The sequence below is a fragment of the Chanodichthys erythropterus genome, chromosome 22 (genome assembly GCF_024489055.1).
Source record: "Chanodichthys erythropterus isolate Z2021 chromosome 22, ASM2448905v1, whole genome shotgun sequence".
Lineage (NCBI taxonomy): Eukaryota > Metazoa > Chordata > Actinopteri > Cypriniformes > Xenocyprididae > Chanodichthys > Chanodichthys erythropterus.
Window position 1 is genome coordinate 34,307,344 of NC_090242.1, and position 143,748 is coordinate 34,451,091.

At 35.4% G+C, this 143,748-nt stretch overlaps 13 protein-coding genes and 2 pseudogenes across 20 annotated transcripts; 12 read left to right on the forward strand and 3 right to left on the reverse strand.

Annotated features, from left to right (window-relative positions):
• The first annotated feature begins 16,470 nt into the window (after positions 1-16,470).
• On the forward strand, positions 16,471-17,621 carry LOC137012317 (gastrula zinc finger protein XlCGF57.1-like). The gene is made up of 2 exons (XM_067375439.1): positions 16,471-16,528; positions 16,771-17,621. The coding sequence occupies exons 1-2, from the start codon at positions 16,471-16,473 to the stop codon at positions 17,619-17,621; spliced, it is 909 nt and encodes a 302-aa protein (XP_067231540.1).
• Positions 17,622-26,196: 8,575 nt separating this feature from the next.
• LOC137012318 (zinc finger protein 345-like) lies at positions 26,197-35,433 on the forward strand. The gene is made up of 4 exons (XM_067375440.1): positions 26,197-26,521; positions 26,690-26,999; positions 29,912-30,905; positions 35,200-35,433. Exons 1-4 carry the CDS (start codon positions 26,197-26,199, stop codon positions 35,431-35,433), a joined length of 1,863 nt encoding a protein of 620 aa, XP_067231541.1.
• A 6,899-nt stretch (positions 35,434-42,332) lies between these two features.
• On the reverse strand, positions 42,333-45,364 carry LOC137013183 (C-type mannose receptor 2-like). The gene is made up of 5 exons (XM_067376823.1): positions 45,331-45,364; positions 45,153-45,191; positions 44,698-45,069; positions 43,207-43,554; positions 42,333-43,060 (listed from the first exon to the last, which is right to left on the reverse strand). Exons 2-5 carry the CDS (start codon positions 45,187-45,189, stop codon positions 42,696-42,698), a joined length of 1,122 nt encoding a protein of 373 aa, XP_067232924.1. The 5' UTR covers positions 45,190-45,191; positions 45,331-45,364; the 3' UTR covers positions 42,333-42,695.
• A 4,777-nt stretch (positions 45,365-50,141) lies between these two features.
• On the forward strand, positions 50,142-63,569 carry LOC137012319 (zinc finger protein 850-like; annotated as a pseudogene).
• A 270-nt stretch (positions 63,570-63,839) lies between these two features.
• LOC137013194 (gastrula zinc finger protein XlCGF57.1-like) lies at positions 63,840-79,705 on the forward strand. Of its 3 annotated transcripts, none has more exons than XM_067376838.1 (3): positions 63,840-63,975; positions 75,787-77,063; positions 79,566-79,705. In XM_067376838.1, the coding sequence occupies exons 1-2, from the start codon at positions 63,918-63,920 to the stop codon at positions 76,683-76,685; spliced, it is 957 nt and encodes a 318-aa protein (XP_067232939.1). In that variant the 5' UTR covers positions 63,840-63,917; the 3' UTR covers positions 76,686-77,063; positions 79,566-79,705. The 3 variants fall into 3 exon arrangements, with proteins under 3 accessions (XP_067232939.1, XP_067232938.1, XP_067232940.1); XM_067376837.1 differs by lacking the exon at positions 63,840-63,975 and adding an exon at positions 72,733-72,855; XM_067376839.1 differs by lacking the exons at positions 63,840-63,975; positions 75,787-77,063; positions 79,566-79,705 and adding exons at positions 72,733-72,855; positions 73,046-74,611.
• On the reverse strand, positions 64,854-68,952 carry LOC137013199 (gastrula zinc finger protein XlCGF52.1-like). Its single transcript, XM_067376847.1, has 3 exons — positions 68,116-68,952; positions 66,945-67,061; positions 64,854-66,788 (listed from the first exon to the last, which is right to left on the reverse strand). The coding sequence occupies exons 2-3, from the start codon at positions 67,000-67,002 to the stop codon at positions 65,965-65,967; spliced, it is 882 nt and encodes a 293-aa protein (XP_067232948.1). The 5' UTR covers positions 67,003-67,061; positions 68,116-68,952; the 3' UTR covers positions 64,854-65,964.
• On the reverse strand, positions 70,735-71,712 carry LOC137013277 (zinc finger protein 501-like; annotated as a pseudogene).
• A 696-nt stretch (positions 79,706-80,401) lies between the features above and the next one.
• Positions 80,402-101,732, forward strand: LOC137013182 (gastrula zinc finger protein XlCGF57.1-like). 2 transcript variants are annotated; one of them, XM_067376821.1, is made up of 6 exons: positions 84,941-85,450; positions 86,504-87,522; positions 88,205-88,233; positions 97,292-97,904; positions 100,949-101,059; positions 101,228-101,732. In XM_067376821.1, the coding sequence occupies exons 1-6, from the start codon at positions 85,393-85,395 to the stop codon at positions 101,594-101,596; spliced, it is 2,199 nt and encodes a 732-aa protein (XP_067232922.1). In that variant the 5' UTR covers positions 84,941-85,392; the 3' UTR covers positions 101,597-101,732. The 2 variants fall into 2 exon arrangements, with proteins under 2 accessions (XP_067232923.1, XP_067232922.1); XM_067376822.1 differs by lacking the exons at positions 84,941-85,450; positions 86,504-87,522; positions 88,205-88,233; ... (1 more) ...; positions 100,949-101,059; positions 101,228-101,732 and adding exons at positions 80,402-80,493; positions 80,805-80,921; positions 82,193-83,304; positions 83,934-84,111.
• Positions 101,733-103,551: 1,819 nt separating this feature from the next.
• Positions 103,552-104,982, forward strand: LOC137013186 (zinc finger protein 135-like). Its single transcript, XM_067376827.1, has 2 exons — positions 103,552-103,634; positions 103,810-104,982. The coding sequence occupies exons 1-2, from the start codon at positions 103,577-103,579 to the stop codon at positions 104,844-104,846; spliced, it is 1,095 nt and encodes a 364-aa protein (XP_067232928.1). The 5' UTR covers positions 103,552-103,576; the 3' UTR covers positions 104,847-104,982.
• A 1,793-nt stretch (positions 104,983-106,775) lies between these two features.
• LOC137013197 (zinc finger protein OZF-like) lies at positions 106,776-108,826 on the forward strand. 2 transcript variants are annotated; one of them, XM_067376841.1, is made up of 3 exons: positions 106,776-106,891; positions 107,171-107,278; positions 107,454-108,826. In XM_067376841.1, exons 2-3 carry the CDS (start codon positions 107,221-107,223, stop codon positions 108,320-108,322), a joined length of 927 nt encoding a protein of 308 aa, XP_067232942.1. In that variant the 5' UTR covers positions 106,776-106,891; positions 107,171-107,220; the 3' UTR covers positions 108,323-108,826. The 2 variants fall into 2 exon arrangements, with proteins under 2 accessions (XP_067232942.1, XP_067232943.1); XM_067376842.1 differs by having other exon boundaries at positions 106,788-106,847.
• Positions 108,827-110,834: 2,008 nt separating this feature from the next.
• On the forward strand, positions 110,835-113,424 carry LOC137012320 (zinc finger protein OZF-like). Its single transcript, XM_067375442.1, has 3 exons — positions 110,835-110,901; positions 111,217-111,336; positions 112,466-113,424. Exons 2-3 carry the CDS (start codon positions 111,279-111,281, stop codon positions 113,422-113,424), a joined length of 1,017 nt encoding a protein of 338 aa, XP_067231543.1. The 5' UTR covers positions 110,835-110,901; positions 111,217-111,278.
• Positions 113,425-115,720: 2,296 nt separating this feature from the next.
• Positions 115,721-120,723, forward strand: LOC137012321 (gastrula zinc finger protein XlCGF28.1-like). Its single transcript, XM_067375443.1, has 3 exons — positions 115,721-115,891; positions 118,849-119,034; positions 119,717-120,723. Exons 2-3 carry the CDS (start codon positions 118,977-118,979, stop codon positions 120,721-120,723), a joined length of 1,065 nt encoding a protein of 354 aa, XP_067231544.1. The 5' UTR covers positions 115,721-115,891; positions 118,849-118,976.
• A 2,918-nt stretch (positions 120,724-123,641) lies between these two features.
• On the forward strand, positions 123,642-125,337 carry LOC137012322 (gastrula zinc finger protein XlCGF8.2DB-like). Its single transcript, XM_067375444.1, has 3 exons — positions 123,642-123,699; positions 124,442-124,772; positions 124,941-125,337. Exons 1-3 carry the CDS (start codon positions 123,642-123,644, stop codon positions 125,335-125,337), a joined length of 786 nt encoding a protein of 261 aa, XP_067231545.1.
• A 2,103-nt stretch (positions 125,338-127,440) lies between these two features.
• On the forward strand, positions 127,441-132,710 carry LOC137013185 (gastrula zinc finger protein XlCGF57.1-like). The gene is made up of 3 exons (XM_067376826.1): positions 127,441-127,519; positions 127,941-128,108; positions 129,600-132,710. Exons 2-3 carry the CDS (start codon positions 128,051-128,053, stop codon positions 130,646-130,648), a joined length of 1,107 nt encoding a protein of 368 aa, XP_067232927.1. The 5' UTR covers positions 127,441-127,519; positions 127,941-128,050; the 3' UTR covers positions 130,649-132,710.
• A 1,380-nt stretch (positions 132,711-134,090) lies between these two features.
• On the forward strand, positions 134,091-143,620 carry LOC137013190 (gastrula zinc finger protein XlCGF8.2DB-like). 4 transcript variants are annotated; one of them, XM_067376833.1, is made up of 4 exons: positions 134,108-134,190; positions 137,029-137,149; positions 137,338-137,472; positions 138,225-139,515. In XM_067376833.1, exons 2-4 carry the CDS (start codon positions 137,122-137,124, stop codon positions 138,986-138,988), a joined length of 927 nt encoding a protein of 308 aa, XP_067232934.1. In that variant the 5' UTR covers positions 134,108-134,190; positions 137,029-137,121; the 3' UTR covers positions 138,989-139,515. The 4 variants fall into 4 exon arrangements, with proteins under 4 accessions (XP_067232931.1, XP_067232934.1, XP_067232932.1 ...); XM_067376831.1 differs by having other exon boundaries at positions 137,029-137,145; XM_067376830.1 differs by lacking the exons at positions 137,029-137,149; positions 137,338-137,472; positions 138,225-139,515 and adding exons at positions 140,378-140,497; positions 141,625-143,620 and having other exon boundaries at positions 134,091-134,190.
• Positions 143,621-143,748: the final 128 nt, after the last annotated feature.

A 143,748-nucleotide genomic window follows, 5' to 3' on the forward strand; every position in this document is an offset into this window, starting at 1 on the left:
TGTGGACTTTTATGAAGATCCGATAATGGCCATTAACTTTTAAATGCATCATTCTGCATTAATATGAGGAGAGTTCTCCACATGAAAGACCCGCGACTGCAGATCAACGTGCTGCATTTCACTCCGATACGGTAGGAAATTAGCTAAATGAAATGTGGAGGAAGTAAGATGATTGACAGGCCAGTTTACGGTGACAGGATGCGACAGAGAGAAAAGACGCGATTGTATGACGTGTTAGTATGTCCCAAAGCTTGTCTACTCTTTTACTACACACTCAAAAGTAAGTACTTTTTGTTCACAGAAAGAGTACATACTTTTAGGGCGTAGTATAAGTAGGCGAATTGGAACGCAGCATAGGAGAAGAAGTGAGCGAGGGAAGAGAACATAAACGTGAAGTGGCCTGTCTTTGTCATTCTGCTCTAAATCTGCTGTTTTTCAGACTGTAAGTAGCCTACATTCATTGTATCATTTTTAAGCAGAAATCAGAATCTAATCGAGTCAGTTAATGAAGTGAATCTATCATAAATTAATCGAAGTGAAGCTCCTAAAGGGTAGTTGTGGTGGAAAAAATTTTGGGATGGGATGGGATGTAAGGGGAGGGGAAAAAGTTCAAATCTCGCAATATTTGCATTCCCTCGCAAAGATATGTGCGTTCCTTGCTGTGAGCTCGGACAAACCTTCTCTTTAATGTCTCGCTGGCTGGCAGTAGTGTTTCATTCAGCTCCATAACGTTTATAATGCACACAAATAATGCGCGACTCATTTTGAATTTGTTGGACTCAAACATAAAGAAATGCAGTCAAGTTTGCAATATATTCACAGATTCGAACTTCCCGGATCAATAACTCGTGAGCTAAACGTTGTTAAAACACAAATGCAGCTATTTCTAATCATAGTAACTACAACAACCCAATAAATGCTTTATAATAAATTGGTCTCTATGAGCAGGCGGCGGAGAGAAGTCTGAAGGGACCAAAAGTGCAAAACCCATTTTTATTCTAATACTTTTTATATTAATACTAATTTTTATTTTATGAAAATAAATGTAACACCCTGCTCTCCTGCTGGTTGTATACTGGAATGCTTATTTTTTTTTTTTTTTTTTAACTTTTATGATTATTTATTATGAAACAAAATCAATAACTTCACTGTTTTTAGTCAAAATATTAAATAAATTGCAAGGCTCAATGCTAAGGATTATTCCAGTTGGGCCAGTGGTTCAAATTTTTACTTGCTCCGCCAAAATTTTTACTTGCCCCACAACAAGAAATTAATAAAGTAACAGAAAAGAAAATGGGCCTATTAAATAAGCCAAGTTACTGTTTTCGTTGGCGAAATATTGTGAAACCGGTGATTCCACAAATGGAAAATATGTTCACATGAGATCGCATTACAGCGTATAATTCAAACGTTCACTCGGCTGTTTTCGGAAATGCTCGGTAGCGTATTTATCTTTCATAAATATGATTAAACTAAAGACTTTTTGGAGATATGAAGGATGCACTACTACTCTATAGGTACTCGATTAACATGAGATTGGCAGAAACTGTGCATGATACCCCCCCTTAAAGTACACATGAAATCAAAATTGACCTTATTTATTTTGTTAGCTCAAATTGCTAGTTTTGTGGTGAACAATTCATCCGTGAAAGTCAATCCACACAAAAAAATTGTTTGGCTTCATAATATTTAATCAAAATCTGAAAATGCTCCTCCCCTCTGCAACGGTGCCCCTTCTCAGATGACATCAGTTTGACGGCTTGGGTTGTAAACACTTAAACCACTCCCCTCCGACCGTTAGTCTGCTATGAGCGAGAGATGGAGAGGAGGAGCGCTAAAATAAAACCCTGCCCTCTATTCAATATTCCGTTTCACTTGGAAATACGTCACAGCACTGGAGAAAAGTCGTTTGCAACTTCCGGTTCACGCGGACTTTAAGCGCTGTGACAGGCTTTTAGTGTGAGCACATTTTGAGTGTAGTACACACTCAGAAAAGAGCGTGAACAGTATGGCAGGCGATTGAAATGTTTAACTGGTGAGGCTTTTAAACGCATGCAAATAATAAACTTTCGTGTTTGGTTTAAACCACAGACTGTATAAAACCCAACCACTAGATCAGCGTTATCTCAGAACGTATCAATAGCGTTAGCATTAGCAAACCCAGCTCACAAGATGATAGAATTATTAAGTGTGTGGACTCATTTTGGCTTCAACTATAAAGAACCCACTAAGGAGATCGACAAGAGTCAGTTGTTTGCAAAATAGGCCATGTTAAAATCCAAAACTTGGGAAACACATTGAATCTGAGAGCTCACTTAATATCCCATTGCCATCCGCGCTGCTGAGAGAGTCGTTTGATAGATATATGTACTGTCCTCTCAGTAACAAAATAAACACAAGAAAAATGACAGTGGTGACAGCACAAAGAAAGCATCTGATCATAGCGATCTGGATATGTTTGCATCAGCTCTGTTCAGCACTTCAGTGAAGGCACATTTATTTAAATAGCACTTTATACTAGACTTGTGCCAATATTCAGTAATGCGATACATTGCGATAATGAATATGCACTGTATTGTTATTGTGGGCATTTCAAAATACCATAAATAATCATTTATTACCAACTATTAATTTTTATGATGAATATAAGAATACTATGCATATAAGAATACTTTCCCCATCAACCGTATAAAATGCGTATAACACCACTGTTAGATGTAAACAAGCCCAACGTACATGAGAAGCACATGGCAGAACGAGTGAAGGCGACGCACTGAATGAAAGTACACGTTCACTCTCTGACAGCAGTGGGTGCTGATGGAACAGCAGAGTGCAGCAGTTACCCCGGAAACGCAATAAACAAACCAGCTGCGCTAGTGAAGTTTTTAAAATACCTCAAACATATATTTTAATCTGGACTACAACATGCCCTAATGATTAGAAATGTTCTGATTATTTATTATTGTTCAGTAAAACTTAAAGACATACGGCTTCATTAGTTAACATGTTAATTCATTATTACTAAACTGACAATGAAAAATACTTATAAAGCATTAATTTTTCTTAGTTAATGTTAATTTCTTAGTTACTGTTTAATAACATTACTGAAATCAAAAGAACTTAATGGACCTGAGATAAAACTAACAATGATCAGTTGTGTTTCTTAACTAACATTAACAAAAAATAATACTTTCTGTAACAAATGTAGCTGTTGCTTAATCTTAGTTAATGCATTAAATAATGAGACCTTATTGTAAAGTGTTACCTGTTGTTCTTTATAGCCTAATTCTTTTGCACTTTAATCTGTCTGAAAATTTGACTTTATATTCTTTTTGTGTATTATTGTATTTAAACATTCAGTTATTTTTGTTATTACAAAAAGTTCTTAAACCTGTTATACTATGACAACACTTATTTCAATATTATTTGTGATAATACCGTATACCATGATAAAAGCTTCAGCAATTAATCGCAATATGAAAATTTGATACCGTCACATGCCTACTTTATACATATGACTGCTTTAAAGCATGCATGTTTACAGTATTAAATATAAAACAGACATGAAATGGACTATGCACTAGTTGGTAAATAGTTTAGAAATTAAAAACTGCTATACTGAACCTTTAAAACCTATACACCTAAAGTATCCTGCAGTCACTTTACTATTTTCCCTTAGATTGCACAAAGTAATGATAGTGATATAAAAGCAAATGATACTGTATTGATTATATAAAATAAAGTTGTTTATAAGATTTAATGCATATGGTGGTGTGTTCTTTATGACCATTTTTTTTTTCTAAAATTACATTATTTTTCTAAAAAAAAACTAGAAATATTGCAATATATCGCCTTTCTTACAGTATCGCAATATATCACAATATATCGTATTGTAACCCCTGTATCGTGATGCGTATTGTATCGCCAGATTCACTTCACAACAGCCGTGAATTTGCATCATGAGAGGGGTTTCTGCCAGGTGGCTCGTCTCATTTCTGCACACTTCCTCTGAATAGACACATCAACTCGTCAGCAGGAAAGTAGTTGTAAAATATGGCGAATATGGCTCAAGTTGACGGCTTTAGCTAGCTTTAAGTCTCAATATGTATATAATAGCTCAAATTAAGTAAAGAGCATTTTTACAACTTACCAGATTGTCTGACGTCTTCACTCACTCTCTTCAATGATTTTGTCTTCCACTCTTGTTTTGGATTTCTGCCGCCTCTCGCTACATCGTAATCACGTCACTACTAGAGCAAGCTCCTGATTGGTTAACGTGGCTCGAATTTTCGCCAAAGTTCAGATTTTTCTATTCGCATGAATTGCGCCATTCGCACCGCCTCATTCGCACGAATCGCACCGCAGCATGTCTATTTGCGCCTTTGCGTTGACTTAACAAATCACTCGCGCTTAACGCTTCATTTGCATCTGGTGTGAACGCACCATCACACTGCATAACGTAAAGATGGAGTCGCCAGAACTGCAACTTATAAAATGTGTACTGCAGCACGATACTACAGTGTTTCTTCAAAAGCACTTATTTAAGCAAAACACTTAGACTTTGATAATCAAGAGTGATTATAAGTGTGTGATCATCTGCTAAATATGCAACAGTGACCACAATTCACATCTTCAGTCATTAAAGCTGATTCCACAGTTGTTCATGAGAGTTTAAATTCTGGGAATATTCCCATCTTCCCATAGGTGAGAAGCAAGCAGGAGGAATTACTCCAGGAGAAACTACTGACATACTATTGTAAAGATGGAGTTTAAGGAAGAACCCTGCAGAGTGAAAGATGAAGATACAGACGAACAAATAGGTTTGTGATTTCCTTCGTTCTTTTTAATGACTGATGAGGAACATTAAGATGAAAACTGACATATAAAAATACATCTAAACTGAGATATTAGTAGAGTCTGTTGTAAACTAGATTTATGCTAAATTAAAAATTAACTTTATTTTTGTTTCTCATTTGCCCTTTTTTAAAATTGAATTTAATATGTTGATTTTAGACCTGATTGAAGTGATTGAAGACAAACACCATTTCACTAATGAAGATGGAGAACCGACACATAAAAATAAAGGCAAACATCTGTTTCAAAAACCTCATCATTTCAGAAATGAAGATGGAAACACAGTTGATTCACTGACTGAAGAGAATTTAATACAAACACAAGCTGAAAAATCTGGAGTCGAAGGATCTTTGACCTGCTCTGAGTGTGGAAAGAGGTACAGAGATAAATCATCCCTCAACAGTCACATAAAAAAAATTCACGGAGAAAAACGGTTCGACTGCTCTGAGTGTCCTAAGAGTTACACATACGAATCACAGCTTAAAACACACATGAGATCTCACACTGGAGAAAGGCATCATGTATGCACTTAGTGTGATAAAAGGTTCAGTATCAAAGGACATCTAATTGTGCACATGCGATTTCACACTGGAGAGAGGCCTCATTCATGCTCTCAGTGTGAAAAGAGGTTCATTAGCAAAGAGGACTTAAATACTCACACTGGAGAAAAGCCTTATACATGCAATTACTGTGGAAAGAGTTGGCGGCACAAATCAACCCTTACAAAACACATTCGTTGTCACACTGGAGAGAAGCCTTATATATGCACTCAGTGTGAAAAGACTTTCAGTTACAAGTGGCAATTAAATGATCACATAAGAATTCACACTGGAGAAAAGGTGCTCGAATGCACTCAGTGTCAACAGACTTTCAGTCTGGAGGAACAATTTAATGCGCACATGCGAATTCACATTGGAGAAAAACTGTTCACATGCACTCAGTGTGGAGAGATTTTCACCCGATTATCTCAACTACAGACTCATGCCAAAAATTGCCCGAAGTTGTCTGAATAAAGTTCATGTTCAGATCCATCACTCACAAATAATACACTTACAAGTAAATAATGTGACATTTAGATTAATCAAAAGCTGGATAATTTGCTAAAATTAGCAGTGAAGTTTGATTGTTTGTCAAGGGGAACCTTTAGAGAAGGTCAAAATAATAGTTTAGAAAACTAGTTTTGCCATAAAATGTTTTTTGAAGGGATGTGTTTTGATTCTTTATGATTGTTTATTACAATATTTTCATTAATTGTGCATTTGAGGTATTTGTGTAAAATTGGCAATGGTAGTCTTTAAATCATAATCCATATTTCAAACAACTTGTTTTGCTGTTAAGATGTGATAAATCAAGATATTAAAGACTTTTTTGTATTTAAATCACTGCACAATGTAAAAATGTATTTGCCATTGAATCATTCAAACTGTTTTTTTAAAAAAAATAATTCATATTCATTAAACATTTTAAATAGAATGAAACAATTAACTTTTGGTCAGAACTACTAATTTTTCTTTTTTTTTTTTTTTGTTGAATTTTTTTTTTTTGTTGAATTTATCCAGATTTATCTTGCAGCTCTACTATCTACCTAATGATTAAATAAGTAGAGATGCACCGATTACAGTTGTTTTGTTGTTGTGGCCGATTCCAATTTTCATTCATCCATCCATGCTCAACCGCTTATCCGGGATGGGGTCGCAGGGGCAGCAGCTTCAGCAGGGGACCCCAAACTTCCCTTTCTTTCAAAGAACTATAATTGACAGCATATACAACCAAAAATATATGTTTCTGCAAAGCAAAATTTTATTTTCATAAAAAACAAGTAAAAAGACTTATAAATAAGAATAAATAAACAAACTGCATTAGCACAAATAAATGCAATAGGACAGGGGTGGTGAATGTCAGTCCTGGAGAGCCACTGTCCTGCAGAGTTTTGCTTCAACCCTAATCAAACACACCTGAACAAGCTACTCAAGGTCTGAAGGGTTACTAGGAAGCTACAGGCAGGTGATTTTTTATCAGTTCACATGTTCTGTGTGGAAAGAGGTTTTTTTTAAGAAAGGAACCTTAAATGATCATATGAGAATTCACTCTGGAGAAAAACCGTTCACATGCACTCAGTATGGACAGTTTCAATCAGAAAGGAAACCTACATGTGCACATGAGACTTCATACTAAAGAAAAAATGTTCAAATGTGTTCAGTGTGGAAAGAGTTTTGTTCACAAAGGAAACTTTGATGTGCACATGAGGATTCACACCAGGGAGAAGCCGTTCACATGCCTCAAGTGTGGAAAAGGTTTCATTCACAAAGGGAATTTTAAAGTGCATCTGAGAACTCGCACTGGAGAAAAAACATTCATATGAGCTCACTATGGAAAGAGTTTTGTTTGCAAAGGAAACTTTAAAGGTCACATGAAAATTGACACTGGAGAAAAAACATTCACCTGCACTCAGTGTGGAAAGGGTTTCACTCAGAAAAGAGGCTTGAATAGGCACCTAAATTTTCACTCTGAAAAACAGATCATTTATATGTTCAGTGTGGAAAGAGTTTCACATCCAAAAGCTCTCTCAAAGATCATCTGTGCTCTCACTCTGGAGTCATTCAGCTGTGATCAGTGTGATAAAACATTTGTTTTGGCATCAAATTTGAGGTCTCTCCTTATAGTTCAATCTGCTGTGAAGCCTCACATTTGTTCTTATTATGGAAAGAGTTTTACATAACTGCAATCTTTAAAAAGCATCAGCGTTTACTAGAGCGTTTACTAGAGTGTCTACTACATACTAGAGTGAAACCTTAAATGTGCTTTGAGTTTCATTTCTAGTCTACAGACTTATATGAAAGACATCTGTTCAGATCCATCACTTATTTTTTAATAGTTTGATATTCTCAGGGTTCCTACACAGTATCAAGTGTGGAATTTGTTTTTAGTGACTGGATAAATATAGAAAAATATTTGTGTGTTCACACTATTGACACATTCTGTTTTGTAAAACATGAAATTGAGAATTTCTAAAAATACATTTGTCCTAAAAGATGGTTTATTAAATCATAATTCATATCACAAACAGTTACTCAAGCTGTTTAGAAGTGATGCATTAATATTGAAGACTTATCTGCATTGAAACCACTCTCTGCACAGCACCAAAAGTTTTTCTATATACAGGTGCTGGTCATACAATTAGAATATCATCAAAAAGTTGATTTATTTATCTAATTCCATTAAAAAATTGAAACTTGTATATTATATTCATTCATTACACTTGATACATTTCTTTTAATTTTCATGATTATAACTGACAAAAGGAAAATCCCAAATTCAGTATCACAGAAAATTTGAATATTGTGAAAAGGTTCAATATTGAAGACACCTGGTGCCACACTCTAATCAGCTTATTAACTCAAAACACCTGCAAAGGCCTTTAAATGGTCTCTCAGTCTAGTTCTGTATGCTACACAATCATGAGGAAGACTTGACAGGGCAAGACACAAAAGGTCATTCATGATATTTTAATTATATGACCAGCACCTGTATATATTGAAAATTCCTCTCCCAATATGGACTGACAAACACATCTCTGAGAGAAGATGAAGTTGCTAAGGAAAAGTGAAAAAGTGTGTTGTGTCTGCAATTCAGCAATGACATACCTGTTTTACAGCTGCTATCAAGTTCATTTAGGCTCTTATATTATATGGTTATATACTTTCACAATTTAGTCCAAAAAAGTAATGAAAGTGAATTCTAAATCAGACATCTTACATTAAGCTACTCACACAGAACTGGTTTTTAAGGTAAGCATTTATAACCCTTAACTCTCACATTTTTAACCAAGTCAAGATTTATGTTTTAAATCTACAACACCAGTAACACAACAGTTGAAGAGTCCAGAAAGGAAATACAATTGCAAACTCCTTAGCAGATATTTGAAGTTTGAATCTTTATCCCAAATCAAACATATTTGGGGAGATAGTGTTTGTATAGTCACAAACCAGATCTTATTTTGGCTGTCTAGTATTTAATCTATGAAGATTATAAAGTTTAATTGGGATTGGTTTTTGCCAGTAGAGGGCGACTGGGCAACCAAAGCAGGACAACATTTCTCGGTTGTGTCTAGAAGGGATACAGCAACGGCAAGAAGAGAGGCAAAATTTCATGATAAAATAAAATTTACTACTGATCAGATTGTTTTATTGACTACACCTACCCCAACCCTAAACCTACCCCTATAATAACGTCACTTTCAGCCATAGCTGTATTCCTCCTAGCCGCAACCACATTTCTCTGCTTTTTTTAATTAGTTTGGGCAAAGGGGACTAGTCATAGCACGCACATATCGTTGTTGCCCTAATGTTAGTTTGATTGCGTTTGTTATCATTTGTATGTCGCTTTGGATAGAAGTGTCTGCTAAATTAAATGTAAATGACGGAGCACCAGAATTGTTGTTAATTATATGTAGAGAATTTTTAGATTTCATTAGTATGATGAGTTTTACATAAAAGCTACTCAACACTGTTAATCTAATGCATGGTAAGGGGGGTTGTAGTTTTACAAGGGGGATGCCATCCCACTTCAGATCGAGCCCTGTTAATATTAGATGTTTTATCATTAACTCTTTACCAGGTTTCATTTATTTCATTACATAAAAATAAAACTCAATCTTCAAAAAACATGCACATCTGTGTGTGAGGTGGAACCCGTTTACATGTTCAGAAAAATTAAGTAGAATAGAAATAATTTTGTCAGTAACTTGCTATAACCTACGTTAAATGTACTAAAAGGGTCAGTATCACTGTAGGGTGCCTTATGGTGTCATGTCCACCCTGTCAGCATAAAATACACTGGAGGTGATTAGAATGCAATATTTTCAAAATATGTATGTTTATATATACCAAATTCTCTTCAACAACCAGACTAGCTATTTAAATCAGTTTATTGTAAGCTAATATGCTAACTGAAGCTCAAAATGTCCACCCGGTCATTGTTACAAAATGTCCACCCTGTCGGCCACTTAGACTCGATAGGGTGTTAGCTTACAACAAACTTTGATTAGCTAAATAGCTAGTCTGGTTGTTGAAGAGAAGTAGGTATAGTCAAACTTACATATTTTGAAAACATTGTATTCTAATCAATTCCGGCAAATTTATGACAACAGGGTGGGCATGTTAAGTTTTGGCAAAACAAGTAAGCAAACTCATATGAAGAAAATTTGTCATTTGGAAAGTCCCCAACCTGAAGAGACAAATATTACAAAAATATCCAATATGAGGGGACAACCATTGAAGGGAAATGGACAAACTCTTCATTAAATAAAAATATTGCTTTTATTGCCAAATGATCAATACACTCAAATTGAGTAATTTCTTAATAGGAAAACATTTTTTTTTTTTTACATTTTATGATTCAACTATATATTATGGAAGCCCGTTTCCACCACTAAATAAAAAAAAAAAAAAAAGATTGCGACTTTTTATCTCAGAATTCTGACTTTTTAATTCGCAATTGTGAGATATAAACTCACAAATTGTGTGATATAAAGTCAGAATTCTGACTGAGATAAAAAGTCATAATTTGTTTTTGTTTTTTTGTGGCGGAAACGGGCTTCCATACTCATTCACAAACATGAAGCAAGAATGAGTTGAAGGGAGCTTTAATTTACTTGGATGGGTTAAATGCAGAGCACAAATTGAGTATGGACAACCATTCTTGGCCAGTTATGTGTCACTTAAGACTATGGTGTAATTTACAGCAGTACAATTTAAAAAATATATATGTAAAATAATCTAGAGAAAAAAAAAAACTTGTGTCTGAAGTAAATGATTCGGTTGTTTGCACGTCATACATTGTGTTGGCCAGGTTTCATTTATTCATTACATAGAGGAATTACAGTTAGACCCCATAAAGAGACCAAAATGCTCAATGAAGACCAGGAGTCAAATTTCAACAAGTTAAAATAGACTTTATTGAAGACAGTTCTGCACACATCAATAGGCCATAGAAATGAGAAAGAGGATCTTGCCTTGAACTAACAAGGATACAGAAACACTAGTACTTAGTCATGGATAATCAGCTGACATCATTTCTACAGGTTCTGATAGGTTCATTTGACAATGTCACATGCATCTCATAATAATAATCAACCCATGCAAACACAGTTTGATAAAACACACAATACATTTTCACTTCAAGGCTGAGCACTGGTGCGGCTTTTCTCCAGTATGAACTTTCTGGTGTCTTTGAGTTGCCCGATGACGTGAAGGTTTTCCCACAGTCAAAACACATATAAAAGGTCTCACACCAGCATGAATTCTCTCATGCTCTTTTAACTGAGGCAGATTTATAAAATGCTTTCCACAAACAGAACAAACGTAAGGCTTCACACCAGCATGGATTTTAAGGTGTCGTCTTAAGCTTGATTCATATAAAAATGTTTTATCACACTGATCACAGCTGAATGATCTCACTCCAGAGTGAACATGCAGATGATCTTTGAGAAAACGTTTCTGACTGAAACTCCTTCCACACTGAGTGCATGTGAACGGTTTTTCTCCAGTGTGAATTATCCTGTGTTTCTTAAGGTTTTCTCTCAGTGTGAAACTCTTTCCACACTCAGAACAGGTGAACAGTTTTTCTCCAGAGTGAATTATCATGTGTTTCTTAAGGTTTCCTTTCACTGTGAAACTCTTTCCACACTCAGAGCAGGTGAAAGATCCTTTGATTCCAGTTTTTCCAGCTTGTTTCAGTGTGAAATTCTTTTTAGTCTGTGAAATGACTGTGTTTCCATCTACATTTTCTATATTTTTTTGAAACTGATGCCTTTTGTTCTCATTCACTTCCATCTGGTCTAAAAAATTATATTAAATAAATTCAGGGAGCCCCAAATTATCATCATTTCCATCTTAATGTTCCTCATCAGTCATTAAAGAGAATGAAGGAAAACACTAACCTATTTGTTCCTCTGTATCTTCATCTTTTATTCTGCAGGGTTCTTCTTTAATCTCCATCTTTACAATAGTTTGTCAGTAGTTTCTCCTGGAGTAATTCCTCCTGCTTGCTGCTTCTTCTCCTGTGGAAAGATGGGAATATTCCCCAGAATTTAAACTCTCATCAACGGCTGTGGGAGCAGCTTCACTGACTGAATGTGTGAATTGTGGTCGCTGTTGCTCATTTGGCAGATGATCATCACACTTATAATTACTCTCAATTATTCAGGTGCAAATGTTTAGCTCAAATGGTCATTTAAAAAAGAATTCAGTTATTTGAGTTTTTACTAACTTCTAACTCATCTAGCTGACTTTTGTGTTGCTATTACATGAGATATTGTTTATCATAGATTGATTTAACATGAATCTCACAACATATTTAATTTAAACTTTTTTTTTAATTTGCAACAGAATGTCATTCAGGCTCTTTAAATGACAAACATCAAATGAGTGTTGAGTTCACCAAACTGTTATTTCTTTATGGTATTTTTAATCTTTTTTTCTCAAGATTGAGATTGAGATTATCAAAATGAGCTCTATATTTCCAGCTCTGTTATCAGTTCAGAGAGAAGCTGAAAGACTATTGATGACATCGATTAAACGTGAATGTGTGAAAATTAGAGAAAAAGGAATCGTTTGCAAATCAGAGAATTTAACTAACTACATAAAACTACACATGTATTTCTAAAAACTATAGCATTAACAAATTATTTTTGAGTTAAGTTCTTATGCATGTGACGTCACCGTGAGTGTTGTGACTTACGTCCACTGAGTGGCAGCATTGTTTTTCAGTGTGAATGCAGCAAAACAAACACAAAACTCATCCAAAACAGGAAAGAATAGATTTGACAATTAGTATAGTACTGAGGTATATTTTTACAGACTGCTGAAAGCTACATAACAAAGAAGCAAATGGATTACTGTAATTCACAGAAACAACTGGACTCCAGGCAGTCAGGCAGAGAAACATGGAATTACCGTTATCATTTTGGGGGTAAAATAATTCCCTATATATTGTTTTGTTATATATTGTATTGAAAACTCAAATCAATTAAATATTTACCATCTTATATTCTGCATAATCAGGTGTATTTAAATAAACACTGACAAAAACTATACAAGTTTTAGGGCTGGATACAATATATATATATCATTGACTTAAGTGATCAACTCAGATTTAGACCTACTTATTTATATAAAGCATTCACAGGCAGATTTGCTTTATGTATTTCTCAGGCACATAACACGATTGCTGGCTGTATGTTAATATCCATGGATTAAGTGTCTTTGACAAGTTGTAAGGAAAACTATCAAGCTCAACCTTTAGTGTAATCGTTTGTTTTACTGTCGTTTCACAGTTTTCCCTATTAAATCCAGTCATGCAGCAGGTTCTTTTGCCACTCAGTCCAGCTGAGGAAGTGTGTTCCGGCAGGAAAGTGACGTCAGTGCATATCCTCTAATGTATTTATTGAATTATTTTATTTAGTGAGCCGCTACTGATCATCATTATTTCATCAAGCGCACCATTGAATAGAGAAAACAACAGTAGCCATAAAATTAATAGGCTAACTGAGTAATGAGAATGTTAATGTGTTTTAAGTCACCAATTTGTGTTAATTTCAACCACATGATGAGCTGGTTGAATCTGTTGTTGTTCAAGAAATGAGTTAGCTGATTCAATTTGCCTTGTGTATCAGATTGTGAGGACAATTTTATTTTTATTGGGAGAAATCTAAATCCCCTGTTGAAAAAGCTAGCATAGGCTGGTTAGGTATGTTTTGAAGCATGGAAGCTGGTTTATGCTGGTCCTTAGCTGGTTTAAGCTGGTCAAGTGCTGGTCCTAAACTGGTCATGAGCTGGAGCTAGTTGCTTGGGACCAGCACTTGACCAGCTTCCATGCTTTAAAACATACAGCATATGATGTTTTTAATCGGATCAGTCAGTTTGTACATGCATTAATCTAGCTCGGACCAAGCTGCAGTTTTAAATCTTATGTCTGGCGAACTATATTCCTTTGTCTTTATTTGGACAAAATATCTCGGAAACCAAAAAAGTTTTCTCCATTTGTCTGCAAACTATTTTTGCTTTTTTTTAAATCCTATGCAACAATTAAATTAGTCCAGAACAGAAGGTGTATCTTAAAAAACTACAACGTTTGTTTTGAAATTAACCATTGTACATTATTGACGTAAAACTTAAGATCGTACTGACTGGTTGTTTACATGACAATTTGAGAAGAAGGTTATGAATTGTGTTGAGCTTTTTATATGTGATAAATGAATGACACCTGGTAATATGTGCAATCAAAGAATACATTATTTCAGACATACCATATAGCAAAGACATTTTGATTTTAGAAGTGTTTTTAAACACAAAGCTCCCAAATTTGGAATCAGTGATAAATAATATATGATAAATATGTAAAAGCGACACAAAAAAGTAGCTAGATTAGTAAAATGTGTGTAAGTGTGATGATCATGAGCAACGGTGACCACAATTCACACCTTCAGTCAGTGAAGCTGTTGCCACAGTCGTTCATGGAATATTCCCATCTTCCCACAGGAGAAGAAGAACAAGCAAGCAGTAGGCTACGAATTACTGCAGAAGAAATTACTGACTTGTAAAATAGAGTTTAAGGAAGAAACCTGCAGAATAATAGATGAAAATACAGAGGAACTAATAGGTTGTTGTTTTTTCTTCATTCTCTTTAATGACTGAGTACATTATCTAATGGCAAATCAAATCAAATCTAAAAGTACACCAGTAGACTCAATTGTAAACTATGTTTGTGCATAATTGAAAATGAACTTTATTTTTTTGTTTCTAGTTTGTCTTTTAATTAAATTGTGGGAATTTAATATGTTGTTTTTAGACCCGATGAAAGTGAATGAAGACGAAAAAAAATGAAGATGGAAACATAAGTCCATAGGTATCGGATCAGCTGATAGCGGAGCTTGACTATGAGGCCTGCCTGAACTAATGCAGAATGATTGATTTATTCATTTAGCATTTGCTAGAAGTAGTATAAGCTAGAATAGGGAGGGATTAAAGGAAGAGAAAGCTTTTTAAAAATATAATATTAAGTGCTTACAGAAGAGATGGGTTTTCAGCTGTCTTTTGAATATTGCCAGAGATTCTGCATTCCAGATGGAGGCGGGGAAATAATTCCACAAGGAACAGTGAACAAAAACGTTCTGCTACAGCCCGCAGTCATTATGCTTCGCTCATTTAGTGATCGCAGGCTTCTGGTATTTCTTTGTCTCTAATTTACACACATTCACACGTTTAATCGATGTCTGATTACAGCAATCAACCCTCGTCAATATTCTTTCAGCTCCTCTCTAAACTGAATTTATAGTTGAATAGATAGTTTAACAGTGCTGGAATAGAGCTCATTTCTGATAATAACACCACTTTTGACAAGGTAAATTCATTGTTTGTTTGCAGTGTTGGGAGTAACGCATTACAAAAGTAATGCATTACAGTAACATATTACTTTTTGCTGTAACACAGTATTGTAAGGCATTACTAATCAATTTTCAGTAAAATGTTACTGTCCAGTGAAGGCGGGTTTAGATCAGGTTTTAAAGTAGAACCGCAAGGCTAATAGCCCAACAGTGGGAACGTGGCATGAATTCGGCCTCTGTGCTTGCGCTGGCCAGTTCCTTCACTTTGCCAATTATAAGCTATATTGTTAGTAGCCTGGATAGCCCACAGTCATTATGCTACATCATATCGCCCTCTACTGGATGTAAAATGCTCTGCAGTACATTTTGTCATTTTAGAATGTAAAAGGGTCATGAAACCCCAAAAGACATTTTCTACTCCTGTAATTATTTTGGTGAATAACTTTAAAATAATACAGGAATAGTGTAACTTATTACAATTCTGAGACAGTAATATTGTAAGATAAAGAATTACTTCTAAATAACAATAACAAATAATCTATAATCTATTATAGTTTGGAAGTAACTTGCACAACACTGTTTGTTTGTCATTATTTAGAGCCTGCTGCAAGAAAGTGTTTGAACATAAATCTATCTCTCAGATAAAACATTCTGGGAACAATTAATGTAACATTGTATCATTATTTCACACAGCTGTTATGTAATTTTAATATTAGATTAGTTAATATTATATAAAACTTTGTATTAAATAAATGATATGTAATATTATAAACTATATACAAACTAGTTTTGATTAAATGTCAAGATTTATGTTCTATTGAGATACAATATAGTCACAATCTATTCTATTTGCTGTTCTAACTGAGCTTACTTCTGTCAGTGGTGTGAATTATATGATTGTGAATTTGAATGTGTATATTTATGTTTTTTCCATTTTTATGTATTTTTAAAAGATGTGATCAAAAAAGGTCAATTCATTCATGGAATGATTTTTGAAACAACTATTTGAATAAAACATTTCCACCTGAATAATCCAGAGCAATTGTAAGTGTGATGATCATCTGCTAAATTAGCAACAGCGACCACAATTCACACCTTCAGTCAGTGAAGCCACTCCCACAGCCATTCATGAGAGTTTAAATGCTTGGGAATATTCCATTCTTACCACAGGAGAAGAAGAAGCAAGCAGGAGGAATTACTCCAGGAGAAACTACTGACATACTATTGTACAAATGGAGTTTGAGGAAGAACCCTGCAGAATGAGCGATGAAGATACAGAGGAACAAATAGGTTTGTGTTTTCCTTAATTCTCTTTAATGGCTGATATGGGACATTACGATGAAAACTAACATATAACAATACATCTAAATCTATATACTTGTAGACTTAGTAATAAACTAAGAATGAACTTTATTTTTTATGTTTCTAATTTGTCCTTCTTTGATTGAATTATGTGAATTAAATGTTAATTTTAGACCAGATGGAAGTGAATGAAGACAAACAGCATACATTTCAAAAACATCATTGCACAGATGAAGATGGAAATGCAGTAGTTTTACAGACTGAAAAGAATTTCAAACAAAAACTTGGAGGAAAAACTGGAGTCAACGGATCTTTCACCTGCTCTGAGTGTGGAAAGAATTTCAGACTGAAAGGAAACCTTACAGTGCACATGAAATCTCACACCGGAGAAAAACGGTTCGCATGCACTCAGTGTGGAGAGAGTTTCGTACATAAATCAAAGATCAATAGACACATGAGAATTCACACTGGAGAAAGGCCTTACACATGCACTCAGTGTGGGAGCAGTTTCATGTACAATGGACACCTAAAGGATCACATGAGAATTCACACTGGAGAAAAACCGTTCACATGCACTCAGTGTGGAAAGAGTTTCAGGTGCAAAAACTTCCTCAAAGATCATCTGCGCATTCACTCTGGAGTGAGATCATTCAGCTGTGATCAGTGTGATAAAACATTTGTTTCTCCATCATGCTTAAGAACACACCTGAAAGTTCATGCTGCTGTGAAGCCTCACTTTTGTTCTTTTTGTGGAAAGAGTTTTACACTACTGGATAATTTAAAAGTGCATGAGAGAATTCATACTGGTGTGAGACCTTATATGTGCTTCGACTGTGGGAAGACCTGTAGTACATTCGGCAACTTAAAGTCACACCAGAGAATTCATACTGGAGAGAAACCGTACAAGTGCTCACACTGTGGAAAGAGTTTCCCTCATTTAGGAAACCTGAAAAGACATGAGAGAATTCATACTGGAGAGAAACCATATAAGTGCTCACACTGTGGGAAGAGTATCACTCAGTTACAAAACCTGAAAAGACATGAGAGAATTCATAATAGAGAGAAGCCCCAGTGCTCTTAATGTGGGAAGAATTTCACTCACTTAACTAATTTACAGGTTCATAAGAAAAAGCATTGTCCAAATGTGTTTAAGTGAGCAAAGTTTCACATTTAGATCCATGACTTTCAAGTAAATAATTTGATATTCAGATTAAGCAAAAGTTGGAATTGTGAGTCAATGGCAACAACAGCCGTTATCCATATCAAAAAAAAAAAAAAAAAATGTTTTTAGTCTCTCTTTTTAGAAGTGATGCATTGAGAACATACTTGAAGACTTTTTTGCATTGGAATCACTGAGATTCTGCCCATTGTGTGAATTATAAGTGTCCGAAAGTCCCAAATATCCTTTCTAACTGATATAGGCCTGTTTTACTGCAAATTACACTATATGCCAATGCCTGTACAAGACAAGCTAAGACAAGCCCAGACTTACAGCAGGTGAACGCTGTTTATAGGAGGAGAGTTTGAATGTCATTATTATGTTCTGGAGTTCTGCTTGTTTGTTCCTGTGAGTGATTGATTACAAAGTCATTTAACTATCTTTGGAGGGAAACAGTATAATAGTATAATTATATACTATTCTTGTTTATGCTGTTGAATTCTTGTACTAATTGCTAAGATCTTACTTTTTATGGCTATACTTATATATTTTGACAAATAATTTTGTAAAAATTAAATCGTCAAGTTTTAAATTGATTTTGTGTACTGTCTTTATCCTTGCATTTGTTTCTAAAGTTATGACAATAGTTTGGCAGTTCCTCACATGTTCCTCTAGATGTCGCCATTTGTTTTAATTTCAATCACGTGAAACTGAATCTATAAGGTCCGCCCATGGTCCAAAGACGGCATCCAATATATGTGCAGGCATGCGCAAGATAAACAACAATTGGTTGTTGGATCTTCTTGAGATTTAAGGTGCGTTCACGCGGCCTCGGAATTCCTGTAGTTACAAGATTCTAGCTTGTAAAAAGCATTCACGTCCTCGTAGAGCTCGTAATTACAGCTTGTAAGCTGGGAGTTTTCTGAAAGCTCCCACATGTACCACGTGGCCGCTGTACCACCTGACCACTGTAGATTCATTTAGTCGTTGATAGTGGTGCCATGGAAACGCTTATTTCCCAGTCCGAGGACGTGAACAGCTCCGAATATAACGTCACGTGTTGTCATTTCAAGAATCCGGTAAATACGAGGTGACGTGAACGCAGCATTACTTCAATCACAATAGAAGCTATAAAACTCAGACAGTACTGCTTGGATATTATAACTAAAACTGCTGCACTATTTTTAAAAATTATACTTTGCACACATGATCATTTGTTTGAGAGAACATTTGATAAATATACAGATATATAGGTACGTATACAGTTTTACATCATAAACGTTGCTCTGATGCATCATTTCTTGAAGAACGATGATGGAGAGCAGATCATTCCGAAGAAATGTGATGCAAACAATGGATAATATATCAATATTTCATGGATTTAACACTTTCTTGGACAAAAAGTATACGGACATTTTACCCAAGTGCCACAGACTGGACTCATCTCGCGATCTCTATTTCACAAAGCCCCGTTTGATTTTTCGTGTTATTTGCAGACCCGACACAAATTAATTACTGGTGTTGGAGCATCTATATCGTAAAAATACACTGTAGATTGACAGTAAACCTTTATAACTTTCTAATGCTATAACTTGTTATCTTTATTAATATTTTAGATAGCTCATTTGCCTGCTAACATGATCACGTCGCGCTAGGCGGCGTGGTTTCAGCAACCAGTTTGCCCATTTTCAGTTATCCGGGAGTGACGTGCAGTGACACTCTGATATGGCAGCGGCCTCATTTTCGCTTCAAAACCACTCTTCAGAACTCTATGGGTGATGTCACAGACACTACGTCCATATTTTTTTACAGTCTATGGTTTAACCATGGTATTTGTAGTAAAACTGTAATACAGATGGTAATCAATCAGTGCAAAAAAACATGGTTACTACATCTTTACTATAATGAAAACATAGTTAATTTTCGTAAGTTTAGCAGTCAAATTAATTTAAAAATGTAAATTCAACAGGTATGACCAGTAAGAGAAAAACACTGTTAACTAGAAGACGAGCAATGGACTGTGACAGGCTAGTTAGGAAATACATTTATTTATTATTCAGAATGCATATTTGGAATGGAAATATATTTCAGTAGGTAAAACATAAGTATGGTGTGCATTTTAGGACAACCTCAAACCAGGAAAAGGCATCATGCCTCATACTTAAAGGCTTCAGACATTGGACAAAACAGCATCGTGCCTCAGACTGAAAGGCTTAAGGTCTCATATAATTAGGCATCGGACACAACAGCCTCAGAAAAGGTATCAGACGAAATGGACTCAGATAGAAAAGGCATTAGACATAAAGGCATCAGATGAAAGGGAAGCGAATTGCCCCACCACAATGTGACGTCACATGCACGCAGTTTTCTAAATGTTACACTAAGTTGTATAAAACATAAACATATTTATATAAAACATAATTACAATTTTTGTATATTTGTATTATTTGCTAGTTTTATTTGCATGTATAAAACGTTAGCTAAATAACACATTGCAACTAGCTTGCATTGCAAACTATCGTGAACACTTATGAAAATTAACCATGGTTTTATAATAGTAAAAATGTGGGTTTTGTCAGATTGATACTATTTGTACTTTTACTACAAATTGGAGGTTACCATTGTTAACTACAGGGAGTGCAGAATTATTAGGCAAGTTGATTTTTGAAGAATTTATCTTCCAGAATCTGGCAGTAAGGTGTGGGAGTTCACTTTTAGTCCATCTCTTATCCTCAAATGTCCATCTTGCAGAGATGGACTAAATGATCTTCCAAAACTTACTGCCAGATTCTGGAAGATAAATTCTTCAAACAGTGGTACAAGAGGATGTGGTGCTGGTCCTTCAGGAGTCACTCTCAAGCTGTCTGTCTATAAGGCCTATAAAAACCCAGTCTTCATGTATTTTATAACACTTCAGCTTGTGATTCTTATTAAGAGCGGGTCATTTTTTAGGATTCTTCACCTAACCTAAGTCTCTGAGATCCTGACACCTCACACTTCTGAAGACTCCAGGTAGGTTTCAGTACTGGGAAATGGTGGCGCTGGAGACTAAAGGGTTCCTGATGGTTTCACACTTAATTCTTCACCTTAATTCTTAATTATTTTGCAGTTAACGTGTCTTTTCTTCTCCAGCTGTTTTTGTATGACCCCGCTGACCCAATGAGCATTTCACTGTCCAATGGTCATGCTTTAACTTTGCAATTTCTAGTATTACATTAGTATTGCGTCCTTCTCATGAGTATTTAATAATTTTTGACTTTTCAGTCTGAGTTAAATCTCTTTTTTGGCTCATTTTATCTGTAAAAGAAAACCTGCCTAATTATTCTGCACACCTGAATATAGGGCATTTTTCATTTCCAGCCTTCATGAACAATTATATATCACTTATAAATTATTAAAAACAATATTAATAGTAGTTATTAAGATTGGATTGGAATTGGTAAAATGTGCTTGGAAAAAAAATATGATCAGAAAATCAACTTGCCTAATAATTCTGCACTCCCTGTACAATAACCATGTTTTTTTTTGTTGTTGTTGTTATTTTTATTTTTTATGTAGTAAAACCATGGTTAATTTTCATAAGGGCAGTGTGGCTGGGGGGGCGTGGTTCAGCGAACGCTGCAGCGGGGGAGAGCGTCAGGAGACGCGCGGTGAATGAGCGGGTTAAGTGCAAATAACAAACACCTGTCTCTTGTTGCAGTAATTGGCGTGGAGAGAGTACTTAACGCCAGGAGAAACAGGAGTGAGGGAGAGAGAGAAGGACTGCTGGCTGCCACACGTACCAGAAGGACTGAAGTGCCGGAGGATTTGTTTTGTTTGGTTATTGATTGTTTTGTGCCTGTTTGCACCTTTTCTTTATTATTAAAATAAAAGCAGCCAGCAGTCATACCCGACCCTTGTCGTCTTCCTTCCTAAACCCTACGAACTGTGTTACAGGCAGTAAAAAAATCTTTCGAGCTATTAGACTAGGTTGTTATAAGCACAGATACTTTGTGTACAGAGGTTACCAAGGAAACAGCTTTATTTCTGCTGTTCCAGTGCCACCTACTGTCAAAGAGTCGATTTGCTTTTTTTCTGCAGAGCAATGTGAAAACCGCCATGTTCTTTTCTGTATAGAACCTAAAACCTAACTAGTCTAATATTTAATTAAAGCTGCAAGAATAAAATATCATCAGGTAGCCTATACCTTAACACCTTTCCACCTCATTTTTGTGTAAAATTTTCAGTCTGTGAAATAGGTTTTTGAAGAATATGCCTTGCCCTTTGTCTTCCATCTGGTCTGAAATCAGAATATTAAATTATCATTATTCATTTAAAGGACACATGTGCAACAAAAACGATTGCAACTGAACCTTAATTTAGCAAAAAAAAAAAATAAAATAAAATTTCTTAATACCGGTAGGAAATGTCCTTGAGCCATGCACCAAACCCTGCCGCAGCAAAAATGGATGCCCACTGCTGTGGTTGTGTGTGTTCACTATTGTGTGTGTGGACTTGGATAGGCAGAGCACAAATTCTGAGTATGGATCATCACACTTGGCCACACATCACTTTCACTAACAGAAAGGCTCCAGTTATAGGTGTCACTTAAGACTGTTTGTCATTTACGACAGTGCAATTAAAAAAATGATGTTAAATAAAACAATCTAGAGAAAAAATATTTATGTCTGAAATAAATTATTAATTATATAGAGGAATTACAGTTGGACCCCATAAAGAGATCAAAATGCTCAATGAAGAACAGGAGTCAAAAGTTTCAACAAGTTAAAAGAGACTTTATTGAAGACAAAGTTCTGCACACTTCCATGGGCCATATAAATGAGAAAGAGGATCTTGCCTTGAACTAACAAGGATACAGAAACACTAGTACTTATAGTCATAGATAATCAGCTGACATAATTTCTACAGGTTCTTATAGGTTCATTTGACAATGTCACATGCGTCTCATAATAATAAACAACCCCTGTAAACACAATTTGATAAAACACAATATATTTTCACTTCAATGCTGAGTTTTGTCAGGACTTCACTGAAACAGAATATCCACACAGACACATTTCCTTCATATACTATGACCCCGCCAAAACATCCTTTGTCAAATGATCAACCTTCACTACTAATTTTAGTAAATTACCCCATTAGACTGAATCACTATGGAAACAAGCTTTTGCTTAATCTGAATGACAAATTATTCACTTACTTGTGAGTGATGGATCTGAATATTAATTTTTGCTTAGTGAGGCAACTTCAGGCAATGCTGATTAGATATATGAGTTAAACTCTTACATGAAGAGCACTGGTGCGGCTTCTCTCCAGTATGAATTCTCTGGTGAGATTTTAAGTGACTGAATGTAGTGAAGATCTTATGAATTCTCTCGTGGACTTTTAAATTCTGCAGTTGTTATTATAAAAATTATTTCCACAAAAAGAGCAAAAGTGACACCAGCATGGATTTTAAGGTGTTTTTTGAAGCTTGGTTCAAAAACAAATGTTTTATCACACTGATCACAGCTGAACGACTTTACTCCAGAGTGAGGGCGCAGATGCTCTTTGAGAGTGTTTTTCTGAGTGAAACTCCAGTGTGAACTCTCTGGTGTTGTTTTAAGGCACTGGATTTAGTGAAGGTCTTCCCACAGTCAAAGCACATATAAGGTCTCACACCAGTATGAATACGCTCATGGTGTTTTAAATGCTCCAGTCGTAAAAAACTCTTTCCACAAAAAGAGCAAAAGTTAGGCTTCACACCAGCATGGATTTTAAGGTGTTTTTTGAAGCTTGATTCTAAAACAAATGTTTTATCACACTGATCACAGCTCAACGACTTTACTCCAGAGTGAGTACGCAGATGCTCTTTGAGAGTTATTTTCTGAGTGAAACTTTTTCCACACTGAGTGCATGTGAACATTTTTTCTCCAGTGTGAACTCTCATGTGCACAATTAAATTTGCTTTACATATGAAACTCTTTCCACACTGAGTGCATGTGAACGGTTTTTCTCCAGTGTGAATTCTCATGTGCACATTAAGGTTTCCTTTCTGAGTGAAACTCTTTCCACACTCAGAGCAGGTGAAAGATCCTTTGATTCCAGTTTTTCCAGCTTGTTTCTGTATGAAATTCTTTTTAGTCTGTGAAATGACTATGTTTCCATCTTCATTTTCTATACTCTTTTGAAACGGATGCCTTTTGTCTTCATTCAATTCCATCAGGTCTACAAAATTAGAAATTAAAATAAATTCAGGGATCCCCAAATTATCAAACTTTTCATCTTAATGTTCCTCATCAGTCATTAAAGAGAATAAATAAAAACACAAACCTATTAGTTCCTTTGTCTCTTTATCTCTCATTCTGCAGGGTTCTTCCTCAAACTCCATCTTTACAATAGTATGTCAGTAGTTTCTCCTGCAGTAATTCCTCCTGCTTGCTTCTTCTCCTGTGGGAAGATGGGAATATTCCCCAGCATTTAGACTCTCATGAACAGCTGTGGGAGTGGCTTCACTGACTGAAGGTGTGAATTGTGGTCGCTGTTGCTCATTTAGCAGATGATCATCAAACTTACTATCTAAAGCTGGATTTTGTGTTGCTCTTGGTTTATTGTGGATTGATTAAATTAAAGATGCTGTGAGATTCATGTTCAAACATTTTGCAAAAGAATGTCATTGAGGCTTTGTAAATGACAAAACATCAGATGAGTGTTGAGTTCACCTAACTGTTATTTCTTCATGGTATTTTAGTCTTTTCTCAAAAGTGGTGTGATTATCAGAAATTATGTCTCCATTTTATCCAGCACTGTTAAACTATCGCCTACTATACTTCAATTTAGCTCATAGAGAAGCTGAAAGAATATTGATGAGGGTTGATTGCTGTCAGTTAAATGTGTGCAAGAGACAAAGTTCTAGTTACAGAAATATACACATGTATTTCTAAAACTATAGCATGTATTTATTTAACATTCATTTAACCAGGCAAGTGATTAAAACAGGTTCTTATTTTAAATAACAGCCTGGCAGGAGAGTAAAGTCTCCTGAAAACATACAACCATACTATAGATAAAAAATAGATAAGATATACCAATGTATTTCCCGTCTTGTGCAATGATGTCCAATTCAAAAAAGGGTATAATTCACAATGATGCGTTCTATAAGATAAAATAGTATCAGTCTAACCATTACTGCATGATACAACACATTTAGTTGTTCCTTGACCTTGCTCATTTCTATATACCACACCACCATAGTCAAACAAGTGTAAAAAAAACTTGTTTCAACAAGATATTTCTTGGCTGTTTTTTGAGTTAAGTGCTGATTGTAAATAGGTATTTATTTAATTATTTTGTTTAGTGAGCCACTACTGATCATCAGGTAGGATAATTTCATCAATTGCCCTGTTTAATGAAGAAAACAACAGTATCCTTGAAAAACTATCAGTAGTCATATAATTATTTAGGTCTACTGAGTATGACAATGTTAATATGTTTTACATTTGTGTTCAATTCAACCACATGATGAGCTGGTCGAATCTGTCGTTCACAAAACTAGTCAACTGATTCAATTTGCCATGTGTTTCAGATTGTGATGACATTAAATTTATTGGGAGAAATCTAAATCAGACAATTTATGTATGCATTAATCTATTTCGGACCAAACTGCAGTGTTAATTCTTCCTGTCTGGTGAACTATTCCTTTGTCTTTATTTTGACATAATATTTTTGAAACCAAAAAAGTTTTCTCCATTTGTCTAGAAACTATTTTTGCATTTTTGTTTTAATCATAAAGCTTTGATTTATTTATTTATTTATTGGCACTAATTGGTTTGTCCACAAGGTGGCAACACTGTCCCGAGCCGTTGTTTCACAGTTGGAAAAGGCGAAGACAGCAGGACAAAAACAATACTATAGAAATAAAACAATCTCGCTCGCATTGACGCATTCACGAGTTCCTGTGAGGGGATTAAAAGCTGTTTATACCGCTGTGTTTTTCAGACGGTAAATACATTTATTATATTATTTATCAGAAATATACATCGAAATGTTTAGTGAATCAAAAGTGGTTGCCCCATTAATCAGTTTAAAAATTTAGCTAGATTAGTAAAATTAGCAAAACACTTACACCTGGATAATTGGGAGTGATTGTGAGTGTGATAATCATCTGCTAAATGAGCTACAGCGACCACAATTCACACTTTCAGTCAGTGAAGCCGCTTCCACAGCCATTCATGGAATATTCCCACAGGAGAAGAACAAGCAAGCAGGAGGAATTACTGCAGAATAAACTAGCTTCTGACTTGTAAAATGGAGTTTAAGGAAGAACCCTGCAGAATAAAAGATGGAGATACAGAGGAACAAATAGGTTGGTGTTTCCTTCATTCTCTTTAATGACTGATGAGAAACATTAAGATAATCTGACATATTAAAATGTTTAGCAAAATTGAAAATAACTTTATTTTTTGTGCCTAGATTGTCTTTTATTTAAAATATTAAAAATATGTTGTTTTTAGACCCGATGGAAGTGAATGAAGACAAACTGCATCATTTCAAAAATGAAGATGGAAACCTAATTTCACAGACTGAAAAGAATTTGACACAGAAAAGCACTGGTGAAAAAGATTCTTTGACCTGCTCTGAGTGTGGAAAGAGTTTAACGCATATATCAAACCTAAAGAGACACATGAAATTTCACACTGGAGAGAAGCCTTATACATGCATTCTGTGTGGGAAGAGTTTTGTTCTGAAAGCACACTTGACTAGGCACCTGCGAGTTCACACTGGAGAAAAACCGTTCACATGCACTCAGTGTGGAAAGAATTTCACTCACAAAACTTCTCTCAACGCTCATCTGCGCTCACATGCTGGAGTGAGATCATTTAGCTGTGATTTGTGCGATAAAACATTTGTTTTTGACCAAAACTTAAGAGAACACCTTAAACTTCATGCTGGTTTGAAGCCTCATGTTTGCTCTCTTTGTGGAAAGAGTTTTTCAGTACTGAAAAGTTTACAAGTTCACCAGACCATTCACACTGGTGTGAGACCTTATATGTGCTTTGACTGTGGAAACAGCTTTAGTACACTGAGCAACTTTAAAAGACACCTGAGAATTCACACTGGAGAGAAACCGTACAAGTGCTCACACTGTGGGAAGAGTTTCTCTCATTCATCATCCTTGAAAGCTCACAAGAGTGTTCACACTGGAGAGAAGCCGCACCAATGCTCTTCATGTGGGAAGAGTTTCACCTGCTCCTCTAATCTAGTGACTCATAAGAAAAAGCGCTGTTTAAGTGAGCGAAAGCTCTTTGAAACAATGCCGGGGTAAGTCCATTAAAACTCCGCGAATGTTTATGATGTGTTTATTGATGTTAGTAACTCGGTCTTGGAGTGTGGATGAAAATTATTTGCTTTGATTCTCTTTCTTATTTTGGGGTAGATTACCTTTTTTTTTTTTTTTTTTTTTTTTTTTTTTAAAATTGGCAGTACTACAAATTTGACTGTTGATGGCGCCTGTTTTATTGTAAAGTAAATTTCAGCTTATTGACGTAGATCAGCAAACATCTCTAAATCTGCTGTTTCAGTACATTTGTTTTAGGAAAGTTGGAAAAGCTCAGTTTAAGCATCTGAAATGTTTAATTTCCTTCTATTAAATGACGGGTTGATCTCCTCTGTTTTCATGTTGTTAGATACAGAAGCTGAATGTTCTAGATTAGAATCCGTTACATATTCATTTAAATGTGAGATTTTAGTGAAAGTTTGTTTCTATATGCAGTTTCATCTGACAAGCTTTATTTGTCTTGATCCACTGGCTTGAGATCTCTTTTTCTGCTCTCATTCAAATATTGAAAGTAAATGTACGCTTCAGTTAAATGTTTAATAAAAACTAAAAACAATTAATTGAACTTTGACTTTTATATTCAAATCTAACACACTGCCAACAGCAATAGCCTTCATTATTATTTTTTTCTTTCCAAAATATGTTCCTTTTGAGATAAATTTGAGTAAAATAAAGCCATATGCTTTACATAACTTGACGATACTTGGACGTCTACAATGTACTTGTTCAAAAATTAATAACTGCAAAACTAGTGTTAGTATGGGTGTGTGTAATTTACGTTGTGAAACAAAACCAAGTATTGTCAAGTTTGTTTAGCCAAAGGCTGTATTTTACTCTTAAATTGAAAAGGAAAAAAAACATAGGAAAATCTTGAGGGAAACATGTCATACCTGCACCACTCTATATGCCTACTTTAAATCATTTTCAGATATAACATACAACAAAGGAATGTTCTATATTCAGCTTTGTTACAACCTTCTGTTTTTCCTGTAAATTATGCAACAATCTGACACGCACAACTGGAATATTAAAGTTAAATGTCTGTATCTCTGAATTGCAAACTATTCCTTTCTCTAATTTTCAAACATTCACACGTTTAATCAATGTTGGATTGTAGCAATCAACCCTCATCAATATTCTTTCAGCTTCTCTGAACTGAATTGATGAATGAAGTGAAGAACTGAATGAAGAATTGATAGTTTAACAGTGCTGGAAATGTAGAGCTCATTTCTGGTAATAACACCACTTTTGCGAAGATAAATTATTTTTTTGTCATTATTTAGAGGCTGTTGCAAGAAATAGTTTGAACATAAATTTGTGTGCCTTTCATTTATTCACCCTCAAGTTATTGCAAACCTGTAAGAATTTCTATGTTCTGCTGAACACAAAGGAAGATATTTTGAAGAATATGAAAAAAGGAAAATCCACTGGAAGTCAATGGTGCCCCACAACTTTGGTTACAAACAATCTTAAAAATATCTCCCTTTGTGTTCAGTAAAACTAAGAAATTAATACAGGTTTGGAGTAAATTATGACAATTTCATTTCTGGGTGAACTATTCCTTAAAACCTGTCATAGTATCGATTTCTTAACTGTATAAAATATTCTGATTGCACATAATTAGATTTGTGAAATAAAAAGCAACAAAACATTGCATGCATGACTGATTTAATGAATAAGTTTGCATGATATTAAGGTGTTTAACATAGTATTCAGCATTGCTAATCAACTCTAGTAATGTCATTTTTAAACTAAAAATGGATGTTTTTCCATTTTTATATTTAATACTCAATTGTTTTCATAATATGGATTATGACACACACCACTGAGAGAAGATGAAAAAGATGGTAATTTTTAAGCATGACTGTTTGGATTTATATGAAACATTAACACTTTACAATTAGAGTCCATTTGTAACATTAAATAAGGTTAATAAAAGTATTATTTATTTCAACATTTACATTAAGATTTTAAAGTCTCTTACATTAGTTATAATGCACTATGAATTGACATGAACAATCAGAATGTATAATATATTAGTATTTTTATATTTAAAAATTACAATAAACATTTAGCCATTTTTTTTAATTCAAAGAAACAAAATGTAAGAGAGTTAAAACTGAACACAATCTTGCTGCTCAAAGTGTATAGAACCATTTTTAATATTTTTTTGCTCCTTTTGTATTTTACATTTACTTGTACTTTTACTTCCAATACTTAAGTACGTTTAATATCAAAAAATACTTTACATACTCAAGTACAAATACTTTAAATATAAAAATACTTTAAAACTTTTACTCAAGTAACATTCTAAACAGTGACTTTGAATTCTACCAAAGTCATTTTCTGGTTGGATATCTATACTTTTACTCAAGTACTTTATACACCACTGAGATTATTCGTTATGTTTTTATTTTAAGTAATGAACAAATGAAACCTAGTAAACATTCCCAGAGGATGGTAGCCCACTTGTAGTTTTTGGCGATTTCAACATTCATGTAGAGAAGCCTTATGCTTCTGACTTCCACTCTCTGCTAGCCTCATTCGATCTTAATCGGCTCATAACCACAAGTACACACAAATCTGACAACCAACTTGATCTCATTTACACTCGCAACTGCACCACCGACAGCATTCTGGTAAAACCTCTGCACTTTTCTGATCATTTTTTCATTACTTTTAATCTTCAACTACCCATTTTTTCACCACCAACCCCACTACCAGTTACCTTCAGACGAAACCTGCGCTCTCTTTCTTCTTCTGATCTTTCCTCTACTGTATCATCCTCTCTTCCCTCACCCTCACAATTCGCATCTCTAGATGTGAATACAGCAACAGACACTTTATGTTCCACATTAACTTCTTCTCTAGATAGTATCTGTCCTCTGTCATCCAGGCCTGCACGTGCCACTCCCTCTAATCCCTGGTTATCTGATGTTCTTCGTGAACATCGGACCAAACTCAGGGCTGCAGAGAGGAAGTGGCACAAATCAAAAGATCAATTTGACCTTTGTAGCTATCAGTCTCTGCTCTCATCCTTTTCTGCTGAAATTCATGCTGCTAAATCCTCCTATTTCCACAACAAAATCAACAGCGCTTCAAACACGCGCACACTTTTCAAAACATTCAACTCTCTCCTCTGTCCCCCTCCACCACCACCCACCTCATCCCTTACTGCTGATAATTTTGCTACATTTTTCACTGACAAAACATCTACCATCAGCAGTCAGTTCTCTGCTCCACACACACAGGAACTCCGACCAACCACACACACAGCCACACACCTCCTCTCTTCATTCTCTCCCCTCACTGAGACAGAAGTATCCAAACTTCTCCTCTCCAATCATCCTACTACCTGCCCTCTAGATCCCATCCCCACACACCTTCTACAAGCCATCGCTCCCACACTTTTACCAGCACTGACACACATCATCAACACATCTCTCCACACTGGCACTTTCCCTAACACATTCAAACAGGCTCGGGTAACCCCACTGCTTAAGAAACCCACATTAAACACATCTCTTGTAGACAGCTACAGACCTGTTTCTCTCCTACCATTCATAGGAAAAACACTTGAACGAGTTGTTTTCAACCAGGTGTCATCTTTCCTCTCACATAGCAACCAATTGGATGTCAATCAATCTGGTTTCAAGAGTGGCCACTCGACTGAGACTGCGCTGCTGTCGGTCACTGAATCCCTGCGGATTGCAAAGGCTGATTCCAAATCATCAGTTCTCATTCTGCTCGATCTATCTGCTGCCTTTGACACGGTGAATCATCAGATCCTCCTGTCCACCCTCTCATCACTGAGCATCACAGGTACTCCACTTCTCTGGTTTGAATCCTATCTCACAGGAAGGTCTTTCAGGGTTGCCTGGAGAGGGGAGGTATCCAAAGCTCATCAGCTGACCACGGGTGTTCCTCAGGGTTCAGTTCTTGGACCCCTCCTCTTCTCCATTTACACTAAATCACTTGGTCCCATCATTCAGGCACATGGTTTCTCCTACCATTGCTATGCTGATGACACACAACTCTTCCTCTCATTCCAACCAGATGATCCCACAGTAGCTGCACGAATCTCAAGCTGTCTGGCGGACATCTCGGCATGGATGAAAGAACATCATCTACAGCTCAACCTGGCTAAGACTGAGCTTCTCGTCTTCCCTGCCAATCCGACTCTAAATCATGATTTCAGCATCCAGCTAGGCACATCCTCAATTACCCCATCAAATTCGGCCAGAAATCTTGGAGTAATCCTTGATGATCAACTGACCTTCAAAGACCACATTGCAATGACAGCTCGGTCATGCAGATTTGCACTATACAACATCAGGAAAATCAGGCCCTTTCTAACAGAACATGCAACACAACTTCTGGTCCAGGCTCTGGTCATTTCTAGGCTTAATTACTGCAATGCACTTCTGGCTGGACTGCCATCATGCACAATCAAGCCTCTACAAATGATTCAGAACGAAGCAGCACGTCTCGTCTTCAACGAGCCCAAAAGAGCCCACGTCACGCCTCTCTTCATCTCTCTGCATTGGCTACCACTTGCTGCGCGCATTAAATTCAAGGCGCTGACGCTTGCTTACAGATCTACCACAGGCTCAGCACCTTCCTACTTCCACTCACTCTTACGAGTCTACACTCCTACCAGAAACCTGCATTCATTAAAGGAGCGAAGGCTTGTGGTACCATCACAGAGAGGCACGAAATCACTTTTCAGAACATTCTCATTCACTGTCCCTTGCTGGTGGAATGATCTTCCTGCCTTCATCCGGAATGCGGAATCCCTGGCAATATTCAAAAGACAGCTGGAAACCCATCTCTTTCGTGAGCACTTAACCTCATCTTAAAAAAAAAAAAAAAAAAAAAACATCTTATTCCTATCCTTTCACTTCCTCTAATCCCTCTCTATTGTATCTTAGTATAATCTGAGCACTGCCTATAACTTGTATTATGAGCACTTCTTGTCTATTTTGCCTCGTCATGACGACTCGCTTGTTGTATTCCTCACTTGTAAGTCGCTTTGGATAAAAGCGTCTGCCAAATGAATAAATGTAATAAATGTAAACAGAGTTTTTAATGATAAGTAATATCTAATGTAAGCAGGACTTGATTTAAGGATTGAATTGAATTGAGAGAGAGAAAGAAGGGGGGATGTATGCGTTCCATTCAGAAATTATCATTCTTTTCATCTTTACCATCCACTGTTAGAGCTTTGAAGCCCTGGAAAGTGTTGTTGGGCTCAAACACTATTGTCATTTTGAACTAAATTATATAGTTTTTTTAATCTGTTGATAATGACTAGACTATAAACACTTCAATGCCCTTTGAAGACATCATTTAGGTAGTTTGGCACACAGGGATTGTGGGTGTGTGTGCATGCGTGTGTGTGTGTGTGAGAGAGAGAGAGAGTCTGGTGCTCAATCATACAGTTACATTTTATTATTTAGCAGATGCTTTTATCCAAAGTGACTTACAAATGAGGACAACAATAGAAGCAATCAAACCAACATTAGTGCAACAACAATATGGAAGTGCTGTGACAAGTCCCAGTTTTTTAAAATAGATATGTAGAATATGTAGAATAGTTTGTGTTAGTATTATTGTGTCATATGTTGATGAAATAGATGCATCTTTTTCATCAACAGCAGCTCGGGTTGAGTTAAGCAGGTCATTCCACCAGCAGGGAACAGGCCAGATAAAGGCCTGTGAAAGTTATTTTGTGCCTCTTTGGGATGACACCACAAGGCTCACTTGCAGAACGCAAGCAAAAGTCTTAAGTAGTGAGTGTAGGTATAGGGGTGCAGAGCCTGTGGTTGATCTGTAGGCAAACATCTGCCTTGAATTTGAAAAGAGCGCCAATTAGCAACCAGTGCTGGTTTATGAAGAGAGGTGAGACATGCGCTGTCTTTGGCTTGTTGGTTGATGAATATAGCTGAATGGAGAAGTGGTGATGAAGTGTTGGGTTGGCTGAAATGGTAGTTGGTAGTCCTTCATCCAGCAAGAAATGTCTGTCAGGCAGGCTGAGGCATGAGCAGCTACGGTCGGATCATCTGGCTGGAATAAGAGTTAGAGCAGAGGTGCCCAATCCTGTTCCTGGAGATCTATCTACCTGCAAAGTTTAACTCCAGCCTTGCTGAATACACCTGTCTGTAATTATCAAGTGCTCCTGAAGAAATTAATTATCTGATTCAGGTGTGTTTTATCAGGGTTGGAGCTAAACTTTGCAGGTAGATAGATCTCCAGGAACATTTTTGGGCACCCCTGCGTTAGAGTTTTGTCATCAGCATAGCAGTGACAGGAAAAACCATGTTCATGAATGACAGATCCTAGGGATGACATGTAGATAAAAAAAGAGAAGTGGTCCAAGCACTGAGCCCTGAGGAACCCCAGTAGCTAGATGTTGCGACTTAGACACCTCAACTTTCCACAACACCCTGAAGGACCTACTTGAGAGGTAAGACTTAAACCACTGGAGTGCAGTTTTTGAGATGCTTTTTATCATGTGGGTTGACAGGAGGTTTTGGTGCTAACGGTGTCAAAAATACTGATTAGGGGCTTTTGCACAGAATAGTTATAGGAACTCATTTACAGGGACTAGCCACTAAGATAGTTCCCTGAGAACTAATTTCTCCCCCAGACCATGTTCCTGGTTGCAATCGTACCAGGAATAGGAAACTCCGAAGCAGCCGACAGTGGCGTCTTTAAGCGCAGCAGTTGTGTTTGTTGTGTCGTGGGTTTCTTGATAATGGAAATGGAATGTAGAAGCATAATTTATGTGACTGAAAGAGCAAAAAGTGGTGCTAATAGATTAAATATCCTATGAAAGCTTTCCTTATTATATATATATAATCGAGGTAGAGAAAAAAACACAACCCTGCAGAGACATGTAAATGTCGTTATCACTGTTTTCCATCTTCATGAAGTAAATATGTTTACTCAGATTTTAAAAATGCTGGGTGCCAGTGTTTCAAGGCAGAAAACACACCAAGCCGACGGTCGGCCGTCTGGCAGTTTTTGTTCATCGGCCAACTAAGTTTTCCCAGTGTGTTCTGCACCGTCAGCTGAAGTTGGTCCTCGTATGCTTTTATTCGGCCGATTCGAAATGTTGAATTGGCGTTGGAGCTCGTCGGTCCGTCAGGCCGTCTGATCATTCTGATTGGCTGTTCAGCTACTGCCACCTGCTGGTTCGGAAAGGCATTTTATCTCACGCAGGCGCAGAACTGACGTGCTACTTGGCCGTCAGCTGTTTAGCGTCGGTTTGGTGTGTCAGGGCAACTTTGGACACAGACGCTGACGACGTGAGACAACCCCACAGTCTGCTTTCGTCGCCACTTTTTCGTTGGCATCGGCTTGGTGTGTTCTGGCCTTCACATGCGTTTGACCAATCAATATACACTTACATCACTGATAGTTCCTGTAGTGCTGGTTTAGACACGACTCTGAAGTTGGAGATAATTTATTTCCCTCAAGGAGTTGCTAGAACTAAAATCGTCCCTGCGGTGTGAACACAGCAAAGTCCGGGTACTATCAGTCAATAGTTCTAGAAACAATTAAAATGTTCCTCTGGTGTGAAAGCACCTATTGTTTCTAAAGGACTATTTGAGCAAACATTTGTATCTGAATAATTGAGAGTGATTGTAAGTGTGATGATCGTCTGATAAATGAGCAACAGTGACCACAATTCACACCTTCAGTCAGTGAAGATGCTCCCACAGCCATTCATCAGTTTAAATGCTGGGGAATATTCCCATCTTCCCACAGGAGAAGCAGCAGCAAATTAATAATTAATTTTATTTCTTTGTTTCTCATTTATCTTTTTAATTGAATTGAATGTTGATTTTAGACCCAATGGAAGTGAATGAAGACAAAAACCATAATCATTTAAAAAATGAAGATGGAAAACTGATGTATAAAAATTAAGATGAACAATATCATATTTCAAATCCTCATCTTTTCAAAAATGAAGATGGAAATGGAGTCGTTTCAAAGACTGAAGAGAATTTCACAGAAAAACAAGCTGGAAACTTAAGAAAGCACCTTAAAGTTCATGCTGCTATTAAGCCTCACTTTTGTTCTTTTTGTGGAAAGAGTTTTTCACGACTGACACCTTTAAAAATGCATGAGCGTATTCATACTGGTGTGAGACCTTATATGTGTTCTGACTGTGGGAAGAGCTTCACTACATCAAGCTACTTAAAAACACACCAGAGAGTTCATACTGGAGAGAAACCGTACAAGTGCTCACACTGTGGAAAGAGTTTCGCTCTGTCAGGAAACCTGAAAGATCACGAGAGAGTTCATACTGGAGAGAAGCCGCACCAGTGCTCTTCATGTGGGAATAGATCCACCCAATCATCTTCTCTACAGTCGCATAAGAAAAAGCATTGCCTGAAGTTGTGTAAGTGAGCAAAGTTCACATTCACATCCATGATTTACAAATATTGTACCTAAAAATAATTTGACTTGTCAGATTGTTTCAATAGAGTGATTTAATCTAAGAGGGTAATTTGCTAAACTTAGTTGTGAAATTTGAATCTGGTAACAGTTTGGTCAAGCATTGCCCTTCTCTGTTCACAACCGCTGTTACATGATTTATATTGATATTGATTAGATTCTACTTTACTGAACATGAATACTTGTTTTGCTGCATTAAAATATATATTTTTTTTTATCAGGTGAACTGTGGGGTGATTTTTTTTCTTCAGTTTTTGCTTAACTAGTCCAGGTTAATCTTTTGTGAGGTCATAATTGCAGTTTTTTTTTTTTTTAACTTTAACAAAATAAAAAGCAGGTATTACTGATGTATTTTATGTTGTAGAATTATGCAGGTAAAATGTACTATACCTGCAGAACTCTTTTCTTATTTTTAAAATGTAATTAAACAAATCCACAGAAACACAAAGTGAAAACAGACATAAACCTTTAAATGTAATGCACCTCACAGATACAAAAACTATATACAAGTCGTATACAATTACAAATACAAAAATAAACAGAGAAGGAGTGAAGTAGTGTCACAGTGTACAGTCAAAATGTCTTTTGTTTCTATAGTTTTTTTTTAATAATACCAACAGAAAGAGCAGAAGAACTTCTTACAAAAACCTGTTTCTTAAAAAAAAAAAAGAAAAATAAAGGGGAAAGTCAAATATCGAGCAAAATGCTTGTGAAATGTTTTTATACTGAACTACATGTTCAGATCGAACAGCTGAAGATTCTCCATGACAGAAAAGCAAAAGGACAGAGACCCTGACAGAGATGTCTGTCTAGAATATCACATTTCAGTAAACAGACAAACTTTACATAGATTTACCATAAAATACGCTGCTGCCATTCATTTAAAGGTGCCCTCGAAAATTGAAAAATTGAATTTATCTTGGCATAGTTGAATAACAAGAGTTCAGTACATGGAAATGACATACAGTGAGTCTCAAACTCCATTGTTTCCTCCTTCTTATATAAATCTCATTTGTTTAAAAGACTTTAGAAAAACAGGCGAATATCAACATAACACAGACTGTTACGTAACAGTTGGGGTGCACGCCCCCAATATTTGCATATGCCAGCCCATGTTCCCAACATTATGAAAGGCATTAGACGAGGGCAGCCAGTATTAACGTCTGGATGTGCACAGCCGAATCATCAGACTAGGTAAGCAAGCAAGAACAAAAGCGAAAAATGGCAGATGGAGCAATAATAACTGACATGATCCATGATAACATGATATTTTTAGTGATATTTGTAAATTGTCTTTCTAAATGTTTCGTTAGGATGTTGCTAATGTACTGTTAAATGTGGTTAAAGTTACCATCGTTTCTTACTGTATTCACGGAGACAAGAGTCGTCGCTATTTTCATTTTTAAACACTTGCAGTCTGTATAATTCATAAACACAACTTCATTCTTTATAAATCTCTCCAACAGTGTAGCATTAGCCACAGAGCACAGCCTCAAATTTATTCAGAATCAATGTAAACAATATAACAGTATACGATACTCACATAATCCGACGCATGCATGACGAACACTTTTGTAAAGATCCATTTGAGGGTTATATTAGCTGTGTAAACTTTGTTTAGGCCGCACAGCATAAATCGGCTCATATTTAATGATGCCCTAAAATAGGCAGTTAAAAAAATGAATAAAAAAAAATCTATGGGGTATTTTGAGCTGAAACTTCACAGACACATTCAGGGGACACCTTAGACTTATATTACATCTTGTAAAAAAACGTACAATGGCACCTTTAAAATAAACACACAAGACTTGTTAAGATTTAAGAATGTTAGGCAGGGGCATCATTTACGTCTGGCAGTTGCCATATCCTGTCATTCAGAGAAAAACATGGGAAATAAACAGCTCATGATGCTGCTCGTTAGTTCTGCTGCTTGAGCTTTGACGCTTTAAAAAGCCAATTTTTTTTAATCATAGAATACACTTGTTTGTTTACCTTGAATTTGAACGTTGTTGTTTTTCAAGATCTCATATGAGATTTACTTAGTCTGATTAATGGAATGTTCTCTTTCCATGTTTTTGAGAGAGGCACCCAACATGTGTTAAAACATATATATACTCTTCTGACCCTGACAGCTGAGGTCACTGGAGTCACCGGCCTGTCACCATTGTGACCAATTCTTAGTTAAAGAATTTACTTTTGCTTTTAGTCTTTAAAGGCAGGGTAGGTAAAAAATGTATTAAAAACGTTTTTTCAAAATCTGTTTAAACTTTATTTATATATCAATACATAATTAAAATGTAAGTACTCTGAAAAAGAAAGTATAAAAATCGAGTGTCTGTAGACCTCTCACGACTGTTTTAAAGACAGCTCATTATTTCCATTCACTCCACCCCCTCCCTTCTGGGCTCCTTCCAAAGCCACGCCCCCAAAACACATGAACGCGCGACTCCGACCGCTGAGCTGGAAGACGCATTATTTACCTGAGACGAGCGGAGAGGAAGGAGCGCAGTGCATGCAGTGACATCATGTCAGAATCACATGTAATAAAATACCTAACTTTATCATTATGAATATAAACAAATAAGATGTATTTTAGTACTCACTATCAAGCTAGCATATCGATACTGGTAAAGTTTAAAATATATATTTTTTGATTCGCTAACGAGCTAGTTATATCTATAAGGCAAAGCTAAAAACAGGTTGCATTGATACACGTTTTTCCATTACCATCAGTTACACTGTGATGAAGATGAATTTCGTGTAAGATTCATAACATATACGGTGTTTTGCATGTAAGAGTTTCCATGATGAAAGCATTGTTGACTCTGATGAGGACTACACTCCAGAGACAAGTACCACATTGCAGACACAAAATAATAACACACACATACAACAAAGTGTGTACAACACACACAGATACAAGATAAAGACATCAGTCAACATAGGTAGAGAATATAGCTGCAAGCAGCAATTACGGGGCCAAGCACAAAAACGGCACAAGAAGCCAGCCAACATGGCTGTGAGCATCAGACCAACAGCAGCAGTGAGCAATTAGAAAAAAAAAGTTATTCGCATTTTTGTCAATTATGTTGTAACTTTTGACCAGAAGGTGGCGATGGTCCGAAACATCTCAGGCTCCTTCAGTGCACTTTCCTGATGACCCATACCCAATTTATGAATTTTGGTCAAACCCATCAGATGTTATAATCAAAAATAGCCATTTTTCATATCTCCACTCCAGTAGGGGGCACTGCGCCGAAACACTGTATGATGCCTCAGGTCATGCTTGTGATGACACGTACCAAGTTTGGTCTGAATATAATAAAGCATTGCAGAGATACAGCTGTTGGTAGCAAGAAAGTTGATGGTAGCAATTGACTTCCACAGTATTTCTTCCCTACTATGTAAGTCAATGGTCTGTCTGTCTGGTTACCAACATTCTTCAAAATGTCTTCTTTTGTGTTCAACAGAGGAAAGAAACTCATACAGTTTGGAAAAACTGTATCCATTTTGTTTCTAGCCCTTACGGTTCAAAAGTTATTAGCATAAACATAAGTGCAACTTTGGACAGCTGGTGGCGCTAGAGGGATTGAGTTAGAGACTCCAAATTTGCTATGGACAAAGGACAGACTGTCCTCTAACTGTGTGCCAAATTTCACAACTTTCCCGCAAGCGGTTCTATGGGCTGCCATAGACTTCAAGAGCGGAATAATAATAATAATAATCAAAAAAAAAAAAAGAACGCCAACAATAACAATAGGTGCCTCCGCACCTTCGGTGCTTGGCCCCTAAATATAAAAACAAAACAAAGGCGAAAAAAAACGTGCAGGTAATCTTACAGGTGAACATGGTAAAAGAGTTAGACAGAGGGTAAATATAGTTCTAAGAAAAGTTCCTAGATGCGGAGTAACGTTAGGCCTACTATCTGTTAAACATGTATTTAGTTATCTTAAGCAAAATTATGCACAATTCAACACTATAGCTATCATCTTGAGCTAGGCCTATAGATTTATCGTCTCTACTACGGCTCGCTAAGTAATGTTATGTTAGCTATATTACGCAGCTACGTGTGCTAATGACACGCTTCATGAAAAAATAAACAAAAAAATATGTATGATCAAAATACAAAAAGAAAGATTTACCTGTCCAGCAGAAATAAAGCCATCAAGGAGTCACTTTTCAGCCCCTTGAGTTCCCTCAGTTCTCGCCATCGCTGGAAAGCCACGCCGATATTAACTCGCGTTTTATTTCTTTGTTTATCCAAAGACTTTTTGTTCATTGCCTTTTCTTGTACTGTTACTGTCTTCCTTTTTTTGCCTGGTTTGCCTTCACTAACTGCATAGGCCGGTACTGTAAATTTGGTTGCTGTTTCTCTGCCATTGGTTTGGTATTCCTAGGATCCGTGCCTCTTGAATTCCTCAAATCAAACGTCATGTGTGGCAAAAGGGTGGTTGCCATGGTTGCGAGAGAGTGACAGTCGCCTAAGCCAATCTTATGTTTCGTCCCGAATGGAAATAATGAGCTGTGTTTAATACAGATTAAACGGTCTAGAGTCACTCGATTTTTATACTCTTTTTATCAGAGTACTTACATTTTAATTATGCATTGATATATATAGAAAGTTAAAACAAATTTGGAAGAAAGTTGTTTATACATTTTTTTACCTACACTGCCTTTAATAACTAGAGAATAATGACGAATATTGTCTGAACCTCTCACTGAGAGAAAGTACAACTTATTACTTGGCACAAACTAAAAACCTAATCTGGCCTGATGGGATAAACTCCCGGACATAGAAACTCATTTATTTGTCAGCAAAAATCTTTTGTCAGCTCCAGGGTTTTCGTAAACTACAGATTGTACTTCCACATTTTTGTATCCCTGCCCATGGACAGTCAGATTGACATTGATTATTAAAAAAACAGGTATTGTAAGAGTAAGTTTATCAATGAAAAGAAAAAGGTATACTTTATTTACTCTGCAAACAGCATTATGGTAAAAATGAAACACAATGGCATCAGCTTTCTTACATGTAGTATGCAATGACGTTTTGCTTCGGGGATTGAGCGGAACAGATGGAATAGTAGTTTCTTTCATTTCCTACTCTCCGTTTGGCCTAAAACATTGTATTTGTGGTCATCCAGTTTGAAATGTTGATTACAAACACAGGTTTTTCAGATTTTCCAATACGGCGTTCTCCCTGTATTTACAATTCTTTGCAGCCTTTAGTCACTGCCTACAACATGCTGGATCCTTCACTGGGAACCCAAAGTAACTCACTCCCGCTTTTGATTTTTTTCAGTTTTTTTATTGCGTGACTATTCTCTTTTTTTCTCTTTTCTGTTTTTATTGTTTCTCTTTCCTTCAGTGAGTCTGCTTGTTGACAGCAGGTGTTCATCACTAATGTGCAATCATCACTTAAAAGGCACCTATTATGCCCCTTTTTACAAGATGTAATATTGGTCTTGGTGTCCCCAGAATGTATTTGTGAAGTTTCAGCACAAAATACCCCCCAGTTAATTTATTATAACCATTTGAAAATGTCATTTTTGGGGCCTGTTTTAAAAAAAGCTGTTTTGGTGTGTACCACCTTAAATATAAATGAGCTGCATATCCCCGCCCTGCCTTTGGATGAGGGGCGTAACTTGCATACTTATGGCAATAAACAGTCGGCAGAAGCAGAATGGCTGAGAGTGAGAGACCCGCTGTTTTGTATGGCATTCAGCCGTACATGTTTGAACCGGAATCAGACCCAGATGATGAAGAGACTCCGGCAGAAGAAACACAATTGAGAGGACGTCTCTGAATGGTTATTTGATACATTTATGTACTTATAGAGTTTTAATCGCGTCCCCTTTGCAATTATGGATGTGCAACACACACACACACTGTTCTAACGTTCGTGCAATTTTTTGAAACTACAAACACAAATACTGTGATAACGTAAATTGCTATGTTTATACAAAGGCCAGCACATCGACACGAAGCTGTAGAACGAGGGATATTGGCGTGCAGCAACAATTACAAATTTAAATAAATTAATACCTGTTCTATCTCCCTGCAGCATATATTTTCTGGTTCTGTAGCCATCTTCTCACATTTGCCACATAAGCACCGTGTTCAACAGAAGAAAGAAACTCATACAGGTTTGAAACAACATGAGGGTGAGTAAATAATGACAGAATTGTCATTTTTGGTTGAACTATCCCATCAACACTGCTTTAGTGTTACTTTAACACTCTGTAGTGTGGATTATATAATACTCAGTAATGCTTTTACACTGTGTGGCTCTTAAATGGACATGGCCTTGGTTTTGGTCTAAATCTGTGTCTCGGTTTTCGTCTGTGACTTAGATGTTCTGGTCTTGACCACACCTCTGGCCTTGACTGGACTTGGTTTTGATCTGGGTCACGTCAGTTAGTTTTGGTCTGTCTCAGGTCAATTAGCAGACCTTAAGGACTCTGCCCCCCCCCCTCAAAATTCACTCTGTGGACCCAGTACACCACATCAACCCATTTCCAAACCTGATTTAGCCCTTTCTTCTTTATTTGTCAGTGTCAGATGTGTTATTTTATTTATTAAAAAAAAATAACTCTACCTACAGACCAGAAGCATCTCAGTGTCCTGACTGATGCAGATGAATGAGCTAAAATGATTAATTAAATTACATAGATTTATCGATTACTATTAACGTGTGTAATTACACAGTCATTGTGAAATTGGTGTGAAATCAGAAAGTAACCAGGAGATGAGAATATAGTTTATTTGAGCTGATGTTCTGTTATCATGTGTTTATCTCATGGTTTTAAGCTTTCCTGTTTAGATCAAACACAAGACATTTTATACCCCAACTTTCACTTCTGCCTTTATGAAGTAGATTTTATTTTGAGACACAGACAGTATTATTATTATTAACTGCTGCTCACAGATTCACATTCAACCAGTTATTACTGTACATAAGATTAGTAAAAACAAATAGAGATGTAATCATATGTTAGTATTTTAAATGTCTAAAGAATATTAAACATTGTTTTTAGAAAATGTTGATAAGATCACATTCTTATGCATGCTACTTAAAATACAGAAATAAAACAGATGTTTAAAACACATATAGTAAAAGCAAATCAAAGTTAATAAGATAAAATAATGAAGTATGAAAACAGTGAATGTAAGTAATCACACAAACATTCAATTTTCACAAAACATTTCGCTTTTCACTCATAATTTCTGCAGATGAAGTTAAGTTTGTGAGATTCAGGAAGGCTGATCCAGCGCTGATCTCCTCCAGACTGAACTGCTCCTTTTTTCTTCTCGAGGCGGCAGTTTTCCGGTGTCGTTCCGTTCCCCGGAGCCCAGTTCTGATAGCACACGATCTCTCCGCTCAGCCAGAGCCACATGTTCATAAGGCAGTAGTTGTGTAAACCCAACCACACCGCCGCAGTAGACGCCCGTTTAACCACATTCGTCACACGACGCTGCATCTCTTCTGAATGAACAGAGACCAGATCCACATGATTCTGTCTGCAGTATCTTAGAGCTTCAGACCACGTCAGATTCTCTTTGATCAGGATCAGTTTATCTGGAGAGAAAACAAATCACAAGGAAAAGAAATAGAGAGAGGCTGATCAAAAACAACATGCAGAACAAACACAGTGGTTGAATTTGTCATGTCAGATATATGGAGGTGATGGATGGATATTGTGTGTTTTGTGAGGATCTGCTCACCTTCATGACACACAAAAGGAAACTGGCCTTTGCCAGAGATGTCATGCCATCGTCCTACACTGCCGTACTGCTGACTGACACCTGTACGGTCTTGAATACCTCCAGCATTATTAGGTTCACCAGTATTCCAGTATCTGAATGAGGAGTTACTCTGATCTGACCACTGCCATGGGTCTCTGAACAGACCGATCCAGACTTCAGATATGTTACTATCATTCATGATCTTCTCAACCTCTTGATTCTCATTCTGGTTTCTCACTCTGACCAGATCGATGTGATACTGTCTACAGTGACTCTGAGCGCTTCTCCAGTTCGTTGTCTGATTGACAAAGACAAGGCTTGTGTTTGCTTTAGGAAAAACAATTGGAAACAGATTGATGAATCAGTGTGTACAATATTCTTGCACTGCATGCTTTATGGTTTGATATGAACAAAACTAGAAGGGGAAGCATCAGAAACACGTCATTCAAAGACCTGAGCTGTTTCTACAGCTGGTGATATATTGAAGAAACGATATTTATGAAAATTCTCCCTTTATGATCAAATTAATAATAATTGATAGAATAATAGGTGATAGAGAGGATTTTTTCGTCGACTGAGAATCCAAAGACTGTTACTGAGTTTTTGAAATTTGCGCATGCGTAAGAACAGCCCCCCCTCCTTCGAAGGAACACCTCCCAAAACTCGTAAACACTCGTATTGGAACACGAGTGTTTACCACCGGCATACACTGTGTCGTGTTCGTGGATTCATTATGTCGGACTCACCACAGGTAACTCATAGTCTGCAGTTGTTACTCCTGTCTCCTGACAAAAACATTGCATGCGGCGCCTGTGGAGCATGGAAAGTTACTGGAGCGCGCAGCCGCACTCGTCTCTCACAAGGAACGTCACGGCAGTGATTGACAAGCCAGAGGGCCAATCGTTTATGCGATGATCGTGTAAACGATTGGCTGATGTTTTTAAGGCCCTACCTCGTGCACAGATGATGTATATTAATATTATTCCTTTCAGTGCACCTAATAAATAGTCTTTTATCAGTTAGTAAAGACAGTTTCAAGTAATATTGCAAAAATGTATAAAACAAAACATCCTCTTTACCACCTCTAAAACATAGTAGTGATTAGTATTGCATTTAATGTTTTAACAGTACATTAGGGGTGTAATGGTACGAGTCTTTCGGTTTGGTTTCAGTTTTCAACTGTGGAAAGACGTCAATTAAACAGCTTGTAAACAATGTCACGCAGCATTACATTTACTTCATTCAAGAGAAATGAACAGAGCGGAACATTTTGTTAAAATGTCCATTATATTAGCCTATATATTCATTATAATGTTTGTATAATGTATGTATTAATGTATGTTTAAATCCATTACCAGAACCATGACTTCAAAACGGAGGTATGTACTGAACAATCATCCTCGTGTACCGTTAGTACATGGTGTTTTTTAATAAATTAATATTTGTTGTCATTTAGGTAGCTGCACTCACCTTTAGATGAACTGCAGATGAAAGTCAGGCTCTTGCCACATGACTGAGTCTCCCATCGTCCATTTCTCATCATAGCACATTCATTTGAGCCTCCAGGTTGTCCAGTAGCCCACTTCAGATAGAGTGCAGGTTCACCTGAAGACCACTGCCATTTATTATGAACTGACCTCTGCAACCCAATCCAGACAAACTCAACAACTCCGACATTCGCACTCTTGATCAGCTCGTTCATGTCATTCTTGTCATTCATGTTGTCAATGGTGGCCAGATCTGTGTAATTCTCTCTGCAGTATCTCTGAGCTTCATACCAGGTCTTCTGTTCATTTACAACGTAATACTGATGCTGAACACATTCAGATATGGAGCAGAGAGCTGTGAAAAGGAGGGTTTATTTGAATGCTTTTCATAAAAGGATCAAAAATTTAAATCATAAATAAAACAACAAACACACTCACCAATGAGAAGAAGAATGAAATATACAGTTTGGTCCATTTCTGAGGAAGAAGTAGGAGAGTAGAACATATATATTATAAAAGTTCAACATAAAATTAATAATTTAGCAGCATAACATGATTCACAATCATTCAGACAAGAATAACATCTCAAAGTCTAATGAACATGAGTTGTTCTTACTTTAGCTGCGTTTCTGTCCTCAGCCTGATCTCTGCCTAATCTCTGGGATTTTTATATCTGCTCTCATCCCTCAGCCCATGTATCGCATCATTTGTGTATTTCTCTAAACAAAAGCCTTTTTCATTGTTGTTCCTCATTTGCGTGTGTATCTATATGATTTGGGTCATTGCTGATGTAATTGGAAACATGTTAATTTGAATGTGCTAGAGAGTCTGTACTGTACTGTATTTCCATAGTGGCTTCAGCATTTGCATTTTCTTTGCATATTTGTTTTCCCTGTGAAAAAGATACCATTAAATATATTAAAAATGTACTTGAAGTTCCAGTATATTGTACATGTTTACATTTGTATTTGAAGTACATTCAAATATATTGTATTGCATTTTTCTAGTATACTAGTAGTGCATTGGTAATATGCTTAGTTAATCTTTTAAGAAATAAGCTAAAACACAAGCATAATTTAAGTGAAAATTTAGTGTATTTAAAGAAAACATACTCATTTTACTCTTACTTAAAGCATATTTTATGTGTACTTTTTTCAAAAAATATTTTATAAAGTTCATTAATAAATACATTCTAGGTAGGCCTATGCAAATGCATTCTTACAATGTACCAACTTATAAAGTATTCTAAACATTTTTTTGTAAACTATGATTAAGCATTGTAATAAGCATAAATCAATATGTTGCTCAGTTTTATGTGTTTATACTTGAAAAAGAAGGGGCTAGCCTACTTAAAAGGCTGTTGTCCATAACATGATATGTTAATTAGGCTACCTGTGGGAAATTCCCACAAGCATTTCAACACCATATCATTTGAAGAGTATAAATAAATTTTCCAAAGATATGCTTAAAATCATACTTGTGTTTAAATACAAACAACATGCGTAACATGTGGCTAAACCATAGGTTCTTATGATTATGAGCAAGCATGTGACATCTGAGAGCTTCCCTTTACCAGTTCTGTTGTGAGTGCATATGAATCTGAATAAAAGTCTAAATTTAAACCGTTAAATTATAGAGTGATCATGTCTCTTTAGAGGACTTGGATGAAATCACTTGATTCATATGGATTACTTATGTTTTCTTGTGATAAACTTTTTGAACCGTGAACAGTTTTGGTGAATCGACTTTCATCAGATGGACATAAATCTGTTATAGCCTACATAAATATACATTCTCTTTCCCTTTCACAGACCCTGTGATAATAAGGCAGTCTCCAAATATTATAGTGTCTGAATCGCAAGCCCTCTGTTGCAGAAAATGTGAGTCGTACTCAAAGAAGTGACCTTCCGCTTGTAGATGAAGATGTGGCATTTAAAGTGTTCTGTTTTGGTTCAGCCATTTGCACGCTTAACTGAAGTTTGTAAAATAAAATGCACTTTATTCACTTCTGCACTTCTGTTTTTCAATGACTGTTTTGTGTAGAAAATTGCATTGTGATGCTTATTTATTCAATGATGGAATATTCTTATAATGTCCTTTTTTTAGTAATACTGGTAGACCTATATATATCTGAAATGTTATAAAAAATTATAGTATAGGAAAGGTCTGTCACTGCATTTCACTGATCTTAAGATGTTAAGATGTTACTGATGTTAAGAGATTATATATGCTATGTAGGCCTATCAAAATTTATTTTGTAATGTACACAACAATATAGTATATTAGTGTTAAAGTGTGTGTATGTGTAAAAGACACTTAAAATTTATATTTAATGATTTTTGCACTTTTTAATATACCATTTTGAATACTGAAAAAAACTACTTTAAAATAAACTATTAGTATAATAATACATTTCTAATGAGCTGAAATGCTTTTGAAATGGTCTTGAAGCACATTAAAATGAAGCATCAAATATATCTGTAGTTCAATAAATATTTCAAATGAATTGTAAAGAAATACACTTAAATTGCACTTAATCTACTTGATCCAATTTTTTATAAAAAAATCAATTTTATCTTTATCATTTTAAGCAGATTTTGTGTGGTTTTGATCCTCAGAATAACTCATGAGTTTCAATATGAAGTTTTACAGAACAAATTGGCATACAACTTACATTCAAGGACATCAATATTACAGTGGGCTTAACAGAATAAAAAAAAAAAAAGAAAAAAAAAACATAAAAAATTATATTTATCAGTGATTTCGTTTTTGAGTATTGTCTCAAATAATTCTTAAATACTGTAAACAGGGGGGTGATTTAAAAAATCTACATTTGTGAATAAAATTTAAAAAACAAAAGTAAAATATTAATCAAAAAAACTTTTTTACCATCTTGTTCATAGTTTCCATATTTAATATCTATAAAGATTTCTGTGAGTTCTATATCTGTGACCTGTGTAGGCTATTAGATGAATTGCAAGACTGTATTTAACTTGTTTTCTCATGCATCCTCCAGCTGAAAGACTGAATCTGTGTGTGTGCTGATTGTCTGTTCTCTGGCAATAGACTGCAGGTATAACACACACACACGCACACGCACACAGACACACACACACACACACAGTCAAACACTATACAATTTAACAAATTGAGACATACTGGCTAAAACATTAATGTATGTACTGCTAAGGTAATTTTATATTTAGAATTTCATTTATGTTTTGCATGAATGTGAACTTACACAAAGAAATTGTCTATTGTGTTGCAAGAGTTTATATATATATTTATATATATATTCTATAAAAACAACCTGTGACTATAGAGAGTTAGCTGAAAATAAGTGAGAAAAGGGTTGTGCATATAAAAAAAAAAAAAAAATACAAAAATTGAAATCTATTGACAGTCCAAGTTAAAATGAAATTGTTTCTAAATGTCTCTTTGAGGAAAAAACACTTAACCTGAATAATTAAGAGTGATTGTAAATGTGATGATCATCTATTCAAATGAGCAACAGTGACCACAATTCACACCTTCAGTCAGTAAAGCCACCAATAGTATCCAGCTGCAGACCCACAGTGAGGTGGGGCTTAAACAATCATAGTTGCGCTACCCAGGGTTGGGTAAAATGTATTTTAAAATAAAATACCAAATACCTTAATTTTAGGTTTATTATCAAAATAAACTACAAAATACAGCAGCCACACCATGTATCAAAATAAGCTACTGTATTTTTGTATTTTAAAAATACTAAAAAAATAGTTTTACAAGGGCGCATGACATTTATTCACAAACCTTTCATCAATTGGCCTATTTGATCGATCCCTTCACCATTACACTGACTCAGTTGATTAAGTAAACAATGTTTGATAGCAACAGCTGTTCATGCAATAAATCTGACATATGCAACCAGTTAAAGGCACAATATGTAGGATTTTTGGATTAAAATGTCCAACAACCACTAGAACAATTTTATATATTTTTTTGACTTGTGTACTTACATTATCCCAAATGTTTCCAAGAATGTTTAAATCCAGAGAAATAAGCAATTTTAACCAGGACACAGACTGTGTCCGTGTGTCGCATAATGACATAATTACCCTTGATTTCCGGTTTTATTTTGTGGAAACCATGGAAACAAAGACACTTTAGTATATTATGCATTTTATTAGACAGGGGAGCAATCTTGTTTTCTTGATTTACAGTGAGTACCATGTTTTCCATGACTAATATTGATCTATTTTACTGCAGTGTGCAACAAGTGTCTCATAGCAGCCGCTGAGCGAACGCAAGGAGTAGCACTATATCAACCTTCAACACACAAATGCATCTAATATGATAAAACAGCGCTGCATTACCCCACATAGGCTTGACCGGAAGAAGCAGAAGCAGTGGCTGTGGCATAATAAAAGTCCCGCTGCTCTCCAGGTGTGTGTCGCACTCGTCTCTCATTATCAATCACTCCAGCGGCCTCATTCAGCTCTCACAGCACTCGGCCTGCTCTGCTTCATACTACAGTAACGTTAATAATCACATTCATGAACATGATTTCTGCCTGAGTCTCGTCACAATTCTTTTCCACCGGCTGTAGACATGAAGACAATACATCCCATGATTCCATGAAATCAAGGCGTCATCAAGCTAAGCCTTAGTTTTGAATAAGCGACCTCTAGGGCAAAAATTTGTGGCTTTAACATATCAAATATTAACATATCCCTGTGATCTCCCAGATGAAGGTTAGTTTTAAAGTAACCAATAGTTTCCTAATTTAGTTACTTGTTGTTTGGTAACGAAAGGCCTACTTTGCATCAGCAACATTTACTCAATGACAAACAAGTCATTGATGGCTCCTGTATTCATAGCAGCTTTTTTCTAACTAATTAATCATTTGATTGTTAATCATAAATATAGGGGGCTGCTGCTCTGTATTATACTATTTATCCTAGACTACCAAAACAAACACCACAACTTAACATGAACTGTTAAAAAATTGTAGCAATTTATGCAAAAAATTGATGGAAAGCTGGCAGCCTGCACGTTTCTTGACCACCTTCTTCCATTTGGATCAATTTTCTGTTCCGATCTCAACAAGTCTCTGCAAACTACTGAGTAAGCACCAATCAGTGGCCTCACACAGGGCCTTAGTCGATCATATAGGTGAGTCTGGTGAGTTGGAACTTTACCAGTTTCTAAATGACTTTTGAACTAAACATTTGCACCTGAATAATTGAGAGTGATTGGAAGTGTGATGATCATCTGCTAAATGAGCAACTGCAAACACAATTCACACCTTCATTCAGTGAAGCCACTCCCACAGCCGTTCATGAGAGTTTAAATGCTGGGGAATATTCCCATTTTCCCACAGGAGAAGCAGCAGCAGCAATCAGGAGGAATTACTCCAGGAGAAACTACTGACATACTATTGTACAGATGGAGTTTAAAGAAGAACCCTGCAGAGCGAAGGAGGAAGATATAGAGGAACAAACAGGTTGGTGTTTTCCTTCATTCTCTTTAATGACAACTGAATAAGCACTAAATTTTTGCTTAATAATGAATCATCTAGTATGTTTTTTGTTCTCATTTCTTTATTTGCATTTTGAAAATTTGATATGTTCATTTTAGACCCAATGGAAGTGAACAAAGACAAACGTCAGCTTCAAAACCCTCATTCCTTGGCAAATGAAGATGAAACCGCAATCATTTCACAGAATGAAGAGTGTTTCACACAAAAACAAGCTCTGAAAACTGGAGTCAAAGGATATTTCACCTGCTCTGAGTGTGGAAAGAGTTTCACTCCTAAATCAGCACTTAACAGACACATGAGAATTCACACTGGAGAAAGACCGTTCACCTGCTCTGAGTGTGGAAAGAGTTTCACACATAATTCAGCACTTAACACACACATGAGAATTCACACTGGAGAAAGACTGTTCAACTGCTCCGAGTGTGGAAAGAGTTTCGCTCACAAAAGCTCTCTCAACAATCATCTGCGCCGTCACTCTGGAGTGAGAGCATTCAGCTGTGATCAGTGTGATAAAACATTTGTTGTGGAATCAAACTTGAGACAACACCTTGTAGTTCATGCTGCTGTGAAGCCTCACTTTTGTTCTTTTTGTGGAAAGAGTTTTTCACGACTGCACTCTTTACAAGTTCACCAGACAATTCATACTGGTGTGAGACCTTATATGTGCTTTGACTGTGGGAAGACTACATTTACATCCAATGACTTAAAAAAACACCAGAGAGTTCATACTGGAGAGAAACCGTACAAATGCTCACACTGTGGAAAGAGTTTTGCTCGGCGAGCACACCTTAAAGGTCATGAGAGAGTTCATACTGGAGAGAAGCCGTACCAGTGCTCTTCATGTGGAAGGAGTTTCACCCAATCATATAGTCTACGGACTCATGAGAAAAAGCATTGCCTGAAGTTGTGCAAGTGAGCCAAGTTTTCGCTTTCATGCATGATTAACAAATATTGGTCTTACAAATAATTTGACATTTTCAGATTGTTTTACTAGAGTGATTTTAATAATTTGCTTAAAATTAGTAATGAAGTTTGAATCTGGTGACAAATATTGGTCAAAGTTTGGTCAAATATTGCCCTTTTCTTTTCACAGCTAATGTAACATGGTTTATAATTATGTTTCAACTTTACTGAACTTCAAACACTTGTTTTGCTGCATTAAAAGATTTCTAAAATTTTCAGGTGAACTGTGGTGAGATCACGCTCACGGACATTGCAGTTCTTCTTCATTATTAAAGTTTCTTTTTGCATGCATTTTAAAGCTATATCAGTTTAAACTTCTAATTTATCTTTTTAGGAGCTCATATCTGAGGCTCTCGCACGGAAAGCAGGCTGTCAGCCGGCACAGTCTTGTATCAAACTTATCTTTCATGTCTTACTGTGTTTGAACTCTCAAATACAAAGTTATTTTAATTATAATAGGCAGAGAACCATAGACATAAATATTATGTCTATGCAGCGAACTAAAAAAAAATGCCTCCTACTGGAAGCATCGGAAATTGCACTCTACAGTTACTATTATCAAAATGGACGTCCTATAATAAAAGACTTCTCCGGGAGCCTTTTCATACGGAGTTCATAGTGGGTAGAAGAATACCAGTGCTATCATGAAATTTGATCATTTAACAAATGACATTTTAGGAAGGTAATAGTTCAGAAAATAGGAACAATTAAAATAATTTATGAAGGGATGTGTTTTACTTGTGCATATGAGGCATTTTTTGCCAAGCTGTTTAGAGGTGATGCATTAAGAACATATTGAAAAGACATTTTCTTGCATGGAATCAATCAGAAATCTTCTGTACATTTTTAAACCATGAGAAATAAATAAATAAACTAATGGGATTTAATTAATAAATTTAAATTCAGGTCCATATTTTATTCAACCCTATGCATGAATGAATTGAAAAATAGCCTTATTTAAAAGTATTGTTGTTAAATATAGTAGATATCGATCTAATCAAAATCCATGTGAAAACAGGTCATATAAAAGAAAATGATGTGTATAGGATTAGGCAGCGCAACTCTATTAACACTCTAAGCCCCGCCCCTCACTTAAGCGGTGGGAGTTTGGCAGCACCTCAGATATTACTCCAGATGTCATAATTTGCTTCCGTTTCAACCGTGAACTTCTATCGTGATTCAATAGTGGTTCGTTAAATTACTCTAAATCTGCTTTTTATCAGACGGTGAGTACATTTATTTATTTTTTTATTGAGAGAAATCTAAGTCTGACAACATAAATACTGCATGTATTGAATTTGCTCGAAAAGAACTGGAGCTATTTATTTCCTATGTCATGATACCAGCCTTTGATCCCCTATCTTGTGTGGACTTTTGTTGTATTTCCTGTCCTAGTGCCATGTTTTGTAGTCCTTTGTTGTTGATTAGTTATCCGTGTCACACGCTAGGTTGCAATGATGAGGTGAGAATCTAATACGGTTGTTAAGTCTGACGTCACGCAGCAGCGCTTCCGGGTCCAAACGCTCTATCTCATACCACAAGAAAACAACAAATGGTGCTAATATACACAAACGATGTGGTGTAATACTACAAAAAAAATATAATTATAACGTTTATCTCCATACCAAGATCCCAGATGGCCAGACAATGATTCATCTTTTATAAATCGTTAAAATATTTCTGTGACGCTGTGAGCACAGAGACTGTTGTGTAGACTGTAAGTATTTAAAATGTTTAACTTTTTAAAATGTTTTATGTTTATTATGAATAAACAGCGCTCATACACGGCCGTCGATGGCATTCTCAAGTGAAACGAATCGAGGCTTGGACCCGGAAACGGCGTTCCTTTCGTCATGACTTAACAAGCGGATTGGCCTTTTTCACAAGAATCGGAAATCACGTGACGCAGGGTAAAGTTAGTTCCGCTATGCGTCTATGGCTATTAGATTGATTTGCTCTTTTCTCAAATATCGCTTCTTACCTTTTCTGTTTTGGAAAGTTGCTTTTGTATAATCTACCCTGATAGCACACGTACATCTCGGAGACGTCTATTTGATGTGCGTGTTTACGTCTGGAAGACGTATTATTTAGGGTGTTTGCTCATCTGGAATACGTCTATAGGATGTATCCTTGTCAGATGTCAAATAGACGTTTAAAAGACGTCTTTAAGATGTTTATGATTTAGAATGTATGTAAAACTGACATCTTAAAGACGTCTATTAGATGTTTGTAAACAGCAGATGCTTTCCAGATGAAGTGATCTTTAACAGACGTCTTGCAGACGTACGTGTGCTATCTGAAAGAAATTATTTTCTACTTGTTTGTAGCTTATATGGCCACGTTGCTTAAATTTAACGGCAGGTGGATTTATATTACCAGGGGCATGTTCAAGCTCAAACCGGTGCGCAACGCTTTGCTACGTTTTCCGGGTTAAACGACATGTTTCCTGTAAACGGTGTGCAACGGTGTGCAACAGGTTTGAGATACGTTTTCTCTTGTTTGGTGGGTGTGTCAGAAATGTCAGAAATGTCAGCCCTATCAGCGGCAAGATGTATATAAACCACGCGGTATTAAAGAGACAGCTCGCACAATGGGTATTAATGTTACAAAAATACTATACTTGTATATTTTGCTATTGTATTGTGAAGTGACACTTTAATAAACTTTTCTATACTCCTCTGATTATATAATGGTAAATATTACAATATCATAGCACAACAACAGTGACCAGCAATAATGATAAGCCTAATACTCACAATAAAAATAATAGCCTATAGATCAACCGAGATCAACACAGTCTCGGAGGGAATAAGTGGATTATCCTTCACCTGAAATGTTTGTCTTTTCATGCTGAAATCCGAGTCAAATATTGTATCACAATAATTAGAAGTTTCCACAAATCTCTTCACTCAATTGGGATGTCCTCTTTTATTCTGGACGGCAAAGGCAGTGACTGTAACATCAAGTGAAAAGAACACAAAGAATGGCCTTCTCAGCTGCCATAGTTGCAACACTTGCGTCATCAGAATGTACGACGAACATTATTTATATAATTTATTCATTAACAAAAAATTAACTCCCAATATATACTTTAATGGGGGATATAAAGTCGTGAGATACATAACATTGTTGTGAGTTTAATACGTTTTAAAAATATATAGCATGTTAATCTCATATGGCATTACATCCCACATTCAAGCATATGTTATAACTAATCCTGATCGATTAAAATGATTAAACTAAGACATAATTAATTTCCAACACCACACTGTACACAACTGTCATTCTTTGCATTTATGTTGCAACAACACAATAATACTGTGCATAATACACACTTTATGATGATGACGACAGGAAAATGAGTGAGAGACTGAAGTGTTTATATCCAAAAATATCAGGGTGCAAACTGTCCTCTTTCATGAATCAGAGGATCAGGCTTGCGTGATAATGGAGCTGCCAGCTTATCATTTTCCCCAGCACGTCGCTATAATACTCTTTACATCCCAATGTGCATATCCACCCTAAATAGTACTGAATATGTCACATAGACTACTATTTAGGATGGATAGTATGCACGTTGAGACGCAGGCACTGTCGTTACAGCACATGGAGTGCGATAATGCACAGCTGCGCCAAACAGACACGAAGAATATAACCAGTTTAACCGCCATCACTTCGATTTATTAAATTTAGCTCTTAATGAGAGCTCTGTAGTCTCACCAATAATTCACCAAGAACGTTCAAACATTTTCATGACATTTAATTCGTAAAATGACTTTGATTCCCGAGCTGGTGCTGATCGAGGCTATCTATCACTGTAACCGGAAAAACTTTTACACTGCGTGGATCATTCCGATCATTCCAAAAACCGGGAAGTGTGAAATTGGCCTATTGCAGCAGTTTTACTTTTATTTTCCAAGAACATAGAAGAAACAAACATTCAGAAACAACTGGATCAAATCAATATGTAACCATAAAAACAAACTGACAGGGGAGAACTGAACCAGTTAGCAGATTAGAAGATAATTACTATGAAACAACTCAGACATGAACAGAACTCAAAATGTGACACTCTGATTTTTCCCAGTTATGACTTGTTTGCCAGTCATCCCTTGTGTGTATTTCTCATGTTCTTTGATTTGTGTTGTCCTATGTGGATGTTATGTGCTCTGTTTTCTTTATCACACTGTTGGAATCTCCTGCTTGTTGCCTAGATTTACTTTTGTTTTTTTTTTTTTAATAAAATGGTCAATGCATTTGAATCCTTTTCTTTGTCATTTCTGAACTTCAAAGATGAATTTCAAAGATGGAGTTTGAGGAAGAACCCTTCAGAATTAAAGATGAAGAGACAGCGGAACCAACAGGTTGGTGTATCTAAAACTAAATACTAAACTCAGCAAAAGCAAGAGAGAGAGAAGAGAAACATCCTCCCACTTTCAACTGTTTGTAAATATTTGTATGAGCATAAAAAGATTCAACAACTGAGACATAAACGAAGCAAATTTCATAGACATTTGATGAACAGGAATGTAATAATGATCAGAGCGGATCTCAATATCAAAAGCAACAGTCATTATGTGGTGTTTCCAGCATTACAGACACTGCTGTTTATTGCTCTATTCACATCTGCAGTCCTCTTCCGTCCTGCAGCAGGACTATGGCATGTTCACAAAGGTGATCAGAGACCCTGGGCATCTTACTTTTGCTGTTTTTCAGAGTCAGTAGAAAGGTTTCTATAATGTCCTAATGTATTGGAACTGTAATATTAATTTTCTTCTGCCTGTAAACTGTTAGGCTTGGTTTCACAGACAGGGCTTAGATTAAGACCGGATTAGGCCTTAGTTTAATTAGAACACTTAAGTAGCTTAAGAACTGTTCCAGAGGTGCAATAATAGTTTATGGTTCATTGAAGAAGCATGAAAAACATTGTTAATCACTAAAATAAAGATCTGTAAAGCTTATTTGGATTTTACTACATATTCTTTAAAATACAATATCCTGAAAAAGGGATGTTTCTCTTTTTTGCTGAGTTTATTAGACTTGTGCTAAATTGAGATTGAGCCATGTTTCTCATTAGTTCTTCTTTTATTGAATTATGAAATGTAATATGTTGATTTTAGACCCGGTGGAAGTGAATAAAGACCAAAAGCACAAACCTTATCATTTCACAAATGAAGATGGAAACACAGTCGTTTCAAAGACTGAAAAGAATTTCACACAAAAACGAGCTCCAAAAACTGGAGTCAAAGGATCTTTCACCTGCTCTGAGTGTGGAAAGAGTTGCACATGTAAATCAGAGCTTAAGATACACATGCGAATTCACACTGGAGAGAGGCCTTATACATGCACTCAATGTGGAAACAGTTTTGTTCGGAAAGAACACCTAAATGTGCACATGAGAATTCACACTAGAGAAAGACCGTTCACATGCACTCAGTGTGGAAAGAGATTCACATCCAAAAGGATTCTAAAAAATCATCTGCGCTCTCACTCTGGAGTGAGATCATTCAGCTGTGATCAGTGTGATAAAACGTTTGTTCTGGAATCAAGCTTAAAAACACACCTTACAATTCACGCTGCTGTGAAGCCTCACTTTTGTTTTTTATGTGGAAAGAGTTTTACACTATTTAAGTCTTTAAAAGAGCATGAGAGTATTCATACTGGTGTAAAACCATATATGTGTTTTAACTGTGGGAAGACCTTCACTACATTGCGCACCTTAATAAAACACCAGAGAATTCATACTGGAGAGAAACCGTACAAGTGCTCACACTGTGGAAAGACTTTCTCTCAGTCAGGACACCTGAAAACGCACAAGAGAGTCCATACTGGAGAGAAGCCACACCAGTGCTCTTCATGTGGGAAGAGTTTCGCCTGCTCCTCTAATCTACTGAAACATAAGAAAAAGCATTGCCTGAATTTTCCTAAATAAGTTCATTTCCAAATGCATACATTTTATGTAAATAGTTAGATTTTCTGATAAAACAAAAAATGGGATTGGTTGCAACAGAGAGATATCTGAGAGAGAAAATGATTAAAATGACAGAGGCATGAGGAAAAAATTTTAAAATTGTGGGGAAATTTTAAGTGGAAATGCTTATTTTATTTATGTAAGGTAGTAAATATGAAATAAGAAACTAATCATCTCCATCAGTATTCTGTACAAATGTATTTTGTTAGTCTGGCTGTTAAGAACCTTGTTTTTTTTTTTTAAACAAATAAATGAAACATTATTTGTTATTAACTGACATCAGCTATATTACATCTGTGAATGTACACATGTGAATTAGAATATCATATACTGATAATATACAACAATGCCAAGGTTTCTGGAAAGAGGTTTGGTTAAGTGATATTTGCATTCCACATGGTTGAGTCTGATGACTGTGACATGCTGGGTGACAGTGCAGTGGGGAGAGAACCCAGAATATGTTTCAACAGCCTTGAACACAAAGCTCTGTGGAATGCTGAAGGTTTGAAGGTTTGCTCTCCTGAGTTTAACCTTGTTGCAAATGTCTCCCTGTGTCTTCTGCCTCTCTGGGCCACACACTCAGAACTTATTCAATCAGCTTTTGTCTCTCTGGTATGGAGACTTGAGACATGCTGTAGTGGTCACTGTCTTGCTGGACAAAAACTCTGAATGTAGTGTTTGTCAATGTTTTTTTCCCTACAGACTAGAGGCTTCTGATGATTTTTTATAGCAGTCACAATCCAACTTTAGGAATTGGTCTCTATCAATGAGAAGTCCTCTCCCATTAGAAGTCCCAGGCTTGGTACCAGAGGTCTTCTTGCCCTCTAAGAGGTGTCTGGCTGTTGTTCTAGCATCTTTATCTGATGGCGTTGGACCGTTTGTTTGTGTTAGTCCACCAAGATCCAATCAAAATATGGCAAACCTTTGTCCAATGCTACTGACATTGAAGGGAACAGATCATTCCAGTGCCCAGTTTATGGCCAGGCTCTAGAATGTGCTGTTCTCTATGATGATAATAATTTTTCAACATTTCAATCATGGTGTAGATGAAATTAAGAACCTAGCCAGTGTATTTTCTTAAAAAGGAATATATATTTCATAATTCCACAATTTGTAAAATTTGCATAACTTGAAAAAAATGCATTTGTAACAGGTATTCTACTTTACAAATTAATTTGTAGTGTACTAAGTTTGTGCTTGATGGAAGGATGAAATAAATACTTTTACAGTGTATTTTCAGTTAGTACATAGACATGTCAATGTATTTTTAGTATCCTTGACATGAAATAAATGTATTTTAATTACAATTAAGTATATTTATTTTTCACTATAGGGACAATATGAATAACCAAAGAATAGTTCATTTCAGACATATGGTATAACTACTAACTATACAGTATCATTAACTTTTTTAGACTATTTTAAAACATTATTTTCTAACAGTGTTTTTAACTTTTTAGCCTGCAGTGACACCAGACTAAAGTTTTTATGCTAATTTCTGTGATTTGCAAGCTATTCCCTTGTCTTTATTTTGCATACATTCACACTTTTAATTGATGTCTGATTACAGCAATCAACCGTCATCAGTATTTTCAGGTTCTTTCTGAACTGCTGTGGAAATTCAAAAAATCAAAGAATTCAAAAATCAAAGAATTGAAAGAAGTGTTAATCCAGAGTGATTGTAAGTGTGATGATCATCTTCTCAATGATCAACAGTGACCACAATTCACACCTTCATTCAGTGAAGCCGTTCCCATAGCTGTTCATGAGAGTTTAAATATTGGGGAATATTCCCATCTTCCCACAGGAGAAGAAGCAGCAAGCAGGAGGAATTACTCCAGGAGAAACTACTGACAAACTATTGTACAGATGGAGTTTCAGGAAGAACCCTGCAGAGTGAAGGAGGAAGATACAGAGGAACAAACAGGTTGGTGTTTTACACAAAAAAGCTGGAAAATGTAGAGTCAAAGGACCTTTCACCTGCTCTGAGTGTGGAAAGAGTTACACACGTTAACCAGACCTTAACAGACACATGAGATTTCACACTGGAGAAAGACCGTTTGCATGCACTCAGTGTGAAAAGACTTATGTATTCAACACTGCTGATCAACTAGCAAAATCATTCTTTAAAATAAAAAAGAGAAGTTTTTTAATTTATATTTCAACAAGTGTTTCCTCTATTAATATGGATTCTGACTCACACACATACTTGAATGTTTACGGGGAGAAAAAGCACACTTCATTTTGTGCCACTATAATCAACACATAAGTTCAAAAATCACACAGTAGACTATTCCTAAATTATGTACAAACAGAAAAACACACACCATTTTTTATATAAATTGTTCATTTTTGTTCAAGAAATGTTTGCAGCCAAGAAGGAAAAAGCTGGACACACATCAACAACATGCAGTAATGCATTTAATTTCCTTGTGTTTTATTCATATACAAACACTGAACCCCTAATGCTATACGTTTGCTATAATTTCTAGTGACACATAGGTTTGCTGAAATCTTCATATCTAATTTGTAAATGACCCCTTTGTATCTAATTGACACACATTCACATGTTTATCAATCCTTATCAATATTCTTTCAGCTTCTCTCTAAAATGAATTGAAGAACTGATTGTTTAACAGAACTGGAAATATAGATCTAAATTCTTATAATAACACAATTTTTGAGAAAACAATGACTAAAATACAATAAAGAAAAACAGTAGGCTACATAGGCTAACATTTCACCGTTTTTTAGTTTCCGCCAGTAGAGGGCGCTCGTGCAACCGAAGCAATGACACACATCCGAGTCTAGGAGAAGAAGAGAAGTGAGCGAGGGAAGGGAACATAAACATGAGAAGTAGAACACAGCCGTTCATTCTGCTCTAAATCTGCATATCGCATAATGCATATTTCAAACTGTGAGTACATTATTTTTTTTATCATTTATTAGGAGAAATGTAATCTAAACGACTGAACTAGTCAGTTTATTCACTCTTAACCTGTACATTACGGCTGAGAAACGTAAACACGTTACTGACTGTAACATTACAATTTGTCAAGATTGAGTTGTGTTTTCATTTTATGTAATGAAACCTGGTAAACAGAGTTTAATGTATGTAAATCATATCTAATGTGAGAGCAACACAAAAATCAGCTTTAGGATTTGAATTGATTCTTAACAATGGAAGTTAAAATGCTGGGGAATATTCCCATCTTCCCACAGGAGAAGCAGCAGGAATTACTCTGGGAAAAACTACGGACATACTATTGTAAAGATGGAGATTAAAGAAGAACCCTGCAGAATAAAAGATGAAGATACAGAGGAACAAATAGGTTGGTCTTTTCCTTCATTCTCTTTAGTGACTCATGAGGAACATTAAGATGGAAACTGATATAGCCTATCCTCTTGAGACCCAGGCATAGACTTTTTTCCTCTGCAGAGGACTTTATATTTACCGAATGTCTCCGAAAACATACATGTTCTGTAAAGAGCACATTCTGGGAATTTCAGAGATACCAAATGTTTGGAGGTTTCACCATGAAAACTCCCTCTACTTGGTCTTTAAAATAACCATTTCGTTGACTGAATGATAAAATGTAGCACTCTCATGGAAATATGATAATATTTTGTAATTATCATTAAAATGAGTAATTTCAAATTGTTTGATGTAAATAAACATATCAGGAAAATGTTATGGGGTTTTCAATCAGAATATACATTTCTGTTACGAAACTTCTAAATTTCTGTTACATTGATTTCATACATATCCACTGTAGAAGTAGCTGGGATTACTGCATGTTTATCAGGCATTTTAGGGGGGAAAAAAAGAAAAAGAAAAAGAAATAACATTTTCATAACTTATTTTGGTTTCCTTTATAGAGGACATAGCATAAAATATGGATAAAAGAAAAAAGTTGGAAAAGGATTCTTAATTTGTTTCTTGTGCTCCAAACAATGTAATTGTTATGACTGTTAGAAAAAATTATATATCAGAATATTTACACAGGTTCGAAGCAAACAATCCAAAATCATAATCTAAATCATAGTCAATCAGGCATGGGTCAACTGCCTACCTGTAACACAAACATGTATTCACATACAAAGAGACAATATACATTGGAGGACAGAATGAACAAATAACTCTGGCTCATTACAGTAATGAAATAAAAATATTCACATTCACATTTCACATTAAAAAGTTCTGGTTCTCAGGAGGATATAACAATACATCTAAAACTAGATACTTGTAGACTCCATAGTAAACTAGATTTGTGCTAAATTAAGAATGAACTTTATTTCCTTTTTTAAATTAATTTTGTAATGTAATGTTGATTTTAGACTCAATGAAAGTGAATGAAGACAAACAGGATCATTTTACAAATGAAGATGGAAAACTGACACATACCAATGAAGACAAACAACATCTGTTTCAAAAATCTCATTATTTCAAAAATGAAGATGGAGATGCAGTCATTTCACAGACTGAAGAGAATTTCACACAAAAACAAGCTGGAAAATCTGGAGTCAAAGGATTTTTCACCAGCTCTGAGTGTGGAATGTTTTACTTGCACAAATCAGACCTTAAGAAACACATGGAATCTCACACTGGAGAAAATCTGTTCATGTGCCCTCAGTGTGGAAAGAGTTACACACATAAAAAAAACCTAAATGACCACATAAGAACTCACACTGGTGAAAATCTGTTCACGTGCCCTCAGTGTGGAAAGAGTTACACACACAAAAAAAACCTAAATGAGCACATAAGAATTCACACTGGAGAAAGGCCTTATACATGCACTCAGTGTGGAAGAAGTTTCATACGTAAAGGAACCTTAAATAACCACAAGAGAATTCACACTGGAGAAAAACCGTTCTCATGCTCTCAATGTGGAAAGAGTTTCAGACATAAAAAAAACCTAAATGTGCACATGAGAATTCACACTGGAGAAAAACCGTTTACATGCACTCAGTGGAAAGAGTTTCAAGCGCAAAAGCTCTCTCAATGACCATCTGCGCCGTCACTCCGGAGTGAAGTCGTTCAGCTGCGATCAGTGTGACAAAACATTTGTTGTGGAAACAAACTTAAAAAGACACCTTAACATTCATACTGGTGTAAAGTTGCACTTTTGTTCTTTTTGTGGAAAGAGTTTTTCACTACTGAAGTATTTAAAAGTCCATGAGCGTGTTCATACTGGTGTGAGACCTTATGTGTGTTCTGACTGTGGGAAGAGCTTTACTACACAAACACAGTTAAAAACACACCTGAGAAGTCATACTGGAGAGAAACCGTACAAGTGCTCACACTGTGGAAAGAGTTTTGCTCGGTCAGGAGACATGAAAGATCATGAGAGAGTTCATACTGGAGAGAAGCCGTACCAGTGCTCTTCATGTGGGAAGAGTTACAACAAATTATTTTTTCTACGGACTCATGAGAAAAAGCATTGCTTGAGGTCGTCTAAGTGAGCAAAGTTCACATTCACATCCATGATTTACAAATATTGCACTGACAAATTATTTGACATTCAGATTGTTTCAACAGAGTGATTTAATCTAAGAGGGTAATTTGCTAAAATTAGTGAAGTTTAAATCTGTTACAGTTTGGTCAAGCATTGCCCTTTTCTTTTCACCCAGGTGAAAAAAAATTCTATCATGTACTTAAAGTGCTCTGTTTTCACGCACTAATATTGCACTTAATATACTAAAAATTCTTCTTTAGTACTTCTTAAAATAATCTTAAATGGGCTATTTTGAGACGCCATGAAATATAAACCAAAATGTGCTTTTGATATACTATCTTTGTATATTTAAGCATTTTAAGTACATTATAGATGTGTACTTTTTTCACCTGGGCACAACCCCTGTAATATGATGTATAAGGATATTATTCAACTTAACTGAACTTCAAACAATTGTTTTGCATTAAAGTAAATTTAGCTTTTTTCGAATATTCCCTTTCATGCAGTGTGTAAAGTAGCTGTCTGTGAATGCGAACAATCTGCAAAGTTGTAAAGATGAAAGTGCACAATAAATAAAGTTATTGTTTCTAAAAAGAAAGAATCAGTAATTCAAATCCCACTTCGTTACGGATACACGTCACTGAGTAACACATTTGCATAATGCCCTCCTGTGGTCTTCATTGGCTGCCCACAAACATCTACTTTGACCCGCCCTCAAATGCTGTAGCTGGTTAATGTTGTGTACCTGTCAAGGAGATGCTGTTTTCTGCTCTGCAAAAGCAAATTCTCTTTGAAAACCCTTTCAAAGGATAAGGATGTGAGGACGTCACAGTCACAGAGGTTGCTCCTCAGAATCACAACCTGAAAGGATGATTAATTGTTGACGTATATATTTTCTACTGGGTGTTAAAAATATGTAGTTTTGTGTTTTATATTGTGTAGGTGTCCGGCTAACATTATTACTGTCTTACTGAAATACTTCTGCTAATTACCTGTGGGTCCACTATTACCTAAAAATGTCTCTATTAATGCAGGTTTGTCTGTCGTTCTTCTAACTACATTGAGTAGTGATAAAGGATTGAGCAAGTTTTGTTATAAAAAACTTTAATGTTTCATCAGTCATTCACATTAGTTGCATCATCTGCTAAATGAGCAACAGTGAACACAATTCACACCTTCAGTCAGTGAAGCTGCTTCCACAGCCCTTCATGAGAGTTCAAATACTGGGGATTATTCCCACCTTCCCACAGGAGAATTACTCCAGGAGAAACTACTGACATACTATTGTAAAGATGGAGTTTGAGGAAGAACCCTGCAGAATAAAAGATGAAGATACTGAGGAACAAACAGGTTGGTGTTTTTCTTCATTGTCTTTAAAGATTACTACAGAACATTAAGATGAGTCTTTTTTCCAGTTTTGTTTAATTGTGACTATATTTGTGGTATATTTATTGTTGTTCTCATTTCTCCTTTATTTTAATTTTGAGAAATTTATATGTTGATTTTAGACCTGATGGAAGTGAATGAAGACAAACAGCATACTTCTCAAGATTTCTCATATTACCACCATTAATCTTTCAGACTTCATTTAAAAACATTTTCACTGTAAGTTTATGTCAGAATTGTTAGCAAGAGCACAATTATAAACAAAACAAGGCTGTGAAACTACAGACTGGGATACTTTGGCTTGATTTTCTGTCCATATTTTTTACAGTCCATGTTGTGAAAGTGACTAATAAGTAGAGGAGTTTAAAAGGCAATCAGTCTCCTCCCCCTGTTTAAAGCTTAAGCTATCTTTAAATACTTTATTCATTAGATAGTGTACGTTTACAAATCACGATGGATCCAACAAGATTAAATGAAATGAATGCAAATGGTGCCATCTTGAAGAACACCTATGGTGCTGCCAAACTATTGCCATAACTACATACAGTATAGGCCGTTTCCACCTGGTATTAAGATGTGTTTTGGTTGATCGGATCACAAATGGACAATGCTAAATGGGGTGTAAAACGTTTTGAGCTTGTCCACTTTCGACCACTTCCAGAGGTAGTCAAAAACGAATTTGACTGTATTGCTTTCGTAGTGGAAACGCTCATGTGGTCGAATGTGTTTGAACAGCCACTAAAGACCACCTATATAACATGAAAATTCTGGACATTTTTCATACTTGATTTAAAATGTATGTCATTGTCACTAAAACTATGATAACTATAACTGGACACATTTAACTTTTATTTCACAGAAAGAAATTACAGTCCTTAAAGGGGGCCCTTAAGACCTTCTCCCCCACTTTACCCTATATGTTTGATTCTCTAACCATTAGGCCACAACTGCACCAACAGAATGAGTTGTTACTAAGGCTTAGTAAAAATATCTTGATTTTAATCAATTCGCATTTTTACAAACCAGTATCATTTCTTAAATCTCAAGAATTGATTAGTCTGTCCTGTTTTCAGTTGATGAATGAACTGAACATTGAAATGCACCTCCCATCCAATAATCGAAATAAGCTTTGTGCTTTGTTACTTTTGATATAGAACAAAGTCTCAGATTTCAAATTATATCCATTTGATTAGATTTAAAAAATGAATACCATTTCCATGCCTTTTAATGTGTCATGAACAGGGGTGTCCAACCCTGCTCCTGGAGGGATACCATCCTTCAGAGTTAAACTCTGACAGACCTGAAAAATCTAACCAAAGTCTTCTGGATTACTTAGAAAATTATAAGTTATATCATAAATTACATAACATGATTGTTTAGGGATGGAGTTAAACCCTGCAGGAATATGGACCTCAAGGGCTAGAGTTTTTCCACCCCTGAGCTTGAAGACAAAACATTATACATATAATGCATATGGCTCAAATTTAGGATACTTAGACATATCATACATGCAGTATATTTTGCATATTACATTTTTTTTTTTTTTTTGCATCAAATAAGTCAAAGAAACTTTGATGACTTTGACCTTTTTTATACCTAAATAGGGCAACATATTCTAGGAGATACAACTCATAAAATCCAAACTATATGAAATATTTAAAAAAAAAAATTTTTTACTTAAGTCCAGATGATAAAAAAGTGACATGAAATGATTTTTTTTTTTTTTTGATGATGATGATGATGATGATGATGATGATCATTTTCAACTCTTGCCTGTTTAAAGGTTAATTGTTTGAATACAAACCAGTTCATTTTAACTTTCAATATCATAGTACCCTTGTCAAACAATTTCAGATTAGATTACTGTATTAAAGGTACTTTCATCTTTTGCTTACTCTGGATTACAAATTATTTACGAAATTAATTATTTACAAGTCATGGATCTGAACTTACTCACTTAGACACCTTCGGGCAATACTTTTTCTTATGAGTCAAAAGATTAGATAGATTGGTGAAACTCTTCCCACATGAAGAGCACTGGTGCAGCTTCTCTCCAGTATGAACTCTCTCATGATCTCTCAGGTTTCTTGACTCAGAGAAACTCTTTTCACAGTGTGAGCACTTGTACGGTTTCTCTCCAGTATGAACTCTATAGTGTATTTTTAATTTGTGTGATGTAATAAAGATCTTCCCACAGTCAAAGCACACGTGAGGTCTCACACCAGTATGAATACTTTCATGCTGTTTTAAAGAGTACAGTTCTGAAAAACTCTTTCCACAAAAAGAACAAACGTGAGGCTTAACAGCAGCATGAACTTTAACATGTCTTCTTAAGCCTGATGAAACAACAAATGTTTTATCACACTGATCACATCTGAATGATCTCACTCCAGAGTGACGGCGCAGATGAACATTGAGAGAGCTTTTGTGAGTGAAACTCTTTCCACACTGAGTGCATGTGAACGGTTTTTCTCCAGTGTGAACTCTCATATGCACGTTTAAGTCATCTTTGCGACCGAAACTCTTTCCACAATGAATGCATGTGAACGGTTTTTCTCCAGTGTGGCATTTTGTGTGCTCATTTAAGTGTCCTTTATGTCTAAAACTCTTTCCACACTCAGAGCAGGTGAAAGATCGTTTAACTCCAGTTTTTCCAGCTTGTTTCTGTGTGAAACTCTTTTCAGTCTGTGACATGACTACATTTCCATCTTCCATCTTTAGGAAATGATGAGGTTTCTGAAACTTATGTTGTTTGTCTTCATTCACTTCCATCAGGCCTAAAATTAACATATTAAATCCCCATAATTCAATAAAAGGATAAATGGGAAACAAAAATAAATGTTGTTCAAAATCTCAATTTTGCGTAAATATAGTTTAATACTAATTTAGTTTCATCTTAATGTTCCTCAAAGAGAATAAAGTAAAACACCAACCTATTTGTTCCTCTGTATCTTCATCTTTTATTCTGCAGGGTTCTTCCTTAATCTCCATCTTTACATTAGTATGTCAATAGTTTCTCCTGGAGTAATTTCTCCTGCTTCCTTCTTCACCTGTGGGAAGATGGGAATATTGCCCAGCATTTAATCTCTCATGAACGGTTGTGAGAGCAGATGTTCACCACACTTGCAATCACTTAATTATTCAAGTGCAAATGATTTGCTCTTAAAGTAATATAGAAAATTCCATGAATTTAATATTTTTGAGAATACAGGAGACAAAATATGAAACAACAAACAAAATCACATCCTTTATGTTTAAATGAAAAAAAAAAATAGATAAAACCAATTAAACTAATAATAACATAAATGAATTCACAAGCATACATAATGCATACCAATGACAGAAATAAGCTCAGTTAGAAAAGAAAATAGAATAGATTGTAACTATATTATATTTCAGCCTGTAACTAGTTTGCACATAGTTTAATATATTACAGTTTAATACAAAACTTAACCCCCTCACATGAAAAAACAAATTCATAATCAAATTACTAAGTAATCACTGAATGTAATAACCGGTATCATTTTTAAGCTTAGAAACTCGGCTTTTTAATATTTCTAACCAATTTGATCAACTCTTAACGAGTGCTTCCTCTAAAAGAGTGAAATAATAATCATGTTATCCAAAACTGGTGCCTTGATAAACAAAAAATAGGTGTCATTTGAAAGCTTAGAGTCTGAATTTGATTAACTCCTAGTGCTGAGTTATTTGCTGATAAATAGAAAAACATAATTTATGAAATACGTTTTTTTTTTTAAACTATGTACTGCAGTGTGCCAAAAACATCATACAGCGAGCTCAGACAGTCATGTGTAATATGTCATTTGAAAGGTCTCACAGAGTACAACACAAAAAGTATAATTGTTTTGGACTTTGATAAAACTTGTGCAATTTTTGTACACGGAAATAAGATCTATGATTGTTGCAATATGCCTTAAATGTTTGGACTTAAATTTTGTTTAATAAAAATAGTAACGAGTTTACGTTTCACGACCGTGATTTACAACTTAAGTCGGATAATTTCTGAGTTATTCACTAAATGAATTGACTGGTTTAGTGTTTTGGATTTTTTCTCCTAATAAATAATAAAATGAATATACTCACAAACAATATGAAAAACAGCAGAATGAACGGCTGTGTTCAATTCACATGTTTATGTTCCCTTCCTTCGTTCACTTCTCTTCTTCTCCTAGACTCGGATCATTGCTTTGGTTGTACGAGCGCCCTCTACTGGCGGAAACCAATCCCTATTAAACTATCTAACCTTCAAAGATTACATGACAACCAAGATAAGATCTGTTATCTTGGTTGAGATTATAAACACTATTTATATAAAAACTATTTTTCCAGATATGTTTGATTTGGGATAAAGATTCAAACGTAAATACCTCCTAAGGAGTTTGCAATTGTATTTACCTTCTGGAGTCCTTCAACTGTTACTGATGTTGACTTAGATGATACAAGTATTATTAATAAAAAGTTATTAAGAGATTTTAAGATTTACCTTAAAAACTCCAGAACTCAGTTCTGTCCGAGCAGCTCAATGCAAGTTGTCTGATTTAGATCTCTTCCAATAAAAATAAAACCACAGTCCTTACAGTTTAATAAACAGAGTGAATTAAATCAATTAAAGGTACACTATAAAAAAAGCTATAGTAATTTATAGTAAAGGCTATAGTGTTTTTGAACCATACTATAGTAAATTGTACTGTATATATCATTGTATTTACAACACTTTGTTAATAAATGCAGCATACTGTAGTATTTTGTCTATAGTGAACTGATAAACTGTAGTAAATACTGTAGTATACTTAAATATTTACAACAGTAAACTGTTGTGTATTGTATTATAATACACTATTTTTGTAGAAAACGTAGTACAGTATTGGGTAAAGTAATTTGTTTATATTGCAGTTATTATATTACCACAGCAACTATAGAATTACCACAACAAATTAATTCAAATACTTTACTGTAGTATGGCTCAAAAACACTGTATTTACTATAAATTAGCCTACTATAGTATTTTTTCATGTGGGTATGTTGCTTTTGATACATAATAAACAAAATGTAATTTAATATAGTTCTTACACTGTGGTTTTATTTTGACAAACTTTTTGCTTAAAAATGATAAAATAGATCTTGTCATGCTTTAATCTGATTTTTGCTCATCTCGATTCTCTGAATAACTTGTATGAGCTTCTCAAATAGTTTTGAAAATGATTTCATTTCAGCCACATTAATTTGTTGAATCCATCGTGATTTATAAACAAGTCAACTGATTCAATTTGCTGTGTTTATCAGTGTGAGGACATTAATGTTCTTTTTATTTGGAGAAATCTATAGAGGAATTATTCATGCATTGAGCTGCTCGGACAGGAGTTTTACATTGTCATATCACCAGGGTTGCACCATATCGCCCTGGGTAGCGTTTCCCAAAAGCATCGTAAGCCTAAGATGATCGTAGCTCCATTGGTTTCAATGGAGCTACGATCAACTTAAGCTTACAATACTTTTGGGAAACGCAGCCCTGGTGCTTCACAGGTGAAACAAGTGTACTTGAATGCATTAAAAAAATACTTAAATACAAGCAAGTACATTTGTAGTACATTCTTATCTTTTGTGCTAAATATAATTGTTAAAGTTATACAGAGGCGTTTTCTTAGTGTATTTTTTTTATTAAAAATATATTACTAATGTACTAGTTATTATAAGTACATTTTCATGTATTTTGACATGATCCACTTCGGGCCCTCATGATCCTTTGCACAGGGAAGTTCGATTTTACCTATAAATGTATGTGTAGTACTTTTCTATACTACTGTAATATTTATTGAGTTAGATTTGGTATATTATTATGGTCAAAACGACATTGTACTTCAACAAAAATATCTCACAGCTACATTTATCAGTATATTCAAATGTCTAAAATGCATAGACACAATATTCTCTAATATGGAGAGATAAACCAAAAATAAATAAATAAATAAACTAATGTTAAACTCCCTGATCAGTGCCCTGACTACTGAACTAGGGAGCTGACTGAGATGCGCAATTTGGACAATCTACTCCTCTTTGATTGTCTCATTAAGATGTGTTAATGTGTCTCGTTAAGAAGTGCGTTCCAAAAAAAACTTTTTTTTTTTTTCCCTTACACCCTAAAAAAAAGGGCAAAAGGATGAGCCCTTCCAAATGGAACGCAGTGTGGGTGTTGCTGCTGATGAGCTGATTAAAACTGTTTCACAAATGCCTCATATGTACAATGAAAATTATTAAACGCCACAAAGAAACAAAGCACATTCCTTCATAAATCATAGTGTTTATGGCAACACACTAGTTTTCTGAACTGAGATGGCCATGCACTGCTTTAGCGATTATGCTGACACAAGCATTTTCACATTGTTGCATTACTGCTCAGTTCACCTTGTATACAATCTGTAATACAAGAGAGGACCAATAAGGGGTTTTGTAAAACAAGCAACACTTAGAATGCAATACACATCAGTTTTGACCTTCCCCAAAGGTTCCCCTTGTCAAACAATCAAAGTTCACTACTAATTTTAAATTACTCTTTTAAAGGTAATTCCATCTTTTGCTTAATCTGAATATCAAATTATTTATAAATCATGGATCTGAACTTTGCTCACTTAAGAAAAATTGCTTACTCTGGATTACAAATTATTTACGAAATTAATTATTTACAAGTCATGGATCTGAACTTACTCACTTAGACACCTTCGGGCAATACTTTTTCTTATGAGCCAAAATATGAGAAAGACTGGTGAAACTCTTCCCACATGAAGAGCACTGGTGCAGCTTCTCTCCAGTATGAACTCTCTCATGGTCTTTCATGTTTCTTGACTGAGTGAAACTCTTTCCACAGTGTGAGCACTTGTACGGTTTCTCTCCAGTATGAACTCTCTGGTGTGTTTATAATTTGTGTGATAAAGTAAAGCTCTTCCCACAGTCAAAGCACTTAAAGGGTTTCACACCAGTATGAATACTCTCATGCACTTTTAAGTAGTTCAGCTGTGAAAAACTCTTTCCACAAAAAGAACAAACATGAGGCTTTACAGTGGCATGATTTTTAAGGTGTGTACTTAAGCCTGATGCCAAAATAAAGGTTTTATTGCACTGATCACAGCTGAATGATCTCACTCCAGAATGGCACAGATGAACATTGAGAGTAAATTTGCACCTGAAACTCTTTCCAAACTGAGTGCATGTGGACGGTCTTTCTCCAGTGTGAATTCTCATGTGCTGATTTAGGTTTTCTTTCCGTCTGAAACTCTTTCCACACTCAGAGCAGGTGAAAGATCCTTTGACTCCAGTTTTTCCAGCTTGTTTCTGTGTGAAACTCTTTTCAGTCTGTGAAACGATAGCATTTCCATCTTCCATCTTAGTAAAATGAAGGTGTTTGTCTTCATTCACTTTGATGAGGTCTAAAATCAACATATTAAATTAAAAGGCACGAATGAGAAACAAAGAAAAAGTTCATTCTTAATTTAGCACAAATCTAGTTTACGACTATACTCTATACTAGTCTATACTAGTATCTATTTTCAGTATTGTTATATGTCAGTTTTCTTCTTAAAGTTCCTCATCAGTCATTAAAGAGAAAACTAAAAAAGGAAAACTCCAACCAATTTGTTCCTCTGTATCTTCATCTTTTATTCTGCAGGGTTCTTCTTTAATCTCCATCTTTACAATAGTATTTCAGTAGTTTCTCCTGGAGTAATTTCTCCTGCTTTCTTCTTCTTCTCCTGTGGGAAGATAGGAATATTCCCCAGCATTTAATCTCTTGTGAACGACTGGTGTGAAGGTGTGTATTGTGGTCACTGTTGATCATTTAGAAGATGATCATCACACTTACAATCACTCTCAATTATTCAGGTGCAAATGATTCACTCTTAATAGTTTAGAAAAAATATACATGAATGGATTGTTTTTTGTTTTTGTTTTTTGAGAGAGAGAGAAAGAGAGAGAGCGAGCGAGCAAAACATATGAAACAACGAACAAAATCAAGACTTTTAAGTTTAAATGAAAATAGATGATAGATGAATACTCCAACGGTTGCATGTTACTGATGTAGCTGATTTGAATATAAATCTCGACTTCATTTTAACATTACGTGGTACAAGTATTAGGCCTATTGATAAAAGCGAAACTTCATGATTTTTGAAGTTTGAATCTTTATCCCAAATCAAACATATTTGGGGATATAGATAATATTTATAATCTCAACCAAGATAAGAGCTGTTATCTTGGTTGCTTGTATGCAATCTAAATTGTAAGATAGTTTAAACGGAGATTGGTTTCCGCCAGTAGAGGGCGCTCGTGTAACTGAAGTAATGACACACATCCGAGTCTAGGAGAAGAAGAGAAGTGAGCGAGGGAACAGGGAAGTGAACATAAACATGTCAAATGCGTTCATTCTGCTCTAAATCTGCTATTTTACAGACTGTGAGTACCTTAATTTTATTATGTATTAGAAGAAATTTCAATGCAAACCACTAAATGAGTCAGTTTATTTAGTGAATCACTCAGTAATTAATTTAAATGAACCGACTGATGTTGTTCATTATGTTCATGAAACGTAAGCTCTTTACTCTCTATTTTTTCACATTACAATTTGCGGGTTATATGTTGTGTTTAATTAACAAATAAAACCAGCCGTTCATGAGAGTTTAAATGCTGGGGAATATTCCCATCTTCCCACAGGAGAAGAAGGAAGCAGGAGGAATTACTGCAGGAGAAACTACTGACATACTATTGTAAAGATGGAGATGGAGATTAAAGAAGAACCCTGCAGAATAAAAGAAGAAGTTACAGAGGAACTAATAGGTTGGTGTTTTCCTTCATTCTCTTTAATGACTGATGAGGAACATTAAGATGAAAACTGACAAATAACAATACATCTAAAACTAGATACTAGTAGACTCAGTAGTAAACTATATTTTGCTAATTTGGGGCTCCCTGATTTGTTTATTTGTCCATCGTCAATTGAACCATGGGAATTTAATGTTGATTTTAGACCCGATGGAAGTGAATGAAGACAAACAGCATCAGACTCATAAACCTCATAATTTCACAAATGAAGATGGAAATGCAGTCGTTTCAAAGAAAAAGAATTTCACACAAAAACAAACTCGAAAAACTGGAGTCAAAGGATCTTTCAGCTGCTCTGAATGTGGAAAGACTTTAAAACATAAATCAAACCTTAAGAAGCATATGAGAATTCATATTGGAGAAAAAAAGTTCACATGCACTCAATGTGGAAAGAGCTACAGACATAATGGACACTTAAATGAGCACATGAAAGTTCACACTGGTGAAAAACCGTTCACATGCACTCAGTGTGGAAAGAGTTTTGTTCGCAAAAAAGTTCTCAAAGAGCATCTGCGCCGTCACTCAGGAGTGAAGTCATTCAGCTGTGATCAGTGTGATAAAACATTTGTTGTGGAATCAAACTTGAGACAACACCTTATAGTTCATGCTGCTGTGAAGCCTCACGTTTGTTCTTTTTGTGGAAAGAGTATTTCACGACTGCAGCATTTAAAAGAGCATGAGAGTACTCATACTGGTGAGAGACCTTATATTTGCTCTGACTGTGGGAAGAGCTTCACTACATCTAGCAACCTAAAAAGACACCAGAGGATTCATACTGGAGAGAAACCGTATAAGTGCTCACACTGTGGACAGTGTTTCATCCAATTAAATAGTTTAAATTATCATAAGAAAAAGCTCTGCACGAAGGTGTCTAAGTGAGCAAATGTTCATATTTAGATCCATTACTCACAAATAATATAGATACAAGTAAATAATTTGACATTCACATTCAGCAAAAACTGGAATTTGTTTCCATAGTGATTTAAGAGTGTAATTTGCTAAAAAAAAAATAATTTGTAAAATAAAATTTTGACAGGGTCAGTAATAGTTCATGTAAAACTATTGTTGCTGTAAAATGTGTTTTATGAAGAGATGTTTTGATTCTTTCAAAGAAATGCTCTGTACATTTGGACACTAAGAGAAATAAAAATGAGCAGAGCTAATGTGACTTAATGAATAAACTTGCTTACATGAAATGGAGGGAAACCACATCAAGTTCACACATGCATTCATGTTAAAATCGCATTTCAAATATGTGTAATGGGGTTTTGGAACATTTTCATGGTGAAACCCAAAATTCATGTGGTTTTTCTTCAAGGGTAAACATTGTACTCAATATCGAGCAAGGGTGTACTAATAAATAACACTTTACATTTGCAGTTGCAATCTTCACACTGTACAGTGTTTTACACTGATTTACTGAAAGATACTCTGCTTTCATTGGTTTACTACACTAGTCAACATTTGAAGTGGATCAAAAACTTTCATAAAAGTTGTCCTAAAACCTTCTTCTTAGGAAAACTTTGAACTTTTTTGATCCAATTCAAATGTTGATTACTGTATTAGACGGTGTCATTTGTTCAGTTTGCCTGTTTTTTCTTTGCTCACAGACACCGATCTCTTATATTCACTGTATTAAAGGACTGTTCATCATTTTGACTGATGTCATATTTGTATTAATACCACTGCCCAGTTTGATGAATACATTTAAAGGGTGTAATGATATCAGTTTTCAAGTCAAGGTTAACTTTGGGATGTTTTTGGTACAATTGTGGTACAAATCTTATTATTTCTAATAAGATTGTTACTGAACAAACTGTGGTTCTTACAAGATGACTTATAAAAGGGAATATCATCTAGAGGTCAAAATGAACTGACTTTTAAGAGCACTTAAGCTTATCTTTTATATTTAGGCTTATCTTTCATATATCTTTGAGAAACTATTTGATAAAATTCAAATTAATTAAACTATTATTTTATTGCCTTTATCAAACTTTAAGCAGATTTTGTGTGGTTTTGATCCTCAGAACAACTCGCATGAGTTTCTATATGAAGTTAGAGAATCAATGTCCTCTAGATGGCGACATTTGTTTTCATTTCAACCACATGATGTTGAGTTCATCATGGTTAACAAAATGACTGTTGAAGAGACTTTATCAGACTGTTAGTGCATTAATTTTTTTTACTATGAGAAATCTAAATCTTAACACCTTATACATGCATTAAGCTTGAACAGTGTCCAATGCAAATGAATGACTATTAAGAGCCGGTTAATTTTACTGAATAAAAACACTTCTAAACCAGTGGGAGTGTCAAACCCGACTGACAAATTAGGATCTCTCCTGAGAGTCCAGTCACCTTCGAGTGTAAACTAAAGGAGCCAATGGACATTGGCAAGTAAGATTTGCAACGCGAACCATGCCCCTACGAAGCGGGTATAAAAGGAAGCTCTTCAGAGAGTGTTGGTGTGAAGGCACATCAGCGGTGGTCGCGATTAAAAGCCTTTTCCTACTGCTTGCTGCAGTTTCACTGAAAGAGCATTGCACACTGCCGGCTTTAAATTGGTCTTGCAAGTTGTGCTGCAACCATCTCCCCTCACTAAAATGTAAAAATGTCACATTTACCATCACTTTTACCTTAGAAAAGCCATTCAATGTCCAAAAACTCATTAGTAAGCTACAAAAATTAACTTGGAAAGGATCATTTTGCTAAATATATGCACTATGCTATTGCATATTCATTGTATTTGTACTTAATGTGCTTCAATATTGAATGTATAAATCCGTTTTATGCGTTTTCCTTCTTTCCCTTTAATGACTGATGAGGAAAATTTAAGTTGAAAAATTTGAGGCTCCCTGAATTATTTTTCATTTCTAATTTTTCTAGACTCAATGGACGTAAATGAAGACAAATGGCAACGGTTACAAAAAAAGATGGAAAATGAAGATGGAAACACAGTTGTTTCACAGATTGAAAAGAATTTTATACAAAATCGAGCTGGAAAATCTGGAGTCAAAGTATCTTTCACCTGCTCTGAGTGTGGAAAGAGTTACACACAAAAATCAAACCTTAAGAGACACATGAAACTTCACACTGGAGAAAAAACATTCACCTGCTCTGAATGTGGAAAAGGTTTCATACTGAAAGGAGACCTTAAGACACACATGAGAATTCACACTGGAGAAAAACAGTTCACTTGCTCTGAGTGTGGAAAGAGTTTCATTCTGAAAGGAAACTTTAAGAGACACATGAGAATTCACACAGGAGAAAAAACATTCACCTGCTCTGAATGTGGAAAGGGTTTCATTCTGAAAGGAAACCTTAAGACACACATGAGAATTCACACTGGAGAAAAACCGTTCACATGCACTCGGTGTGGAAAGAGTTTCACTCACAAAAGCACTCTCGACAATCATCTGCGCCGTCACTCTGGAGTGAGATCATTCAACTGTGATCAGTGTGATAAAACATTTGTTGTGGAATCAAGCTTAATAACACACCTTAAAATTCATGCTGGTGTGAAGCCTCACGTGTGTTCTGTTTGTGGAAAGAGTTTTTCACTACTGCAAACATTTCTAGTTCACCAGCGTATTCATACTGGTGTGAGACCTTTTGTGTGCTCTGACTGTGGGAAGAGCTTTACTACATCAAGTGACTTAAAATCACACCAGAGAATTCATACTGGAGAGAAACCCTACAAGTGCTCACACTGTGGAAAGAGTTTCACCCAATTATCTAATCTACGGACCCATATAAAAAAGCATTGCCCGAAGGTGACTAAGTGAATAAAGGTCATGTTCTGATCATCAATTTTGAACTACGTGATGATATGTCTGATTTACTTAAGAACAAGGAATTAAGGAATTTATTAACTGGATTGTTCACAATAACCCTGATGCAATAAATTTTATTAGAGAATTTATTGTTTCAGTTAGCTCCTTTACTGAACACCATTATTACATAATTGAAGACTTTACACTGTTGTTGGATTGATCAAATTAAAATATCATGCTTTTTATTGTGTCTGACGGAGTTGACACAAATTAAGTTCCAAAGTGGATAAATGTACATTTTTAGAAAAAAAAAAAAAAAAAAACATTTTCAGATAAAACCTGTTCCCTTACATGGTTCATTAGATGAGACCTTTGTCTACAAATATGTCAGTTTAACCCTTGTGCATTGTTCAAATTCACTACCCTTTCGTTATGTTCGTGGATGAAAACATCCACTAAATTAAACTGCTGTAAAAATGTATCAGATAAATATTTTTTCAAAATTTTTTTGCACAAATCTGGTAATCAACCTCAGTCCTGATCAAAACTACTAAATGTTTAAAAAAAAATCCGTGATTTTTACTCTTTAATTGCCAAATTCCTAAATGATGTCACTGACTTTGGGAAAAAAACACACAAAATGACTTATTTTCAATATAAAAAATAATTGTGGACTGGATTTTTTTACCTTTTATCACAGTCTTGGACATGTCAAAGATTAGAAACAACATTGGTTTTGATGCATTGTTAGTTTTTGTGCAGCATCAGATTTTAACTTTTTCTCCCTCATTTACTGTTCGTGGCTGTTTTTGCCCCATTGACTTCCATTATAACCACATTTTTTGATTGCAAAGCCGTGACACCATATAATCATGCATTCTTGATTGTTTGTGGTTTTCCCTGTTGGCAAGAGGTAAAATTTGTAATTTTTACTGTTGATCACCACGTGGCACCATTAACCCTTTAGATAGGCCTGTGCAAAAAAAAGCTTAGTTTCTGGCTTTTATATGGAGTTATATGGAGTAAAACAGTATATTATAGTGTGTGTGTGTGTGTGTCTGAGAGAGAGTAAGACCTTTGCACACTTACTTTGATGTGTCTGAGAAAATCAAAACATGTACCTCAGCTCTCAGAACTACATGGAGTAAACAAAAACAAAGTAAGTGTATTTATGCACCTGCTGCCTTTTGATGGTGAGAAGTACAGACGGCCTATGCGTGAAATGCTTGTCTTTTTGTGATGGTAAAGCCAGTTTAAAACCTTAAAATCCTTCAGTGATACACTTTTCCATTTTTTTTCTGTAAAAAATCTACTCTGGATCAGATTTATGAACAATTTATTACGAGCCAAAATGCAACAACAACTTCAAATAAACTGAACAATGGTGCAAGAGTTGAGGATGGATGGAGAACTAAACAATTAAACTAACTATTTAGAGTGTGTGTGTGTGTTCAGTCTTTCCAGCAGGACTTGCAGCATGTCACTTGGTGCTCTTTGCAAATGTGTCCACCACAACAGATGCAAGTGCTGACTGTTCTTTTTTTTGTCCTGTGCACCACTTGCATGTTCCCCTCTTCACTCCGGAGGGGAATATGCAAGTGGTGCACAGAACAAAAAAAAACAGTCAGCACTCTGTGTGGTGAGACACATTTGCAAAAAATGCCAAGTGACATGCTGCAAGTCCTGCTGGAAAGCTGAACACACACACACTCTAAATAGTTAGTTTAATTGTTTAGTTCTCCATCCATCCTCAACTCTTGCACCATTGTTCAGTTTATTTGAAGTTGTTGTTTATTTTTAAATAGTAAATTGTTCATAAATCTGATCAGAAATAGATTTTACAGAAAAAAATGGAAAAGTATCACTGAAGGATTTTAAGGTTTTAAACTGGCTACCATCACAAAAGACAAGCATTTCCTTGCATAGAGCATCTGTGCACTTCTCACCATCAAAAGGCAGCAGATGCATAAATACACTTACTTTGTTTTTGTTTACTCCATGTAGTTCTGAGCTGAGTACATGTTTTGATTTTCTCAGACACATCAAAATGAAGTGTGCAAAGTGCTCTCTCTCAGACACACACACACACACACACACTATAATATACTGTTTTTACTCCATATAACTCCATATAAAAAGCCAGAAACCAAACTTTTTTTTGCGCAGACTATCTAAAGGGTTAATGGTGCACGTGGTGATCAACAGTAAAAATTACAAATTTTACACCTCTTGCCAACAGAAAACCACAAACAATATCAGAAAATGCATGATTATATGGTGTCACACACAATCAAAATGTGGTTACTAATGGAAGTCAATGGGAAAAACAGCCAGGAAACAACAAATGAGGAGAAAAAATTAAAATCTGATGCTGCACAAAAACTAACAATGCATCTAAACCAATGTTAGTACTAATCTTTGACATGTCCAAGACTGTGATAAAAGGTAAAAAAAAATCCAGTCCACAATTATTTTTATATTGAAAATAAGTCATTTTGTGTGTTTTTCCCAAAGTCAAGTGACATCGTTTAAATTTGGCAATTAAAAGTAAAAATCACGGATTTTTTTAAACATTTAGTAGTTTTGATCAGGACTGAGGTTGATTTACCAGATTTGTGCAAAAAAATTTTGAAAAAATATTTATCTGATACATTTTACACAGTTTAATTTAGTGGATGTGTTCATCCACGAACATAACGAAAGGGTAGTGAATTTGCCCACAGTGTACTGTTGAGTTTTTGAAAATTTTCAAAGCATTTTCCCAAAATATGTGTAAAAATAAGATTTGTCACCAAAAATCATTCCATTTGCTGAAACACAGAGAAAGTTGTGGCCAAATTAATACTCAAAATCACCCCATAGTGGATGAAAACATCCCCAACAACACATAAGGGTTAAAAATAATTTTATTAAATCATAAAAAATTAACTAAAACATATTTTGTGTCTTATCTCAAGAATCAGTGAGCACATTGTGCAATGTCTTTATGTATTCTGTGGTGAAACACCATTATGACAGTTCAGCAGATCAGGCAGAATAAACATATTTATATAAAAAGTGTTTTGTATATATTGTTTGATGAAAAATACAACCAAAAGTCTTCACAAATACAATTGCTACACTAAACTGATGGTGACAGCCAACCTCATTATTATTTTGTCACTACATACTTACTACAAACATAATTACCTGTTTTGGTAAATGTGACCAGTTATATCTGCATTAAGTGCCCAGTTTGTGTAAAATTGTAATGAAATACTTACATTTACCATTTACATTTACAAAATAAGTGTACAATACTACAAATAAGCCTTTGTAATGAAAGTTAAGGTCTATGTTTAATAAACATGTTAAATGAACATGTCTAATGGAAATACAAACCTTATCAATATTGTTTCAATTTCTCTCTGAACTGAAGCGAAGAATTGATAGTTTAACGGTACTGGAAATATAGAGCTCATTTCTGATAATAGCACCACTTTTGAGAAGATAATGACTAAAATACTATAAAGAAATAACAGTAGCCTACAGTATAGGCTAACATTCAGTTATTTAGTTGTGTTTTTAATTTGCCTTTCTTTAATTGATTATTTCACTTTACAACTTTAATTTTCACTTTACTGCGACACATTGTTATCTAAATAAAATTAAAAAAATCCCATCATTGGAGTTCCACCAGTAGAGGGCGCTCATGCAACCGAAGTAATGACACTCATTCGAGTCTAGGAGAAGAGGAGTGAGCGAGGAAAATTAACATAAATATGAGAACTGGAACACAGCCGTTAATTCTGCTCTAAATCTGCTGTTTTAGACTGTGACTGTGAGTACGTTCATTTTATCATTTATTATGAGAAATCTTATTCCAAACGACTAAACAAATCAGTTCATTTTAGTGAATCACTCAGAAATCAATCAAAATGAACTGCCGTGAAACGTTAACTCGTTACTGTTTCGTACATTACAAATTGTGACGATTACGAGTTGTGTTTACATTTTATGTAGTGAAACCTGGTAAACAGAGTTTCAAAATCCAATCCAAAGCAAGAGCAACATAAAAATCAGCTAGATGAGAAGACTTGTTACTAAACAATGAGAGTTTAAATGCTGGGGAATATTCCCATCTTCCCACAGGAGAAGAAGCAATCAGGAGGAATTACTCCAGGAGAAACTACTGACATACTGTTGTAAAGATGGAGTTTAAGGAAGAACCCTGTAGAATAAAAGATGAAGATACAGAGGATCTAATAGGTTGGTGTTTGCCTTCATTCTCTTTAATGACTGATGAGGAACATTAAGATGAAAACCGACATATCCTCCTGAGACCCAGGCATAGACTTTTTTTTGTTATGTAAAGAAAATTATATTTTATTGAATTTCTCTGAGACCATATCCCCTGGTTTCACAGACAAGTCTTAAGCTTGTCCTAGACTAAAATGCAACTTTAAGCTGTTTTAACTAAATGCAGCTTGTACTGATGCATCTTAAAACATGTCAGTGCCATTGGTTTGTCTTAAGATGCACACCAGTAATGTTTTTTTTTTCTAGTGAACATTTATAAAAGCCACTTAAATGCACTAATTGAACCAAGGCCTGATTTTGGTTTAGGCTAAGCCCTGTTTGTGAAACCAGGCCTATATCTCAGATTTAAGTCTGGATGTCCTATAAAGAGCACATTCATGGCTTTCAGAGATATCAAATGACATTTGATATCTCATTGACTGAATGATCAAATTTCGATTTCTTATGGAAATATGATAATATTTTGTAATTACGATTTATTCTGAGGAATTTTCGAATTTGTCATAAATAAGCATCTCAAGAAAACATTACAGGGTTTCAAAGCAAAATATGACTTTCTGTTACTAAACAGGGCATTAATTTCATACATGTACTCTGTAGAAGACACCAGGACTTACAACATTTTATCAGGCATTTCGGGGAGACACAAGTCAGTAGGGAAAGTAGTTATATAATAAATATTCCTATGAAATATGAGATATTTTTATGAAAATGTTGCAAAGTTTTTACTCCCATTATTATTTTTTTCATTACTTGTTGCCATAAGAACACATTGATATGCAAATTAAAAAAACTGACTGCCCATTTATATTTTACACAAACATAAAGTAAAACAGTACATCAAATCTTTCATAACGTATTTTAGAATCATCTTTATTCAAAGTTTGGTTGGAAATGGACTGAAACCTAAACATTGATTGGTAAATGAAAAAATAAACATTGTTTTTGCCTGTTCATGCCATTTTATTCCTGGTATCCTCTACAGAGGACATAGCATGAAATATTAATAAAATATCTTTTTCCCCCTCAATTGTTATGCTCCCAACAATATAATGACATAAAAAAACTAAATTCACACATAATACATATAACAATACATCTAAAACTAGATACTTGTAAATTATCTAGTAAGCTAGATTTGTGCTAAATTAAGAATCAACGTTATTTCTTTGTTTCTCATTTTTCCTTCATTAATTTTGGGAATTTAATGTTGATTTTAGACCCAATGGAAGTAAGTGATGTCAAACACCATCATTTCACAAAAGAAGATGGAAAACTGACATATAAAAATGAAGACAAACATCTGTTTCAAAAACCTCATCATTTCAAAAGTGAAGATGGAAATGCAGTCGGTTCAAGGACCGAAGAGAATTTCACACAAAAACAAGCTGGAAAATCTGGAGTCGAAGGATCTTTCACCTGCTCTGAGTGTGGAAAGAGTTTCACACAGAAATCAAACCTGAAGATACACATGAGAGTTCACACTGGAGAAAGACCGTTCACATGCACTCAGTGTGGAAAGAGTTTCCTACGTAAAAGACACCTAAATGACCACATGAAAATTCACACTGGAGAAAAAACATTCACATGCTTTCAGTGTGGAAAGAGTTTCTTACATAAAAGACACCTAAATGATCACATGAGAATTCACACTGAAGAAAAACCATTCACCTGCTCTGAGTGTGGAAAGAGTTTCAGGTACAAAAGCGTTCTCAAAAATCATCTGAGCTCTCACTCTGGAGTGAGATCATTCAGCTGTGATCAGTGTGATAAAACATTTGTTTTGGCATCAAAATTAAGAACACACCTTAAAATTCATACTGGTTTGAAGCTTCACTTTTGTTCTTTATGTGGGAAGGGTTTTACAGAACTGCACAATTTAAAAAAGCATGAGAATATTCATACTGGTGTGAGACCTCATGTGTGCTCTGACTGTGGGAAGAGCTACCATACATCCAGTGCCTTAAAATCACACCAGAGAATTCATACTGGAGAGAAACCATACAAGTGCTCACACTGTGAAAAGAGTTTCTCTCTCTCAAAATGTTTGAAAGATCATGAGAGAATTCATACTGGAGAGAGACCGTACAAGTGCTCACACTGTGAAAAGAGTTTCTCTCTCTCAAAATGCTTGAAAGTTCACGAGAGAGTTCATACTGGAGAGAGACCGTACAAGTGCTCGCACTGTGGAATGAGTTTTGCTTGGACAGGAAACCTGAGAGATCATGAGAGAGTTCATACTGGAGAGAAGCCGCACCAGTGCTCTTCATGTGGGAAGAGTTTCAGCCAATCATCTAATCTTCAGACTCATAAGAAAAAACACTGCATAAAGGTGTCTATTGAGCAAAGTTAATGTTCAAATCCATCAGTTGCAAATAATTAACTTACAAATAAAACATTTGACATTCACATTAAGCAAAAGCTTGATAATTTGCTAAAAATTGTTAGTAAAGTTTGATTGTTTGAATACGGTAAATGTTTGTAACGTACATGACTAAAACCACTTATGGATGTAATAAAATGATGCATGGAAAAGAAACTGTCAGCAGTCTTAGTAGTGAGTTTGATTCAGACATTGATAGTTTGTGTTGTTAATTACATGATGGAGTGAACAGTTTAGCACTGCTGCAGTGCATTTTACAGTTTCTCCTGCATTATTTTGATTATTAGAAATGAAAATTGATTGTCAAAAATTGAATGAGGTTTTAGTAATTTTAAACAGTATGAGTGAGTTTAATTTGTTGATTGATTGATAGTTAATCTGGTTAATGATTAATGCAGTGAGTACTGCTGTACAATCTCCAACAGCAGAATGCTACTTTTAATTCTTTTAAGTCTAATTCCTATAATGATATCTTAGTTTTATAGATAACTTGTGATTGCATTTCCTAAAGATATGGCCTGATTCTGTCCCACGTGCATCTTTGTGGCTCTTTGATCGCTGTCTTCATCTTACAACAGGCAGAAATATGGGCTGCAAAAAGATGACCTAATGAAGCAGAGCGGGATTATATGCATTCCTACCAGACATCCTTATCATTCACTAATGATAACAATGGTTTACTGGGAACTCAAGCAGCGTCATCACATAAAGAGGATGCCTGCAGAAGTGGGGATAAAATCTTGTATAACCAGAAACAGACTAACAAAGGAGTGTATAAAGAACAAAAACAATGTTTTTTATCCATCTGTCCATTGATGTGAATTTTGTTAGTTAAAATTAGAATTAATTTAGATAGGATTTAACACTACTTGCTTAAATTTGTTTTATATATATTGTTTGATTAAAAATAAAACCAAAAGCTGAAGCTTTTTTATGGTGTCAACAGTGTCTTCACAAATACAATCACTAAACTAAACTGATGGTGACAGCCATTAAACTCATTATTATTTTGTCACTGTACATTTGCATAAATGGGCGAACATAATCACTTGATTTGGTAAATGTGACCAGTTTAACTGCATGAAGTGCCCAGTTTGCGCTTGGCTAAAATTTTATTTAAATGCTTACATTTACAAAATAAGCGTATGATAGCAGAAATAAGCCTTTAAGGTCCACATTTAATAAAAATGTTAATTAAATGAAAATGTCTAATGAAATTACAACCTCATCAATATTCTTTCAGCTTCTCTCTGAACTGAATTGAAGAATTGATAGTTCAACAGTACTGTAAATATTTCTGATAATAACATCATTTTTGAGAAGATAATGGCTAAAATACTATAAAGAAAAAATAGTAGCCTACTGTATAGGTTAACATTCAGTTCTTTCGTTTTGTTTTTAATTTGCCTCTCTATAATTGATTATTCCACCTTACAACTTTCATTTTCACTTTACCGTGATACATCGTTATCTAAATTAAAAAATAAATCTCATCATTGGAGTTCTGCCAGTAGAGGGTGCTCGTGCAACCGAAGCAATAACACTCGTACGAGTCTAGGAGAAGAAGAGAAGTGAGCGAGGGAAGGGAACATAAACATGTGAAGTGGAACACAGCTGTTCATTCTGCTCTTAATCTGCTGTTTTAGACTGAGTAACGTTACATTTATTTTAATATTTATTTGGAGAAATCTAAATCCAAACGACTAAACGAGTCAGTTCATTTAGTGAGTCACTCAGAAATCAATCAAAATGAACTGACTGATGTACATTACGGCCGTGAAACGTAAACTCGTTACTGTTTTTGTTTACAATTTGTGAAGATTACGAGTTGTGTTTTCATTTTATGTAGTGAAACCTGGTAAACACAGTTTTATCAGATCCAAAGCAAGAGCAACATAAACATCAGCTAGATGAGTAGACTTGTTACTAAATAGTGAGAGTTTAAATGCTGGGGAATATTCCCATCTTCCCACAGGAGAAATAAAGGCAATCAGGAGGAATTACTCCAGGAGAAACTACTGACATACTATTGTAAAGATGGAGTTTAAGGAAGAACCCTGCAGAATAAAAGATGAAGATACAGAGGAATTAATAGGTTGGTGTTTTCCTTCATTCTTTTTAATGGCTGATGAGAAACATTAAGATGAAAACTGACATATCCTCCTGAGATCCAGGCATAGACTTTTTTCCCTCTGTAGAGGACATTATATTTTATTGAATTCCTCTGAGAACATACATCTCACAGTTTTAAGTCAGGATGTCCTGTACATTCCAGCACATTTGGGGCTTTTCAGAGATATCAAATGACATTTGATTTCTCATTGACTGAATGATCAAATTTAGATTTCTTATGGAAATATGATAATATTTTGTAATTATCATTTAAATCTGAGTAATTTTCAAATTTGTCATAAATAAGCTTCTCAAGAAAACATTATGGGGATCAAAATATGACTTTCTGTTACTAAACATGATTTCATACATGTCCTCTGTATAAGACACCAGGACTTAAAACATTTTATCAGGCATTTTGGGGAGACACAAGTTAATAGGGAAACAAAATTATATATCAATATATGAAATATGAGATATTCTTATGAAAGTGTTGCCAAGTTTTTACTCCCATTATTTCTTTTTTCATTACACGTTGCCACAAGAACACATTAATATGCAAATTAAATAAATTCACTACCCATTTATGGCAATTTTACACAAACATAAAGGAAAACAGATCTTTCATAACATATTTTAGAATCATCTTTATTCAAAGTTTGGTTAAAAATTGCATGAAACCTAAAAATTGATTGGTAAATGAAAAAAGAAACATTGTTTTTGCCTGTACATGTGTTATCATGCCATTTTATTTTCTTAATTGATTCCTGGTGTCCTCTACAGAGGACATGGCATGAAATATGAATAAAATATATATATATTTTTTTTTTCAATTTTTATGCTCCCAACAATGTAATGACATAAAAAAACTAAATTCACAAACACAAAAATGCTCTGGTTCTCAGGAGGATATAACAATGCATCTAAAACTAGATACTAGTAGACTCAGTAGTAAGCTAGATGTGTGCTAGATTAAGTATGAACTTTATTTCTCATTTTTCCTTCTTTAATTTTGGGTATTTAATGTTGATTTTAGACCCGATTGAAGTGAATGAAGACAAACAACATTTTACAAATGAAGATGGAAAACTGACATATAAAAATGAAGACAAACAACATCTGTTTCAAAAACCTCATTTCAAAACTGAAGATGGAAATGCAGTCTGTTCAAAGATTGAAGAGAATTTCACACAAAAACAAGCTGGAAAATCTGGAGTCGAAGGATCTTTCACCTGCTCTGAGTGTGAAAAGAGTTTCACACAGAAATCAAACCTTAATAGACACATGAGAGTTCACACTGGAGAAAGACTTTTCACATGTATTCAGTGTGGAAAGAGTTTCCTACATCAAAGACACCTAAATGATCACATGAAAATTCACACTGGAGAAAAACCGTTCATATGCTCTCAGTGTGGAAAGAGTTTCCTACATCAAAGACACCTAAATGATCACATGAGAATTCACACTGGAGAAAAACCATTCACCTGCACTCAGTGTGGAAAGAGTTTCAGGTACAAAAGCGTTCTCAAAAATCATTTGCGCTCTCACTCTGGAGTAAGATCATTCAGCTGTGATCAGTGTGATAAAACATTTGTTTTGGCATCAAACTTGAGAGCACACCTTAAAATTCATACTGGTTTGAAGCCTCACTTTTGTTCTTTATGTGGAAAGAGTTTTTTAGAACTGCACAATTTAAAGCAGCATGAGAATATTCATACTGGTGTGAGACTTCATGTGTGCTCTGACTGTGGGAAGAGCTACCATACATCCAGTGCCTTAAAATCACACCAGAGAATTCATACTGGAGAGAAACCGTACAAATGCTCACACTGTGAAAAGAGTTTCTCTTACTCAAAATGCTTGAAAGATCATGAGAGAATTCATACTGGAGAGAGACCGTACAAGTGCTCGCACTGTGGAATGAGTTTTGCTCGGACAGGAAACCTGAGAGATCATGAGAGAGTTCATACTGGAGAGAAGCCGCACCAGTGCTCTTCATGTGGGAAGAGTTTCACCCAATTATCTAATCTATATACTCATAAGAAAAAACATTGCATAAAGGTGTCTATTGAGCAAAGTTAATGTTCAGATCCATCAGTTGCAAATAATTCACTTACAAGTAAAATATTTGACATATTAGCAAAAGCTGGATAATTTGCTAAAAATTAGTAGTAAAGTTTGATTGTTTGAAAATGGTAAACCTTTGAAATGTAAATGACTAAAACCACTTATGGATGTAATAAAATGATGTATGGAAAAGAAACTGTAAGCAGTCTTAGTAAGTTTGATTCAGACATTGATAGTTTGTGTTGTTAATTACATGATGGAGTGAACAGTTTAGCACTGCTGCAGTGCATTTTACAGTTTCTCCTGCATTATTTTGATTATTAGAGATGAAAATTGATTATTTGTCGACTTCAAATGAGGTTTTAGTAATTTTGAACAGTATGAGTGAGTTTAATTCGTTGATTGATCAAACGTTATTCTGGTTAATGATTTAATGCAGCGAGCACTGCTGTAGTTTATCACAACACTCTCCAACAGCACTACTTTTAATTCTTTTAAGTCTAATTCCTGGTCAAATTAGAATGTTATCTTAGTTTTATAGATCACGTGTGATTGCATTTCCTAAAGATATGGCCAGATGTGCAGTCTACCAATAACATTAGACTAGAGTGACAGCACTAGGAACACCCACAAGCATCTTTACAGTACAGTACAGAGACAAGCGACATACAGAATTCACACTGGAGAAAAACCGTTCACATGCACTCAGTGTGGAAAGAGTTTCAGGTACAAAAGTGTTCTCAGAAATCATCTGCGCTCTCACTCTGGAGTGAGATAAAAAAAAAAATGACTTAAAGACTTAAGATTCCAGCGTCTATATTTAACCAAAGTTTTAAAATAAAAAATGTTACACAAAACAAGTCCATTAAGGCTTTTAAGTCCAAAGGTTTAAACATTTAAAAAAATATTGATAAAATATCATTCATTTCTGAGCATTTCTATTAATTTTTCTTGAAATAATGCAGTGATTGTGATCTGACAAAAAAGTACAGTTTAAAAATGTCTAAATATACATATCCAAATGCAAGAACCTAGACTAATTGTGTCTGAATCCAAGCAACTAGGGAATACACAGTTATGTTTATATTGCAGCAAGTCTGATTTGTTTCATGTTCTGTTCAGGGGCCCGTTCTTCGTACGTCGCTAACTCAGTTAGCTGGATTTGATTGTTGACGATTTGGCATGATCTTGGATCGTTTGGTTCTTCGAAGCTCATCCTAGACTTGCTGTCATAGCAACAGGTCCGTAAGCTCAAACCTGCTCGGGAGCAGGCTTATTTCATGTAAACAGGATTAGATTGCATCTTTTTGAGCGGAGGTGATGTTTAAAGTCTGTCCCAGCCTCTGCTACTTTCCCACAAGAGTACCCTGATGTAAACCAGGGATAATAATAATGATTTAAAAATGTGCAAATAACACTGTAATTCCGTGTAGTGTCATAATATAGACACAGACAGTTTTACTCTGTGAGAGATTCATTCGTGAGGGAATAATTACGTAATATTTTTTATTGGAGTTTTACACACATGATGTAAAGATGTCTATGCCATACATGCATTTGTGCATTTGAACCGCGACATATATTATGGGAGTGGCTTGATGAAGGGCAGGAGATGCAGATAACTTGATCTTGACCCTTAAGAAACTTCAATTAATGCTATCGAATATGCTTCAAAGGTAAATTAGTTGTTAATTACAACATTGAAATAAAAAATTGAATGTACAAATAATAAAAATTGTGAATAGCCTAAATAATTGGGTAATCATGTAAAAAAAAAAAAAAAAAATAGTGCACATTTCATTTATCTACGAAGAACGGGCACCAGGTGTGATCTAAGTGCATGTATGTTCTGTTCCTGTGTTATGGGTTTTGTTTATCTGTTTGCTCTATATTTATATTTACCATGGTATTACAGATAAGAAATGGGTGCATAATTTATAGGTGAATATTTAGTACCATAAAATACTTTTATAGAGTGTGTTTTCCTGCCCCGCAATAAAGCAGACCAGCAATATTAATGCATAGACTTCAGTATGTCAGTTCTCTGCTGATCGTATATTTAGTTTGTTCTATTTACAGAGAGTTTTTCTTTGTGTGACATTAATGGGAAAATTAAACACTCATAACCATAGTTTGTTCAAAACTGGAGATTATGGGAAGGTCAAAATGCCCTCAAATTTAAGTATGATGTTGTTTGTTGGGAGTAAATATAGTAAATGTAATTGAATTACATCAATCAGTCTATTACTTCTCTATCTATATGCTGACAAATTCAGTTTGCTAGTCTGGATGTTAAGAGGTGATGCATTATTATTACTGATATAAATTATTGTATTTATATCTTTTATATAATTTTCAATACAAAAAGAAAAAATAACAAAATCTTATAGGCTACTTATTGATTGACTTTATTTATGAACCAATTTTCTTCAGTCAACTAATCAAAGGGTTTGTATATACTGAGAAAACCTAAAAGTAACAATTTCCATAACATTGTTCTTCTGAACATGCCCTTTTTTATTTTGTGCAAATTAAGGCTATAAACAGTGTGAAGAAGGCAAAAAATACAATAAAATAGGGGCATACAGACATCACAAGAGGTTAAAATAATTGAATCAATACAGCATTACATTTTGTCAGAGTAAATAATAATAATAATACATTTAAAGGTTCTTTACAATAGAATCAAGGATGTTAAATGTTTTCGACGAACATGCCATTGTAATGGAGCGCAAAAAAAGTTAAATTAATGCAGAAATGGGGACAGCGCCATCTGTCTTGTGCGTGATGTTTTTTAGCGTGTGAAATAGGAACCGCCCACAGCAGAGATAAAGAGACATGCTGTGGGTAATTGCACGTTTTGAGCAGTGCTAGAATTATCAGATAAAAGTGTTCAAAACACATAAATAATTGGTTTATTGTGGATTTATCCTCATGACCAGCAAAGGACCAGCATAAACCAACTCAAACCAGCTTCCATGCTTCAAACATACCTAACCAGCTTGCTGTTTTTTTCAGCAGGGATGGCGGCATTTGTTTTCATTTCAGCCACATACGTTTGTTGAAGTCATCTTACTGCACTGTTTCAGACCGTGAGTGCATTTAATTGTTATTAAGAGAAATTTGACAATTTATACAGTGAGCTCGACCAGCGTTTGATTCCTGAACAAATGGCTCTTAAGAATCTGTTCATACAACGGGGCTTAAAGGCACCTTTGATTTGGTTTTCCTTTAAACCACTAGATGCCACAAAAAAAAAAAAAAAAAACTTGGAGCAGCACTATTCTATACATCTGCTTTTCAAGATGCAATTTGAAAATTTGTCTGATCTTTGAAAAAGTTCATGGTCAGCAGCTCAAAGTTGATTCTGTGCTAATTTATGTTTTTTAAAATGTTGTAGATTTAAGTATCAAATGAGAATCCCTGAAATTATTGAATATATTAGACAATGGTCTTACATATATTTATTTATTTTTGTTCAAGGTATTTAAATGAACAGTTTTTCAATAACGGAAGAATATGTAAAATTATTATATTTGGGGTAAAAAGTGCCACTGCTGTTGGGAAACAATAATAAAGGAACAATCATTAACATGATGGTAAACAGCTGTCTTACTTTCCCATTGGTTGACATGATTAGATTCAGATGGTAAATATCATATATTAAGTTGGGTGTCCACCTTAGAGATAATCAACATATTTATAATGAAATTATCATATTTAGAAATTATATTAATCAAAATGTATAATAAAACATACTTTATTGTTACTATTGTAAATCTATATTAAATTATAATGGGATCTCCTTCAGGGCTTTCAGAATATTTACTTTTTAAAATAATTTTGTTTGTAGTTTTAAAATATATTTTCATATTGGCATTATTTTAATGAGTGTGTATTTATTGAGCAAAAATGAATTATTTTATTTATCAAAATAAACAGAAAATACTACAAACTTTTCTAAAGTGATTTTGAACAAGTATTGACCTAGTAAAAGTAAAGAAAAACATTACTAACATTTGAAGTAAATACAATAAATTTAGCTAAATCCACCTCATATGTAGATTTTTAGATAAAATAAACCACTTTTATGATTTATTTTCACACAAAATCTGTTGCTCTATAAATGTTTGTTGTGTCTGCTGGCAGATCAATAATAACAAGACACCATCGTCTGCGGTTTAACTCACGTTATTTTACTGAACTGGAACTCAATTCTCAATACATCACTATATAGGTCACCACTAGGGGGCAGGCTTTTCACAAAACTATGATACCCCAAAGTACATACATTACACTTTCCTCCCCCACTAGATTAATCATACTGAGAAAATGAAATCCAAACTATAACTTACTGTATAACATTTACAGTTAATCTAACACAATGTTGCTAATTATAACATATCTACAAATCAAGCCTTTGTGGAGGATTTCTACATCTCTCAGGATAACGTCTCTGTAAGCCTGGGTAAGTTTCAGGTACAGGTGCAACTGGAATTGTCACAACTGGTTCATCTTTGTGCGGCTCAGATTCATTCACATTAACTGATGTAGGAGGGGCAGTTTCAACAGCATAATTGTCCTTGTCATTTGAATCAGTTACAGGTAAAGGTGAGGATTTTGTCTGGCGATCCACCAACTGATCTACATGGCGTCTCCATGTGTTTTCTCCAACCTTCACTGTGTACGTCAAGGATCCAGTTCTGGTGGCGATGGTACCTGGTTTCCACTTTTCCAGTCTGTAGTCACGTGCTAAGACCTCTTGTCCAACTTGGAAGTTTCTTGCGGGTCTGTCCTTCATATGCACAAATTGTTTTTTTCCACGTGACTTCGAAAATTGGGTTTGATGAGATCCAAGCGAGATCTTAAGTTTCTCTTAAGAAACATCATCGCTGGTGTTTGACCAGTCGTGGCGTGTTGCATTTTTTTTTTTTACGTGAAAAGGAAGTTGTCTATTTTGTGTTGTAATGAAATGTTGTCGTTGTCCATTGCTTTTATTGCTTTCTTGAAAGTCTGTACAAACTTTTCCGCCAAGCCATTAGTGGCAGGATGGTATGGTGCGGAAGTGATGTTTAACTCAGTTCAGCTTCATGAATTTCTGAAACTCATCTGAGACGAACTGTCGTCCATTATCTGTGCATATCTGCTCTGGCAACCCGTTCCTGGAGAATATTATTCTCAACACTGAAACAGTCTTTCCAGATGTGGTTGTCTTCATCGGGACAACTTCAGGCCATTTAGAATGCGCGTCCACGGCGATCAAGAACATGGGGTCCTTGAATGGTCCAGCAGAGTCAACGTGCACTCGTTGCCATGGTGTTGACGGCCATTCCCAGGGATGCAAAGGAGCTAATGGTGGAGAGTTCTGGGTCCTTTGACATCCAGGACAAGACTTTGCCAGATCCTCAATCTGCTTATCGATTCCTGGCCACCACATATAACTACGTGCAAGATTCTTCATTTTTACCGTGGCCAAATGTCCTTTGTGCAAGGTGTCCAACATCTTACTGTGATGTGTGGATTAAGAGTTGTCATTCCCTCCAAATTGCAGTGTTCCTTGACACACGGAAAGCTGTTCTCTCCACGCTTAGAATGCTGGATACAGTGAATTACCATGTGCTGGCCATCCACTGTGATGTCATAGACTTTGGACAATGTCGGGTCGTTACGGGTTTCTCTCTGAATACTGGCATTTTTTACAGGTAACTGTCTCACAATTGTGGTGTGAAACACATCAGCTGGATCTTCACTATGTGACTCTTCTGTCAACTTCAGTGGATGACGTGACAAGCCATCCGCTTTACTGTGTAGTTTGGTGCATTTGTACTCAATATCATATTGGTGAGCACCCAAGAAGAGTGACCAACGTTGCAGCCTAGCCGAGGCCATAATTGAGACACACTTCCGCACATTGAAGATGGAGACCAAGATGCTCTGTGATCAGGGTAAACCTTTGACCATATAGATAATGGTGGAACTTTTTTTCACCCCACACCAGACTAAGTGCTTCTCGGTCTATTTGTGCGTAGTTACGTTCTGCTGCCGTTAGTGATCTCGATGCGAAGGCTATCGTTTTTCTGTGCCTTTTGGAAACTTGTGTGACAGCACAGCACCAATTTGGCGACACATCGCATGCCAGCCTGATAGGTATGGATGGGTTAAAATGTGTCAGCACTACATCAGAAGTTATGAGCATCTTGGTCTTCTGGAAAGCTTGTTCGCAACTGTCTGACCATTTCCACTTTGTTCTTGTTTGCAATAGTGCATTCAATGGATGTTGCACAGTCGAGAGGTTTGGAAGAAATTTGTGGTAGTAGTTCACAAGCCCGAGATATGATTGAAGTTGAGACACATTCTGTGGGTGTGGTGCATTTAACACAGCTTCAATTTTGTCCTGTGACTTGTGTTAGACCATCTTTGTCTATCACATGACCACAATAAGAAATTCGAGACTTGAAAAACTCACATTTTTCTTTGTTAGCTCTTAGTCTATACTCACGCAGTCGAGTCAGCACCCATTGTAAGTTCTGGAGGTGATCTGCATCACCTTCCCTGTCACAATGATATCGTCCAGGTAACACTGCGTTCCCGGGATGCCCTGTAGCACCTGGTCCATTGCTCTTTGCCACAAGGCAGGGGCTGATGCGATTCCAAAGACAAGACAGTTGTACTGATAGAGCCCTTTATGTGTGTTGATGGTCAAGAATTTCTTGGATTGCTCATCCATCTCCATTTGGAGGTAAGCTTGGGCCAAGTAAATTTTTGAAAAGTGTTCACCACCAGACAAGGATGCGAAAATATCTTCAGTGCGTGGCAGGGGATACTGTACTGCATGAAGAGCTGGATTAATAGTCACTTTAAAGTCCCCACAAATACGCACATCCCCTGTTTTCCCCTTTTTGATCACTGGTACTATGGCGTTGCCCATTCACTCCGTTCGATTTTAGTCAGGATTCCTGTTTTTTCCAAATGATCCAGCTCCGCCTCCACCTTAGGACGAATTGCATAGGGGACTGGGCGGGCTTTAAAGAATTTTGGAGAAGTCTCTTCTTTCAGCTCCAGATTCCCTTTTATTCCTTTAAGTGTTCATGTTCCTTTCTGAAACACAGGTTCTGCATTTTGTACAATTTGCGTTAAAGTCATTTGTGTCTCTTTGTTTGTAATTTGCTGGGACACACTCAAGTTTTTTATTGTGTGCCAGTCCAGAGGTATTTTCCTCAACCACTCACGTCCGAACAATGCAGGCCCTCCATTTTCCAATACGTACAGGTTGAGCTGTTGCTTATTTTCTTTGTACTTCACAGTTACTGGTAATTTTCCTTTCGGAGACACTTTTTCACCAGTATAAGTCTTTAATATCACTGATGTCTTTTGCAGTGGTATTTTTGAAAACAGTCGTTTGTAATCAGCAGCTGAGATGACCGATAAGGCAGATTCAGTGTCTAACTCCATTTTGAGTTTAACTCCTGACACTTCTGGTGTGAGCCAAATAACTCTTCGATCTGTCTCCTTAATATTGTACAGTTCCAGACATGAGAGATCATCAGTATCTGAACTTGTGTTCACTACATTCTCAGTTACTTGATGTACAGTGGTGGATTTATGTTTCACTTTGTGCGTTCTGTCTTTGTGTATCTTCTGTTTTTCCGTTTTGCATACTCTCTCGACGTGCCCATTTTTATGACATCTTCTACACTCTTTATCCTTGAACCAGCAGTCATTCGCATCATGAGACATTTTTCCACAGCGATAACATTTCTGTTTTCTTTCCGATTTCATTGACAGTTTATTTGTCGCACATTCCATTGATTTTTGTTGCAATTCTAATGCATCTTTTGCTGCAGTCTCCATGGATACTGCTATGTTCAGTGCATGATCGAGTGTCAAATCTTTTTCTGTCAGCAGTCTTTTTTGTGTACTTTCATTATGCATTCCACACACAAGCCTGTCTCTTAATGCATCTGCCAGTCCAGCTCCGAATTGACAATGCTCTGACAATCGGCGTAACTCAGCTATGTATTCGGAAATGCTTTCTCCTTTAGCTTGTTTCCGCTTGTGGAATCTGAATCTTCCTGCAATTACTAAGGGTTTGGGGTTCAAATGTTCATTTAAAATGTCCACAATTTGCTGGAACGATTTATCAGCTGGCTTTTCAGGGGTTAATAGACTACGAAGCAATCCATATGTCTTCGCTCCCATCACGCTCAGCAAAACAGCCACTTTCTTATCATTTTCAATGGCATTAGCTACACAGTATAGCTCCACCCTTTCCACATAAGTTCCCAAATCCTCAGCATTATTATCAAATGCGGTGATAACTCCAATCATTGTCATTTTTGCTCGTTTGCAATTTCACTTTATACATTAATTTGCCTTTTCTCTCTCTTCCATGTAACTCATGCGCTTTTTCCGTGTTTCTTGTCCATTCAGGGTTTTTTTTTTTTTTTTTTTTTTTTCGCATCTGTGGTTGTCGATCCAGACCTCGTCGCCAATTCTGTTGTGTCTGCTGGCAGATTAATAATAACACGACACCATCTTCTATGGTTTAACTCACGTTATTATTTTTACTGAACTGGAACTCAATTCTCAATACATAACTATATAGGTCACCACTAGGGGGCAGGCTTTTCACAAAACTATGATACCCCATAGTACATACATTACAATGTTCAATACACATTTTTTTTTTTCTGCAATCATACATCATGGGCGTAGTGAAAATCAAAATTTTTCTTAAGGTGTGCCTTTAGCCTTATTGTACCCTAGTGAACAAAAACCAATCTAGTGTAGTGATTACTGAAATCATTTGAAATTAATTTATTTTGGCTATGGTTCCTCTCTTTGATGTCGCTGATATGGAAGTAATTTCACATGTTATTCATGATTTGTGATATGTGGGATAATTTACATTTTTGGGTGAACTATCCCTTTAAGGACTCAGTGAAGAATTAACTGACCAAAACTGTACCGTGAAAGATTTCATGAATCACTACAGTCTGTTTGAACCTAGTGTGACCTGATTAGGTGACCAGTGTTCAAGCTAATTTATCTAATGATTTGAACCATCAGAAAATTTCAAACTGAAAAATATCCTTGCCTACCATCTTAAACTGTGAAAAATTGAGAGTGTTTGTAAGTGTGATGATCATCTGCTAAATGAGCAACAGTGACCACAATTTACACTTTCAGTCAGTGAAGCCGCTCATGAGAGTTTAAATGCTGGGAAATATTCCCATCTTTCCACAGGAGAAGAAGCAAGCAAAAGGAATTACTCCAGGAGAAACTACTGACTTCTAAAGATGGAGTTTAAAGAAGAACCCTGCAGAATAAAAGATGAAGATACAGAGGAACAAATAGGTTGGTGTTTTCCTTCATTCTCTTTAATGACTGATGAGGAAAGTTAATATGTAAAATTACACATAACAATATATCTGAAACTAGACACTAATAGACTCAGTAGTAAACTAGATTTGTGCTAAATTAAGAATGAACTTTATTTTCTTGATTGCTCATTTGTCTTTTTTTAATTGAAATTACTATGTTGATTTTTAGACCTGATGGAAGTGAATGAAGACAAACACAATCATTTCACAAATGAAAATCAAAAACTACTGACATATAAAAATGAAGACAAACAACATCTGTTTCAAAAATCTCATAATTTCAAAAATGAAGATGGAAATGCAGTTGTTTCAAATACTGAAGAGAATTTCTCACAAAAACAAGCTGGAAAATCTGGAGTCAAAAGATCTTTCACCTGCTCTGAGTGTGGAAAGGGTTTCATACGTAGAGGACACTTAAATGTGCACATGAGAATCCACACTGGAGAAAAACCGTTCACATGCACTCAGTGTGGAAAGAGTTTCATTCAGAAAGAAAACCTAATTGTTCACATGAGAATTCACACTGGAGAAAAACCGTTCACATGCACTCAATGTGGAAAGAGTTTCACTCAGAAAAGCTTTCTCAATGATCACCTGCGCTCTCACTCTGGAGTGAGATCATTCAGCTGTGATCAGTGTGATAAAACATTTGTTTTGGCATCAGGCTTAAGAAAACACCTTAAAATCCATTCTGGTGTGAAGCCTCACATTTGTTCTTTTTGTGGAATGAGTTTTACACTACTGGAACATTTAAAAGTGCACCAGCGTATTCATACTGGTGTGAGACCTCATGTGTGCTCTGACTGTGGGAAGAGCTTCACTACATCCAGCTACTTAAAAAGACATCAGAGAGTTCATACTGGAGAGAAACCGTACAAGTGCTCACACTGTGGAAGGAGTTTCTCTCGGTCAGAAGACATGAAAGCTCATGAGAGAGTTCATACTGGAGAGAAGCCGTATCAGTGCTCTTCATGTGGGAAGAGTTTCATCCAAATATCTCATCTACGGACTCATAAGAAAAAGAATTGCCTGAATGTGTCTAATTGAGCAAACTTTCATGTTCAGATCCATCATTTACATTTAAATAGTTTGATATTCTCAGGGTTTCTACACATGTAAAGTATTTCAGTAAATGTACTGACTACTTTGTAGTTGTACCGATTATCAAAGATAGTAGCAACTTTTACTCTCTACTTGAAGTAAATGTACTTTTTACTCCAATACATTTGTGATGAGTAATGCAATTACACACATTTTGCATGGCACCTAAATTTTTCTGCAGCAGTATTGCCATCTAAAGTCATTGAAGGTACCATATCTTGTGCGTTTTGCCTTTACTCACACAAACTTGCCATCTCTGTCTGCCTTCTACTCTCAAAAAAATAACTCTTTGAACAAACATAAAAAAATCATGGAAAGGATTATCACATGATTAAGTTGCTTTATTTCAGCATTATGCAATTCTGTTATTCCAATTTAATGTACTTATATTGGGTCAACTTAAGGTTGATTCAACTTATTTACTATGGTTGGGCCCAGCTTAATTTAATAGTATCAGCCCAACTAAATTGCAATGTTTTGGAAAATAAATAAAAAGCAATAAATAAATAAATTGTTTTCATATACATTGATTTTTACAATTAATTTTTCTTGTTTTGTCTTCTTTTGTGATGTGTTTTTATAATTGAAATTACTATGTTGATTTTAGACTTGATGGAAGTGAATGAAGACAAATCTAGAATCAGATGTGATACTGGATACATCCAAAATGCCTTAACCAAAAACATTGTAAAGCCTATATTGATCATAAGTCCATTGGTGGTAATGGTTTTGCAATCAACATAGGCTTACAATGCTTTTGGGAAATGCAACCCAGAACACTACCACAATGATTACTTTCTTAGTAAAGAAACTTAAAAGTTTGTTACCAGGTCCTCAACCCAAGCACAAGTGCAACAATTCACCACAATGGTAACCCTAAAACTATTGATTAACAGAAACTTTTAAATACCAACATAATCTCAACTTCCTAAAAACTTCTTAAAATAACACTTTATTTCAACATTTACACTCCTAGTTCAGCCCCTTTGCAAAGCATGATGGGAAGTGAAAATCCTGTTTGATTGAGTCTTGGTTGGGTTTACTTGATTTAAACATGTTATTCCAATATGAAAACATCAAGTTAAGTCAAAGAGTAATCGTTTCAAGTCAATTTAACATGAATTAGTCGCATTTAAACCAGAAACCTGATACAATGGTGTTGAATCAAAATAAATTGTTTAAATAAACTGAACAGCATTTTTTTTTTTTTTGAGTGTAAAAATCAGCAAAAAAAGCTTTGAACATCACAAAACATCAGTGGAGAAAGGCATATTCATCGTAACATCATAATAAACATCATACATTTAATTTCTTCCACTGTATTACTAAAAGTACACTGATTTTTCATATCAACAGAAAAATGTACCAATATGGCTTCTCTTGAGACTCTCCTGCTTTGTTAGCATTAATGATAAGCTAAAGCCGCATCCGCACTACAACGTGATTGGTTACAAGGTAGTTTGTGATGTCAGAAACACCAGCCATTTAAAATCATGTTTTTAAGACTGTCTTTGGTTCACTGAACTATTAAGGAGAAAATACTCAGCAATGGTCTTGTAAATTTGCGCATGTCTGAAAGTATATTAAAACACCACATAGACATATAAACAACATTAAAAAATTAATTTTCATTACAGGGGGTCATTAAAAACTCCAACAAAAAAAAAAAAAATTAAATAATACTTGTACAGTCTAAATTAAAAAATAAAGTCAAGATTTATATTAAAATCAACAACATCAGTAACAGTTGCAGGTTGGTTGGTTGATGATTCAGGTGGTTTACAATTGCAAACTCCTTAGCAAATATTTGAAGAGTTCATCTTTATCCTAAATCAAACCTACTTGGTGAGATAAATAGTGTTTGTAAAATCTTAGCGTAGATAACAGATCGTGGTTGTCTTGTATCTACTCTATGCAGATTAGTTTAACGGAGATTGGTTTCTGCCAGTAGAGGGCGCTCGTGTAACTGAAACAATGACACACATCCGAGTCTAGGAGAAGAAGAGAAGTGAGCGAGGGAAGGGAACAAAAACGTGAAGTGGAACACAGGCGTTCATTCTGCGCTGAATCTGCTGTTTTTCAGACTGTAAGATTATTATTTTTTATCATTTATTAGGAGAAATCTAAATTCAAACGACTAAACGAGTCAGTTTATTTAGTGAATCACTCAGAAATTCGAAATTAATCTACTGATATTGTACATTACGTTCGTGAAACATAAACTCGTTTCTGACTAGTTTTTCACTTTACAGTTTGTAAAGATTATGAGTTGTTTTAATTTTTATGTAATGAAACCTGGTAAACAGTTTTTAATGTATGTAAATCATATCTAAAGTAGGACCAACATAAAAATCAGTTAGAGGAGTTGAATTGATTCTTAATAATGAGAGTTCATCATGAGAGATTAAATGCTGGGGAATATTCCCATCTTCCCACAGGAGAAGAAGCAATCAGGAGGAATTACTCCAGGAGAAACTCCTGACATATTATTGTAAAGATGGATTTTAAGGAAGAACTCTGCAGAATAAAAGATGAAGATACAGAGGAACAAATAGGTTTGTGTTTTCCTTCATTCTCTTTAAAGACTTGATGAAAACTGATATACAACAATACATCTAAAACTATAGTAGACTCAGCAGTAAACTAGATTTTTGCTAAATTAAAAATGAACTTTCATTTCTTTGTTGCTGATTTATCTTTTTTTTTAAATTGAATTTAATATGTTGATTTTAGACCTGATGGAAGTGAATGAAGACAAACCTCGTCATTTCACAAATGAAGATGGGAAACATTTTTTTCAAAAACCTGATTTAAAAAATGACGATGGAAATGCAGTTGTTTTAAAGACTGAAGAGAATTTCACACAAAAACAAGCTGGAAAATCTAGAGTCAAAAGACCTTTAACCTGCTCTGAGTGTGGAAAAAGTTACACACAGATATCAAACCTTAAGAGACACATGAGAATTCACACTGGAGAAAAACCGTTCACATGCACTCAGTGTGGAAAAGGTTTCACTCAAAAAAACGTTCTCAAAGAGCATATGCGCTGTCACTCTGGAGTGAGATCATTCAGCTGTGATCATTGTGCTAAATCATTTGTTTTTAAACAAAACTTAAGAAGACACCTTAAAGTTCATGCTGCTGTGAAGCCTCACTTTTGTTCTATTTGTGGAAAGAGGTTTTCAAGACCACAACATTTACAAGTTCACCAAACTATTCATACTGGTGTGAGACCTTATGTGTGCTTTGACTGTGGGAAGAGCTTCACTACATTAGACACATTAAAAATACACCAGAGAATTCATACAGGAGAGAAACCGTACAAGTGCTCACACTGTAAAAAGGTTTTCGCTCATTTAGGGACCCTGAAACATCACCAGAGAAGTCATACTGGAGAGAAACCGTACAAGTGCTCACACTGTGGAAGGAGTTTCTCTCGGTCAGAAAAAATGAAAGCTCATGAGAGAGTTCATACTGGAGAGAAGCCGTTCCAGTGCTCTTCATGTGGGAAGAGTTTCATCCAAATATCTCATTTACGAACTCATAAGAAAAAGAATTGCCTGAATGTGTCTAATTGAGCAAACTTTCATGATCAGATCCATCACTTACATGAAAATAGTTTGATATTCTACATTCCTATGCTGTATATAGACAAGTGTGGAAATTGGTTGTATCCTGTGAATATGTATGGAAAAATATTTGTTTTGTACACTATTGCCCAATTCTGTTTTCTAAAACATGAAATTGAAAATGTTGAAAAATAAATTTGTCATACAAGATGGTCTATTAAATCATCCATATCACAAAAACTACTAGTTTTTTCGTAGAGCTGTTTAGATGTAATGCATTAAGATATTGAAGACTTTTCTGCATTGAAATCTCTCTGCGCTGCACCAAATGTTTTTCTATGTACACTGCTCAAAAAAATTAAGGTAACACTTAATCATCACAGTATAAAACAAGTCAATTAAATTTCAGGGATATCAATCTGTCCGATTAAGTGTTTGTGAATCAGTTTCAACCTCTTTGGTTCAAATGAAAGCAATATCAGGTGCACTGGAGAGGCAACAGCAAGACAACCCCAAAAAGGGAATGATTTTGCAGGTGGTGGCTGGTGGCCATAGACCCTTGTTCTCTCTTTATTTTTTCTGACTGATTTGTCTTTAGTTTTGGGTTTTGTTAGGGTTCTTGTCACTGCCTGTAACATGAGGCAGTACCTGCAACCCAATCAGGTTGCACAGGTAGTCCAGCTCCTCCAGGATGGCACATCCATACGTGCCGTTGCAATGAGGTTTGGTGTGTCTCTACAGCTGTCTTTATAGCTGCTATCTAGTAGTTATGAAATAAGGTTTAAGTTCTTACACTGTGGTTTTTACCTTGTAATTTGAGACACTGTTTGGTTAAAATATTTAGAATTATTTTAGACAGGGTTTGGTTTATTAAGTGCCAAAAGCTAAATAGATTGTGAGGACTCTGATTTGAGCTGCTTGGACTGAACTTCTGGAGTTCTGGACTTTTTAAGGTAAATTTTCATGTCTCCTAAATCTCAATCACAGCAGCTCAGAGATCCACTGGGTCAATTTTACAATAGTAAACGCTGCACAATGGTATCACTCTCTTCAACATCAGATACATAACGGTAATTAATATGATTAGCCTTTTTCATATCAACTGAAAAATGTACCAGTATGGCTTCTCTTGAGACGCCCTGCTAAGCCCACTTTGACGTGAATGGTTACAAGGTAGTTTGTGATGTTAGAAACACCAGCGATTTTAAACCTCTGAGGATAGGCTTGTTCGAGATACATCCGCGCTGCGCAGATCGATCGGCGAATGACATCAAAGTACCGCGAGAGCGATTGGAGACCAGACGACTCCCTATGCTTTTGAATCGCTCTCGCGGTACGTTGATGTCATACACCGATCGGTCTGCGCAGCGCGGATGTATCTCGAACAAGCCTACTGTCTTTGGTTCACTGAACTTTTCTATGAAGGTTAGTTTAACGAAGATTGAGTTCTGCCAGTAGAGGGCGCTCGTGCAACTGAAGCAATGACACACATCCGAGTCTAGGAGAAGAAGAGAAGTGAGCGAGGGAAGGGAACATAAACATGTGAAGTGGAACACAGCCGTTCATTCTGCGGTGAATCTGCTGTTTTTCAGACTGTAATTAGATTTATTTATTTATTTTATCATTTATTAGGAGAAATCTAAATCTAAACTACTAAACGAGTCAGTTTATTTAGTGAATCGCTCAGAAATTAATCGACTGATATTGTACATTACGTTCGTGAAACATAAACTCGTTTTTCACATTACAGTTTGTAAAGATTATGAGTTGTGTTTTCATTTTATATAATGAAACGTGGTAAACAGAGTTTTTAATGCATGTAAATTATATTTAAAGTTAGACCAACATAAAATTCAGTTAGAGGAGTTAGCAACGAGAGTTCTTCGTGAGAGATTAAATGCTGGGGAATATTCCCATCTTCCCACAGGAGAAGAGGAAACAAGCAGGAGGAATTAGCCCAGGAGAAAGTCCTGACATACTATCTTAAAGATGGATCTTAAGGAAGAACCCTGCAGAATAAAAGATGAAGATACAGAGGAACAAATAGGTTGGTGTTTTCCTTCATTCTCTTTAATGACTGATGAGGAACATTAAAATGAAAATTTAAAGAAAACAATACATCTAAAACTAGATACTAGTAGACTCAGCAGTAAACTAGATTTGTGCAAAATTAAAAATGAACTTCTATTTCTTTGTTGCTGATTTATTGATGTTGATTTTAGACCTGATGGAAGTGAATGAAGACAAACCTCATCATTTCACAAATGAAGATGGGAAACTGACACATAAAAATGGCAAACAACATCTGTTTCAAAAACCTCATTTAAAAAATGAAGATGGAAATGCAGTTGTTTCAAAGACTGAAGAGAATTTCATGCAAAAACAAGCTGGAAGATCTGGAGTCAAAGGATCTTTCACCTGCTCTGAGTGTGGAAATAGTTTCATTCAAAAAGGACACTTAAATGTGCACATGAGAATTCACACTGGAGAAAAACCGTTCACATGCACTCAGTGTGGAAAGAGTTTCAGTCGCAAAACCTCTCTCAATAATCATCTGCGCTGTCACTCTGGAGTGAGATCATTCAGCTGTGATCAGTGTGATAAAACATTTGTTTTTAAACAAGACTTAAGAAGACACCTTAAAGTTCATGCTGCTGTGAAGCCTCACTTTTGTTCTATTTGTGAAAAGAGGTTTTCACAACCGCAACATTTACAAGTTCACCAAACTATTCATACTGGTGTGAGACCTTATGTGTGCTTTGACTGTGGGAAGAGCTTCACTACATTAGACAAATTAAAAATACACCAGAGAATTCATACTGGAGAAAAACCGTACAAGTGCTCACACTGTGGAAAGGTTTTCGCTCATTTAGCTACCCTGAAACATCACCAGAGAAGTCATACTGGAGAGAAACCGTACAAGTGCTCACACTGTGAAAAGAGTTTCACTCATTCATCATCCTTGAAAGATCATAAGAGAGTTCATACTGGAGAGAAACCGTACAAGTGCACACACTGTGGAAAGGTTTTCACTCATTTAGCTACCCTGAAACATCACCAGAGAATTCATACTGGAGAGAAACCGTACAAGTGCTCACACTGTGGAAGGTGTTTCTCTCGGTCAGAAAAAATGAAAGCTCATGAGAGAATTCATACTGGAGAGAGGCCGTACCAGTGCTCTTCATGTGGGAAGAGTTTCATCCAAATATCTAATTTACAGACTCATAAGAAAAAGAATTGCCCGAAGGTGTCTAATTGAGCAAACTTTCATGTTCAGATCCATCACTTACATGAAAATAGTTTGATATTCTACATTACTACGCTGTATATAGATAAGTGTGGAAATTGATTGTAGTGCCTGTGGATACGTATGGAAAAATATTTGTTTTTCTACATTGTTGCCCCATTCTGTTTTCTAAAACATGAAATTGAAAAATGTGAAAAGTAAATTTGTCATACAAGATGGTCTATTAAATCATCATCCATATCACAAAAACTACTAGTTTTTCGTAGAGCTGTTTAGATGTGATGCATTAAGATATTGAAGACATTTCTGCATTGAAATCTATGTCATCACAGTATAACAAGTCAATTAAACATCAGGGATATCAATCTGTCCAATTAAGTGTTTGGGAATCAGTTTCAACCTCTTTGGTGCAAATTAAAGTTACAACAGGTGCACTGTAGAGGTAACAGTAAGAAAACCCCCAAAAAGGGAATGATTTTGCAGGTGGTGGCCATAGACACTTGTTCTCTCTTTATTCTTCCTGACTGATTTGTCTTTAGTTTTGGGTTTTGTTAGGGTTCTTGTCACTGCCTGTAGCATGAGGCAGTACCTGCAACCAAATCAGGTTGCACAGGCAGTCCAGCTCCTCCAGGATGGCACATCCATACGTGCCATTGCAATGAGGTTTGGTGTTTCTCTACAGCTGTCTTTATAGGTGCTATATAGTTATGAAATAAGGTTTAAGTTCTTACACTGTGGTTTTACCTTGTAATTTGACACACAGTTTGGTTAAAATATTCAGACTATTTTAGACAGAGTGGGACGCCAACCGCCACAGAGTAACCAAGTATTTGTAGACATAGACATAGAGAGAAGTAGCTTTGGTTACATTGTTCTTCTACGGATGCATTAAGTTTGGTTTATTTAGTGCCAAAAGCTAAATAGATTGTGAGGACTCTGATTTGAGCTGCTTGGATAGAACTTCTGGAGTTCTGGATTTTTTAAGGTAATTCTCCATAACTTAAATCTCAATCACAGCAGCTCAGAGATCCACTAGGTCAACTTTACAATAGTTATCGCTGCACAATGGTATTGATCTCTACAACATTGGACACATAACGGTAATTAATATGATTAGCCTTTTGCTTGACTATATGTCATCAAACAGCTAATGTGTTTCTAATGTTACACAAACCATGTTACTGTTCACCATCTCAGTCTGCCTTCTAAAAATCAGCATCCTTACAAACGCTTTGAACATCATAGAACGTCATGGAGAAAGGCATTTTCATCATGACATCATAATATATCAATTCAATTTTCAATTCTCCCGCAATAATACTAAAAGTACACAATTTTTCATGTCAACAGAAAAATTTACCTATGGCTTCTTTTGAGACTCCTCTGCTAAGCCCACTTTGACATGATTGGTTACAAGGTAGTTTGTGATGTCAGAAACACCACCGATTTCAAACCTTTGAGACTGTCTTTGGTTCACTGAACTTTTACGGAGAAAATACTCAGCAATGGTGTTGACTTGTGAATTTGTCTGAAAGCATATTAAAACACCACATAGACATAAACAACATTAAAGACTTGATTTTCACCACGGGTGGTCATTAATAACTCTAACATTTTTTTAAAATAATACTTGTACATTCTAAATTAAAAATGAAGTCAAGATTTATATTAAAATCAACAGCATCAGTAACACACAGTTGCAGGAATCCAGATGGTTTACAAATGCAAACTCTATTTGAAGTTTGGATCTTTATCCCAAATCAAATCTACCTGGTGAGATAAACGGTGTTTGTACAATCTTAGCATAGATAACAGATCTTGCTGTCTTGTATCTAATCTATGAAGGTTAGTTTAACGGAGATTGGGTTCTGCCAGTAGAGGGCGCTCGTGTAACTGAAACAATGACACACATCCGAGTCTAGGAGAAGAAGAGAAGTGAGCGAGGGAAGGGAACATAAACGTGAAGTGGAGCACAGCCGTTCAATCTACGCTGAATCTGCTGTTTTTCAGACTGTAAATAAATGATTTTTTATCATTTATTAGGAGAATCCAAACGAGTAAGTTTATTTAGTGAATAACTCTGATAAATCGACTGATATTGTACATTACGTTCGTAAAACATTTCTGACTCTTTTTTCACATTACAGTTTGTAAAGATTATGAGTTGTGTTTTCATTTTATGTAATGAAACGTGGTAAACAGAGTTTTTAATCTAGGTAAATCATATCTAAAGTAAGACCAACATAAAAATCAGTTAGATGAGTTGAATTGATTCTTAATAATGAGAGTTCTTCGTGAGAGATTAAATGCTGGGGGATATTCCCATTTTCCCACAGGAGAAGTGGTAAGCAGGAGGAATTACTCCAGGAGAAATACTATTGTAAAGATGGAGTTTAAGGAAGAACCCTGCAGAATAAAAGATGAAGATACAGAGGAACAAATAGGTTGGTGTTTTCCTTCATTCTCTTTAATGACTGATGAGGAACATTAAGATGAAAACTGATAGAAAACAGTACATCTAAAACTAGATACTAGTAGACTCAGCAGTAAAATAGATTTGTGCAAAATTAAAAATGAACTTCTATTTCTTTGTTGCTGATTTATTGATGTTGATTTTAGACCTGATGGAAGTGAATGAAGATAAACCTCATCATTTCACAAATGATGATGGGAAACTGACATATAAAAATGGCAAACAACATCTTTTTCAAAAACCTCATTTAAAAAATGAAGATGGAAATGCAGTTGTTTCAAAGACTGAAGAGAATTTGACACAAAAACAAACTGGAAAATCTGGAGTCATAAGATCTTTCACCTGCTCTGAGTGTGGAAATAGTTTCATTCAAAAAGGACACTTGAATGTGCACATGAGAATTCACACTGGAGAAAAACCGTTCACATGCACTCAGTGTGGAAAGAGTTTCAGTCGCAAAACCTCTCTCAAAGATCATCTGCGCTGTCACTCTGGAGTGAGATCATTCAGCTGTGATCAGTGTGATAAAACATTTGTTTTTAAACAAGACTTAAGAAGACACCTTAAAGTTCATGCTGGTGTGAAGCCTCACTTTTGTTCTATTTGTGAAAAGAGGTTTTCACAACCGCAACATTTACAAGTTCACCAAACTATTCATACTGGTGTGAGACCTTATGTGTGCTTTGACTGTGGGAAGAGCTTCACTACATTAGACAAATTAAAAATACACCAGAGAATTCATACAGGAGAGAAACCGTACAAGTGCTCACACTGTAAAAAGGTTTTCGCTCATTTAGGGACCCTGAAACATCACCAGAGAAGTCATACTGGAGAGAAACCGTACAAGTGCTCACACTGTGAAAAGAGTTTCACTCATTCATCATCCTTGAAAGCTCATGAGAGAGTTCATACTGGAGAGAGGCCGTACCAGTGCTCTTCATGTGGGAAGAGTTTCATCCAAATATCTCATCTACAGACTCATAAGAAAAAGAATTGCCTGAATGTGTCTAATTGAGCAAACTTTCATGTTCAGATCCATCACTTACATGAAAATAGTTTGATATTCTACATTCCTGCGCTGTATATTTTTATTCCATTTATTTCTTTTCCTGTTTTTATTTCATTTTTAATGTATTTTATATCTTATTATGTATCATCTTGTTATTCTGACTTTTAATGCATTTTAAATATTGCTGTCTGGTTGAAAGAGCTGGGAGAATTAGGAAGAAAGTGATTAGGTTAAAATTTGGTAAATTTGGATAAGGGGACAAACCATAGGGAAATTTGAGCTGTGGTGCATGGTTAAGATATCTCTGGATTACAGTCAGGAAACTTTCCAAAGGGGGAAATTTGAACTGCGTTGCATAGATAAGATATCTCCGGAAGGGGGATTAGGGCTGTGTGGTGCAGTTTGAGGTGTCTTGGCAAAAGGGGAGATTGAAACTTCTTTTATCAGTTTGAAGTGCTTTAACAGGTAGCAGTCCTGTTGTTTGAGGAAGATCCATTTAGATCTGCTCTGATGGATAGATCAGGGGCCTGTTTCATAAAACAAGTTTACCAAATAATACAGGTTTATTTCAGTAAGTCTGATTTATTGTCAGTTGATTTGGCTCAAAATAATCAAACTAACTGAAATAAGCCTAGCTTATTTGGTAAACTTGTTTTATGAAACAGGCCCCTGTTTAGATCCACTCTGACGGACAACAACAACAACAAAAAACTCCCTAAGACTTCCTAGCTCTTCTGTTTTTACTGTTATTTCTATTCCTTATGTTCTATTTTTATTCTCCTTCTTTATGTAAAGCACTTTGAATTACCATTGTGTATGAAATGTGCGGTACAAATAAAATTGCCTTGCCTTGCCAAGTGTGGAAATTGATTGTATCCTGTGGATACGTATGGAAAAATATTTGTTTTCTACACTATTGCCCCATTCTGTTTTCTAAAACATGAAATTGAAAAATTTGAAAAATAAATTTGTCATACAAGATGGTCTATTAAATCATCATCCATATCACAAAAACTACTAGTTTTCTGTAGAGCTGCTTAGATGTAATGCATTAAGATATTGAAGACTTTTCTGCATTGAAATCTCTCTGCGCTGCACCAAATGTTTTTCTATGTACACTGCTCAAAAAAATTAAGTTAACACTTAATCATCACAGTATAAAACAAGTCAATTAAATTTCAGGGATATCAATCTGTCCGATTAAGTGTTTGTGAATCAGTTTCAACCTCTTTGGTTCAAATGAAAGTAATATCAGGTGCACTGGAGAGGCAACAGCAAGACAACCCCAAAAAGGGAATGATTTTGCAGGTGTTGGCATTAGACACTTGTTCTCTCTTTATTCTTCCTGACTGATTTGTCTTTAGTTTTGGGTTTTGTTAGGGTCCTTGTCACTGCCTGTAGCATGAGACAGTACCAGCAACCCAATCACCCTGGTGAAAAAAAAGTACACTTCTATAATGTACTTAAAGTGCTCTATTTTCACGCACTAATTTTGTACTCAATATATTAAAAATTCTTCTTCAGTACTTCTTAAGATCATCTTAAGAACATCTAAGTGTACTCAACTGTGCTATTTTGAAACAGCATGAAATATGAACTAAAATGTGCTTTTCATATACTATCTCTGTATTTAAAAAAATATATTAAGCTACCACTTCTGGTACACTGTGGGTTCAAATGTACTATAAGTGGTATCTAAATACACTTTTTAAATACAGAGATAGTATATTAAAAGCACATTTTAGTTCATATTTCATGCTGTCTCAAAATAGCACAGTTGAGTACACTTAGATGTTCTTAAGATAATCTTAAGAAGTACTAAAGAAGAACAATTTTTAGTATATTTACTACAAAATTAGTGCACGAAAATAGAGCACTTTAAGTAAGCCTATATTATAGAAATTTACTTTTTTTTTTCCACCTGGGCAGGTTGCACAGGCAGTCCATCTCATGTCACATCCATACGTGCCGTTGCAATGAGGTTTGGTGTGCCTTGTAATTTGGCACACTGTTTGGTTAAAATATTCATAATATTTTAGACAGAGTGGGACGCCAACCGCCGCGGAGTAACCGAGTACTTGCGTGACTCATTGAGAGAAATAGCTTCGGCAACAATTGTTCTTCCATTGATGCATTAAAACACCATATAGTCATAAACGACATTATAAACTTGATTTTTTATTAAACACTAATAACTCACATTTTTTTAATAATACTTGTACTGTGTAAATTAAAAATAAAGTCAAGACTTGAAAATCAACAACATCAGTAGGCTAGCACACAGTTGCAGGCATCCAGGTGGTATACAGTTGCAAAGTCCTTATATGAAGTTTGAATCTTCATCCTAAATCAAACATAGCCTAGATAAATAGTGTTTGTAAAATCTTAGCGTACAAAAGAGATTTTGGTTGTCTTGTATCTAATCTATGAAGGTTGAACGGAGATTGGTTTCTGCCAGTAGAGGGCGCTCGTGTAACCGAAGCAATGACACACATCCGAGTCTAAGAGAAGAAGGGAAGGGAACATAAACATGTGAAATTGAACACAGCCGTCCATTCTGCGCTGAATCTGCTCATTTATAGACTGTAAGTACATTCATTTTTAGAATTTATTAGGAGAAATCTAAACCCAAACGATTAAACGAGTCAGATTATTTACCGAATCACTCAGAAATGAATCGACTGATATTGTACATTACGTTCGTGAAACATAAACTGATTGGTTTTTCACATTACAGTTTGTAAGAGTTGTGTTTTTATTTTATGTAATGTAACCTGGTAAAAAAGAGTTTTTAATGGATGTAAATCATATCTAAAGTAAGACCAACATAAAAATCGGAGGAGTTGAATTGATTCTTAGCAAGAGTTTAAATGCTGGGGAATATTCCCATCTTCCCACAGGAGATGAAGAAGTAAGCAGGAGTTATTAGTGCATGAGAAACTACTGACATACCATTGTAAAGATGGAGTTTAAGGAAGAACCCTGCAGAATAAAAGATGAAGATACAGAGGAACAAATAGGTTGGTGTTTTCCTTCATTCTCTTTAATGAATCATGAGGAACATTAAGATGAAAACTGATATAAACTTCCTGAGTGCCAGACTTTTTCCTCTGTGAAGGACATTATATTTTAGTGAATTTCTCTGAGAATATACGGAACAGCATTGATTTCATACATGTCCTCTGTAGAAGACACCAGGACTTACAGCATGTTTATCAGGCGTTTCGGGGAGACACAGGGAACAGGGAAAGAAATTATAGATCAATATTCTTATGTAATATGAGATATTCTAATGAAAATGTTGCCATGTTATTACTCCCATTATTTCACTTTTGTTCTTTGCATGTTGCCATAGTAATGTTAATATGCAACTTAAATGCACTGCATATAATAGGACTATCCATTTAAAAGTAAAATAGTATATTAAATCATTCTGTTTTAATAACATTAGTGAGAATCATATTTATTTCATGTTCATTGAAATGAATTTTTTTTTTTTTTTTTTTTGCCTATACATGTCTTATCATGCCATTGTATTTTCTTAATAACTGAGTCCTGGTGTTCTAGGACATAGCATAAAATATCTTAATTTTATTGTTATGCTCCAAACAGTGTAAATGTAATGTCCACCAGTGGTCAGCTGTAACAGGAGAAGAGTGAGTCTCACTACCAGAGAGATGACAAATAATAATAAGTTTTATTTTTTCAACAAAATAAAAAATTTAAAAACAATCTTTTTTTTAACCTCTACATTTCCTAAAACAAAATACAGTTTAAACTTACAATACCTGCCTAAAGCAAAAACATTGTGAAAAGATATTTGCAAAATAAAAGTGTCAAACCCCCTACAATTTGGCTTAAAATTAATTTTGCAAAAATTATATATCAGAATATTTACACAAGATATATACACAAAATGGAATCAATTAACAAATAACTCAGGCTCATTTACAGTAATGACATTTCAAAAAGTAAATTCACACCCAAAAAAGCTCTGGTTCTCAGGAGGATATAACAATACATCTAAAACTAGATACTTGTAGAATCAGTTGTAAACTAGATTTGTGCAAAATTAAGAATGAACTTTAATTCTTTGGTTCTCATTTGTCTTTCCTTAATTGAATTTTGGGAATCTAATATTGATTTTAGACCTGATGGAAGTGAGTGAAGACAAACAGCATCATTTCACAAATGAAGATGGAAAACTGGCATATAAAAATGAAGACAAACAACATCAGCTTCAAAACACTCATCATTTCAAAAATGAAAATGGAAATGCAGTCATTTCAAAGGCTGAAGATAATTTCACCCAAAAACAAGCTGGACAATCTGTAGTCAAAGGATCTTTAACCTGCTTAGAGTGTGGAAAGAGTTACACATATAAATCACACTTTAACAGACATCTGAAATCTCACACTGGAGAAAAACTGTTCACCTGCTCTGAGTGTGGAAAGAGTTTCACAAATAAACCACAATTTATCAGACACACGAGAATCCACACTGGAGAAAATCTGTTCACATGCACTCAGTGTGGAAAGAGTTTCTCAGATAAATCAGTACTTAACAGACACATGATGATTCACACAGGAGAAAAACCGTTCACATGCACTCAGTGTGGAAAGAGTTTTAATTGCAAAAGAGTTCTCAACAATCATCTGCGCTCTCACTCTGGAGTGAGATCATTCAGCTGTGATCAGTGTGATAAATCATTTGTTGTTGCATCATGCTTAAGAAGACACCTTACAATTCATGCTGGTGTCAAGCCTCACTTTTGTTCTTTTTGTGGGAAGAGTTTTTCACTACTTAAGTATTTAAAAGTGCATGAGCGTATTCATACTGGTGTGAGACCTTATGTGTGCTCTGACTGTGGGAAGAGCTTTAATACAAACACACATTTACAATTACACCAGAGAAGTCATACTGGAGAGAAACCGTACAAGTGCTCACACTGTGGAAAGAGTTTCGCTCGGTCAGGAGACATGAAAGATCATGAGAGAGTTCATACTGGAGAGAAGCCGCACCAGTGCTCTTCATGTGGGAATAAATTCACCCGATCATCTCATCTACGGACTCACGAGAAAAAGCATTGCCCAAAGTTATCTAAATAAGCCCAAAGTTGCCCATTGCCCAAAGGTTTTTTTTTTTTTTTTTTTTACTTTATTTTTTATAAAAATTATTATTCCTTGAGTAAACTTAAGTATTCGTATTATACAGTTATCTCCTTTCTCTCTGTTTTTATATATGTTTAGTCCATTTACCCCAGTGTTTTTCAAAGGCCTCTTCTTGTAATCTCAACTTAAATGTCAGTCTTTCAGTTTTATGAATTTCAGTGACAATTTGTTCCCAGTGGGTTCTTGTTGGGTGAAGATGTTGGAGCTATAAGTAATCGTTTTTGTTTTTTTGATGCTGCTACTAGTATCTTCAGTAAATATTCATTCCTATTATTAATTATATTACCAAGACATAGAATATAACCTGTTTCCCCACTCTCAATCTCTAAGATTTCCTCTATACTTGAGTGAATTTCTGACCAATACAGTTTCAAAACTGGGCAGGCCCAGAAAATATAATAATAATAATAAGTTTTATTTATATAGCGCCTTTCCAGGGCTCAAGGAAGCTTTACAATGTACATTTATCAAGGAAAAGATAATACAAGTAGACAATGATGAAAAACAATAATGGACAGGGAAGCATACAGAAGAATAGAGTCAAGTACAATAAAATACAAAACAGGACTTAAGAGACATAACATAACATTCAGAGAACTATTAGTAATTATGCAGAACAATCAATTCATCAAAGGTATAACATTTAGAAAACAAGTGAGTTTTGAGTATTGATTTAAATTCAGATATATTATTAACTCACAGAGTGAGTGGGGGAGAGAATCCCAGAGTTTGGGTGCCATAACACTGATTGTCTGCCCCCCATTGAAGAGAGGCGATATCAACGGACAACGAGAAGGCCAGAGTCGGAGGAACGTAGTGAGCGAGTCGGAGTGTAGGAGACGAGCATATTACAGAGATAAGGGGGAGCCAAGCCATGCAAAGATTTAAAAGCGAGCAGAAATATGTACATGATCAACCACTTGTGTACCGCACTGCCTCCAGCAGGAGCTTAGATTGGCTACTCCTTTTTGTTTGGATTTTACTTTGTGCGAGAATTTTTTCCAACAAAATTCTCTTAAAGCCCTATAATGACTAGTCACACACTGTGAATGCCACAAATTTAGCCATTCTTCTTCTGGGATAAAAATCTACAATTCCTTTTCCCACTTTTCATTAATATAATTAGTTGAGTGACCTTTAATATCTTGGATACAAGTGTATATATACCAGATATTAATCTTTGTTACTGTCATTTGTATTATAAGCCTTAGTAAATATATTTATTAAAGGGGAGCAATCATTTATTGCTCTTCTAATTGTTGCATCATAATAGTGTCTATGCCCAAAGCTAAGTATTTTCCATTGTATCTGTTTTATTTCGGGAAGCCCGAGGTAACTAGAGATTATGTCAGCTCCAGTTTGGATCCAGCTTCTTAGGAAGGCTTCAGATGTACTAACACCTGTGAAGAGATGGTGCCAACTCCTGACACAAACTTTGAATCAGCATGCACCAATGCTAAATTTTTCTATGTATCCTAATAATTTAACAACATGCATTCATGAGCTCATAGTTTCTGCCTTAAATTAATACACTGTTTACATACACTTAATACATTGTTAGCTAACTGTGTGATTTGTATATGTACATAAATGCATAACTTGGACACAATCATCTCTGATAACAGATCACTCTAAATTGTAATGTAGAAACATGCATTTTCTGTAAAGCTGCTTTGAAACAGTGTGTATTGTGAAAAGTGCTATGCAAATAAATGTGAATTGAATTGAGCAAGTTCACATTCACACCCATGATTAATCCATTACTAAAATACCATAAAATACAGTCAGCTCTTTTCGGGGTTTTGAATTGTGGGAATTTAATGTTTTGAGACCCAATTGAAACAAATGAAGACAAGCAGCATCCGTTTAAAAAAACTCAGCATTTCTCAAATTAATATGGAGCTTCACAGACTAAAAAGAATTTCATGCAAAAATGTCTAAAAATTGTATTATGTGCTCGTGAGAAATCACACAGATAAAGATCTATTTTATTCCAGAATTTAATTATATTGCTTCCTCTAAACTTTTCAAAATCGGTTATATCTTGACATCTCTTTGAATGAGCAACTTTCATTTTCTATTTATACCACAACGCATTGCCTGTTATGCATTTAAAGAATTCCCATCATTGGGGTTTCGCCAGTGCAGGGCGCTCGTGCAACCGAAGCAGTGACACACATCCAAGTCTATGAGAAGAAGAAAAGTGAGCGAGGGATTGGACGGGCGTTTAAACATGTGAAGCGGAACACAACAGTTAATTTTGCTCTAATTCTACAGTATGTCATTCTTTGAGTACCCTACATTTATTTTAGCATTTACTAGGGAAAAATCTAAATCCAAAAGACTACCGACTCGGTTAATTTAGTGAATCACTCAGAAATTAATTGACATACGCTTGTGAAACGTAAGTACTGACTGTGTTTCTTCTGTAAAGATTATGAAGTTGTGTTTTCATTTTATGCAATGAACAAATGAAACCTGGTAAACAGAGTCTTTAATTATGAATAATATCTAAGCAGGGCTAAAATTTGGCACCCTTGTTGATAAAATGACAAAAAAACATCCCCTCTGTACGGTGGCCGAGAGAGCTCAACGCGCTGCAAATGAGAAAACATCTTCATCAGTTTGACAACACATGCGCTGCAAACTCCACAACACTTACAAATAGTGAAACGCGCTGCAAATAAAGAAAACATCTTCATCAGTTTGACAACACACGCGCTGCAAACTCCACAACACTTACAAATAGTGAAACGCGCTGCAAATAAAGAAAACATCTTCATCAGTTTGACAACACACGCGCTGCAAACTCCACAACACTTACAAAAAGAAAAACGCGCTGCAAATAAAGAAAACATCTTCATCAGTTTGACAACACATATGCGCTGCAAACTCCACAACACTTACAAAAAGAAAAACGCGCTGCAAATAAAGAAAACATCTTCATCAGTTTGACAACACATATGCGCTGCAAACTCCACAACACTTACAAATAGTGAAACGCGCTGCAAATAAAGAAAACATCTTCATCAGTTTGACAACACACGCGCTGCAAACTCCACAACACTTACAAAAAGAAAAACGCGCTGCAAATAAAGAAAACATCTTCATCAGTTTGACAACACATATGCGCTGCAAACTCCACAACACTTACAAATAGTGAAACGCGCTGCAAATAAAGAAAACATCTTCATCAGTTTGACAACACATGCGCTGCAAACTCCACAACACTTACAAAAAGAAAACGCGCTGCAAATAAAGAAAACATCTTCATCAGTTTGACAACACATGCGCTGCAAACTCCACAACACTTACAAATAGTGAAACGCGCTGCAAATAAAGAAAACATGTGGAGTTTGCAGCGCGTGTGTTGTCAAACTGATGAAGATGTTTTCTTTATTTGCAGCGCGTTTCACCATTTGTAAGTGTTGTGGAGTTTGCAGCGCGTGTGTTGTCAAACTGATGAAGATGTTTTCTTTATTTGCAGCGCGTTTCACTATTTGTAAGTGTTGTGGAGTTTGCAGCGCATGTGTTGTCAAACTGATGAAGATGTTTTCTTTATTTGCAGCGCGTTTCACTATTTGTAAGTGTTGTGGAGTTTGCAGCGCGTGTGTTGTCAAACTGATGAAGATGTTTTCTTTATTTGCAGCGCGTTGAGCTCTCTCGGCCACCGTACCTCTGTAAATCCACAACCCCCTTCCCATCCCCATTAACAGTGTTGAGAAGCTATTATGTAAAACTTATGCAAATTAAATATTAAAATTCTCTACAAGCTATAAATAACAGCAATTTACTAATCATAACTCAATTGTAAAGCCAGGAGAACAGTTCAAGCTCATCTTTTAGCATTAGGGCAACAACAATATGTAAGGCATGTCCTGATATTGCTGAGTTAGATGCATTCCTAGGTCAACATATTTTGTTGATCCTGGAACAACATTCTAGTCTGAAATTTTAATCTTAACCCTATTCCTACCCCTAAACCTAACCCTACCCAAAAGTTATCCCAAAAATCAGAGGGAAATGATAGATGAAATAACACTGCTGTAGAAGCACCAATTCATGATTTTAAGCCTAAACTTGACATAATCTGTAAACTTGTCCCTGAAATCTGATTGGTTGATTTGAATGTTGTTCCAGGATCAACAAAAATGTTGACCTATGAACATGTTGAACTCAGCAATATCAGGTTAAGCAAGATATAAGTGCCTGGACAAGGAGTTGTGTTCCTCCAATAGGAAGAGCCTGTTGTACAAGGCAAATCTGCAGGTCTAAGCAGTTCTATCAATGTGGTCAAGTTTAACTGCTTTTCGATCATAAATCCAAGGTTCCTGGCTGTCCTGGATGGAGTTATGGTTGACAAACCTACCTGAATATAGAGGTTGTGATGAAGTGTTGGGCTGGCTGAGACCACAAGCATGAAAAAAAGTACACTTCTATAATGTACTTAAAGTGCTCTTTTTTACAAAGTTGGTGCATGAAAATAAAGCACTTTAAGTACATTATAGAAATTTACTTTTTTTCACCTGGGATGTAGATGGAGAAGAAAAGTGGTCTAAGCACTGAGCCCAGAGACACCCCAGTAGCTAGATGTTGCAACCTAGGGTGCTTTCAACTAGCACTTTTGGTGCACACTCAGGGTCAATTAACGTAAGAGTTTGGTTCGTTTGGATGACGTGAACCGGTACGGTTCACTGCTGATATGAATGCAATCATACTAAATCACGGAAGTGAACTGATGACATATGTTTTGATAAATATGTGTGTGTGTTTGACTCACATTCCTGACGAGCATGACCGATGCACTGCAAGGAAAGAATGTATATCTAATTTCTGCTGAACTCCCACGTTCTTTAGAGCATTTGCAGTACATTTGCGGCGGATAGATGCAAGTGCTATTATGTTCTGAAGCTTTAGAAACACACATTTTGCATTTTGTCACCTTCTCCTGCACCGTTGTTACCTAGCAAAGGGTGAAAAGGGTGCTGCTTTGATGATTTAAATGCACTGTGGTTCAAAACCAAATATTATATTTTGAACACAGTGGGGAGAGCAATCAAACTCGGGTTCAGATCAGGCAATCGAACCAAATGTGACACCTCACCCCTCCACGACCATAAAAAAAGAGGTAAGGCTTGAATCACTGAAGTGCCATTCCTAAGATGTCTGTTATCGTGACGGTTGGCAGGAGGTTTTGGTGTTTATTGGTGTCAAAAACAGCAGACAGGTCCAGCAAGATGTGTACTGATTGATTCTGAATGACTGTTTGAGCAAACATGTGCACCTGAATAATTGAGATTGATTTTAAGTGTGATAAGCATCTGCTAAATGAGCAACAGCGACCACAATTTACATTTTCAGTCAGTGAAGCCGCTCACACTGCCGTTCATGAGAGATCAAGTGATGGTGATATTCCCATCTTCCAGGAGAAGAAGGAAGCAAGCAGGAGGAATTACTCCAGGAGAAACTACTGACATACTATTGTAAAGATGGAGTTTGAGGAAGAACCCGGCAGAATAAAAGATGAAGATACTGAGAAACAAATAGGTTGGTGTTTTCCTTCATTCTCTTTAATGACTGATGAGGAACATTAAGATGAAAACTGATAAATAACAATACATCTAAAACTAAATACGAATAGACTCTGTAGTAAAGTAGATTTGTGCTAAATTAAAGGTGCAATGTGTACAATTTGGGAGGATCTATTGACAGAAATGCAATATAATATACATAACTATGTTTTCAGTGGTGTATAAACATCTTACAAAAAAATTGTTTTATTACCTTAGAATGAGCCATATCTATTCACATACATTGCGGGTCCCCTAACATGTTAAGTCGCGATTATGCAACATGTTTCTACAGCAGCCCTAAATGGACAAAAAGTCTACAGAGCATGTTTAGTCACTATGTTGTTGTTCTTCTAAATCATTTGTGTTGCATCTTCACTACGTTGAACACGCACAAAGAAGTAGTAGTAGTAGCAGCAGCAGTCATGTCGTTTATTAGAAGTAGAGACCGTTCTTTGTGAGAAGTAATTAGAAACCCCATTGATTGACTGCCTATTCTGCTGTCTCAGACAACGACATCTTTGTCTTGTGTCAGTCAGATGGCGACGGTAGCTTCTCTGTTTGTTTTAAAAGGGCCGCTAGATGTCGCTAAAATAATTATCTTTGTTTTTCTGTTGCTCATTTGTCCTTTTTAATTGAATTTAATATGTTGATTTTAGACCTGATGGAAGTGAATGAAGACAAACACCATCAATTCACAAATGAAGATGGAAAACTGAAATATAAAAATGAAGATAAACAACATCTGTTTCAAAATTCTCACCATTTCAAAAATGAAGGTGAAAATGCAGTCGTTTCAATGACTGAAGAGAATTTCACACAAAAACAAGCCGGAAAAATTGGAGTCAAAGGATTTTTCACCTGCTCTGAGTGTGGAAAGACTTTAAAACATAAATCAGCCCTTAACCGACACTTGAGAATTCACACTGGAGAAAAACCATTTACCTGCTTTGAGTGTGGAAAGAGTTTCAGTCGCAAAGAGGACTTAAATGTGCACATGAGAATTCACAATGGAGTTAAACCATTCACCTGCTCTCAGTGTGAAAAGTGTTACAGACACAAACCAAACCTTATAAAACACATGACATCTCACACTGTAGAGAGGCCTTATACATGCATTCAGTGTGGAAAGAGTTTCATTCAGGATGGACAGTTTAATGATCACATGAGAGTTCACACTGGAGAAAAACCGTTCACATGCACTCAGTGTGGAAAGAGTTTCTCATCCAAAAGCATTCTGAAAAAGCATATGCACGTTCACTCTGGAGTGAGATCATTCATCTGTGATCAGTGTGATAAAACATTTGTTTTTGAATCAAACTTAAGAAGACACCTTAAAATTCATACTGGTGTGAAGCCTCACGTTTGTTCTTTTTGTGGAAAGAGTTTTTCACTACTGCAGTATTTAAAAGAGCATGAGCGTATTCATACTGGTGTGAGACCTTATATGTGCTTTGACTGTGGGAAGAGTTTTACATCAATGGGCAACTTACAAGAGCACCAGAGAATTCATACTGGAGAGAAACCGCACAAGTGCTCACACTGTGGGAAGAGTTTCACCCGATTGTCTCATCTACAGACTCATAAGAAAAAATGTTGCCCAAAGATGTCTAATGAGCAAAGTACATGTTCAGATCTATCACTTAAAACTAGTGTGTTGCATTAAAACTGATTTGTGAAGGAATGTGTTTTGTTTCTTTGTGGAGTTCAGTTATTTTCATTAATTGTGCATTTGTGCAAAAGTGGCAACAATAGTCTATTAAATCATAATACATACACTACCCAGCCAAAAAAAAAAAAGGATTTTAATAGGTAAATACTTAAAGAGTCTATGGATGGATCATTATTATAGTGATCATTATTTTTCTAGCATGTTATATGTTTGGCAACAGTTCTTTTAGCCCTAAAAGATGGAGTGTGTAGCTTTTCATTTCTTAAACAACCATGTATTTAGATGTATCATGGCCATATTCCAGGATGACAATGTCAAGATGTGTATCGTAATCTACTGGAGTCAATAATTTCAGAGTAAGAATAAAATCAAATGTGACAATTCAATAGTCAGGTAAATGTATCATGCAAATTAGGTAATCAATTCAAAGATGATCAATACAAAACATCAAATGCTCAGAGAATGGAGAAAGATGCATACCTGACATTAGAAAAATACACATTGCTGAGTGTCCTGGACACTCAGCAATGCAGGCTCATTTGAATACAGAGTCGCCCTGAGCCTTTTGCAACATTTCTTTAAATACTCAGACCAAGACAAAACATCCCCCAATGTGGGGCATGAACAATTTGCATCAGAATTTGCATTGACTAGGGTCACAGACCCAGGGAGTTCGCACCTTGCTGTGGAACAGGAGGAGGTTTGGATGAAGGACCCTGGGAAAGGGGCACACCCACAGTTGCAACCAAAGTATCTCTATACTCTTAAAACCTTTAATACCTTTGGTTTACTTCCATGTAGATGAGACCATTGTACCAGTTGCACTGAGACACTTCAAACGATACCAAACATGTATAGCATTCTGTGATGATTGTTAGCATTAAACCATATAGATTTTGGGTGAATTTCAGGTCATCTCTGCATGTAGAGAGAAGAGATGGGGGAAAAGGGGGTGAAGGAAGGGAAATGTAGATTAAGGCAGATGTGAGGCCTGATTAACTGTGATTGCGTATTGTATGGGGATGCTAATTTTGCAAGAGAGAGCTCAAATGTTAATTTCCTTTGTTTTCTCAAAGAGTAGCCCTTTCTTGGTCCAGGCACTCTGGCATCAGTCTTACAGCTGTCTGGCAGAAGCTAGATATTTTACTTCATAACTTGTTGAATGTGGATTTAAAAAAAAAAAATCTCTTCACTTCAGAAGCCCTTTATCACATTTCAAGCTTGCTTGACTTACTTTCTTTTGCAGAATATAAAAGAAGATATTTCAAAGAATGTTGATTGCCAAACTTTTTGGTTACCATCTACTTCCATTGAACAAAAAATACATTTCTCAAAATTATATTCTTTAATGTTCCACAGAAGAAAGTCATACAGGATTGAAACGACACAAGGAGAGTAAATCATGACAAAATTTTCATGTATGGGTGAACTATCACTTTAATACCCATTATTAACTCATTATTATTATAATGCCATTATTTATGTAATTGTAATTGCAGTGTAACTGCATCCATGCCACATGTGAGCTGCAACAAACGGTCTATTAATGTATCTAAATAAAAAAAATCATGGTTGTTGAAGCCTAAAAAATTGTGTAATTTAAATGAATGAGCTAATTAAAAAATGAGCTTTTTTAAATGATTCACATCTGCTGGCCGAAAGAGTGTAAATGCAATGGCAGCACAACCTGAACATGTGTAATGACACCTTTTACAAAGCAGTTTTTTTTAATGTAATGAACAGAATTTCATGAAACAAAGAATTTCATGAAAAAAAATGTGTAAAAAGTTTCATAAAGGATTAATCTCCATGTGAGAAATCACAGATAAAGATATTTTGTTCCATTCCAGATTTTATTTACACTGCTTCCTCCTAACTTTTTTGATCGGTTATATCTTGGCATCTATTTGAATTAGCAGCTTTCATTTTCACTTTATAACTTGGCCTGTATCTAAAATTAAAGAATTCCCATTCCGGGAGTTCCGCCAGTAGAGGGCGCTCGTGCACCTGAGGCAATGACACACATCCGAGTCTAGTAGAAGAAGAGAAGTGAGCGAGGGAAGGGAACATAATCATGTGAAGTGGAACACAGCCGTTCATTCTGATCTAAATCTGCTGTTTTAGACTGTAAGTACATTTATTTTATCATTTAGAAGGAGAAATCTAAATCTAAAGGACTAAACGAATCGGTCCATTTAACGTTAGTGAACTACTCACAGATTAATCAAAATTAAGCGACTGATGTTGTTCATTATGCTCGTGAAACGTAAACTCGTTACTGATTTTTTTCACATTAAAATTTGTGAAGATTATGAGTTGAGTTTTTATTTTATGTAATAAATGAAACCTGGTAAAAAGAGTTTTTAATTATAAATCAGGATAGAATGAGAAAACGCCCCCCCTACTGTTTTTCCCAAAATAACCACTAGATAAAGTCAATAATACACATTTTTGTTACAACTATGGACTACAGTGACAAGAGAGTGATTCATAAACAATTTAGAGTGAAGCTCACTGGTGACATACCTAAAAGAAAACGGATTTCACTGTAAATTATCAATTTTTCAGCAGTAAGAATAAAAAGTGTTTTGTAGAACATCACAGTTCTATATGATTTGATATTGGCCTGAAGATTCGGGAGTATGTGTTATTTAAGGAAAATATAATTATATTTCCCATTAATTGTAATTATTATTTATTCTGATTAACTTGCTTTGTCACACACCTGTGGGGCAAAATGCCTCCTTGATACAAATTTAATTTAGCTAAAAATATAATAACATGAAAACACCTTCAGTCAGTGAAGCCGCTCATGGGAGATTAAATGATGGTGATATTCCCATCTTCCCACAGGAGAAGAAGCAAGCAGGAGGAATTACTCCAGGAGAAACTACTGACATACTATTGTAAAGATGGAGATTAAAGAAGAGCCCTGCAGAATAAAAGATGAAGATGCAGAGGAACAAATAGGTTGGTGTTTTCCTTCGTTCTCTTTAAAGACTGATGAGGAACATTAAAGGGTTAGTTGACCCAAAAATGAAATTTCTGTCATTAATTACTCACCCTCATGTTGTTCCACACCCGGAACACAGATATTTTTGATGAAATCCAAGAGGTTTCTAATCCCCAAGAGAAAGAAAAAACACTGACTCAGTATTAGCTGGCTACGTCAGTATAGTTCTGATGTAGAACCTGGAAGCGCTGCAACATAAACAGCATAGCAGAATGACGGGGAGAGACAAATTTGTTGAATTAAGTCATATTTGTTTTGTTTTTGCGCACAAAAAAAGTATTTTCATCACTTCAAAATATTAAGGTTGAACCACCGTAATCACATTGACAATTTTAATGATGTTCTAGGCCTTGAAAGATTAAAAAAAAACCTTTAGATTTCAGCAAAAATATCTTAATTTGTGTTCTGAAGATGAACGAAAGTCTTGCGGGTGTGGAGCGACACAACAGGGTGGGTAATTAATGACATAAATTTCATTTTTGGGGGAACTAACACTTCTAGTAAACTAGATAAAATTAAGAATGAACTTTATTTCTTTGTTTCTCATTTGCCCTTTTTTAAAATTGAATTTAATATGTTGACTTTTAGACCTGATTGAAGTGATTGAAGACAAACACCATCATTTCACAAATGAAGATGGAAAACTGATATATAAAAGTGAAGACCAACATCTGTTTCAGAAACCTCATCATTTAAAAAATGAATATGGAAATGCAGTCATTTCAAAAACTGAAGAGAATTTCACACAAAAACAAGCTGGAGAATCTGGAGTAGAGGGATTTTTCACCTGCTCTGAGTGTGGAAAGAGTTTAAAACATAAATCAGCCCTTAAGAGACACATGAGAATTCACACTGGAGTAAAACCGTTCACATGCACTCAATGTGGCAAGAGTTTCAGTCGCAAAGAGGACTTAAATGTGCACATGAGGATTCACAATGGAGAAAAACCTTTCACCTGCTCTCAGTGTGAAAAGAGTTACAGACACAAATCAAACTTTATGAGACACATAACATCTCACACTGGAGAGAGGCCTTATACATGCTCTCAGTGTGGAGAGAGTTTCAGTCACATAGAGGACTTAAATGTGCACATAAGATTTCACACTGGAGAAAAACCGTTCACATGCACTCAGTGTGGAAAAAGTTTCACATCCAAAAGCTCTCTCAAAGATCATCTGTGCCGTCAATCTGGAGTGAGACAATTCAGCTGTGATCAGTGTGATAAAACATTTGTACATGAATCAAACTTAAGAACACACCTTAAAATTCACAGTGCTCTAAATCCTCACATTTGTTCCTTTTGTGGAAAGTGTTTTACACGATTGCAGTATTTAAAAGAGCATGAAAGTATTCATACTGGTGTGAGCCCTCATATGTGCTCTGACTGTGGGAAGAGTTTTACATCAATGGGCAACTTAAAAAAGCACCAGAGAATTCATACTGGAGAGAAACCGCACAATTGCTCACACTGTGGTAAGAGTTTCACCCAATTATCTCATCTACAGACTCATAAGAAAAAATGTTTCCCAAAGTTGTCCAATGAGCAAAGTTCATGTTCAGAAGATCCATTTCTTAAAACTAGTATGTTGCCTTAAAACTGATTTGTGAAGGAATTTGTTTTGTCTCTTTGTGAAGTTCAATTATTTTAATTAATTGTGAATATAAGTCATTTGTGTAAAAGTGACAACAATAGTCTATTAAATCATAGCTCATATTTTAAACAACTTGTTTTAGCTGTTTAGGTGTGATGCATTAAGATATTGAAGATGTTTTTGCATTGAAATTACTGCATTCTGAAAATATGAGAAATACGAATGAACTAAATAATGAGAGACCACTTAACATTAATTTTTTTGAACTTGGAGTGGACTCTTATTTTTATTATTTTTATTTTTTTTTCAAGAGCTGTTGATATAGTTTGCATGCAAAAGTATGGGAACCATTTGCAGAATCTGTGAAAATGTAAATCATTTTAACAAAATAAGAGTTCATACAAAATGCATGTTTTTATTTAGTTCTGTTCTCAGTAAAATATTTTACATAAAAGATGTTTACATATAGTCCACAAGACAAAAACATAGCTGAAATTATTAAAATGACCCTGTTCAAAAGTTTGGGAACCATTGGTTCTTAATACTGTGTGGTTACCTGGATGGTCTACGACTGTTGTTTTGTTTTGTGATGATTGTTCTTGAGTCCCTTGTTTGTTATGAACAGTTAAACTGAGCTCTGTTCTTCAGAAAAATCCTCCAGCTCCTGCAGATTCTTCAGTTTTCCAGCATCTTTTGCATATTTGAACCCTTTCCAGCAATGACTTTTATTTTGAGATCCATCTTTTCACAGTAAGGACAGTTGGAGAGTTGGACATTAGTCTTCCGGGAAACATGCAAGTATCTTCTGTTGCTTCCGAAGGGTACTAAATGAAAAAAAGATATTTCAACAAAATAAGAAAAATTTGGACATCTTCATCCCGTTCAAAAGCTTTCACCCCCGGCTCTTAATGCAACGTGTTTCCTTCTGGAGCATCAATGAATGTTTGAACCCATTGTAAATTATCCAGGTAATCACACCAGTATTAAGAACCAATGGTTCCCAAACTTTTGAATGAGGTAATTTTAATAAATTCTTCTTCTTTTTTTTTTTTTTTTGTCCTGTGGACTATATGTAAACATCTTTTATGTAAAATAGCTTACTTGAGACAGTACTAAATAAAAAAAAATAACATACATTTTGTATGATTTCTCTTATTTTATTTAAAATTTTCATAGATTCTGCAAGTGGTTCCCATACTTTTGCACACAACTGTATATATTAGTAGTTTACATTAAATCAAATTCAATCAAAGAGTTTAACATTGTATTCAGCATTGCTAATGAACCAATAATAGTAACAGCTCATTCTGTTTTTCTATGTATATTTGAAGAGGTGATTTCTCTCATAATATGGACTCTGATAAACACATCACTGAGAGAAGATAAAATTGCTCAGGAAAAGTGTCTATAGCAATTTAGCAGTGACATACTTGTTTTACAGCTGCTGTTTAGTAGTTATGAAATAAGGTTCATATTATTTAAGTTCTTACACTGGGGTTGTTCTCTTTTTACAAGAAATTTGGTTAAAAAGTTTGCAATTGTATACCTTCTGGACTCATTCAGCTGTTGCATGTTTTCGATTTTGATATAAATCTAAACAGTTTGCAATTGTATTTTTACAAGCAATTTGTTCTTAAAATAAAGAAATAAAAAAGGAACTCTTGTTTCAAGCTGATTTTGTGTCGTCTTGATCCTCTGAACATCCTCTGACTATTTTAGACAGCAGGACGCCAACTGCCGCGGAGTAACCAATCAAGTACCTGTGTGACTCCTCAGACATAAACAGAGAGAAGTAGCTTTGGCTACAATGTTCTTCTGCGGGTCAATTAAGTGTAGTTTATTAAGCTCCAAAAGCTACACAGTGTACTTTTGACTGTGATTTTATTTTTGTTATGAGAAATCTAATTCAGACAACTTGCATTGTGCTGTTTGGAGAGAACTGAGTTCTGGAGTTAAGGTACATATTTCTATATTTTTAACCTCATTTTGAACACATTTTATTAATAATAGGTCAGGTAGTTTAATAGGAATAGGTTTCCGCCAGTAGAGGGCGCTCGTGCAACCGAAGCAAAGACACACATCCGCGTCTAGTAGAAGAAGAGAAGTGAGCGAGGGAAGAAGAGAACATAAACATGAGAAGTGGAACACAGCCGTTTATTCTGCTCTAAATCTGCTGTTTTTCCACGTGAGTATATTCATTTTATCCTTTTATTAGGATAAATCTAAATCTAAATGATGAAAGGAGTCAGTTCATTTAGTGAATCACAAAGAAATTAATCGAAATGAACCGACGGATGTTGTACATTGCGCTTGTGAAACGTAAACTCGCTATTTTTACTTTTTTTTTTTTTCTTTTCAAATTATAATTTGTGGGGGTTATGAGTTGTGTTTTCATTTTATGTAAAGACGCCCGGTAAACAAATTTTTCAATGTATGTAAATCATAAAGTAAGAACAAAATAAATATTAGTTAGAGGAGTTGAATTGTTTCTTAACAGTTGTTTGAGGAAAACACTTAAACATGAATAAACCAGAGTGATTGTAAGTGTGATGATCATCTGCTAAATGAGCAGACCATGATTCGCTCATTTTTATTTCCTCCCACAGCCGTTCATGAGAGATTGAATGCTGGGGAATATTCCCATCTTCCCACAGGAGAAGAAGAATCAATCAGGAGGAATTACTCCAGGAGAAACTACTGACATACTATTGTAAAGATGGAGATTAAGGAAGAACCTTGCAGAATAAAAGAAGAAGATACAGAGGAACAAATAGGTTAGTGTTTTCCTTCATTCTCTCTAATGACTGATGAGGAACATTAAGATGGAAACTAACATATCTTCCTGAGTGCCAGGCATAGCCTTTTCTCCTCTATATTTTAGTAAATTCCTCTGAGAACATACATGTCACACGTTTTAGGTTTGAATGTCCTGTAAAGAGCACATTTAGGGCTTTTCAGAGATATTGAAATATTTGGAGGTTTCAACTCCCTCTATTTGGTCTTTAAAAAATGACTGACATTGACTGAATGATCAAATTTTATGGAAGAGGATTAGGGCCAAGCAATAATAATAATAATAATTAAAAAAAAACATCTCAAGATTAAAGTTGTTAAATTTCAAGAAAAAAGTTGAGATAAAATGTTGAGAATAAAGTCATTAAATTACGAGAAAAAAGGTTGTTAAATTACGAGAACAAATTTGTTCTCGTAATTTAACGACTTTTTCTTGTAATTTAATGACTTTATTCTCATAATTTAATGAGTTTATTGTCAACGTTTTATCTCAACCTTTTTCTCGAAATTTAATGACATTTCTCTCATAATTTAACGAATTTGATCTCGTAATTTAATGACTTTTTTCTCGTAATTTAATGAGTTTATTCTCAACATTTTATATCGACTTTTCTCAAAATTTTACGTTTTTTCTCGTAATTTAACGAGTTTATTCTCAACATTTTATCTCGACTTTTTTCTCGTAATTTAACGAGTTTATTCTCAACATTTTATCTCGACTTTTTTCTCAAGATGGTTTTATTTTTTTATTATTGTTTGGCCCTAATCCTCTTCCGTACAAATTTAGCACACTTATGGAAATATAACTTTTTGTATCATTTAAATCCGAGTAATTTTGAAATTGATGTAAACAAACATCTCAAGAAACGTTATGGCGTTTGTAAAGCATTTTGGGGAGACACAAAAAGTCAATGGGGAAAGAAATTATATAGCAGCAACATTCCTATGAAATATGAGATATTCATATAAAAATTTTGTCAAGGTTTTACTCCCATTATCACACTATATTTTTCATTATATATTTCAACAAGAACACATTAATATGCAAATAATTATGTTGTATAGAATTTATAGCAGTTTTACACACATATTGCATAAAGTAAAATAGTGTATCAAATCATTCTTTTACGTGGTGTATTAAGAAGAAGAAAGTCACAGTAAAACAACAATGGAGGACATACAGCAACTTTGTTTGAGCAAAGGCTTAAAGAATTAGTTCACTTTCAAAAAAATTTTCCTGATAATTTACTCTGAATTGTGCAGCTCTAGTTTCTTATGTTCCTAACAATGTAAGGACATAAACTAAATTCACATGAAAAAAATATTTCTGGTTCTTAGGAGGATATAACAATACATCTAAGCTAGAGACTAGTGGATTATATAGTAAACTAGATTCTCAAGTAAAAATTAACTTTATTTGTTTGTTTCTCATTTGCCTTCTTTAATTGAATTTGGGGAATTTAATGTTTTAGACCCAATGGAAGTGAATGAAGACAAACACCATCATTTCACAAATGAAGATGGAAAACTACTGACATATAAAAGTGAAGACCAACAACATCTGTTTCAAAAACTTCATCATTTCAAAAATGAAGATGGAAATGCAGTTGTTTCAAATACTGAAGAGAATTTCACACAAAAACAAGCTGGAAGATCTCGGAGAATCAAAGGATTTTTCACCTGCTCAGAGTGTGGAAAGACTTACACATATAAATCAACCCTTAACAAACACATAAGAGAACACACTGGAGAGAAACTGTCCTACTGCTCTGAGTGTTTTAAGTGTTTCACAGATAAATCAGGCCTTAACAGACACATGAGATCTCACTCTGGAGAGAGGCCTTATATCTGCTCTGAGTGTGGAAAGGGTTTCAGACATAAAGGACACCTAAATGACCACATGAGGATTCACACTGGAGAAAAACCCTTCACCTGCTCTGAGTGTGGAAAGGGTTTCATTCGCAAAGAGGATGTAAATAAGCACATGAAAATTCACACTGGAGAAAATCTATTCAGGTGCACTTACTGTGGAAAGAGTTTCATTCAGAAAGGACACCTAAATGTGCACATGAGATCTCACACTGGAGAGAGGCCATATACATGCTCTCAGTGTGGAAAGAGTTTCGGTTACAAAAGCGTTCTCAACACTCATCTGCTCTCTCACTCTGGAGTGAAGTCGTTCAGCTGTGATCAGTGTGATAAAACTTTTGTTTTGGCATCAGGCTTAAAAACACACCTTAATGTTCATGCTGCTGTAAAGCCTCACATTTGTTCTTTTTGTGGAAAGAGTTTTTCACGACTGCAAAGTTTAAAAGAGCATGAGAGTATTCATACTGGTGTGAGACCTCATGTTTGCTCTTACTGTGGGAAGACCTTCGTTATATTAAGCAACTTAAAATTACACCAGAGAGTTCATACTGGAGAGAAACCGTACAGGTGCTCTTCATGTGGAAAGAGTTTCAGCCGATTATCTCATCTACAGACGCATAATAACAAACCATGCCCGAAGTTGTCTAATTAGCAAATGCTCATGTTCAGATACATCACATCACAGGTAATAGGTTTTTTATAATGATATGATTCAACTTTACTGATCTTCAAACACTTGTCCCTATTTTATTGAAATATGGGGATAACAAATAAAAATGGCAGCGGATATCTGCAATAGATGCTATTTACGCTAAGTCACAATAGCAGCATTTTTTTTAGTGATATGCTTACACTAGGTGAAAATAGTGATGGATTATAATTACACCGTGTAAAAGTATCAGTTCTTTGCAATTAGTAATTAGATGCTATCTATACTTTATATTGGCAGATACTATTTGCACCTCAGTATTTTTGTACGTTAGCATGGTGCAATAATATCAGTGTAATTTTTTATTTTTTTTGATTAAAAATTGATTGATTTTTATTAAAATTATTAAATGGATGCTGCCTTATTGCAAGAATAAAAACCCTCCCTACACCTTCCCCTAACCGTACCCAATAAACACTTTTAATATGATTTAACTTGTTCCCTGTTTATTTCAACTTTTAGAACATTTTAATTTTTATTGAAAATAAATGTAAGCTTGGCAAAAGGCAGATTCGAACCCACATTGATTGCGTTAAAAGCTAGTTCTGTGAGCCTCACTCACTGCTGCGCCATTGATAATGCCAAATTCCACGCGTCTTTTTTAAAACTTGAGTGGCCAAACCAGACATTGGTGGGCAGAGTTCATGTAAATAATGTTTGTCAACAAGGGATGCTATTCGCACTTGGTGTAAATAGACACTCCAAATATAAATTGTTGGCTATACAAGACTTTTTATATGTTATTTGTCTTATGATACTGTCAAAAATAAAAAAATAGGCTAAATTAAATGTGACATCTGTCACTCAAAACTAAAGGTTAAGCCAAAAATACAAATGGACGAAAACTGTTGGCTTACTAGCTATACTGCAAAATTAAATCTTTTTTAACATCCAAGCAAGAACAGAGTGTCGCTGACTTACGATGGTTTTGGTACTGAACGTTTCTCCTCCAAAATACGACCACAAAGGCTGAATGTTCTCTCTGAAGGTGCACTCGTGGCCAGGATGCAAAGGACATTTCTTGCAAGGTTGATCAGGGCAGGGAACTGTGTGAACTGGCAAAAGTTTTTTCCACTTCAAGTTCAACCACAGATACACTGTTGTCAAAGGATGTCAGGAGTGGCCGGGCTATTGCCCTCTACTGTCCAAAGTAAACCCGAGTTATCGACAACTACCGCCTTTCATTCTGACATTTATGCTGCAAGAAATCTGACTGCAGACCTCTAGATGGAAACAGTCATTTCAAAGAAAAAGAATTTCACACACAAACGGAGTCAAAGGATATGTGTCTAGAAAGAGTTGCACAGATAAATCAGCCCTTAAGAGACATGGGAATTCACAATGGAAAGAGGCCCTATACATGCACTCAGTGTGGAAAGAGTTTCACATCCAAACACTTTATATGTTCTTTGACTGTGGGAACACCTTTCTTACATAGCATGCTTTAAAAAGACACCTGAAAATTCGTACTGGAGAGAAAACTTACAAGTGCTCACACTGTGGAAAGAGTTTTACTCTGTCAAGAAACCTGAAAACTCATGAAAGAATTTGTTCTGGAGAGAAGCCGGTGCTCTTCATGTGGGAAGAGTTTCACCAAATGTTCTGCAGAAGTTTACTTAATAAGCCAAGTTCATTTTCAGATCTGTCACTTTTAAAGTAAATAGTTTGACATTCTGATAAATCAAAAGATGGAATTTCTTGTAAAATAGCAACATCACCAATTTGTTAAAATGAAAGAAGCATGGTGAGGATTGATGGAAATTGGAGGGAGGTCAAAATTATCCAATTTTAGATGGAAATGTTTATTTTGTTTATGTTGGGAAGTAAATAGTGAAACTAGTAAATAGTGAAACTCTTATCAATATTCTGTACAAATTAATTCTGTTAGTCTGGCTGTTAAGAGGTGATCCACTATTATTAATGTCATTCATTATATCTATACTTTGTATTTAGATTTTGTTACTAGAAAAAATAACTAAACTTGTAAATGTGATATTGATTTTATACAACAGTTCAATAAAAATGTTAATGTTTGTGTCATGTGTTTTGTGTTTGTGACACCTTCAGTTCCACTAATGCTCACAGATCTAACAGTAAATTTGTTTTCATGTAACAGTGTTTACTGTCATATTTATCAAAATAATTGATACAAAATATATAGACCCACTTTATAGGTACCCTATTTTAATATAGGTTTATGTTTCTTGTACAGATGATGGTGCTGTATTAAGCAGTACATGAAAAGTGTTTCCATTACTTCATGAAAACATTGGTGTATTTGACCAAAATCAGCTAAAAAAACAAACAAACAAACATCTCATCTACTTTGTCTGATAAAGTACACAAACGCAGTGTGAGTGTCACTATGGGAAACAGAAAATGTCAGATTTGATGGAAAACATTTTCATATTTCCAAACTGTTTGGCTATCATTGATTTCAATTGTATGAACAAACTAAATATTGAGACATTTCTCAAATTATCTTCTTTTATGTTCCACAGAAGAAAGAAAGTCTTACAGGTTTGAAATGACACAAGGAAGAATAAATGATGACAGGATTTTCATTTTTGGGTGAACTATCACTTTAATACCCATTATTAACCCATTAATCTAATTATGTACTCATTAGAGTATACACTACAAGAAGAACAGTTTCAGGTATACAATGTATCTATTTTTTAGTTTTTTTAAAACATGCTTGCATATAACTTTGCTATTATTTTGACACATAGGTTTACTTAATATCTCTGATTTACAAACTATTCTTTTAATCTAATTTACACACATTCACTTGTTTAATGATGTCTTATTACAGCAATCAACCCTCATCAATATTCTTTCAGCTTCTCTCTGAACTGAACTGAAGGATTGTAATTTAACAGTGCTGGAAATATAGAGTTCATTTCTGATAGTAACACCAGTTTTTGAGAAGATAATGACTAAAATACCATAAAGAAGCTATACAGTCATTTGTTTTTAATTTGCCTTTCTTTAATTGAATTAATGGAATTTAATAATTTGTGACCCATTGGAAGTGAATGATGAAGAAAAGCAGCATCCGTTTCAAAAACCTCATTAAGTTGTAATTTCACAGACTAAAAATAATTTCATGCAAAAAAATAAAAAAAAAATATGAAGAGTTTCATAAGGGAACAATTAATGTGCACGTGAAAAGTTACACATCTATTGTTTCATTCTGGAGGTTAAATAATAGCTTCCTCTCAACTTTTCAAAATCGGCTAGAATATTTTGGCATGTCTTTAACTTTACTGCTACTTTTAACTTTACTACATTGCCTGTATCTAAAATTAAAGAATTCCCATCACTGTAGTTCCTTCAGTAGAGGGCGCTCGTGCAACTGAAGCAATGACACACATCCATCCAAGTCTAGGAGAAGAAGAGAAGTGAGCGAGGGAAGGGAACATAAACATGAGAAGTGGAACACAGCCGTTCGTTCTGATCTAAATCTGCTGTTTATTTAGACTGTGAGTACATTTATTTTATAATTTAGTAGGAGAAATCTAAATCCAAAATTCAGTCTGTTCAGTAAATCACTCAGAAATTAATCGAAATGAAGGGACAGATGTTGTACATTATGATCGTGAAACGTAAGCTCAGTACTCGTAAGCTTATGAGTTGTTTTCATTTTATTTAATTATCAAATAAAACATTGTAATAAAACGTTTTTAATTAAGCAGGGCTCGAGTTGACCCCTGACAAAATGCATCCCCACTGTAAAACCGAACCCCCTTACCATCCCCATTAACAGGGTGGAACAGCTATTATGTAGGCCTAAAACTTACCATGCAAATGAAATATTAAAAATTGTCTACATATATAAATAACAGCAATTGACCAACCAGGATTCAATTGTTACGGCAAGAAAACGTTTCAATCGTGTTATTCATCATTAATGTTAAACATCATTGTTATTTTATTTTTAATTTAATAAATAGTCCAATCATTGTCAACAGATTAACTATTAACTCATTTAGGTAGTTTGGCACACAGGGATTGAATATGGGTGCTTCTCAATTCTTATTTGTGCATCCTCGTTTCCTTTCCTCGCGTCTTAACTCCACCCTTTCAGGATGCGAGGGAAGGACACAAGGAAAAGAAGCGAGGACAGAGGAATTGAATCAAGTGAAATGATATATCCTCGTTCCCTTTAACGTCACTTCTTCAAAGCGTCGTCAGTTACACTCGAGGGATCTAGCCACGTTATTAAAGTTTGGTTATTTTAAAAAATATAATAAATATTAATAAAGCAAGATGCCCTGTTGAAATATATGAGATGTACAGTTTATTTAAACTGCATACATTAAAGCATACATTTAAATTATTGTGACAGATATGAAGGGGGAGGAGAATTTATGTGTGCGTCACAGTTTCTCGATGAGAAAGACTTCCGCAAAGGATGCACCTGTGTATCCTCGCTCAAGACTCCACAGGAGGCTTCCTCACTCCTCGTTCCTCACCTCCTTGCTGTGCAATTAGAGAATTGAGATGTCCTTCAAGATGGCTGAGCTCGATCGGTATCAGGGTCATAGGATGGAGGACGGAGGAGCGAGGAAACAAGGGATATTGAGAAGCACCCTATTTGTGTATGTAAGAGAGAGAGAGAGAAAGACATTAAGGGCCCTCATTTATCAACGGTGCGTATGGACAGATTTCTGCGTAATGAGTGCGTAAGAAGAGTTTCATGCAAAGTGTGGGATTCACCCACTTGTACTTATACATAGAAATGTGTGTAAATATAAGCACACCTCTAAGCATGCAAGACATAAAAAGCATTTAAGAGTGTCACAGTATGCATTAAGGAATCCATATGTCTTGTGTTTCCTTTAATTATAAAACACTCAATTTATCATTTGTCTAGTTTTAAACACAATGTGTAATTGGTGTCAAACCCTATAAAAGACAGCTGTGAAAAATGTGTGCAATGGCTTATCTTGTGTTATTGGTCGATTCGGCAAACAATGCGGTCCGCAGCGAGTGCGTTTTCCAAGATCGTGCTGATCTGCTTGGCAACAGCACAGAGTGCTCTCTTTGCCATTATTGCAGTGTGCAAAAAACACAATCACATGATTTTTAAAAGGGAAGTATTGTCACCATATATGGTTCATAGGAGGCGTTTCTGAATGCTAATGACCGTGAACGTAAGTGCTGAGACTAGTCCCAGTTTATTTAAAGAGTTTAGGAATAAGTGTTAGCGTTAATGGGTCATATGTTGATGAAAAAGATGTCTCTTCAGCAATTTCATAAAGATGGCTAAAGACTCAGCAGCTCAGTTTGAGTTAGGCAGGTGATCCAACCAGCAGGGAACAGCCCAGGTAAAGGTCTATGAAAGTGAATTTGTGTCTCTTTGGATGACACCACAAGGTTCACTTGGAGAACACAAGCTTCTGAAGGGCACATAATTCTGAAGTAGGTGTGGGGTGCAGAGCCAGTGGATTTTTCTGTAGGCAAACATCAGTGCCTTGAAGTGAACTGCAATTAGCAACCAGTGCAAGTGTATGTAGAGAGGTATATTTTGTGCTCTCTTCAGCTTGTTAAAGACTACTTTTGCTGCTGTATTTGGGATCAGTTGCTGAGGTTTGACAGTACATGCTGTCTGGCAGGTCTTTCAGGAGAGCATTGCAATAGTCCAGTCTGGATAGAACAAGAGATTGGACAAGGAGTTGTGTAGCATGCTTCAATAGGAAGGGCCTGATCTCCCGAATGTTATGTAAGGCAAATCTGCAGTTCCTGAAATGCCTTTTATCATTAGTGTTGGCAGAAGGTTTTGGTGATTAACAGTGTCAAAAGCAGCAGACCAATCCAGCAGGATGAGTACTGATTGACTCTAAGTGAAGTTCCTAAACATAATTTAGGGAGGAGCGAGCCCATCTAATCTTCCAATCAACAGCCAGAGTATATAAGCAGCTGTTTACCTCTCTTCAGTCTCAGCTGTTCCAGCATCCCTCCACCTCCCCAAACTCCACCTTCATCTTTGTACCTTGTCCTATGTAATCATATCCTATATTTATTCACTGGGGGGTGTATCAGAGCTCGAGTTGAAGCTGCTTCATCGAGCCCCTCCTCAGTGGACAGCAAGCCAAATTAGCTAAACTAATACCCTAAAGATTATATGGGCAAACGAACTCGTTAAACGACTGTTTGAGCAAACATTTGCACCTGAATAATTCAGAGCGATTGTAAGTTTGATGATCATCTGCTATATGAGCAACAGTGACCACAATTCACACTTTCAGTCAGTGAAGCCCCTCCCACAACTTTTCATGAGAGTTAAAATGCTGGGGAATATTCCCATCTTCCCACAGGAGAAGCAGCACACAGGAGGAATTACTCCAGGAGAAACTACTGACATACTATTGTAAAGATGGAGTTTAAGGAAGAACCCTGCAGAATAAAAGATGAAGATACAGAGGAACAGATCAGTTGGTGTTTTCCTTCATTCTCTTCAAAGATTACTGAGGAACATTAAGATGCAAACGGACAAATAACAATACATCTAAAAATAGATACTAATAGACTAAGTAGTAAACTAGATTTGTGCCGAATTAAGAATGAACTTGATTTCTTTGTTTCTCATTTGTCCTTTTTAATTGAATTTAATATGCTGATTCTAGACATGATGGAAGTGAATGAAGACAAACATCTGTTTCAAAAACCTCATCTTTTCAAAAATGAAGATAGAAATGCAGTTGTTTCAGAGACTGAAGAGAATTTCACACAAAAAGAGGAAGATACAGAGGAACAAATAGGTTGGTGTTTTTCTTCATTCTCTTTAAATACTACCAAGGACCTTTAAAGGGTCATTAATTACTCACCCTCATGTCTTTCCAAACTCATAAGGCTTAGTTCATCTTCAGAACAGAAATTAAGTTCAATTGATGAAATTTGAGAGATGTCTGTTCCACCATAGACTGCCTTTGCAACTGACGCTTCAGAAAGTTCATAGAGATCGGAAAGCTAATTTGTATGAATCGAGCAGTTTAGTCCAAATTTTCTGAAGAGACTTGATCACTTTTTATGATGAAAAGAATTAATTTAGAGACTTTTCTGTCATATAAACATTGATCAGTGAACATAAGCAGAAGCTCAACCAAACTTGCTTCACACGTGAGAACAAACCTCTTCCAAAAGCTCAAATGTGCTGCGTAACACACAAGAATGAACATCACTGGTTACGCAGCACATTTGAGCTTTCAGAAGAGGTTTGTTCTTGTGCGTTATTCATGTTCGGTTGAGCTGCTGCTTATGTTTGCTGATTAATGTTTACATGTGAGTAAACAGTAAATCTGTTAATCATAACAAGTGATTAAGTCTTTTAAGAAAATTTGGAATAAACTGCTCAACCCATATGGCTGAAAACTGACATAAAAATACATCTAAATCTAGATGTTATACTGGTGGACTCACTAGTAAACAAAATCTGTGCTAAACTAAGAATTCACTTAATTTCTTTGTTTCTCATTTGTCCTTTTTAATTGAATTTTTAATATGTTGATTTTAGACCTGATGGAAGTGAATGAAGACAAACACCATTTCACAAATGAATATGGAAAACTGACATATAAAAATGAAGACAAAAAACATCTGTTTCAAAATCATCATTCTCGTCATTTAAAAAATGAAGATGGAAATGCAGTCGTTATAAAGACTGAAGAGAATTTCACCCTAAAACAAGCTGGAAAATCTGGAGTCAAAGGATCTTTAACTTGCTCTGAGTGTGGAAAGAGTTTCACCAATAATAAAAACTTAAATAGACACATGAGAATTCACACTGGAGAAAAACCGTTCCCCTGCTCTGAGTGTGGAAAGAGTTTTACACAGAAATCGCACCTTAAGAATCACACGAGACTTCACTCTGGAGAGAGGCCTTATACATGCTCTCAGTGTGGAAATCGTTTCACAGATAATAAAGACTTGAAGAGACACATAAAAATTCACACTGGAGAAAAACCGTTCCCCTGCTTTGAGTGTGGAAAGAGTTTCACACAGAAATCACACCTTAAGAATCACATGATACTTCACTCTGGAGAGAGGCCTTATACATGCTCTCAGTGTGGAAAGGGTTTCATTCAGAAGGGACAATTAAATGTGCACATGAGAATTCACACAGGAGAAAGACCGTTCACATGCGCTCAGTGTGGAAAGAGATTCACATCCAAATGCATTCTGAAAAAGCATCTGCGCTGTCACTGTGGAGTGAGATCATTCAGCTGTAATCAGTGTGATAAAACATTTGTTTTTAAATCACACTTAAAAACACCTTAAAATTCATACTGATGTGTAGTTCATACTGACTTAAAATTAGTAATGAAGTTTTTTTGTCAAGGGGAACCTTTGAAGAAGGTAAAAAAAAGTTAAGAAAACTAGTGTTGCTTTAAAACTACAATTTCTGAAGGGATGTTTTGTTTCTTTGTGGAGTTCAGTTATTTTCATTAATTGTGCATATGATGCATTTGTTTAAAACTGACAACAATAGTCTGTTAAATTTATATTACATATTTCAAACAACTCTAATATGAACTCTGACAAACATCACTGAGAGAAGATGAAATTGCTCAGGAAAAGTGAATGTGTGACAATTCAGCAGTGTACATATTTGTTTTACAGCTGCTGTTTAGTAGTTATGAAATAAGGTTTAAGATTAAGTTCTAAGTTACACTGTGGATATACTATGTATTTTGGTTTAAAATATTAGTTTGATAAAAAAAATTAATAAATGGAACTCTTGCTTTAAGATGATTTTGTGTCATCTCGATCCTCTGAATAACTTGCATGAGGTTATATGGTAATAGTTTGGCAGCGCCACAGATATTCCTCAGATGGTGCCATTTGCTTTCACTTCAACCATGTGAACTTTTTTGAAATTTGAATCTTTATCCCAAATCAGACATATTTGGGGACATAGATAGTGTTTGTATAATTTCAAACTAGATAACAGCTCTTATCTTTGTTGTCTTGTATCTACTCTATGAAGGTTAGATAGTTTATAATAGGGATTGGTTTCCGCCAGTAAAGGGCGCTCACGTAACTGAAGCCGACATTGCGACATCGCGAAACTGACATCCAAGTCTAACCCAGGTGAAAAAAGTACATTTCTGTAATGTACTTAAAGTCCTCTATTTTCACACACTAATTTTGTACTTAAGAACATCTAAGTGTACTCAACTGGGCTATTTTGAGACACCATGAAATATGAACTAAAATGTGCTATTAATATATTATCTCTGTATTTAAAAATGTATTTAGTTACCACTTGTACACTATGGGTTCAAGTACTATAAGTGGCTATATGCACGCTTGTTTGTTGCTGTTGTGTTTTTGATTAGGCAGGTTAGGACAAAAAGTTAAATGTTCAGCCTTGACTCTGTATCGTTGTTACTAGTGTTAAAATTTGTAAAGAGTAAAAAATTTAACAACACAATATAAATCCAATGAAGAGATGGGTGGGTTTGTTTGGGTTGATTTTAAATATCAACAATGTCCAACAGCGTTTTTGAAATATATCCCACCTTTAAAGCTGAATAATTAAGAGTGATTGTAATTGTGATGATTATCTAAATGAGCAACAGCGACCACAATTCACACCTTCAGTCAGTGAAGCTGCTCACACAGCTGTTCATGAGAGTTTAAATGATTGGGAATATCTTCCCACAGGAGAAGAAGGAGCAAGCAGGAGGAATTACTGCAGGAGAATCTACTGACATACTATTGTAAAGATGGAGATTAAAGAAGAGCCCTGCAGAATAAAAGATGAAGATACAGAGGAACAAATAGGTTGGTGTTTTCCTTCATTCTTTTTAATGACTGATGAGGAACATTATGATGAAAACTTACATATACTCCTAAGACCCAGGCATAGACTTTTTTTCCTCTGTAGAGGACACTATATTAAGTAAATTTAGTAAATTACAAATTTACTAAATTTACGTCTATGTCTGAGAACAAACATGTCTGAGAACAAACATGTAAGGCCTACATGTCATAGTCTGGATGTCCTATAAAAAGCACATTGAGGGCTTTTCAGATACCAAATATTTGGAAGTTTCACCATGACAACTCCCTTTACTTGGTCTTTAAAAATAACATTTACTGAATGATTAAATTTAGCACTTATGGAAATATTTTATATATATATATATATATATATATATATATATATATATATATATATATATATATATATTGCAATTATCATTTATTTTCAATTTGTCGTAAATAAACAACTCAGGAAAAAGGTTATGGGGTTTCAAATCAGAACATGACTTTCTGTTAAAAAACAGGCCATTGGTTTCATAAATGTCTTCTGTAGAAGACACCAAGAATCAGTTATTAAGAAAATAAAATGGCATGATATGACATGTACAGGGAAAAACAATGTTTTTTTTTTTTTCATTTACCAATCAGATTTTAGGTTCAGGTCATTTTTAACCAAACTTTGTATAAACATGATTCTCACTAATGTTATGAAAGATATAACAATGGTTTGATATACTATTTTATTTAATGCAATGTGTGTAAAATTGCTATAAAGGGGTAGACCCATTCTATACAATGTAATTATTTGCATATTAATGTGATCTCAATTTATACTCCCACTCAATCTCATTCCTAAATGACCATGGTTCTCGCATGTCTATTAAACCTTTGACAAACTCACACTGGAACATTTGGCACTGCTGCTGACGCAGAGAGTCAGATATGAAACAGCTTCAAAAACAGTCTTTTCAACCACAAAGTATTGTTATTTCTGTGTTACAAATATATCTAAAAAAAAATACATCTAAAACTAGATACTAGTGGACTCAGTAGTAAACTCAATGCTCAAGTAAGAATTAACTTTATGTCTTTGTTTCTCATTTGCCTTCTTTTATTGAACTTGGGGAATCTAATATTCATTTTAGACCCGATGGAAGTGAATGAAGACAAGCAGCATCATTTCACAAACGAAGATGGAAAACTGACATATAAAAATGAAGATAAACAACATCAGTTTCAAAAATATCATTATTTCAAAAATGAAGATGGAAATGTGGTTGTTTCAAAGACTGAAGAGAATTTCACACTAACACAAGCTGGAAAATCTGGAGTCAAAGGATCTTTATCCTGCTCTGAGTGTGGAAAGAGTTACACATATAAATCAACCCTTAATAGACACATGAGAGAACACACTGGAGAGAAATCGTTCACCTGCTCTGAGTGTGGAAAGAGTTTCACAGATAAAACAAACCTTAACAAACACACAAGATCTCACACTGGAGAAAGGCCTTATACATGCACTCAGTGTGGAAAGAGTTTCAGACATAAAGGACACTTAAATGTGCACATTAGAATTCACGCCGGAGAAAATCTGTTCACTTGCACTCAGTGTGGAAAGAGTTTCATTCAGAAAGGAAACCTTAAGAGACACATGAGAATTCACACTGGAGAAAAACTGTTCACATGCACTCACTGTGGAAAGAGTTTTGGTTACAAAAGCGTTCTCGAAGATCATCAGCGCTGTCACTCTGGAGTGAGATCATTCAGCTGTGATCAGTGTGATAAAACTTTTGTTTTTGAATCAAGCTTAAGAACACACCATAAAGTTCATGCTGCTGTGAAGCCTCATGTTTGTTCTTTTTGTGGAAAGAGTTTTACACGACTACAAAAGTTAAAAGAGCATGAGGGTACTCATACTGGTGTGAGACCTCATGTTTGCGCTGACTGTGGGAAGAGCTTCGTTATATCAAGCAACTTAAAATCACACCAGAGAGTTCATACTGGAGAGAAGCCGTGCAAGTGTTTTTCATGTGAAAGAGTTTCTCATCTACAGACTCACAAGAAAAAAACATTGCTCGAAGTTGTCTAATTAGCAAATGTTCATGTTCAGATACATTACTTACAACAGAGTGATTTAATCTAAAGGGGTAATTTGTTAAAACTAGTAGTGAAGTTTGAATCTGCTGACATTTTGGTCAAGCATTCCCCTACTCTTTTCACAAACGTGATTGATTTATAATGAGATAATTCAACTTTAATGAATGTCCAACACTTGTCCTTCTTTTATTGAATTATGTGGATTTAATTTTGATTTTAGACCCAGTAGAAGTGAAAAAGGACAAACAGCAAAAGCCTCATCATTTCACAAATGAAGATGGAGTCATTTCAAAGAATAAGATTTTTACACAAAAATGAACTGGAAAAAAATTGGAGTCAAGGGATCTTTTACCTGCTCTGAGTGTGAAAGATTTACACAGATAAATCAAATCTTAAGAGAGACATGAGAATTCCACTGGAGAAATACCGTTCACATGCACTCGGTGTGGAAAGAGTTTCACATCCTATATGTTAAATGCTTTACACAGAGGCATGTTGAGGATTGTTGGAAATTGAGGGGTCAAAATTATCCAATTTTAGATGTAAATGTTTATTTTATGTTGCGGAGTAAATAGTGAAACTAGTCTTCTCCATCAATATTCTGTACAAATTCATTTTGTTAGTCTGGCTGTTAAGAGGTGCTGCACTATTAATGTAATTCATTATATCTACATTTGTATTAAGATTTTGTTACAAGAAAAAATGAACAAAACTTGTACTTTTTGAGTGGCTTAAGTCATGAGCACATTTGTTCATTAGAAAAGTCATGAAAAAAAGTTTGAACAATAAGCAATATTACACAAGTGCTGTTCTGTCGCAAATAGCACAAGTGCAAATGTGATACTGATTTTATACAACAGTACAATTAATAAGAAGTTAATGTTGAATCTGCATTTTGAGTGAATTAAATGGGTGAACCAAAGAGCTTCTCCAGAGCTTCTCCACAAGCTCTCATGACGACACAGCTCTTCCATGATTGGCCGGATTCACCGACTACAATGACGTGTGTTTTGTGTTTATTGGGACACCTTCAGTTCTGCTAATGCTCACAAATCTGTGTTGTTATAACAGTAAATTTGGTTTCATGTAACAATATGCTGTCATATTTATTAAAATAATTGATTAAAAAAAATTACATAGACCCACTTTATTGAGTTATTGATTATTAAAAA

Excerpts from the sequence above, each read along its gene's own strand:
- LOC137012317 (XM_067375439.1), top strand. The coding sequence starts at position 16,471 with ATGGAGTTTGAGGAAGAACCCTGCAGAATGAGCGATGAAGATACAGAG. Across the intron at positions 16,529-16,770 it reads AGATACAGAGGAACAAATAG|ATGAAGATGGAAATGCAGTA; the intron begins GTTTGTGTTTTC and ends ATCATTGCACAG.
- LOC137012318 (XM_067375440.1), top strand. The coding sequence starts at position 26,197 with ATGGAAGTGAATGAAGACAAACTGCATCATTTCAAAAATGAAGATGGA. Across the intron at positions 26,522-26,689 it reads CACTCACAAAACTTCTCTCA|AAGTTCACCAGACCATTCAC; the intron begins ACGCTCATCTGC and ends TGAAAAGTTTAC. Across the intron at positions 27,000-29,911 it reads CTCTTTGAAACAATGCCGGG|GCCTGCACGTGCCACTCCCT; the intron begins GTAAGTCCATTA and ends TCTGTCATCCAG.
- LOC137013183 (XM_067376823.1), bottom strand. The coding sequence starts at position 45,189 with ATGGACCAAACTGTATATTTCATTCTTCTTCTCATTG. Across the intron at positions 43,555-44,697 it reads CATCTGCAGTTCATCTAAAG|CAAACACAAGCCTTGTCTTT; the intron begins GTGAGTGCAGCT and ends TTTTTCCTAAAG. Across the intron at positions 43,061-43,206 it reads TCCTTTTGTGTGTCATGAAG|ATAAACTGATCCTGATCAAA; the intron begins GTGAGCAGATCC and ends TTTTCTCTCCAG.
- LOC137013199 (XM_067376847.1), bottom strand. The coding sequence starts at position 67,002 with ATGGAGATTAAGGAAGAACCCTGCAGAATAAAAGATGAAGATACAGAG. Across the intron at positions 66,789-66,944 it reads AGATACAGAGGAACAAATAG|GCCTGATGGAAGTGAATGAA; the intron begins GTTGGTGTTTTA and ends TGTTAATTTTAG.
- LOC137013194 (XM_067376837.1), top strand. The coding sequence starts at position 72,792 with ATGGAGATGGAGATTAAAGAAGAACCCTGCAGAATAAAAGAAGAAGTT. Across the intron at positions 72,856-75,786 it reads AGTTACAGAGGAACTAATAG|ACTCAATGGACGTAAATGAA; the intron begins GTTGGTGTTTTC and ends TAATTTTTCTAG.
- LOC137013182 (XM_067376821.1), top strand. The coding sequence starts at position 85,393 with ATGGAGTTTAAGGAAGAACCCTGCAGAATAAAAGATGAAGATACAGAG. Across the intron at positions 85,451-86,503 it reads AGATACAGAGGAATTAATAG|ACCCGATTGAAGTGAATGAA; the intron begins GTTGGTGTTTTC and ends TGTTGATTTTAG. Across the intron at positions 87,523-88,204 it reads CTCATAAGAAAAAACATTGC|AGAATTCACACTGGAGAAAA; the intron begins ATAAAGGTGTCT and ends CAAGCGACATAC.
- LOC137013186 (XM_067376827.1), top strand. The coding sequence starts at position 103,577 with ATGGATCTTAAGGAAGAACCCTGCAGAATAAAAGATGAAGATACAGAG. Across the intron at positions 103,635-103,809 it reads AGATACAGAGGAACAAATAG|ACCTGATGGAAGTGAATGAA; the intron begins GTTGGTGTTTTC and ends TGTTGATTTTAG.
- LOC137013197 (XM_067376841.1), top strand. The coding sequence starts at position 107,221 with ATGGAGTTTAAGGAAGAACCCTGCAGAATAAAAGATGAAGATACAGAG. Across the intron at positions 107,279-107,453 it reads AGATACAGAGGAACAAATAG|ACCTGATGGAAGTGAATGAA; the intron begins GTTGGTGTTTTC and ends TGTTGATTTTAG.
- LOC137012320 (XM_067375442.1), top strand. The coding sequence starts at position 111,279 with ATGGAGTTTAAGGAAGAACCCTGCAGAATAAAAGATGAAGATACAGAG. Across the intron at positions 111,337-112,465 it reads AGATACAGAGGAACAAATAG|ACCTGATGGAAGTGAGTGAA; the intron begins GTTGGTGTTTTC and ends TATTGATTTTAG.
- LOC137012321 (XM_067375443.1), top strand. The coding sequence starts at position 118,977 with ATGGAGTTTGAGGAAGAACCCGGCAGAATAAAAGATGAAGATACTGAG. Across the intron at positions 119,035-119,716 it reads AGATACTGAGAAACAAATAG|ACCTGATGGAAGTGAATGAA; the intron begins GTTGGTGTTTTC and ends TGTTGATTTTAG.
- LOC137012322 (XM_067375444.1), top strand. The coding sequence starts at position 123,642 with ATGGAGATTAAAGAAGAGCCCTGCAGAATAAAAGATGAAGATGCAGAG. Across the intron at positions 123,700-124,441 it reads AGATGCAGAGGAACAAATAG|ATGAATATGGAAATGCAGTC; the intron begins GTTGGTGTTTTC and ends ATCATTTAAAAA. Across the intron at positions 124,773-124,940 it reads ACATCTCACACTGGAGAGAG|ACAATTCAGCTGTGATCAGT; the intron begins GCCTTATACATG and ends ATCTGGAGTGAG.
- LOC137013185 (XM_067376826.1), top strand. The coding sequence starts at position 128,051 with ATGGAGATTAAGGAAGAACCTTGCAGAATAAAAGAAGAAGATACAGAG. Across the intron at positions 128,109-129,599 it reads AGATACAGAGGAACAAATAG|ACCCAATGGAAGTGAATGAA; the intron begins GTTAGTGTTTTC and ends TTAATGTTTTAG.
- LOC137013190 (XM_067376830.1), top strand. The coding sequence starts at position 140,440 with ATGGAGATTAAAGAAGAGCCCTGCAGAATAAAAGATGAAGATACAGAG. Across the intron at positions 140,498-141,624 it reads AGATACAGAGGAACAAATAG|ACCCGATGGAAGTGAATGAA; the intron begins GTTGGTGTTTTC and ends TATTCATTTTAG.